We start from the raw sequence: 115,956 nt of genomic DNA, 5'->3' as shown, positions 1-115,956 counted from the left end.
TTGTTGCTAACTTCTATTGCCTAGTAAATACACAAGTGTTAACAAAGCGTCTGTGTAGAAACCTATATATGAATGTAAATTCTAAACTAGATGCCTGACGAGAACAAGGATATTACTTTTTAGCTTAGCAGCAAGGCCCTTTGTGAATGCAAACACTGAATAATAATAAGGAACAGGTACCTAAGCAGCAGTAGAATAAAACTCTAGAGTGTCATTAAGCAGCACAAATGACGGAAATGATTTTAAAATATCAGTTAAAAAAATAGATCTCCCTTAACAAATTATCATCCCATTGTATCTGTCCCCACAATTGGTTTTGTCTTCCAAAATGTATTTAATAGGCTCACAGGAAGTTGTAGCAATTTAGAACTTAAGGTCATACCCTTGCCCTGCTAGTGTGGTTCCACAGCTCAACTACAAATATATAATGCCATGTTTAAATCTGTCATGTGAAGCCCTGAATGGGCTTTATGTAAATTAATCTTGGTACCTGTAACGCAGCTTGCACCAAAGGCAGCAACCTCCAGATCTGATCCAGCAGGCATGGGATGGGGATCTGCCCAAAGGAGTAAATTGTTGGATATTGGATTAGAGGCTCCTGGTAAGCTATTGAAAAAGATCTGGAAAAGACTCCTCTGTATTCTGGTTGACTAATACTTTCCATTATAAAGGACTCTTTCTGTGGGAAGCATTAACACCTCTGTTGTTTGTTGCAGGCCTTTGATATTTAGCAGGAGAAATCCCAGAGGCTATAGTGGTACCTATGCATTGCCCAGAGAAACGTGAGTCAGTTTTACCCCTATTGTAAAGTATTAAAAGTGCTGTGTCTCTGATTCATGCACACAGGCAGATAAAATCATGCCACCCACATCTCTCTCACCTGCCCCCACTGCACTGATGGCTCAGCTACTCTTGAAACAGCGGCTGAATTGTCACAAATTACAGTCCAGCATATTTAATAATACTAAAACCTGAGCACAAAGATCTCAGCTGCCTGCAAAGCAGGAACTTTCAAGGCAGTAACAAGGTAGACAGCTGTGGGAGGGGATTTGTACTGCCATCACTTCTAATCTGCCTGGTTTTGTGACAGGGGCCTTAAATTCCTTTTCTCTCTCTGGCCAAGATTGCTAAACATTGTAGACAACCTGGTTGCTAGGCTGAAGCAGCAGCAAGCACTGCTGTCTGAGCATGGTGCAGAGGTGTTACTTAGGGCTCCACCCAGCAAGCCACACTCCCATTCCTAAAGCAGCCATAGCACATGGCACAGACCCTTCGCTTGGCCCACTCTCCCTGTGCTCTTTGTGACAGCTTTTTGTGAGGGCAGAATGAGCAGTTCACGTAAGAGCGTAACAGCTCTTATGCTGATGCCACCTTCCCACCCACTCCTGCCAGCCTTTGTGAGGGCCCCGGGGCAGAGCATGGTGATCTTCCAGCTGTGGGGATGAAAGGGAAGGAGTCTTCCTCCTTTCCCTTTCCCTTTCCTTTCCCTGACCCCACACACTGCTCTAGCACATCCTCCTTGTCCTCACACAGCAGCAGTGGTCAGCAGTTAGGTGATGAGGGGCCAGGTCATGGGAGACCCTTTTCTACAGAAATAGTATAAATCCTCCCAAACGGAGGTGCCCCAGAATCCTTGGGATTACACCACAAGCTCACTTCCAGTTCAGGCAGCCTAGTTTTGCTCAAACTATTCCCAATTTGATACCCCATTCTGCTTGGCTGGGGACTCAATCATGTGCAGGCCAATTACTTGTCTTGGGCTCTCAGTATCAGTTTTTCTACATAAAAGAACAAACATTCAGGAAGCGGTTGTGATGCAATACTGCTCTGCTGACGCACTGAAATGTGCTTGCAAAGCGGTGCAGCTTTCTTCTCAGGGAAGACCTCTGGGTCCTCAAGGGACGCTGGCTTGTAGTAGCTAATCCATGCTAAATTAGTAGTCTAGCTGACTTCTCATGTGTGTAAATCTTATGTATTTTGGTTGGAGGGCTCATTCAGTTCTTGTTTAAAAAAAATGTTTCAAAAATTGTAAGTCACTTTAACTGTGACGAAAGATACCTGGCTTTTTGTCTATGCCCTTTATACAAGAATCGAAAGTCTTTGCCAAGTACTTTTCCTAACAGTTCAGCATAACTATGGCTCTGTGGAATTATTTATGAAAATACAATTAGGTACAGTTAGCTATGCTGCCAATATTATTAATTTACCTTCTCATCATCGTACCTGCAGCACCCAACAAACAACCGTAAAATTTCCCTTATAGCAAATAGTACATAAATCCTGATTTCAGTTCTATGAACATCTTTAGCTGTTTTATTTAGACATAAACCTCTTTTTTATTTAAATGTATTCATTTAATGATACATTGTAGCTCATAATTCCCTTGTAATAATGTGTCTCTAATAACTCTTGAAATCATTTTAAAGACACTAAGTAAAGCTAAGAAACCTGCCAAAATTGTACATTTTTATATACATCTGACAAGCTGTTATCTCTATTAAATAACATAGTGGGCCGCTGAAAAATTGGATGTTTTACCTACCAATTCAAACTGTTTGTCTCATACATTGGCTCAACACTTCACCCATAGGCTATATTTTTAATAAATAAAAAAATACAAACACACATATATATGCTATATGAATATATGGAACTTACAAGTTTCTTCTCCAAAAAGCTATACATGAAAGTAGCATATATGCATAATATTGTCTGTATCTTGCATATATTCTCTAAGGACATTAGAATAATTTAACGTGAAAGCTGAGAAAACACAACATTATATACAAGATTTGACAAGGATAAAAGTGAAGACTTTAAAACACATTTTGTTTAAAAAAAAATAAACTTATTCTAAAGAGCACACTTTTTACAGTAAAAAAATCCACAAAAAAAGGTTGTTTTTCTAGCAAGCTGTCTGAATTCCCAAGCCCAGTTCCATTTCTACTTGTTTTTCCTTTACATTTACTGGTCTTGCTTCATCAGCTTTAGCAGAAGTACAATAGCGTTCAAACGCCTGTACTGTAGTTTGAAGTTCAAAATACACAGGCTCTGGCGTAGAAGTCTCTGTTTCTACCAGAGCATTTTCTCCAGTAGCTTGTGACCATGGCTGAAGCTGTGTGAAAAGTACCTCTGCTGTTGAAGTGTCTCTTTTGCAAGAGTCCCCTCCTTTTCTTCCAAAACACTTCTTTGTTACTGTCTTGTTATTAGGAGCCTGACCTAAATCTGTGACAGCATTATGTACTGCTAAATTCAAACTCATATGACCCTCATCATCTTCTTTATATCTAAAGGAATAAAATTAAAAATACTGAAAATCCAAGCTACAAACATAGCATTTACAGCAGAACATAAGAATAACATCTAATTAGATTGCCGAAACTAAGAACGTCAGCAATTAAAAGACAAATTAGATTGCTATTTTTCACGTGGCACTCAAACAAAATACACTCTATGTGAAGGAACACCTGCAGGAGGGTTCCAAAAAGCAGTTTTTATCAAAAATACATAACTTAACAGAAAATAAGAGATACGTATTCATAATTATATTTTATTTGCTGGATTTTCTTATCCCAAAATGGAGAGTATGTTGATATATTTATGTACTCTCTCTGGTGGATACAACTTGCAGGCTCAAAAAATTCCTTTCGACAATCTAGGTTACAAGATTTTAACACTGGTAAAAGCTAGAAGAGCAAAGACTTTTTTTTCCTTGGTTTAACCACCTTTACACAATGTTTTCCATCATGATTGTGAAACCTAAGTAGTTGTTTTCACTCTCAGAATGTTTAAAACTGAACTAAACTTAAGATAGCATTTAACTGAACACCTGGATGTCTTAAACAAAACATTAAAAAAATAGCTTATGATCTAAACAAGAATCAACTGGGAACATACCTGAAATGAGAATGACTGCTGAGTTTATGAGCTTTTTGAAGATACAGGGTCAATATATAACTCCAGGAGAAACATTTCTGACAAATGTGGCATTTGTATTTCAGAATGCCATTACTCTTGGAAAGAAAGGCTGTTGGAGTCATTGAAGGCTTACATGCATATATAACAAAAAAATAATCCTTTGTTGAAAAGGGGAAAACCACACTAACTAGCTGGAAACCTTTTGGAAGTTAACCTCCTAAAATGTCTAAAATCTATGAGGTTTAGAACTTGTCTGATTAAGGAACCCCAGTGGACATGGAAATTCTCTGCATTGGCCATCAGTGCCACAGATATCTCCAACAGCAGTGTGACACATAGCTTTCACTAAAATATATACACTTTACAACATAACAGTGATCCTAACTCAGAAAGATGAAGAAACAGGCAACAAGTGTGCATAAACTAGGGCGGCCAAAACTGCATTTTAATGTTGTGGCCAGACTCACCTGATTAAAAGTTATGTAAGCTTTACACACTTTATAGTTTCTCTATTTTCAGGTAACGTACTAGTTCTAAGGATGGAGTATCAGCATGAGGAGAAAGGTGACATTGGATTTTAATCCCTGAAAGGGGGTGGGGTTGGCCAGAGTTCAAGACTGTCAATAAGCAACTGCATGCACCTAAGGTGAGCACACAAAATCTATAGGAAAGGATGAGTCAGGTACTTGCATAATACTTGCAAGAGTCCAAGAAATGTGTGCAAATAAATACTTGATTTGATGCAAAAATGAAACATTTCATTAATTCGCAAGAAACTAAACACACATAAATTTGTAACTTCAGTCTCATTTATAGCAATATATTTTATTCTGCTATTTAATATACTCACCACATGTGCTCTCTTGTAATGCCTTCTCAAAGTTTGTAAAGTCTGTGAAGTAAAACCACATCCTTCAACATCACAGCTGTAGGCATCTGAATCACTGTGTTTCAACATGTTTATGCAGATCATACGCGTTCTTAAAACTGAAAACAAGGTAAAACAAATAACAGATATAATAGTACAGAGAAGTAGTCTTGTGGTTAATGTTTAGGACTGGGAGGTAGTAATTTTTGGCTCTGAGAACGGCAAGTGAAAGCGGAAATGTGTAAATCTCTACCTCAGTTTTTCCACTTGTGTAAAGGGGATAGTACAGACATCTCTTTGATGTGCTCTAGATTTCATTTTCCATTCCCTGTTTCTTCCCACACATCCACACCATGCCCAAATCTAGGTAATTTTTCTACAACCATGTTGCAAGGCATCACCCTCTCTGTTCACATAGAGAAAATTCTTGCCCATTATCTATCAGGCACTTCATCCTCCCTGGTCTAGAAATTCAGATTATTTCCTTCTGTCCACCTACAGTGTGAACTCAAAAGTACTTAAATATTTGTTCACTTTATCCCACTTCCAGCATACAAATGCTAGACCTCTCATCCTCTCTGGCAAAGTTAAACATAATTTATCGATGCTTATATATTCAACTTGGTCTATCACATCACAATGCCTTTTTTTTTTGCTTTTTACATTATTTCACTGCTATGTGGCATCCTATGGTGAAAGCAGAAAAGAAACCATCATAGAAAAAGATAAGTTAATACAACAGAAGGTATAGTAAGCCTGTGGCAGAAAAATCGCTCAAAGGAGAAGACTCTGACTCTCCCAGCAAACAGCAAGTAATCTTGGCAAAACCCACAGTTTAAGGCACTACTGCACTACTGCTACACATTTCAACTTGCCGTGATGACCATTTCATAGTACACAGTGTCTTGCCAAAAAAATTCACCTTTTAACACTACTTGCACCAGAAGTTCACAAACTACAATGTCTCAGCAGCTGAACGCAGATGAACAGCATATGAATCTATTAGATTTCTTCATTTAAGAGTTGATTATTTTTGTGGTTGAAAATTTTTATTTCTTTACTAACTTCTACGTAAAATACTAACTTGATTCTACAGTTTTGCTCGCATAGCTATGAGCCTCAAATTTTCTTACCTGCTGTCACAGAGGTGACAATGGAAAGGACGTTCATCACAGTGTCAGAATCTGATGTGTGCCTTCAGCGAGGAGACACTCATGCATGCCATATGACAAAGGGCACACATAACATGATTAACTAGAAAAGATAGTAGGAAGAACAATACTTTAAGTTCTGTGTCACAGCTTCACCAGAACATTGTCTGCTATGATATATAACAAAAAGTGCGTTAAAATATCATATTAAAATTAACAGATTGTAATACATCTGGGAATAAAATGTCCAGGGGAAAAAATATAAAAATGGAATGGAGATACAATGAAGTGAGTAGTGTAATAATGGTCAATCTTACAATGTTTCAAGTTACATTCAAAAAATAGATGGTAAGGGAAAAAGATGTAGAGGATCACGTTTCACTCTCCAGGCACTTACAAAAAGGATTATTATCATCTTGCCCTTGGCATTTTGGGAGGATTTCTAAAAGGTGCAGGTTGTCTGGAGGCCTTCTGACAGGCAAGCACTGGCAAATCTACTTTTAGTGTTTAAGGTGTTACCACTCTTCAAAAAGGTGGCAGAAAGAATATGTGTCTGTCCTTCGCCTCCCCGTTTCACATTCGGGTATATTTGCTTAAGGCAAAATAATGCTTGGTGCCAGCTACGCTGCCAGGCTACGAACTGCAATGGCTGAGACGCAGGTTTGCTCTGATGACTCTGGAACTAAGGAGAACCTCTGGCTGATTAGCAGGCAGGACTGTAACATCTTAAGCTGAACAAATGCTTGCTTTGCCGCATATGAATCAGCGGCCTAATGAATGCAGTAGGAGGAGCCTTAATAAAGAAGTTTTGGATTTAGACAAAATCTGTTACATTAAGGACCTCAAATCAAAACACCGTCTTATAATTAGCCCAGTGCTTTCCAGGTGGCCAAAGAAAAACATGCAGTTGAAGTGCTCATGTTTTCTCAAAAAAGGAAGTATATCTAATGTATTGTAACTATTCTGGAATCACTCCCTGCACAGGCACTTTTTCCTCATAGTTTGTCTTAAACCACAAGAATGTTTTTTTTTCTCTCCCTAAAATAATTAGCTTCGTATGGAAAATTAATCTGGAATAACTTAATCTACAAAACTGCATCAGCAAAGTTCAGCAGTCTCTTGGAATGGGAGTATCCAACAGTTTAGTTGGTTGCCTGGCATGTAGGGAGTGATTTCAGAACACCTACAGCGTTTGCATTCACATCACATCTTATTTCAGAATAATTTCTTATAGGTAGGCAAGTTCTTTAGAAGACAATTTCAATATTTATCTATACCAGCTATTATGAAATATGCTGGGGTAAGAATCTGAAAATGTCATGTCTGCACTGGCAGTCTGAATTAACATGCAGACATGTATGCTGCCAGAATTTTTAAAGAAAGCTGAATCATGAACCAGGGAAGTAACTGTCTCTAATAACTGAAGGGATTTAGGTTGCACCTAAACAGTTGGACCCAGGAATGCCTCCCAGCTCCCTCAGCCAAGTTCGCATTGCAGCTGGTTCACTGTGGCTTACTGGGACCTGACACAGGTTCACATCAGCCTTGTTCTTACGTTCAGTCACCTTGTGACTTTCTCTGGCTATGCAAACAAAACACGGTCTGAATTATCAGGGGACAAGGACAGCCAGGCACATTGCACAATTTACAATGGTTTAGGTGCAGCCAGAGTCATCAGAAACAAATGCTTCAGTTAGCCATTTGCTTTAATATATCAAATCTATCTTAATGTGTATTATGCTTTAAGAAAACCAACAGCATATTTAAACTGCTTCATTAGCTAATAAAAACAAAACAAAAAATTAATTTGTATTTATTTCCAGTTTCTATCTAAAATTGCCTTGAGGAAAAGGAATAGAAGTATTCTAGTTAACGAAATTAAAATAATCCTATGTTTTCCAATATAAAATATAAAAATTAAGATATTTTAGTTAGATGCACGCCAACTATAAAACCATTAAAATACAAACATCATTGGTTCTGGTAGTTCACAGTAAGCACAAATCAAATGCATAGTTGTTTAAGCATAAATGTGTTGACTTGCAGACAATAAAAAGTCATGTTTCCTTAAGAATGCAATTAGAAAGTAGAATCTACCCTGACTGAGCAAGCCTGCACAAAGCTACTTGTATGTTTGTACAACCTAAATGACTGGTGCCCAGGTCCGGCTACATGGTTCAAATATTCCTGTTCCCACCCGCCTCTCCGCTTCCGCATTTCCTGTGTGTCCAACAGCAATATCACATGTTTCCTTGTGCTTGGATGCTGTAGGATTCTTTCCCAGCAAGTCATAGCTGTTGTAGTATAACTCATGGGAATAACTTGGGGACCTGAGGGAGATTGTGGTTGGGTCAAGGAAGGACTACACCATTTGAACGAGGCCGACTATGCACAGCAAGGTGAGCAGAGTTGCAGGCCAAGCTAAAACATAGCTTTGGCTTTAACCATGCCCCTGGTCGTGAAAGCAAATAAACAGGGATGCAAGTGAAGAATAAGCATCTGCACGGAAGCTACTGCAAAATAGAAAAGCCCCTTAAACTTTTTGATCAGAAGGCACGAAGAAGGGAATTGCCATGCTTCAGACAGACTGGCAATGAAATGCCTACCATCCAGTATTTGTAACACAGTTGCCCTAGTTCCATATATTAATTTTCTTAGCTGATATAATGATGCTTATAATAACTCTGTAGTTTAATAAACCTGTTCTTACAAGGTGACCTTGAGAAAAGTTAGTTTTATTTTTCAGAGCTCTGACTTACCATGCCCCCTCACGTGATCTCATAGAAGCCTTTCATTGGCAAAATGTTTCTGACAGTTCTGGCAAACAAATATTTGTACAATACAAACTATATAGTGGCAATACAAATAACTTACAAAATATTTATTAATAACCTATAGCTGCCAGTGCCATGAATAAACTAATACAGCATTGAGACAGTTTAAATATTCTTCTTCATTACCAATACTCTTCAGGTGAAAACTTAGTTTAGGCTTAATGAAAATGATTTTTTATCAGCGAGTTAATTGTATCCTAAACAGAATAACAATGTGTTCGAAACACTAACAGTCTGAAATTTGAGCTCTTCTGTCAATTACCTAGAATGGACCTACTTTCCATCACGAAAATATCCACAATTCTTAAATATATTTCAAACACTTAAAACCATGAAAAAACAACCACCTCTCCCTTTCCTCTTTAGCATGCAGGAAAGTTTGCCAACTAACACAGAGTTGATCAAGGTAGGAAGTGTTCTGGTGAATAAAACACCCGAAAAGCAAAACTAAAAAGAAAAATTTGCCTTCGGATCTGAAAGTACTTAGATGCTCATAGGGATCACTTGCAGAGATTTTGTAATCCAAGCCTGGTGTCTGTGGACTTTCTCTCTTCTATAGTCAAAAGCCTTTCCCATTCACAGGCAGTTTCCCAGTGTCAGGGGAACGTCATACTGTGCCATGGGCACCAAGGGAAGAGAGGCAGTGAGGTGTCATAGCTGCCAAACAAGTAGCTTTTTTGCTGAAACATGGATCTAAGGGTGTTCTGTTGCTCACTTTCTTTATCCTAATTCATCAGACATGCGGAGTCAAGAGAACTTCTATGCTTTATGAAAACAACTGTTTTCCTGAAGCAAACCATGTTTTCATGCACCTGACTTATACAAAAAATAGAAATACTTACGAAATTACATGTCCACCTTATCACAAAGCACCTTAAATGAAAATCTCTTATAGATATAAACAGAAATGAGTATATCCACTTACTATCTTCTGAAACTTGTCTCTTCGCATGATCAAAAAACTTAGTGTTATTCGAGAACATTCCTCTACAAGTAGGACATGCTACAACTATTTCTTGTGTGTGGGTTCTTAAATGTTCCCATAGTTTATGCTTTCCTTTAAATACACCTAAACAATCTAAACCAAACAAACAGGAAAAAAAGCTGCACATGAGTACTGTAGTCTTTCTTATGTAGAAACAGAAAAGGCTATTGCATACTTATGTCTTGCTGTTATATTTCAAGAAATACAGAAAAAAGCTTCTTCTAGGGAAAAAAAAATCAAACTGGTACTATTACAAACATCACATGACATTAAGCCCACAAATATCCATGCCAAAGCCAGATTATTTGTTACTAATCAGAATTCTTCAAGTCATTCTGGTCATGTGTCCCTTTTATGAAAATTTCAGTTTTGAATCAGCAGATAGCATGCTACTATACTTTCCACCCTCACATGTCAAAGTTTTTGCCTCCACATGTGTGCTCATACAGTAGAACAGAGATAACATTCTTTACTACTTCTGTTGTCCCTCCACATCACAGAACTCCAGCAATCTGCATGGTCTCTGGAAAAACAGGAGAACAAGATGAGGCAGTGAGTACATGTCAACTGTACATCTCCACAAACTCTGCTCACTGACCTCTCTTTTATCTTTACATTTTCTGTCTTAAGATACACATTCACACAGTAGTTAACAGCAAGCAATCTTCTATCCACCAAACAATCTTTGCATATAAGTAGCTATGTGCTCAGATCTCTTGAGATCAGTAACAGTTTGGTACTGTGGACATAGTGTAAGTTTTAACAGCAGAAGTAGAAAGCCGGGACTATTGACATGTGACACTTAGGGGGAAAATGCCTAGTATGTGAACGTATTGGTGTAAATGGAGCTAAAAAACTACTTTCAGGGGCAGCTTCAGACAGATGTGAAGGAATTGCGTACCCTATCACACAAAGAGAAGCAGCCATGAGTCTCTCTCATTTACCTAACAAAGATAACAGCTATGCAGAAAGCTACCTTTTTAGAAAGATGAAATAATAGCCTGGGCCCAATCAAAGACTCTTAAGAATCAAGAGGACTAAACTCAAATGCAAGAGCAAGAGGTAGGGAAAGATAAAAATATTATATTGTGGATGATGCATAATAAGAGTAATCGAGTGAATCAAACTCAGTGATAGGTTGGATAGCTTTAGGTCTCAGAAATTAATAAAGAAAATTAATTTAACAAAAAAGATTTGCCTAGTTCATTTAACCAAGTAGGTGCATTGTGAGTTCCATTTCTACTATTCATCACAACATTCTCTCTAGTAGAACAAGAATGTAATCGCCTTGATAGCAACCCATATCCACTCCAACATGTAGAATGTAGGCAGCTTCCTGGGAGTTCTGAGCTCCAGATTAACATGGTAAAAGCAGAGTACTTTAGACTCCTTATTAAAAAGACAAAGGAAATCCTAAAACCTTATCTTTCCTACAATGACAAAACAGGATCATCAGTGTCTCTTTCACCTCTGCTGTGTACAGGATACTTCTGATCAGAAGAGGCCATAGAAAAAGGACAAGCTCCCACATCTGGATCAGAAGCTGAAGGACTGATTGGTCTTCTAGTGCAACATGAAGATTTCTGTCTCAGTTTAACCTCCAATTCAAAATGTGATATACAGGATATCAGATTGAATCTCCCTCTTACATCCGTCCTTTATGAACTCTGCCAGGGCGCTGAGTATACAAAGAGCCTCCAGTTGCCCTGACCAGCCTGCAGCCATCTTTCTCTGTAATCCTCCTCTGCAGCCAGTTCCGCCCTACACATTTAAGAGATTGCTTGTGTTTGAGGTCTGCTCCAATATGGTGATGCTGTTCTAGCTTCCATCACACTTCTGTGATAAGAGCTGAGTTGTGAGAAAGAGCAGTAAGAAGCCTCATCCAGGGCCCCCACTCATGCCCTGTGCTCCCTGGCTTGGGAGCTGCAGTTACCCACCCCTTGTACCTCACCGGCCCTGCCTCTGACTTGTCATCTGGACTCTGTTCTTCCTGTTCAGGTTTTGTGAGACTGCACCCTGTCAGTGAGGTCCCTGCCTGCCTCTCACTCTTAAATCCCAGTTTACCTTCCCTCGCAGAGCAGCCCACTCTTGCTGTACCCTTACAAATTCAAACCGCCTCAGATCACCAGCTGGTACACTGAGGGTCCCTGGAAAAGATTGATCCCTTCCTACCTGTTGTCTCAGTTCCATGACAACTGCTTCCTCACGGAAGACCTTACTGGCCTGTGCTTGCTTGTTGAAAAAGTTGAAAGTTGTCTTTCACTGCCTGGACATTATGATTCACTTTCAAGTGCATAACACCACACTGAATGTCAAGATCTCAGACTACAACATACCCTGTAAGACTCAGGACCTATTCTTTTGTTCCAAGGCAGGATGAATTATACCTTGGTCTCAAAAGAGTTCTTCTCACTTCCTCAGTGATAGATAATCTCCATAATTTCAACAGGCAACTGCTACAGTATTTTAAAATACCCTATTAAAATGGCTTTCCTAACTTATAACTTACACCTCTCTTGTCACAACTGAAGCTCACCACTTCTCATCCTTTCTAGCACAGACATGGAGAACAGATGATTTAACTCTTCCTAACAGCAGGGCATTTCCTAAACATATTAGAAGACATACCATGTTCCTTTTTTTCCACATTTCCCTTTTCCTCATTCTGTTATTTAGGCTGTACAGTCGGAGGAGTATCTTCACCTGTCATAATGGGCTGTTATTTTCAACAGCTATAATCACAGTGATGTGTGATTTTTGTTCTTCTCAGGACTACAAATTCTACACTATCAAGATACAGGAGTGAGTTCCGCAGCCAAAAAAAATAATAGTGCTAATCTCAAATCTAAAAATTGCTAATCTCAAGAGGGAAAAGGAACAAAACGATGTTGCCTTGCACCCGCTGATGGGATTTTGTCACCATTGCAGTGAACAGCTAGCCCAAAAAGTAACTTTAACCCATAAATTAAAAAGACACATATCTAGGGAGGTTCACCAAGGGGATTCCAATCAAGCCTGGACTTTGTTGACACATTTTACACGACATAGGCAAACTGACTGGTTTAAAGCTAGCACAGAACTATCTATTCCAGGACGTGAGTCCCACAAGTTGTCTCATTATTCTTCAGCAGAAAGTCTTTTCTTCTGGAGAGGTTCTGCTAGAGAGACTGTGTAGGTCTGAAGCTGAATGGCATGCAAATCAAACGGCCGTTCATAGTTCAGCCCTTACTCAAACAATCAAGGCATCTGCTATGAAAGACTGTCAATGGAATGTGGCTTCTACAATACAGCCAAGGGCAGAACACCAGCTTTGAAGCCATGACAATGATTTAACACAAGAGGTAGCTAGCAATATAGAGAATGCATTAAAAATGCTCATTCTCATCACAGAGTTGAGAAAAACTAGGATGGCAATATGCTTGTTTCCCTTGATTTAATGGGAACAGATGAGGGAAAGCAAAGAGTAAGCTCACCATCAAAGATTAGCATGAGGAAAACAACCCTGATCCTGAGCAGTAGAATATAAGTGAAAAGACTGTTTGAATCGTATGTGAACTATCAACCACAGGCAGAATTATGAGGAAACCCAACCATGTTCAATACTGGCAATTCTCAACTTAGACTAATTGGGAGTTGAGGTCATTCAACCCTATGGATTACAAGGAACTATTCCACTTGAATCATGGTGCCTATAAAATAGAAATGTTTCTGCAACTATTTAAGATAGACGAAAAAATATCTGAAGATCTCTCAAAAGTTCCTATGCAATATGTAGCACTAAGTGAATTTTATAAGAAATGCTGGATTGAAATACTTTTTGAAACACAATTTTTTTTATATGAACTGCCTTTCCAGTGACAGTAAACAGCTTTCTTCTGATCTGCAACAGCTTCTTCCTCAGTAGCATAGGCATGAATAGCAACACGTTGATAAACCACACTGGGTTATTGAAGGTAACCTAAAACCAAAATAGAAGCAAGGAGAAGACACAATAGTTTTGGCAGGAAATCAACAGACAGGAACTTCGAATTAAGTGTTTTTAGAAACCAAACAGACACCAGTAAATATTGCAGCAACTTTTAATTAACTCAACCCAACGAAGAGATAATTACATCAACTACAAAAATGTAGAACATTCTACAGTATCCACCACAAAAAACATGTCCAGAATTTTCAGCTACCATCTAGTAGTTGAAAAGTCTGTCTAGACTAATTGAGTGAATGCTACCCATTCTTTGGGGCAGGGATCTTTCTGTTAATGTATTTCTGTTGATTTATTTCTTTGGTATATTTTTACCTCCTCCCTTCACTTTTATCTGCTCCTACTCATAAGAAGGCTATGAGGGCAGTGCAGGTAATTCCAACAGAAATGGGAAGACTGCACAACAATTAAAGTGAATTAGGTGTTATGGACACAGCACTCCACGAGTCAGTACTTAAGTGACAAGGGGGACTAAACCTTAATTAGCCTCTGCCTCACTCCACAAAAATCCACACCTGCAGAGTGCAAGTAGACTGCATATTGCATTTTCCTCAAGTAACACAGGGTGTCATTCAACTACATACTATCATCTGCCATAATTCAAAGTTTTCCTCTCAGTTCCAAATAACTTAACCCCTTAACCTCTCTGCTGTGCTGGCACAATTTTGTAAGGCTACACATTCAACTGGGGCAAGGAATTGATCTGGCTTTCATCCAGATCAAAACACTGGGGAGAGGAAATGGGAAATAGGTGAAACTCCTTAGGCTGATATTGCCACTCCTGATAGCTGCCAAATGAAAAAGGACCTGGAGGTGCTGGTTGACAGCTGGCTGAACATGAGCCAGCAGTGTGCCCAGGTGGCCAAAAAGGACAACAGCATCCTGGCTTGTATCAGAAGTAGTACGGCCAGCAGGACTACAGAATTGATTGTCCTCCAGTACTCGGCACTGGTGAGGCCACACCTCAAATCCCGTGTTCAGTTTTGGGTCCCTCACTACAAGACAGACATTGAGGTGCTGGAGATTGTTCAGAGGAGGCAATGAAGCTGGTGAGGGGTCTGGAGCACAAGTTTGATGAGGAGCGGCTGAGAGAAGTGGGGCTGTTTAGTCTGGAAAAAAAGAGGCTGAGGGGAGACCTTATTGCTGTCTACAACTACCTGAAAGGAGGTTGTAGCATGGAGAGTGTTGGTTTCTTCTCCCAAGTAGCAAGTGATAGGACAAGAGGAAATGGGCTCAAGTTGTGCCAGGGGAGGTTTAGACTGGTTATTAGGATAAGTTTTTTCACAGAAAGGGTTGTCAGGCATTGGAACAGCCTGGTCAGGGAAGTGGTTGAGTCAACCTCCCTGAAGGTGTTTAAAAGACCTGTATATGAGGTTCTTAGGGACATGGTTTAGAGGTGCACTTGACAGCATTAGATTAATGGTTGGACTCAAGGATCTTAAAGGTCTTTTCCAACCAAAATGATCCTATGATTCCCATTTAAACACCTTTTTTTTTTTTTTTAAGAAAAATATATAAACAAAAAAATAGATTTAGAATTATCTGGTTTTAATCGTCCTAATCTTAGTAGAGTGGATTAAACTAAGCTGCTAGGCATCCTGTGTGCAGTACAGAGCATTCACACAAGGACTTAATGCAGGCAAACTATTGCATTTTAAATTCATACTCTAATGTATTTCACAATAGCTCCCTTAGGGAGACAAGCCCTTATTTCCTCTGAAGGGCTTGAAACATGATCTGAGAAAACCAAGGTCCACTGTATATGAAAACATATAGGCATATTAAGGTGAATCAACTGTAAGTATTGAGCTAGACAGTGATCGAAAGCCTCTTCACTTCTTAATCAGAGTAAGCATATGGGTGTTAATCCCATTTTAATTTGTTGACACCTTCTCTCTAAGTGTTTTGTCAGAACATTCTTAAACTTTTTTTTATATGTAAATAAGAGAGGAGAAATTTTTGGGGGGCTGTTGCCTGAGTCAGAAGCTTTACCTCTGGGGAAACCGAATCCGACACAGTAGGAGGCACCACAAGAGTCAAGGAAAACTGTATGGGTGATTCTCAAAGAGAATTATATTCATAACTGTGGGAACATATTTGCAAGAGGGTGGGAAAGGCAAGTAGTTTTCCCTGCCCTCAAAGTTCTCTTTCACAGCGTGCCCTACCCCACCTCCTGGGTCTAGTCTAGCCTGCCTACTAAGTTGGGAAACATTCTTTTAATTAATAAAATTCACAACATAGTTTGAACTTGAAAAAACATGTATAAAAAGATTTAAGAAAATGCTATGGACTACAGGATTCCATTGGCCAAAACTGCCCAGTTACATAAATGGAAAATGAAACATGAAATCAATTAACAAAAGATTTTTCTTCTGTTGGTTTTTTTTTTTTAAGCATGTTTTCCAACATACTGTGCTTACTGACATACAACGAAATCAAATTCTGAGGGCTTTGAAGTTTTTCTGAACTTCTTCATTTTTAAAATAAATAGACAATCACAGCAGTATGTGAGTAAAGACTGATTGGTATGTATTAAAAAGCATCAATAACAAAAACTACTGTAAGAAATACGATTCCTATAAGCTATGAGACATAATGGCAATAAGATTTATTTATAACAATACTTCGTAATCAAACTATGCAAACAATACAAAAGTTATCATAAATAAAGCTCTGCGTTATACATTTAGGCTTCCAGTTTTAAAAATAAGAGAATGGGGTACTTCCATGCTTAATTCACTAGTAAATAAAAGCCTTCATTTACAGAGATGTTTCTCACAGATTGACTCAACAACAGAATTACCTCTCCATATAAAATTCACTCTCAGATTTTTATTTTGCTCCTTATTACAAGTAAGGAAAACTAATTAAAAGAGAGGTATCAAAGCATTATATAAGTATAGATATTCTAAATTCAAAGCCAAAAGAGCCAAATGGATATTTCTAGACATCCTGTTCAGTAATAACATATAGGTGAGGAGGCATTCACTTTCTATATATGCTATGGCATAAATAATGTGTGAGCTGAAACCTTAAAAGGAAATTGGAAATAACTTTAGATCTAGTAAGGAAAAGGTTAGCAAAGCAAAGAATGGGCTATAACTGCCATCAGAAAACAAAAGTAATTTCACTCCATCACTGCAGTATATTTACTCAAACACCACACTGATTCTAATTCAACAATGTGATGCACATGAAGGATACAAGACCTATGTAAATCACCACCAGTCTGACATTCCCTTCAATGGAAATATTTTCATCCTCATTAGTGTTTGTTTATAACCTCAAAAAGCATAGTTTACGTCATAAATTATTTTTATCATAACTTTGATATAAAGAAGTCATAGATAATAGAGAACTAGGACTTAAGGATGATAACACATGAATCACTGAAAGGCCTAGACAGACAAAGAAAAAAGTATCAAAGGCCTTTGTTTCAATTTGTTGTTCAACATTACTAAATCTTCATCAGATTTGCCCGTATGTGGTTTGCAAAATTGTTTCGTTTTACAGTTTTTCTGGTTTTGTCAGTACAACGCATTTCAGTTGTTTCTTCCTCACCAGTATTTTATGTTTTCAGTTATATCATTTAACTCAAATGAAAAAAACCTCATCTAACATGAAAAAAAATAACGCAGACCAGATAAACAATTTTCCTGCACTATTACTTTCTCTAAAAACTATCTTGCTCAACAGTTACACAACAGGAGATGGTAAGAAAATGTCATCTGCAAGGCATCACACTTGCGGATGCAAGGGTAATGCTCACTAGCCATAAATAACAGCTGAGGTTCTGAGGCCAACAGTGACAGAGAAAGTGCTTCCCTACAATGTTATATCAATATGATGTCACTTCTGATCAGGAATGAACACAACCGAAAAGAAGGAAAAAATATATATATAGGCAGCACTATTTATGTTAACATTGTTAATAAAAGATAGCAACTGCTAATCATCTTTGTTTACTTGATTCAGAAATAGCACAGTCAAAACTGAATGGATAATGATTTTATTTCATACAGGACACCAACAAGTGGTCAAGATACAAATTATTTTTAGTTGAAACCAATCTTTGCCACATTTGGACATCAGACTTACATGAACAGCCCATTGCAAATGTCTGATTTTTGTCCCAGAAAAAATAAAAATTCCAACTGACTATGGAAATGTCATATGTTCTGTTGCCTTTCTTCAGACATACAATAAATGCTCTGGACCTGTCTACAAACTACCAAGTCCATTAATTTATCATTAAATTATATTAAAGTTTTGAATATATGCTCTTAAAACACAAGAGAAGTTGCATCTTTGTCAAAAAGATTGTTTTAGTCACCACAAAAAGAAAGAAAATTTGAATTGGAGGTCACAGATACGATGCAAATATGTTGTTTACATTTTTGTGAATGCTATCATAACAATTACCATGTATTACTTACACAGAGAGTGGAAAACATTGTTCAAAGGTAAGATTGAGCAAAAATTCTGAATAGTGAGTCAAATCCTAAGAACCCAAAGGTAAAGTTAAGAAAGGAAAATATAGCAATATCCCAACATGTTTCACTTACATCACAGTTCTCCCAATGGCAAACAAACTCCTCTGAAGTCTTTGGCAACTGATGCCAGCTACGGCTGTTCTGCAAACATGCTGGCAAATCGTGGTGCGGTGCCTGTAATTGAGAGCCTATGAATTTCAGTTTGGTGTGGTAACTGTGAAAATTGACATGCGTTATCAGCCCTCTGGGATCTTTCACCCCAAATTCACAACTTCTCCACCAACGCTGGTACTGCTCTAAACACAAGAAAGAAGCAACATTTTACGGAACACTGCATGAAATCTGCAATCATGTGCCACAACAGTGAGAATGCCAGTAGTAACTTCACAATCTGCAAGTAAGCTCAGCAGAGACTAGTAATTGCTATCTACAGATAATGCACTCAATAAAACCTGCAAATCTCAGCAGCAAATAGGTTTTCCACTGTCTCACAACTGCAGCAATACTAGAGTGCTTTGTACCTTTAAAACACAACTTTTTACAGAAAGGCACTTCATAGATTCATTAGGAAAATTTTGTCAAAATAAGTATTTTCTTAGGTATATATTATGACACGCTTCAGCTTAGGTCATGGAGACATTGTTAATGTTGGTCTAATGCTACTTTTTTCACCTTTAATTAAAACTCATTCACTTTTAATTAAAATGTCTACACCTGTAATTATACTTGATTACAGTCTTAAGAATAAAGAACAGGATACACAAGAGCCAAAATAGCTATATTAAAAAGTCTAGTATATTATTGCTGTTACATCCATAGAGACTGCCTATCATTTTCTGCAGAATCGGATTTTTTGGTTTTCCTTTTAAGTATACTTAATACTATTAAAAAGATGTAAAATACAATACCCATCATAAAATAACACTGGTGTATGTATCCAAATAAGGCAAATACCATACAAACAATAAAAGTTTCAGTTTTTCTATAAAGATTCATATATGTGCTACTTTGAACTTAAAATTCTTAAGCAGCAGGCTAGTTCCCTGTAAGGGAAGAATTCTGACATTCAAAAACAATTTGCTAAAATCTGTTTTACACAATTGCACCTGCTGAGACCCTAATCTTAGAAAAAAAAAATCCTCAGCAGAAGTTCTCATGACATCACCTCTCCAGTATCTTTCCATATTATAATAGTAACAGCTATCAATACAAACAAAAATTCAGGACAATCAGATACAAAGTAAAAAGCAGGTATAAGCCCTTGTATAAGGGCTTCATGCAGCCGGGCCTCTGAAAAGCTATGAACATCTGCAGTGCGGGTAAAGTGAAGGCAAATTTTCTAGGCTAGGAATAATTTTCCAAACTGCAATGTGATCTGTATGACAGATGAGACCTGCTGTTTCCAGGGGGTGCTGTAGGTACTCTTCCAAGTGTTCTGCAATATGATTACAAAATTCCTCCATGCATTTCCCTAGAAAGGAGCATTCTTTCCGTTCACATGGTAATAGCGTTCTTAAATTTGCTCCCAGGGGCCATCGCCTAAGATCATTAGATGTACAGACAAGTTTTAGTTATCACATTACATTTCTGTAAATTTCTCTTGTAAAAATAGCAGTTAAGATTACATGACCCTAGATATCATGAGCATTTTTTGGTTGGTTTTGCTTTGTAGTGGAGTTTTTTGTTGTTTTTTTGTTTGGTTGGGGTTTTTTTTAATCACTGGATGTGTTATTTTAAGAATTTAAGGCCATATTTTGCAAACATTTACACCTTGCCAGAAGCCACAAGTTGTAACATTTTCATGACAACCATACAGTAAGAGTCTTATGATCACTATCCCAAACATCTGCTGAGGATGCCTTCATTGCAATTTAACTTCACAGCACTACTGCAAAACCTCTTTCCACATGGAAAGCCAAAGTAACCATTACCAAGAGTGTAATTTTGACGGTTATTTTAGTGTGACATCAGTGGGGGCTCCCACTGAACAGGGCTGGTTCCATCCACCCCTTCTTGTTCTTCTGAAGATCCGGCTCTGGAATTGGCACAGCCAGGCACTAAATGACTGAAAAAATTGATCCAACTGAAAGCTAATTTTGGGGGTAGGGGGAATGATAGACAGACAGCTAAATCACTTTTCTGCTCAACTCGATACATGTTTGTATCAGTATAAAGAAAGCAACAGGAATATAAATCAAGGAGAAACAGATTAACTGGTTTTTTCATGACTGAACAGATATAACAACAGCAAACTTTATTAAAAACTACTGGCCCATTATCAGTGGTTTTCTAGCCCCCTGCTCTTCCCTGTTTTAACAGCTTCAAAGATCTGTCTGTTCAGCTGCTCAGAGGACCACTCCCTGACTTGCATTATTCCCAGCAATCTGAATTAGTTTTAAGAGTTTAAATAGCCTCCAAGCAGATCAGCTGATGGATCTCAGCCAACAGCAAACTTTGGAAAGAGGATGGTAACAAGCAGCTGGGAGGAGGTTCTTCATTTTCTCATCAACACATACAAATCTGGAAGACAAACTCTGTCCAATAGCCTAAAGCATCACTATAAAAGTCTGACTGTGTCTTCCCCGATGCTCTTACTGATTCTATTCATTTAAAAAGTCAGGCACTGACATAATACTGGGTTAAAAAAAAACCAGTGTGCAAGCAGAAAAAGCATGCAGGGAATCAGTATGCCAACTAAATGGTGTTAAGCAGACATTGCCAACATTATTGGCAGTATCTTTGTACTTTCTGCTACCAAAAATACCAATTTGGAAGCATTCCCCTGCCAGTAAGTTAATTACCAGAAAGCTTCTGAGAGAATTGATGACCGGTCTTAAATTACAAGTGGGACACTTCTCACATGGTAGCAGTTTAGATTAAACTGTCAACCCTTTAGATTAAACAGCCAAGCCTTTTATTTCACCAATGCCCCGTCTTACCGACCTGAAGCAGGAGATGCTGGTATCCCTGAGGGTAGACTGAAAGGTGAGAAGACTGCCCTTTATGCTCCGTGTTAAATAACCCATTATCGAGGAGTTTAATAAAGTTATTCCAGACACAGTATTAATACTACTGGAACAAAATATTAAATTAATTAAATATTAGAAGTTATCATTATTCTAATCGACCAATGCCGGTCTTCACAATGACCTAACAGGCAGATTAGCCAAAGGCAAAAACGACCCGAGAGGAAAACTCTGCGAGCGACCTTGAAATCCTCCCGTCCATAACGACGAGGACCCCCAGCGCCTCCCCCTTCCCCCCGCTGCCTCTACACCCCACCCGAGCCGCCCTGAGCTGCTCACGGCCGCGGGATCCAGCCCTCCCCGGGCAGGGGGGCTCTCCACACGCCTGACCAACGGCACCAACCGACCCCGGACTGGGAGAACGGGGGACAGCGGGGGGACGCTGCGGAGCGAGACAGCTACGAACGCGCACCTGCGCCGGGTTGCGCATGCGCGGAAGCTGCACCCGGCGCGGCGGGGGAGCGGGGTTGGGGCGCACCCCTCACAGCCCGGGGGAAACGGGCGAGCTGCTGCGGCCGCCGCCGCCATCCTCCTCCTCCTCCTCCTCCTCCCGGCGAAGGCGTGAGCGGTGGCCGAGAGCCAGGCCTTGGGCGCCTCTCAGCTCCGCTGCTGAGCACCGCATTTCCACCGCGCTGCCGTTCCGCGGGTGGAGCCGCGGGCTGCCCCGCGGTGCTGCAGCCCGTGGCGCTACAGCCCGTGGCTTTACCTGAGGCTGGAGTCAGTGCGCGCGCAGGCGCGCGGCCCGCCGACCGTTAACGGCCGCGGTGGTGACCCGTCCCCCGCCCCCACCGCTGCGGCCCCAGAGGTTTATTTCCTCTGTTTTCACACTCTTCCTCCGTCGAGATGTTTCCCAAACCTGAGGGTGCCCGGTGTGGGGCCGGGCGGTGGCCGGTGCAGGCGGGGCAGCACGATGCCATAAAATCAGCAAATTAATAAACTCTTAAAAAACACGTTTTAAGGTTTTAAAAGTAGCATTTCTTATTCAGCACTGGGGCTGGACCGGGCATGTCCCTCCATAGGTCTGCCACTGACCAGTTGGTCATACATGGCTTATATTGACAGAAAAATTACATATTCATTACAACTCTTGACAACTATTAACATATTCCATGCCTATTCTAACACAAGCTATCTGTTTAAGCAATGCTAAGTAACATTTGCATGTTTCTCAGTTACCTGTTTTAAAAGAATATGTTGTAAATCTATGCCAATTTTAAGAATGGGGAATGATTACTAAGTACAAAGATTCTATGCTTACAAGGTTGGCTAATCTTTAAAGGTTGCTATCTTAATATTCTCCTAAACTATGAGTTCTACAATCCCTTAAAATACAGGTTTTCTAAAATAATTAGAAATACAGGTATGAGCACACCTCGGCTGGTGCGGGCAGCTGTGTGTGTAGGTGTGTAGATGCAGGTGGTGGGGACGTACCTTTGCTGGACTCAATCCCTCTTGCTTCCTTTATGGTGTGAGTTATCGAGGCCTCACAGTTCATGGAGTGCCCCAGTTTCAAAGGGGCTCAGCGGTTGAAAGTGGCTTGTCTCACAGGACCCCTGGGAGAGCTGTCAGGCTGCGGCTGTGGCACAGGCCCCCATTTCTGGTGCTGGAGCTGAGGCTGAACTGCCAGCTCATGAGCAGGAGTGGGGGAGCAGCTGGTGGGAGGTGAAATGTCCAAAGAGAAGCAGGCAATGTGCTCCGAAGGGTTTTAGGGTGGTTAAAACACGTCTTTCTGTGGCTACCTTTGTAGCTACCACTGAACAATTCCACTCACCACCGCCTGCTCTCTGTTTCTTCTGTTTATAGTGCTGTTAGTTTAGGCTAAACGCCACCATTTTCAATATCCTTCACACCAAACACAGGCACCTTTAAAGGTAAGAGTGTATGAGCTGACAGTGCATGCCGTTGAGAGCTGGAAGTCATTGTAGCCAAGTGTAGGAGACCACACACATTCGGTTACTGCTCCCAGACTCTGGCAAGTATCTTTTGCAACAAGAATTTGTGATTTCTTGCGAGTATTAATTGATTACAGCATTCTTGCTCTACTTGAATTACTTCTTAAACCACTCTTCATTTTGATAAAGTGCTTACCCTTAATTTCTAGACATTTTTTAAAGTAGGTAGACTCAGAAACACCGGCTATACTGCGAGAAGACAAAGTAAATTAAGGAGGAAATGTGTATGTTGTATAATTAGAATGACAGCTATCCCTTTACTAATGAGAAATGCTCTTGTGGTGACTGGATTACTTTAAAACACCAGCAGTAAACAGAATGCTCTTTTGTAAGACCCTTCTGCCAGGAACAGCTCATATCTCTATTCAACCCACTTCTTACTTAAATAACCACACAAGTATATCATGCCTGGAGGAAACCTTAGAGCATGTTGGGATTTGCATGTATTTCATGGGAAAAAAAGTAGTGGAAAAGGGAGCAGAGTGAATAAGAAGTTCATTTGCCTTCAGGACAAAGTTTCTCATTTTTCTCTTCAATTATGCAATTTAAGCTCTTCTCTTTTCCACCTTTAAAAATGGTGCTTTGTCACTGATTCCACTGTCTCTTCAGCAAAAATCTGTTTGCATCAGCATGGACTTCACAGGAGAACAATAAAGCAACTATTCTTTACTTTTTAAGACACACACAGCCCTCAAATTAACCCGCGCCTGCCCAAATAACCCCAACCTATGCACCTTTATTTACTCTGAAAAGCAATCCTGAATTCTAGATAACTAGGGCCCTTGGGCAAAAGTGCCATCTGAACGTCAGTCAGGGAAAGGTATTTATTCCTGCAAAAGCTCAGACTAGGGTGTTAGCAGAGGCACAGGTGTGGAGAGATGGGAAGAGGAGCTCACACGTGCCATTGATTTATTTTTTACCTACCCACAACACAGCCAGCGTAACAGATTGAGAGCTGTTCTTTTCTCTCTCTGTCACCTTGGCACAGCAACGAAGTGGGGTTAGAGCTTCCCCATCCTTTCCTTTAATGAGCCGATTTGATTTTTTTTGCTTTGTTTTTTAATTGTAAAACACCCCTCTCTATTCCAGTGTCACCTTCTCAATGGCGCTCCTGTGTTGACTGGCACACAGACATCCCGTATGCAACAGAGCAGGTCTGCGCTGTGTGTGAGAAAGGACCGTCACTCTTGAGATAACGCTGCCCACAACCCTGTTTTCGCTCTGCCCCAAAGTGATGAAACATGGACCTGCTTCATTCCCTTATCATTTGAGCATCTTATCCTTTGGTTTCTGCATGTAACACACTTGGTGTGTTTCACCTTTGAATTTATGGTAAACTGAACACACACTAACGCCTCCCTCTATACAAGTAACAGAATATACGCTCTGCAAGAAAAAAGCATCTGAATGCAATAATCACTAACATTTAGTCAACAGCACTGCATCCACCACAACTGCTCAGTACAACAGGCTGCGCATGTGTTCTCCCATAGAGTTTTTAGCTGCGCTTCCATTGTATTTCCTTCCCTCTCAGCCCTCAGGTCCCTCTTTCACCACAGTTATGAATCTGTTTCTTGATGTTCACTACGTGTGAGAGGTGCAAGTCTCAGGGACGCATTCGTGCGAGCTCAGTGAAAAGAGCCAGCTATGTTGGGAAGACATACATAAACGAGCCCGTGGCTTGCAGGAAGGCTGGCAGAACTCCACTGGTATCTGCTCCTGTTAACAGCGCCCAGCGCGTCAATCCCTACACGAGCCGTTCTGGCAAACAAGTCAGAGCACGTGCTGTCTCCTTACTTGAGCAAGTGTCATGGCAAGAACCTCAGACTCATGCGGGCAGGAAAACGGCAGAAATCTGTAGAAAATTGGCATCATTGGTTTCTCCTAATTTTAACTCCTCATTCTGCCATTACTACACTTCCTTTCTCATAGCCATTCAAATTTTTGCTACATTTGCTGAACACCTTGAAAACTTTTTTAGAATAAAAATCTACAAGTAAACAGAAAAATAAGGGAAAGCACTCAACTGACAGCAAAAAGACATTAAAACTTAAAAATTTTGCTTTAGATTAAATAAATCCCCAAACTCAGTAATTGCTTTTGACATCAGCTGCTCTACAGCCATTGTAACTACTAAGCAGCTTTTCAAAAGTTTTAGCAATTAACCAAGCACTGTAACTGGTTGAAACAGCTCATGGAAAAGGCAGAAAGACAAGAGCATTACACTACAAATGTTGATGAAATCCTGACTCCAGGGGCGAGACTGAAGTCTCCTGGACAAGTCTTAGCTTCCCTGCTGCACTCAGAACCCATCCTCTCTGCCCCCATCAGCTCAGCTGTTGGGAGTTTACGTTTAGCAACAGTGAACTTGGACTTTCTAGAGAAATGACCGAAGGTGTCAGCCATCATTAGCTGTACTGCAGGGGCCGAATCCCAGCCTGAACTGACCAGTGCGCTTTGTCGCTGGCAGCAGTATACGTGCAGAACAGCACTTCAGCATCCAGCATGGAAAAGAAATCTAGAAGAGCTTTCTCAAAGCATTGCAGGGCAAGAAACATGTTTTCCAACCATGTTACACTGTCTGGTAAAGTACCCGTGCTTTCCTACAGTGTTCCAACATTTTTAATCAAGAAAACGGCTTCTAGCCATATATAGTGCAAATATCATGGTAGCATCTCAGTACTGAACAAAATAAGATGGAGATGATGACAAACATGAGGCAAACACTTTTTTCTTTTCTCCTGTTGCCAACATGACACTTCAGGTTTGCTACAGGGCAAAAGCCCTTATATGAAAACAAAACTCATTAACTAATCTCGCAGATGGACATCACTTGGCTGCAGAGTCTGTCTCCAAAACTACTTCAAGCAGAGCTTGGCTGTAAATCATGGTGTGGATCAGCAGTATCCTACTCCAGTATGTCTCCTTCTTTTCCCTTTACACCAGATGAGGCCAACATACAACCACCACGAAAAGGCATAACAAAAATATAAAGGGTTAAAGATTTTCCAACAGGTGTGCCTACATCAATAATAAATCTAAGGTCAAAAGTGACATTATTACTTTAAAAAGCACTGAGGAAATCTCACGGAACAAGAATCGACAAAGCAGTAGTAACTAAGCTATTTACCCTATCCATTTTCATGTAGTACCTATAGTGTTTATAGGATTGTCATTTGGATGTCTGGTATTTTTTCCATCCCTGGTTTTCAAGATGAGAAATTCAGGCATCTTTATGTATGCAGAACACTAACACATCACTCTGGCAAACTGACAGAAAATTCAGTTCTAGAAATAAATTCAACTGTTACCTAGCTGTTAACTTCAAACAACTTCTGGAACAATAAAGAGGTACAGAAACATAGCTGGTTAGACTGATAGAAGATGGACTGGTAAGTTTCTGCAACAACACTTTCTATACTGACACATCTAAAAATAATATTTTAATTTTAGAGAGTGTAATAGCACTTGATACAGGTTTCCTGAGAGAACTCACCACAGACGGTAGCCAAGAAAGATCCAATCTCCTCTGCTTTGTGTTATTACCCGGTAACAAGCTATAGAATAAATATTTTAGAATACTACCCCATGTTTATATATATTGTGGGATGTATGAAGTTCTGTGAGATAATGATTAAGCTTATTTTGAAGCAAGTCTACGTGATTTGAAGAAAAAAATGTTTGATGCATTAATTAAGGAACAGAAAATAATAACACTGGTAGAGAAAGGGTTCTGTACCTTGATGCTCTTTTACTTAGAGCCCGTGTGCCACAGACAGCATTCAATTAAATAATAGTCTTAGCAATAAACAATGACAATACACAGAACACTACACAACATCACTCCTTTGGCTCAAAGTAATTCCAGTTTGTTACTGAACAGTTGTTACGCAAAATCTCTACCACACAGATGAAATAATAACCTTCACATCCTACAGCTTAAAAGGCTCGTAACAAATTGGCAAAGGAAATTTAGATTGCACATCCCTTATGTAGTTTTATTTCTTGTGCAGTTTGAAACAGCATCAGTATAACTTTGGTATCCATCTAAAAAAGGCTTAACTGGGAGAGCAGCTGGCAGTCACTATTTGTCCAAGGTAAGCTCCGTCTGAAAAGACATCAATGTTCAATGTCTCCAAACAAAATAATTTGTTTGAAACAAAAACAAATAAAATCGTTTGTTTTGAAATGTTTCATGTTGCAGCACACCCAAGACACAGTTGTGTTCTCATAGGGATGTTAAGAACAGGAGTAATAACAAAATCACGCTGAGAGATGATGAGATGCCATAGTGATGGTTGCAGGGACAGTCAGGATCATTTCTAAAAGGAGTGCTCTAGGCAGGTTTGCTTTTAGAGAACTTCCTATTTTCTGGCCTAGTCAAAGGCCTTCCAGTGGTTACATTTTTTCCCTCCTGAAGCAGAATATTGTTTAAGCTAATTTTTACAGTAGGAACAATCATCCACTGGAACAGCCTCCCCAGGGACATGGTAGCATCCCTGTCACTGGAGGTTTTAAAGATGCAATTGTACAGGTTGCTCGATAATTTCATCTTGGCTCCCTTTCCAGAAAAGGGCTGGACCAGATGAACTTTCAAGGTCCCTTCCAACCTGGGCTGTTCTGTGATTTGGGGGATACTGAGACTGAGATATGTGACCACTAACATGCAAGCATTTGTTGTGTGATCATTCCTTTTTAAATCAGCTAGAATCACTCATGACCAGAAAACTAAGATGCTAACTTGCCTGGATAGGATTACGTGGGCCAGTTAGCATGGGAGGGATGCTCAGCAGTGCCAGAATACAGAATACCAGAGGATAACATTAGGACAAAGAGGTTTCGTAAAGTCAGAGAGGTCTCTGTAATGGTTGATTACCTCTATGTGCAATTCTTATCAAATAGGCAATTACATGTTACAATGACTCAGGTTTATTCAATGCATCAGGAAAGCTACTATCACTAGTATTAATGTAGAGCAGATGTACTCACTCTGCAGCTAAGGCAAAAAACCTCGTTCCCCATTTAAAAGCTTAATCACCATTTATGTATGTCTAAACAAAACCCTGACCTTCTAAAAACTCCCTATGCAGCACTGTAACCCTCCATGTGTGTGTATATATATATATATGTATTTTTTAGATATTAGTCATCTTTTATTTATCATAACAACTTAACCTAGGACCTCTTCATTTGCTTTCCTTCTCTTTTTTTTTTCCCCCCTCTGAAGTACCCTGCCAAAATATAACATGCCTTTACCAATTAGGCACCAAATACAGGAAGAAAAAAGTTTCAAGTACATAAACAACATATTTCATAAATAAAACCTAGATTTTTCTTGGCCAGTGGGTGTGAAAGGGAAGCATTTGTGGACAGAAAAGCTGAGGAGAAACTTCACTGGCACAAGAGAATGGTGAAATAATCCAGGCGATAGAGGAGCATAAAACTGCACTTCTCAGGATATCGGGAGGCTAATAAAATTACAGGATCTCATGGTATTGTGTGAAAAGGATCTGAGGAAGACAGAAGGGGCTTGGGAATGAAAAATTCTCTTTCCCACACCAGTAAAAGATATCTTCTCTTTCTGATATGCATCCTCGTCCCATCAAATACAGGTCCCTCCCATGCAGACATTTTATAGGCTTGTTGACATTTACAGAAAAGTAGTTCTGCTCCTCTGACACATAATATCTGTCACCAGAAACCGCCTTCTCATTCATGTCCTGTTGCAACTAACCTTTACACAAAGCCTAGCGCAGTGACCCTCATGACACTGCTACAGCACCAAGAAAACCACTGGAGGTTAACTTTAATATTCAGACATTTATACTTTGGAAGATTTTGTTGTAGAGATTATAAGGCATCCTCTAGGGCTTAAGTAGTCCATGTTAATACAGACTTTCAAAGCTGAAGTCATTCCTATTCATATTTTTGCTAATACATCAAACATTTTCATAAATACGATAGGCACAGACAGGATCTTTACAACCATCAATCTATCTTCACTGTCAAACACAGCAGCTGCCTTATCCTCAGCAAAAACCTTTAGCACGGTTCTGTGGCTCAGTCTGCTGACCCAAAGGACCTTGTTCTTCAGCCATAGCTGGAAGGACAGATTTGCCTTTCAGGATTCCATGCAGCAACTTTTTTTTTGTTCATTTCTTTTTGATATCAGCTGCTTTTTCTCGGTGGGACAGATACCGTCTTTTTGACATGCAAAAGTCCAGAATGCACATCAGTGTATGGAGAATGGACTGAAAGGGTAGTATCAGCAAGGATGTATTTGACCTAACCCACTATTTATATCCCCAACAGTCATACAAACCTTGCCTATTATACACTAGGGCATACTGCCTCCATGTGGCAGCATATGCTTCAGACATGCTTTTTTCTTATATTTCACACTGTCCCCTGTGTGGCTATAAATTTTGATATAGTTTTGGAACAGAACCCATACATTATTTCTGTGAGAAATGGCAACATGAGGATGTAAAAATCATATTGGTTAACAGTGTTTTTCACACAAATATTCACCAGGAACACACATTAAAGTACAAAGGCTATATATATATATGTGTGTATATATATATATATAAAGAATGCTTTCTCAAATATTTATTACACGATGAAAGAAAACTAATTGAAAAAAATTCACATCCTGAACTTGATCAAAGGGGACTGATTGCTCTTCAGACCTATTAGCTAAAAGCAATATTGAAAGAGCAGTTTTGAAAAATTACATAAAACTGTATCACATTCTTTTTTTCAGTTCATAACTGGTTTGATCCAAACTTGACTAGAAGACCATAAGAGTTGCTTTAGCATTAGACCAGCTTTCTGACTCAAGTAGCACTAACACTGTGTTATGGGTACACAGTTTTTCCCATGACTAAAATGGAAATAATTTGTGAAATCAGTATTTCTTCCACACCACACTCATCCCCACCCCAAATCCCCAACCTCCACCTACTTTACCAATGTTGTTAGATACAAGACCTAAAGAAGATAAAAACCATGACAATTACTGTTTTGCCGGTTTGTGTCTTTACATTTCAGTCTCTAACTGCTGACCACCAATGCATTCCACCTCACCGGGAACAAGGTATTCATATGTAATTTCCATGGAAAGACATGACATGGTACGGCTGAAGGGGTTTCATAAATCATCAGTGCCATCATATTTAGGATTTCCCTGCTTTGGTTAAGATGTATTATGATGCTCCTGTCAAATCTCAGTCTTACTGCACAAAATACACAGTGCAAGGGGATGCTATATTTATGGCGACATTTTTTTTCCTTTTTCTTTTTTTTTTTTTTTTAAGACAGTGTAAGGTCTAGAGACAGCGTAAGAATCTCAAGATTAGGGTGTTGCAGGGTGCTATGCCAATTTTAGCTTACATTTAATTGTATAAACATTTTCCTATCTCTGTTTGGTATCCAGCAATGTTATTAGAAATCTTCCAAACACCTCTGTGTTTTTGTCTCTACGTACTGTCCATTTCAAAACTTTTCCAAGTATAAATTAGTAGCTGTACATCTGTTGTTGTTGCTCTGTTTGAACCTGTTGCTGTCCTGACTGCTGTTGCGTTGGCTGTGCCTGGGGCTGCAAGACATCAGTCTGAGGCACTGACCTCCATGTCAGAGGATGCTGTTCCGCTATCTGGTTCCCTAGAGGAGCAATGGAGTTCACCAAGGTGGTCAGGTTTATAAAATGGGCCACAGACTGAGGATTGGCTGCCTCTGGCTGTGGCTGGATGTGAATGTCATTTTGGCGGTTGTGCAGCATGGCGGAACCACTGACGGTGTCAAATGTCACGGTGAGAATTGAGTTGTCCAGCTGTAACTGGCGATCAGGTGCAGTCAGGTGGCCCACGGCCACAGGCTGGAGGTTTGTGAATTGGGTCCCAGCTGGCGTCGTAATGGGGGTAACAGTGATATTTGTCAGCCCGACAGAACTGGAAGGGGCAGTGACATTTGGGTCACCAAGGGTCACCACCACCTGAGGAAAAAAGAGAAAGGTAACCTCAGCCTTATATCTTGCAGCTGACTACCAAATATCAAGCATTAAGAAAGATCAACGGTGTGCCGATGGGCTCATGTATTGCTACTGCAAGCAAGAGAAGTCATACACACAGAGGGGAACATGGAAAGCTTGGAATATAACAACTTCCAAGCATAGAAGTAAGAAGGTAATGCAAGGGAGGCATCTGCGGCATTCAAAACAAGCAGCCGAATCAACCTGCACCAGCTTCAGCCAGTCAGTGGTATCTGGCAAACGAGGAGGTGGTTAACATCAAAGGAAATTAAAACAAACATGAGGAGCTTACTTTTCCAACTCCTTATTTTTTTTAAAGTCTCTATTCGTCTTCATTTTGCCACAATTTATCAAATTAGCTCTAAATGTTCTGATCACTCTCTTGTGTTTGCTATTAGGAAAAAAGAAGTGTTATCCCTCCAAGCAATACCTGCTACTCGTCACTCTGCTACTGGAGCTCACCTGCTGGATGCTCTGAACAGCTGAATTAGTCTCATCTCCAACATTCCCTGTGAATTCACTTTCCTTCTCTGTGTATTCACTGAAGGCAGGGTCCTCAGGCACTTGAGTTTCCTCCTCCTCACTTAACTTTTGTTTTCGTTTATGGCCACGTTTAGGAGCTTTGATATGCTGTTTCCCTTCTGGCAATTCTCCCTGTTCCAAGGCTAATTCCGGCTGGAGCAACACATTTCCAAAGAAAACATTTTGCTTAGTGGAGTTTTAAATAAGAGACTATCGCCTGAAGTTGGTTTACTGTCAATTCTCAGGTGAAGAAACAAACCTTAGCAAAAACCTGATTTCAGGGAGTGAGACCTCACCCTGTAATTACCTCCGTTTTACCAGCACCCATGTTATACAAGAACACAGATCAACAGCTTGCATCTGCTTATACATGTTAAGCTGGTGGTGACCCTCTTAAAAAAGCACATTCCTTGCCCATCAGCCTACGCTCAGCTATGGTATGTACCAAAAAAGTGACATCCCCACCTCAACCTCCAGTAGGCCTGGAACCTAGCTGCCACCAGAATTCTGCAATAGCTAATTTACCTGAACAATCCCAATTGAGGAGGCATCAATGGTAGTTGTCTCTGGCAACTGCTCTAGATCACCAATCCTCACCGAAACAATCTGTGGACAAAGAGGTATCAGCTGGTGAAGTGCAGCAGTGCATACCACCATCAGACAATACAGTATTGCCCTTACAAATCCTGCCACAAAGTAAAAATAATCTAACATTTTACACATATTATTTAATACAAGGCCTTCTGGCATATAATCTTTTCCTTCTCACTGAAAACCAGCAAAATTTAAAGAAAACAATAGAAGAAAATGTTTATTTTCATATTCTAGGTAGAACTTGCTGGGAAGTCATGAATTCTACAGAAAAGAAACAATGTGTTCGAAAAACAATATTATTTTTGGCATTTCTATTTATCAACCTATCGACTATGTCCTATTCTGTTATTTTCAGCTGAATCTATACATCTCAGCTTATCAAAGAATAGAGACAAGTTGCCCCCTGGATTGCAGATGTGTAGCTGCATTTCTAATCTAAAAAAAAAAAAAATCAATAAATAAAGCTTTTTGTTGACTTCCTTCCCAGTCATGATGATAAAAAAAAATGTCCACAGCAAAGCAATACTAATGATAAATTGTTAGTAAAAAAAAAAGCCTCAAAGGGAATGGAGAAGCCTTCATCAACCTAAACAACAAATGCTGAGGAGAAACACAATAGCTATTCAGAAATTTAGAACAGAGAAAAAGCCCCACTGGGGTCAGACAAAACATCCCTCTAATCCAGATTCTCTGCAGTCAGCATTCATCTTTAATACTCAGAATAATTTTCTATCATCAGCAGATGCTGCCATCACCTCTCTATTCACCACTTCTTTCAGATCATTTCTGAATACAGAGAAACACAATGGGGAAAAAAGAATCAATTATACTCACTAATGGATGAAAACAGAACATGAAAAAAATACACATTTAAGCTGAGGCAGAAAAAGAAGAGGGATTTAAATAATCAGGACTCCATTTTTAAGGACTGATGATCAGATATGTTTGCTACTGAAACATAACATACAGAGACATGGTACAGAGACATGGTGGGACAGCTCACATGACTGGAATGTGGTCATGGATGGCCATGTCCTTTTCAGGAAAGACAGGCCAGCCAAGCGTGGTGGTGGAGTTGCTCTTTATGTGAGAGAGCAACTACAGTGTATTGAGTACTGTCCAGGCACAGATGAGGAGCCAGTTGAGAGTCTATGGGTGAGAATTAAGGGGCAGGCTGGCAAGGCTGATACTGTTGTGGGTGTCTATTACAGGCCACCAGATCAGAGTGAGGAAGTTGATGAGGCCTTCTACGGGCAGCTGAGAGCAGCCTCACAGTCACAGGCTCTGGTTGTTATGGGGGATTTTAACTTCCCTGATGTTTGCTGGAAGGACTACTCAGCCAGCCAGCCTCAGTCTAGAAGGTTCCTCCAGTGCATTGACGATAACTTTCTGATGCGAATGGTGGAGGAGCCGGCTAGGAGAGGTGCGCTGCTGGATCTCATCCTCACTAACAAGGAGGATCTGGTTGAAGCAGTAAAGGTGGAAGGCTGCCTTGGCTGCAGCAACCATGAAATGGTGGAGTTCAGGATCTCGTGTGGCAGGAACAGAATATCAAGCAGAATTGCAACCCTGGACTTCAGCAGGGCCAACTTTGGCCTTTTCAAAAAATTACTAGGGGAAATCCCATGGGCAAGGGTGCTTGAAGGTAAAGGGGCCCAAGATAGTTGGTTAGCATTCAGGGACTGCTTCTACCAAGCTCAAGATCAGAGCATCCCGACATGTAGGAAGTCAAGGAGGGGAGCCAGGAGACCTGCTTGGTTAAACAGGGAACTGCTGGGTAAGCTCAAGTGGAAGAGGAGAGTTTACAGATCATGGAAGGAGGGGCTGGCCACTTGGAAAGAATATAAGGCTGTTGTCAGAGGATGTAGGGAGGCAACTAGGAAAGCTAAGGCCTCCTTAGAATTAAACCTGGCGAGAGGGGTCAAGGACAACGGAAAGAGCTTCTTCAAATACATGGCAGATAAAACTAACACCAGAGGCAATGTAGGCCCACGGATGAATGGGGTGGGTGTCCTGGTGACAGAAGATACAGAGAAGGCAGAATTACTGAATGCCTTCTTTGTCTCTGTCTACTCTGCCAGAGGCTGTCCTGAGGAGCTCCGTACCCCCGAGGCCCCAGAGGAAGGCAGGGCAATGGAGGAGTTTGCCTTAGTTGATGAGGACTGGGTTAGGGACCAGTTAAGCAATCTGGACATCCATAAATCCATGGGTCCAGATGGGATGCACCCGCGGGTGCTGAGGGAGCTGGCTGAAGTCATTGCTGGACCGCTCTCCACCATCTTTGCCAAGTCTTGGGAAATGGGAGAGGTGCCTGAGGACTGGAGGAAAGCAAATGTCACTCCAGTCTTCAAAAAGGGCAAGAAGGAGGACCCGGGCAACTATAGACTGGTCAGCCTCACCTCCATCCCTGGGAAAGTGATGGAACAACTGATCCTTGGTGCCATCTTAAGACATATCAAGGATAAGAGGGTCATCAGGGGCAGTCAACATGGCTTCACCAAGGGGAAGTCATGCTTGACCAACCTCATAGCCTTTTATGAAGACATAACAAGGTGGATTGATGATGGCAGAGCAGTGGATGTGGTCTACCTTGACTTCAGTAAAGCATCTGACACAGTCTCCCACAGCATCCTCACAGCTAAACTGAGGAAGTGTGGTCTGGATAATCGGGTAGTGAGGTGGACTGCAAACTGGCTGAAGGAAAGAAGCCAGAGAGTCGTGGTCAATGGGGCAGAGTCTGGTTGGAGGCCTGTATCTAGTGGAGTCCCTCAAGGGCCAGTACTGGGACCAGTATTATTCAATATATTCATCAACGACTTGGATGAGGGAATAGAGTGTGCTATCAGCAGGTTTGCTGATGACACCAAACTAGGAATGGCTGACACGCCAGGCGGCTGTGCTGCCATCCAGTGACATCTGGACGGGCTGGAGAGTTGTGGGGGAAAAATTTAATGAAATATAACAAGGGCAAGTGCAGTGTCTTGCATCTGGGCAGGAACAACCCCAGGTTCCAGTAGAGGGTGGGGAATGACCTATTAGAGAGCAGTGTAGGGGAAAGGGACCTGGGGGCCCTGGTGGACAGCAGGATGATCATGAGCCAGCACTGTGCCCTTGTGGCCAGGAAGGCCAATGGCATCCTGGGGTGTATTAGAAGGGGGGTGGTTAGTAGGACGAGAGAGGTTCTCCTTGCCCTCTATTCTGCCCTGGTGAGACCGCATCTGGAATATTGTGTCCTGTTCTGGGCTCCTCAGTTCAAGAAGGACAGGGAACTGCTGCAGAGAGTCCAGCGCAGGGCCACAAAGATGATTAAGAGAGTGGAGCATCTCCCTTATGAGGAAAGGCTGAGGAAGCTGGGTCTCTTTAGCTTGGAGAAGAGGAGACTGAGGGGTGACCTCATTAATATTTATAAATATATAAAGGGTGAGTGTCACGAGGATGGAGCCAGGCTCTTCTCAGTGACAACCAACAGTAAGACAAGGGGTAATGGGTTCAAGCTGGAACACAAGAGGTTCCACTTAAATTTGAGAAGAAACTTCTTCTCAGTGAGGGTGCCAGAGCACTGGCACAGGCTGCCCAGAGAGGTTGTGGAGTCTCCTTCTCTGAAGACATTCAAAACCCGCCTGGACACCTTCCTGTGCAACCTCATCTAAGTGTTTCTGCTCCGGCGGGGGGATTGGACTAGATGATCTTTTGAGGTCCCTTCCAACCCTTAACATTCTGTGATTCTGTGATAATATAATGAAAGGGCTGATTCAGTTAAGTGCATGCTTAACAGACACCACCAAAACTTGGCCCCAAAAGAACAGAAAAAAAGAGGGAGGAAAAAAAAAAAAGTAATTCCTTTCAAGTCACTGAAGGCCATAAACTTCCTTAAAAAAAAAACCCAAAACAAAACCTGCCACCCGACAATCTACCTGCCAAACTAACTCACCTCTGGGTGTTTACGCCTCATGTGTCGACTCATGGATGCTCTGGTAGAAACCTTCGTCCCACACAGCTGACAGCTCTGGGCTTCCACCTTATCATGAGTGAGCTGGATGTGCTTCTGTAGCATGTAATCCGTGACATACTTCTTATCACAGACTGAACAAGTCCACTGTTTTCCTACTGGTGGCAGATGGAAGGAAATGCTGTTAGCAACAGTCCTCAGCCATGAGTATCGTGTTGTCAGCATCTCAACAAGAGGAACAAATTTATGTTGGTAACATGATCTGTGATACTAGTTCCAAGACTGGCAAGTCTAAAGCAAGCCTAGGAACAGAATTAAGATACTGTCTTTGGATACTGTTTTTTAGAGGATTTACCTGTATGAATCAGCTTATGAGTTTCCATTGTATTTCTCTCACTAAATGTCTTGCCACAGAGCTCACACATGAAATCTTTGATTCCTGTATGAAGAGCACATTTATTATCAGAGTGAAAACAATCTAAGGTATCTGGGACAATTCTGAGTCTCATAATACTTAAAAAAAAAAAAAAATCATAGCCAAACAAGTAGAAGCAACCCACGTTCACCAGCTACTTTTATCTAAGCCATCCTACTATATCTGGCAGAAAATGAATCCAAGAGAAATTGATGTGGTAGGTAAAATTCTGTTTCATGAAATGAGAATCTGAAGACTAACTTAAGACAAAACCAACACTCTAGACCTACCCTAGACCAAAAAAAAATTCTCTTAAAAAAGCAAAACATGAAACTAACTAAACTATGTTTCTTGATTGTATAACAGGTGGTCTTGGCTGATAAGAGGACAAAATCTCCCTCTGCAAAAAGCAGAATATGCATATTTTTTTTAATTAGCATTCTTCATACTCTCTGACTGGTGTACATAAGAGTTCTCTCAGGAAGCCTTTAACTGATTCAGTGCACCTTTTGTACACCTTTAGAGACCTCACCCGTGTGTCTTTTGTAATGCTTCAGCATGTTGACTTTCTGTGCAAATTTTCGGTGACATTCCTTGCACTCATATTCTTTAATCCCTTTGTGAAGTTTCATGTGGTGACGAAGTGCATGTTTTGTCTTCATTCCTGTGAGACAAAAGATACAGCATGGTAATTAGTCCATTGCTCCCACTTTCAGAAGAGAACTCAGGATGATCATGTTGTTAACCAAGTGCTCTAAGATTATAATTGCTGCACGTCCACAATTGCGTATTTTTAATTGTTTAGGTAGCAGTTATTTTAATTCCAGGCAAAAGCTCTGGAAAACATCTGAATAACCACTGAGGAAGAAGCAAACAGCAGCGACAAGCAAAGACAAAACATCCCTATGGACGTCAGACTTGCTGCCTTCCACTAAAATACCAGTTCAGATTTGTTCAAATTATGACATGAACAATTCAAAAAGTCAAAGCCACATTGACTCGAGGCTCTTTCAGAGAGAAATTATTTCTTAAGCCTGAAAGCAGCCTAAGATGAAAAAATCAACTTGTATTCACTTTTGTGCTACAAATGCATTGGAACTCAGGCAAGCACTCCTCAATCTGACAGAAGCAAATTTTATTAAAATCAGTTTTGTCTTACAGGCCATGAAACTAAATTGTCTAAAATTAGGGGCAGTTTATTTACTCATAAGGCTCCTGATTAATACAGTTTCTGCCTTGCAAAACTGCAGGATCTACAGCACTCCAAGGACCTTTCCAACATTCTAAGAATGGAAGTAGCTTTAATTCAGATATTCACCTGCTATTCAGTATCACAATTAATGGAAAACAAGGCATTAGACATACCTTTGCCACATTCTGCACACAAGTATTCTCGGATATTATCATGGACTCGCATATGTTCTTTTAACATGTCTTTTCTAGCAAATGATTTGCCACATTGCTCACAAGCATGACTTTTTACACCTTAAAAATAAATGTAAAAGACAACATGAACAAAAAAAAAGTTAATGAAAAATGCGCATCTCCTAAAAACTGACTAAACTGGTGAATTAGAGGGCAACAGTCCACCTGTGTTGTCAACCACACTTTTCATGCATATTGTAGCCCAAATAAATTTAGAAGACTTTGGAGAGAGAGAAAAGCTGGCTTTTAATGTGATATCTGAAAAAGAAGATAAAGCCCGAGGTAGGAAAATACTGAATAGCGTGAAATAATAATGAGCTGTTAAAAATGATTTTGCAATAGCAGTTTTCAGCCTGCGTAATGGTGAGAAGGCAGCATGGATAAAAATTTGGGGAAGAACACAACACAGAACTAGGATTTTTAGCAGGTGAATCCTGCAACATATTAACTAGGAATCTGGACTGTGTGCCTAGACCAAGTATTTTCACTAATACCACTTGCTTTAGAAAATCGGTCTACTCTAAAGGCATAAATATTACATTCATCTTATTGTAACTTACAGTAAAAACACATAACTTATTTCCTCCTGAAAAAATAAGGCAACCACTGGCAAAAGAAATTTCTTTCTAATACTGATAATAATAAACACAACATTTTTACCTGTATGTATAAGCTTATGTCTTTCCAGATTTCCTATACTGTTAAAAATCCTTCCACAGATTTCACATGGATGGATGTATCTGAAACCAAAGAGACCAAAAACTGACATTCTTTTCTTGAGACAGAGGTGCTTTTCAGGCATTTCTGTCAGTAACTGTATTTCATTTGGTAGTACCGATTACTATAAAAGTTCCTTGAAACATAAATGCATTTTTAAAATGAGCCTTAAGAAACCCATAAGGTCACTGGAAGCTTGGAGTGCTCTGGCATTGCTATATCCTCAAATCATAGTTTTTAGAAAACATTTTCCAAAATCATAGATTTATACTTTATAAAGCCCAAACTGGGAGGCTGTTTACTAATCACCTGTGTGAAGTTAATCATTAGTGATATATATTTCAGGCTTTTAATAAACATTTTAACACCCATCATACAGTTTCAGATATTTTAGTACAGCCCAATTCTCCAAAAGCATCAGGTGGCAGAGCCACTGTATCTTCAAAAAACATAGCTCCTTATATCAGTCCAATATATCCTCTTACTTTTGCACGTTAGGATCGGGCAGGTTCTCCCGATGAATGACCATGTGGGCATGGTAAGTCGCCTTCAAGGCAAAACGTCGATTACAAATGCTACAGCCGTAGCCTTTCTCCTTGTGCACGTCCATGATGTGCTTCAGGTACTCCTTCCCTCTGCCGAAAGTCAACTGTGGAAGCAACCAATAGTGAATGAAAAGGGAAAAAAGCCCTTGGGAACAGCAATGATCCAGTAACAAGTTACCAGGATCTCGAGCCAGAGCTAGGAGACATAAATAGCCCACGTATCACTAGACGAAAAATCTGTTAAACTTGGTTTTAGGCCTGAAGCCCTTTGGCTATTACAAGCGCATTGCTGCAGGACATCAGTTAACTCATTTGGAAAACTAGCTTGAGGTGGTGGTACCTCTGCTTCTCACACTGTACATGTTGAAGACCTCCAATTATTTGTGCGCTGAAGAACAGCCTTGAAGAGAACCACGTCTAACCTCTGCTAGCTGTCAAAGCAAGGATGCCACAGAGAAAATGTCTTCTGGAAAAAACGTCTTCTGGGCTCTAGGGACACAGTAAGCTCTAGTCTGCATAATAAGCTTTGGCACTAGCTCCAGAAGAGTTGGTATTTCCAGGCGTTGCAGGACAGTGATTCCAGCTCAGCTCCTGGAAGTGCTACAACTGTGACAGACAGGTGCTCCACTATTTTGTTCCCTGGGCAAAGTAACCTGCAAAGTGCCATAATGACATGATCTTTTGCTCCAATTTTGGAACTAGTCAGGGCATTTCTGACAGCACTGCACAGCTTGGTGAAGGGGTACTTTGGTAAAGGGGGAAAAAAAAAAAAAAAAAAGAGACATTCTTAAGAGATCATAAGGGATATTTCACTAAGACTCATTTGTATGTTGTTCTCCCGTAGGAATGTGTGAACAGCTATTTTCAGCCAAAAAGAGCCTCTCCATCTCATTACAGTTAACACTCATTTTCCACAGCTGTTGCCTTACACAACTGTTTACTTCACAAACACTTAAAAAAGCACTAACCCCACCCCCACCCCCCCTCAAAAAAACCAGCTTCCAAAAAGAGCTTTCTAATTTAAATGGCACAATTGGCCTCATTTGGAAGCATACAATTTTACATAGTTCACGTACCCATTAAGTGTCAGGAGTTAAAATTACCACACTGAAAGCAAACACGTGATTAATTGCTGTGATACCACATCATCTTATGCTTACTGACACAAGCTTAAAATCAGTTTGCACTTAAAAACAGCTCACAGATAAGAACAGAAAGCTGAAATATTATTATTGCCCTGTCTTTAAAATGAAGCACTTTCACCACATTAAGTGTAGACTGAAATAAGCTCTGATTTCCAGGGGCCAACCCGGTGGCTTAACTATCGACATTTCCCTGTCTGTACGTCAGTTTGGCCAGTTTTGCTGTTCTCACTGATTCCTTCTGCATCCCACCCACCCCAGCAGAGCATCCTTGCCCAGTAAGGGCACAGAATCCAGACAGGCCTTAAAGACGCCATTCTTCCCCATCACTTCTTTACAAAATGGCAAAAGACAAGCAGTAAGAGATTTAAAAAGTCTTCCTCTCTCAGCTGACAACTAAGTATGTTCCAGGAGAAGTTCTAATGCCATTCTGTTAGTATGTAGAGTAGGCCAAGAATAAGCAACACACTGAACATAAGCAGCAACCTTAATCTCCCAAACTGGATATCCACTAGAGGACCATCTGATCTCATAAAAATTAATCAATTTGTGGACTCCATCATTCAGAAGTCCTATAACAATTTTAATTTGCACATAATTAAAAGGTAGTATAAGTTTCTGAATGCTTCTTTATTGGTTTTTTCCTCCAATTTTGCTTGCTTGCTTCCTTGCACACAGATAAGCGTATGTATGTGTATGTATCTTTTTAAGTATTAACATTCACCTTATAGATCACCTAACATCCTACGGAATAGCATCACTTCATAGATCAGCAGTAGCAAGCACTGCAGAAGAGAGCAGACCTGTGGACTGGCTTCCTCTTTGTGAACCCTTAACGTTATTTAAAATTCTGAATAATTTATCGACATCTCCACTCCCTCCCAGACCCCCCCATCCCAAAACAAATTAAATTGGAAGTATTTAAAGCTACCTGGCACCTTTTGCAGCTATACTTGTGAGGCTCAGAATCTGCACTTTCATCAGAGTTGTCATCGTTTTCCTCTGATGAGATTCCAATTTTACCAATGAACTCTTCCCTCTGGTGATCATCCATTAGTGCTATGTCCTGTGTAGGGTGCAAAAGAATATCCTGTTTTAATAAATTAAACGTTTATTTCAAAATGTAACACACAGTTGTCAGCTTTTGTTGACATGCAGACTACCTTGCATTAAGAATTGCTGTAACATTTTTTATTTGGAATATCCTCCTGCTCCATTCAATTCGGGTAAACAAATTTCCTCTGTCCATGACTAAACAAGGAGCAACTGTTTATCTAAACAGGTAATACTCATTTTTTTGTGTATGAAAGGAACTTTAATGCAAACGCACACTCCACTGGTGCAGTATTACATCCATATAAGTGTCTTTATGAGCACCACTGAGTTAAAACTCCTTTCCAATCAATTCAGTGTTAACCTAATTACATCAAAATAATCTGTGTCTAATTAAGCACTATTAATAGGGGTTTTTTTGTCATTTGGAACACTTTGATAAAGCCAGGTGAGGAACTCAACACACAGGCAGTTATGCTGGCATACACAAGAGAATTACAATCACTGGAATGGAAAAGGCAGGAACAGTTAGTTTTCTTGTTTGATTTTTTTTTTTCATGCAAAGAGAGGGTATGACAGTAACCCCTCAGCCCAACCAAAGTACCACTGGAACAATACATCTGTCTGCAGCCTTCCTGTTAAATTATTCTCTCTGCTTTAAACTGAGCAACCACTGTGATTCACCCAAGGTCACCGAGGTGTTTTTTCCATAGTGTTTGGAACAGTCTTCTGCAGGGGTAGCTGAAATAACTTCACATATGCTAGTCCACATACTCTGTAGCAATCCAGCTACGGAAAAACAGAGCCATGGGTAAATCAGAGCACAACCCACGTCAGGCTGCTCTAGAAACATCACTGCTTATTAATGTCTGCTAAGTAACACACCTTTTCTAATAAATTATTAACACAATACCTTAAAATGGACATGAATATGATCTCTCAACACATCCACCCTGAAAAATTTCCGTCCACAGATTTCACAGGTGTATTTCTTGTCTCCGTGTGTTAGAAGGTGTTTGTTCATGTTGCTCCTACATGAAAATACCTAAAAGAAAAGGAAGGAAGGTACAGAACATATTTACTGTCCTATTTTATTCATTCTGGCCAGAAACATGTAGAAGCTCCTGTTAAGCAGCCAGCAGACTACCTCAGAAACTGCAGGCACAGCAAAACATATGTACACGGTTGCAAAGAGCTGACTGAAATCAGCTGTTCAGAGGTAGACTTCTAAAAAAGCTACAGCAAAATTATATAGGCTAGATTTAGAAATACTTAAATCTTTTGAATCACGAATTCTGCATCTATCTGCAAAAAGACACATCCACAAAATCTACCTTCATTGATAAGTAACATATTCAAAGTATTAAAAACAAAGGTCCATATACCAACTTAAGAGTTGCTTGAGTACATCTTGCACCATGAATCACTAAACATTTATAAAATCACTAGTTAAACCCACAGTCTTCATACTTGTGATAACAGCAACTTCAGATCGTAAGCATTTAACACCCAAACACAGCAGTGCCGTGACTACACCATGAATTCACTTTGATTTCTAATAGAAAATGTTTCCCAATTCACACAGTCGATTCCAGTTGTTTACATTCTGGTAGAAAAATTTCACTCTAAATATCATAAGTGATGAGATTTCACAGACAGACACAGTGGCCATGTCACACTCTATATTGTGCTACACGTCATGAAAAAGAGTCTAGTCTGAACTTCGATTTTGTTCTTATTTTTGGCTTAACAGCTTCCACCATCCCTGGGCTTGGATATAAAATGGAGCTACGGCAGTTTGCGGAGTAACATCTTGGCTGGGCGACAGGGTTCGCTGGTAACTGAACACCTGCCTGTCCAAGTTGCCAGGTAATCCGACTTGGCATGTACCTCAGTGCATGTCATTTACCTCAACCTTTTGGCAGGCTGTGTGCCTACTCACATAGGTTGCTACTGTGTTTTATGACACGGGTGGTAACTTGTTATGCCATGGTAGCTCGTTTGGAGGTGCTGGGTTGAGGTGCACCATACCCCGGCCTGTCCTTGGAGCTTCACACGCCAGCAAAGCCACCTACCTTCCCGCACACGGGGCATCCCGAAGGCTCCTTCTTGTAGCGAACCATGTTTTCCGTGCTGTGCTCAAAGTCTTCTCTTTTCACACGTCTCACCCCTTAACAGAATAGTCCCCATCAAAAAAACAAAACAAAAAAAATAAACCATGGTTTTCCACTCCAATCTGTATGCCCTTTCAGGTGAATACTGTAAAGAAGAGTGAAATACTGGGAAGAGCCTCAATGCAGAATTTAATTGCTAACAAAAGGATAATTTCTAAATTAAAATGGTGTCTGAAGAATACAAAAACAGTCTGCCAAAGTGATGTATTACAGTTTACTGGTTATTACACCAATTGTAAAGTGTCTGAAAACAGACATTTATTGTCAACTCCTGGAAACTGCCTTGGCACTTGGATCAGGTATCTGGGCCAGAAATTCCCCCTTACAGTCTCTAAGGAGACAAGCAACCACCCAACATCATCTTTAATGCTCAAAGAGGATTTCCAACCTCTTTCTCTGCTACTTTCAGGAGGGCAGACAGCTGCTGCTGTTCTGTGAAAACTAAACATGAGCCACCTTGCCATTGTCATTCAATCCCTTGTCCTCCAGTTCACGACACAAAGGCCTGAACCTCAAGAGTGGCCAGTGCCAACTGGCTACTCCTAAAGCACTAAATCAGACAATCTGGCTGCTTTTTTAAAATCACCTTGGGTTTTATCATCTAGATCACCAGAGGCATTTTAATCCATATTTCAGCAATCTGCCATCACCCAAGTTTTTCCAGAGTCTTTGAGTAGCTATAGCATTCTTAGATATTTGAGATTTTGAACAGTAAACTCTTATTTTCATATATGCTCAAGATTTTGAAAAATAATCTTATATAGCATCCCATTTATACTATATTTATACAGCAGTCACTTTCCATTGTACATTGCAAGTTAATTCTCTGCCTTCAAATTTTCAAGTTACCACTTTTTTTTTTTAAAAAAAACAACGAAGAACAAAATTCAAAGAAAGAAAAAGATGTAATTTAATGATCTAGTCTAATCTACTGCATAAGCCAAGCAACTTTCACATGACTGTTAGTAGCACTGGATCCAACCAAGTGAGGCTGAAAAAAAAGGTATGTGCACCTCCTAGAAAGCTTTTTGTAGAATTAGACAAATCCCTCCCACGATCTATTACTATTACTTTTTTTACATGTCACATTTTGCTGAAACTTGCTACTCTAGAGCAAGTAACTGACAAAAAAATGATAGTTACCATCCAGAAGAACTAACATGCAATCATTTCCTTAACCTTCCCACCTCTACTGCTGTTCTAGTAGTAGTAATTAAGTTGATCCACAGTATACTTACCTTCCAAGTGTCGTCTTTGATGGTCTAGCATGACATCCTTCCGGTAGAACATCTTATTGCAGATTTCACATGCAAACTTCTTATCCCCATGCTTTTTCTTGTGTTTTGAAAGATTACTGTTTGTAGAAAAGAATCTGAAACACATCTCACACTGGAATGTCTTGTCATCTGTAAGCAAGAGAAACCATACAGCTCTTTACAGATGAAAGCATGTTTTGTACGTTTGTGAGACAGGTAGTTCTTTTGTTAGAATTGAATTTTAACATATAAACTGTCATGACATGAATTGAGGAGGGAAATGCAAAAGCACATGTTTTACTTTAAAATTTTTTTCAAAAGCAATAAATATATGTGATTCAAACTTGAATACAGAATCTAGCATTGTAGCTTCCTCACATGGGCCGTTTCCATTGTGGTCTAGCATGAACTGAAATTATGTTTGGAGTAGATTCTGTTACAGTTGTTTCCAGTTTTTAATGTTGGTAAAATCACTACACATTCAGCAACACAGCATCACATGAACTGCTATGTCTAAGCACCAGAAAACTTCTGCCAGCACTGGCTCCTAATACCAGCCAGTACAGAATACTCCAGAAGAAAGTATAAAATCTCAAAAAGACACTGCTACATGACAAGCAGCCTATGGGGAATTTGCTTTGTATTCAGTAGTTGAGACTTTTCTTGGAGCACAAAAGCATGGTCCTGTAGATGGAATCTGCCAGTGCTGAAGCAATCACAAAGAATGAACAGTTTGATGCCTTGAAGAGCAGAGCAAAAACTGCTGCTCCTTTTGGTCAACTGGGAGAGAAAATGAGCTGCTGCCCTTGAATAAACAGAATACTGAGAGGTTACTTGGCATCACTTGCCATTTGTCGTAAGGTTGAAGTTTTATACATGCTGTACCCTCTGAAAGGAAATGAGAAAATCTACTTTGAATGGTGCCATAAGGGGCGGAATCACCCAGGTGATTCTGGACTAAGAGCACTCATGGGTCCATAAAAATAACCAGGATGTCATTTGCTAAGCATAAGACTCAGCATAAATAATAAGTAACCACAAGTGACGGCTACAGGAGAAAAAGACAGGTTCTAGTGATACTAAGAAAAAAGTCTGTAGAGACCACTGGAAGTACAAAGAAAGCATGAGAAAGCAGAAGAAAACTGTAATCCCAGAAAACTACAAACTATTGATAGTTCTGGCTCCCTTTCCAGTTCCTCTATTTCAGAGAAATGAGGTGAAACTTAGTTTCATGAAAGAAAATTAAACAGAGAAGGTGACAGGGTATCTGTGAACATACAAATGAAATACCAGTGAGGATATCAGACAGGTGCGCAGGAGATACTAAAAAAAAGCAGTACATAGTGGATGTGTTGCTCTGCAGATTACTGGTTACACTTTTCTTATCACAAAAAGTTTTATTGAGAGAAGAGGGGCAGGTTTCTTGTTGTGATGATGACAATGATCTAAATTCCTGCTTCCCTTCTGTCGTTTCTATGCCGAGATGGATTTGTGGACATCCCCCAAAGTGGAGTAGAGGTGCCAGAGGGAGCGGAACAGTTAGCCAGCCTCACCTGTCCTGCAGTTATGGAATTCCAATGCACTCTCTATCCGGAAGGCTTTTTCACACGTGGTGCACTTGTATCTGTACTCAGTGTCAACCTGAGGATTGTGAACAGTAAGTGTTTAAGCAGGGAAAAGCCAAGTCACGTCTGACAGAGAAATTCTAAATCTCAGCTACTTTTTCTGCTGTCTTTTCCGATTTTTCTTCCTTCAACAGGACATTTAACTACTCACTGATGCAAAATTCTGATTCTATATCATCCTGCCATGTTCCTACATCTAAGCTCTGTCTCTATACAGAAAGTAGACCATGTACCTGTGTGCATGTAACAGTCTTTCTGATAACCTCTGATCTAACACAGAGACAGAATTTTTGAGAAGCAAGGTATAATCTGTCTCATTCTCCAGCTCCAGAACAGATGCCAGCAATCTGAGAGATTAGCACCTTGATGTCAAGCAGCAAGGGAAGTATTCACTGATAAGGCCCCACCACAGGCATGCTTAATATTTATATGGCAGCCACACTTGGAAGGCCCTCACCAACAGGAATGGTGCTGCTACTGTAAGCACTGTAGGTTTACACATGTATACACAGCCCTTAATGATACAGCCTTTACCCAAAGAGTTCACACATTAAATGACACTACAGGTGGGAATAAATGAAACAGGACAAGTGAACAAGACTGGAACAATCCTATTTAGTACCATAAACTGAAGTCAGATCTCACCTCTAGATTGTGCAGCTCCAGCTAACTCCAGCTTGCCTTGCTGTAACTGATGCCTGAAAACAACTTTCTATAGAAATTCAGACACGAAAAAGGACTTGTGTTCTCAAAAGCTGTCCACACTTTGCAAATTCATCAACTGTTCTAACAGAAGATGTTACCTCTCCCTGTCAGTCTTGTCTCACTTATTCACGTGGATATGCGCTCACATATAATGGATCCAAGCTCTCCAGCCAGCAGCTGGAAGCTCACAGTACTTTTTCACCTAATCTCAGAAAGAGCCCGCTAGTCATTTCCACTCACTTCGTTCCTGCTGTGCTTGTATGAAACGTGCTGCTTCAAGCTCTCTTTACGGCTGAACAGCTTTGCACATTCCTCACATTTAAATAGTTTGTCACCTGAGGGGATCAATCAAGATAAAAAAAAAGAAGTCAGCAATTGATAATAATCAACTCCAGGCACACAGAGGAAACCAAACCACAAGCAACTGCAAACAATGATGATGCAAACAGTGATGAGAAGCTCTAGTAGTTCAGGAAAACCAACTGGTGGACTTTAACCTTTTCCAACAATTTTGACAACAATTTTGTTTGGTTCCCCCACCCTTTTTTAGTGCTTATTTTTCACAGAATCCTTAGAAGTAGGTCACAGACTCCTGGAACTGCAGCTCACAAGCTAAAAAGCACCCGGCTGACATTTACACAGCAATGTCACCTATGTGCCTGTGAAGGTGGGGGGCAATACATATGCATGTATTTAAAGAGAAGAACAGCTTTGGAAAAAACATCACATCCTCACTCCCGTTCAAAACATATTTCTAAACTAAACTTATAAATACTGTAATTTCAACTTTCAACTATTATCTTCTCATGCTCTGGTCTGCAAAACTAAAAGAGTTCCCTAGAGAGAAATTTTAAAAAAAGTACAAAATAAAAAAGAGTTATATTAAAATTATGCATCCCGTTATCTAAGGATAGCCTAGCTCTTTTTCTCAAAGGTGGAACCACCGAGATACAAAAATCAATAAGCACATGAGGCAAAAATCAAACCTACCATGAGAACGGATGTGCCTGCTGAGGTTGCTGCTGTTCTGGAAAATCTTACTGCAGATACTGCATTGATAGACTCGCTTGTGCTCCCCGAGTTGTTTTATCAGCTTGCGCCGTATACCATGTCTACCAGAGAGAATTATACTTCTTTTGATGGACATGGCGGCTTGATGAGCAAACCTAATGGATTAGAGAAAGAAAGGCAGGGACTGAAAGGTATCCCACAGATGGAAAAAGCTAGAGGAGTGTTATGCTCAGCTTCTGGCAGGAGAGGGGGGGCTGGAGCTTCCTCATTGCCCAGGCACCCTCCTGGCCACCCCCTGGAAGCAGCAGATTCAGAACGCAGCTCACTCCAAATTATCGTTGCCCAGCACAACAAGGAAAAAAGCAGCAGCCACCAACCTCAGAGATTCTCTTTGCAGGCCCCTCAGAGGAATATAAAGGATGTGTTCTGCTTATCCTCTGAAAACATTAGCACTATTTCAGCTCAGAAAGCTTAGTGGTTTGCATGCAAAAGGTGTATATAAGAGAGCAGCAGGGTGCCAAGAAGCGGTACTGTTCTATTTCCCTGCACAACCACCCCCTGGAATGCATTTTTAATGGCTCTGTGTCGACTCAGGATTTCAATATATAGCCTTACCAGCTAATTTTGAGAAATCAAGTGCTTTATTATACAAAAAAGAATTCAAAAAGCCAATTTTACCCAGACAAAAAGACATAAAAGAGTCTAAATTAATCAAATTACATTTAAGAGTCTCCCTGAGGTTCTGTTATACTAAAGTTTTCCCCTTCCACTGCTCTAAATCTGAAGTATCATATGCACAAATCAACATGAAGTCATTCAAGAGTTAAGATGACAAGCAAGACTGAATAATAACGGTTAGCATATTTTTTTTAGCAAAAATCTCTTTGCCTTTTTTACCACCAGTATTCAACAGGAGTAATACTTCACCTCGTAGCTGCAGGAGGCTTTTGGAATCACACTGAATATCAGCAGTGACATGATGGAAAATGAAATTCTCATGGTATGCTCTTGAATTCTGCCACAAATATCTCACCATCTGTGCACCATCCTCCAGTGCACAAGCCATCGTTGTGGCACTCAAAGTCAAATCTTACAGCAGCAGCATCACACAATTTTATGCTAACAAAAAAGAGCATCTGTGGGCTCAGAAGTTGAGCAGAGCTGTTACATGCTACATAATCTTAATTAAGCCTAAGAGGAAATTCTGCATCCCAAAGCACTTACTTTGTCACTGAACTGATGCTATTTGTGGTGCTAGGCATCTTTCCTAAAACCAGGTCCATAATCCTCTCTTCTGCATCTGAAGGCAGGGCTGTCTCTTCTGGTGGGACCTCAGTTACAATTTCAGCTACATGTTCTGCTGCAAACATGCCAGAAAAATACAGTGTTAATTTGGAGAGCTAGAAAACCTCAAATGCAGGAATTTGCTTTTGTAATGAGATGCAGCACTGAATGTACTATTTGTCCATGACAACAGATTGCAAATAAGTAGGTAGCACTTGCAAGATAAAGTGGCTACTGAATGACAAGTAACATGTAGCCAATATCTCTTACAGAAATGTAATTTCTTACCTTTCCAATCTATTACTAAGGCATCAGTTGAATATGCATCATGAAACTTCCTACTAGAACTTCCCGTAAAGGAAGGTAAGACCCTGAAAAAGGCTCCTTTCAAGAATAAGCCTTAAGGTAGAGAGAGGAAGGTATCTCCTTTTGAGAGGGAGGATGCTTGCTCTCCTGTTACTTCTTGCCGAAAGCTAGGCAGGTCTCTCATAACCAGTATCCTGTGTTTCTCTGGGCTTCTCTATTACTAAAACCGTCACAGGATAACGCAGGTAATCCAAGTGCAGGTGCTGCAGTGTTTAGTGTAGACAAGGACCTCAGAGATAATTAACGAAGTTTGTAAATCATACGCTTTAGTGATCTAACAAAAAAATCTCCGTCCTGCCTCTGTACTGCTTTTTAGGCCTTTCTGAGAAGGCGTCAATACAGACATATGAGGGGATATGTGCTTAGCATTTTCTTAAATTTTGTTTTACCTTCAGAATCTTTCTCTTCAATAATGACAAGAGGTGTTTCCACTTTAGTTGTTTTGGGCTTTCTTCCCCGCCTGGCCTTCCTCCTTGAGTCTGTACCGGCACTGGCTGCATCACAAATCACTGGCTGATCCACAGGGAGAACCTCTGCTGCTTTCTCTGCAACAGTCTCATTTTGGCTGACTTGGGGGGCACCCTTAGCTTGTTCCAGGTGACTCAGCAAATGCTCTGGGTGGATGGGAAAGAACAAGAGAGTAAGGAAGAAAGAAACTGTCATGAAATACTCAAAGTGATAGATCCAGCTGAAGCCTATCTATCAGGTCAACCTGACTTAGCAGAGACTCACTTCAAATTATTTCAAAAGTAGTCACAATACCTTCCTAAATAGAAGCATGCAGTCTATTAAAGATGGAAACGATTACTCACAGGGACTGAAATTTTAAGAGATCTGTTAGATATCACTGAAAAAAGGCTGTGCCCCTGATAATGGGTACCTTTTTCTAAATGCCCAAGTTATTTAGCAGCCTGAATCCCCTTTTCAAAAATGATTCAGTCAGAGCTCTTAAATATTTTAAGTTCCCTTGAAAAATGTGTAAAATATCTGCAAATGAAATGCAGAAAAAAAATTACTTCATTACCTATACTAAATCAGTGCCACAAATACCAGACAGACAATACCACTAAGTATAAGCTGGCATCATTGATCTTATACACTGCTCATGCAGTTCCCCATCCCCGGTATTCCCAACATTCACGTTATCTTCTGGACAACAGTTTTATTTCTTCTAGATTCAACATCACAGTTGTTTGCCCAGAGACTGACCACAGTCATATCAAAAATAATTCCCGTTTTACCTTCCCCGCTACACTTGTTTCTTAAAAGAACACAAAAATTAAAACTTTTATCTTACTGCATCATGGATGGGGGGTGGTTTCACAGTGTCCTGCTCTGGAAGACCAGAATTCTCCTAGTGCTTCTCAGTACTCTCTCATGAATTTCTAGCACTTCTTACCTGTCAGCAGCTGAGGCTCTGGGAAAGCAGATGAACATACTTTACATGTCCACTGGCTGGACTCTGCTTCTTGCGCTCCACTGCCTTCTGGAGTGTTCACTAAACCACAACAAGAAGAAATACTGAAAAGCTCTGAAAATGGGAAGGTGGTAAATCTCTGTAGCTTCATTTATCAATAACTCCTTGGGTATCACAAGTCATGATTTAAGCAACAAAAGGCCCACAGTGCCAGCTGGGACCACTTGGAGGATTTTCTAAACATGAACACTCGAAACATCAGAACAGATGAGAAGTTAGAACAGAAACTAAATGATGCCAGGAAAGAATATGAGTGCTCATGTAAAAGTCTTGAGGGTCCCTTTATCACTTTCTAAAGAACTGTGATTATCAAAGGCATAATATAAAGCAGTTTTTAGCACCTTTAAGACCAGGGTTACCAGTCCTCTTCTGGGTCAGTTGAGGACAGAAGCAGGAGAAGCCTCCTTGCCCTCTGTGAAGAGCATAGCAGAGTAAGAACATTTGGATTATCAGAAATCAGGCTGAGGACAATGAAAACCTGGGTTTGAGCAGTTTCATTAATTAGATGCTCTATGACACCACCATATTAATGTTTTAATTAACATATCAGCTCATGCCAGGTAAAGAAAATAAAGAAGAAATTAGGGGGAAATGGCAAAATGAAAACAGGAAAATGGTTATTCTGTTCACAGTTCATTGTCTTTAAGTCCTTGGATGACATGTCTGAATTTGTCAAGAGGACCTGATAAATCTGGACTGGTTCAGAGATTTTTTTGGTACACACAAAGCTCAATATTCCACAGCCCACAAGACCATCCAGAGGAGGAAGATGACACTGAAACTAGGTTAGGTGAATGGCAGCACAGGAGATTCAAACTGTACCACAGTTTCTGCCACAGACTGCCTGTACAATTGTTAGCAAGCCAGTTAAACTCTCTCTGCCTGAGGACTCTATCTGTAATGGGACGATAAACTTACTTCCTCCTTTTCACTGTTGCCTCTTAAACCAAAGTGAAAGATTCTCTGAGGCAGAGGTTGTTCCCTGCTACAAATTATGTTCAATGTTCAGTACTACAGAGGCGTGTAGTAAATAAATGCCTAGACAATTCAGCAACAGAGATCCCTTCTTCACAGGCTACATAAAGAAGTTCTTATCTTGAGAGCTCTGTCCAGGAGGCCAAAACCAGCAAACCTAAACCCCAAGATTCTGCATAACTTTAAAAAAACCAGTCAGACTGGTAAGCAACATGTAAGCTACTGTATATGTCTCATGAAGTTGCAGACTAGTAAAACTGAAAAAGCACTATGTGCAAAACTGAAGTCTGCTTTGCAAAATTGTCCCTCATTCTGCATTTCCCTTGTTCCTGAGCTGCCTCAAGCAGTAAACCTAGAAACCCTGGTTGTGCACTGGTCTGCCAAGACGAGTTAGGCCCTGGTTAGGTTCCCACTCCTTCAGGCTTCCAGGGTGGCTGCGGTTTACTTGGAAGTACAGATCTGTCAGTTGGGAACAGCTTTGTATAATTTGAAGTGAACAGTCAGAAACAAAAGAGGCCTATTTGGTTTTGGGAACACCAAAACACTACATTAGTGAGAACACTTTGGGGTTCCCAAAGTATAATAGGCAGCATTTTGTTTCTGTTGAAGTTGGACTTTCACATAGTAGGATGAATGATGTAGGAGGGGCTGTTCAAACTCTTCATATTTTTTCCCCCTGGAAAAAATCAATGATCTCAAACTGCAAGACAACTCCCCAGTCAACTTGACATTTTAGCTGTGGCAATATCCAAGTTAAACAAATAGATCTTCTGATTAATTGCTCTGCAAACATCTGCAGCTACTCTTCTCCTCTTCTCCTGACTACTTTTAGTATTAGTAAGCAAAATTTAGCAAAGTAACCTTTTCAAAGAACAGATCCAGAATGGCTTTCTTTTGATCCTGATCTTCATACTACATACTCCAAGTTTCCTTTTAGATATGGCAATTAGTGTTCAGTGGGCTACTGATTTCATTGTTACACTTATCAGAGATTACAGGGTGGGGGGCACTGCTTCATAATTGACCTTGGGGAAAAAGCTCCTATGACACCACTAGTTATTTCCTGAGCCATATGTTCCTTGCCAAGATTACCTGTATTGCTTATTAAGTTTATCTAAATTTGAGTTCCTGTAATCAAGTACAGTCTGAACTCTAATAGTCTGCTGGTATTATTGTAATTTGGAGACAGCCAATGTTCTTGTCATTTCCAAACAGCACTGTTCTTTTGCTCACTCACAGTCTCATATTTTCTTCTAGAACCTGATCATTTGAACTACTACATTTTGCAGAGTCCAAAGATTTTCTTCAAAATTGCCCCCACTCCAACCCTATTCACCTCCAAAGTCAGAAGCAGTTGTGCTTTTCAAGAAAATCATCTGCCTAAACGTTTATTGGCCCCTCTGTCATTTTTCAACCTGCATATGCATTTTAAGCACCATGCTCACGAAAATAAAAATCCAGACTTTCAAATCCTCTCTAAGTTAGTATTTGCTGAAAGTTATATAACTATAGTATCCACATAGAAGTGGTTAACCTAACAGCTCTTTAGATCCATATCTGTCCTCTATCTCCCTTAAAAATAATGTAATTTTGCATACTTGCTGGATCAGCTGCTGGTATGCTGGATTTCTTCATTTTTTTATGGGGGAAGACAGCAGGTGAAGGTTTTGAAGAGATTTTGTTCCCCTCTTTATCAGATTCCATTACTACCAAGCACACATCTGTGAAGAGTAAAAACAGTTCTTTTACTTTCCAGATCCTTTCATTCTCTTGCAGGACATTCTTATGCCTGAATCTCATACAATGTGCCTTTTGTATTCTGGAGCGTATAGTGACAGTGCTGAAAAGAGAAAGCAGGACATACCTAAATTCTACACCTATTCTTAAATACCCATATGCACACAAAAATACATCAACAGGTAAAACTAAAGATCAAAAAGATGAAACCTCTCAGTTAATACCACATGGAAACATCTTAGAATTCAGAAACCTGTTAACCACAACAATTCAGGTGTAGCACTTAAGACTCTGTTTACCATCAAGATCAGCCATAAAGCATGCTGATGGCAATGGCCGCTGCCCAAGCCATTTGTCACCCCAAATTATACACAGCGTAGCACTAATACCATTTGGGGAGTACTCCCAATTTAAGAGCAGGAAGAAAGTGCAATGCTAAATGATGATGCCTTTTCGCTGCAGAAATGCAAAAGTAGAAAAAAACGCAGAGGCAGAGGAACAAGAGACTTCTGGCAATTCTAATTCAGATTCTAAAAAATCTGCTGCCTATCTTTGCCAATGCACAAGCAAATATGTGGAATGGCAGCTCATTCTTGAGCTTATCTTATTCTAGTAGGTCCCACGTAAGGCTGCATAAGACAAAAGTAATTTTTTAGAACTGTGTAACAGTTCTGAGCCAAATGGAAACATTTTCACTTCAACTGAAATAGAATGGCTTCTTTAGCAAATCTGCCTATACGTTTAGACTTACGCTGATACTTGCGTTCCTTGGCTCTTCTACCCAGAAACATTTTTGATGCAACCACCAGTTCTTTAGTTAAGAACCATTTATCCAGTTTGTTCACTCTGAAGAGGATGAATCAACTAGGCCATCCATTTTCAAAAACTCAGATCTATTACAGCGAAGAATCTATGCTTTTTTCTTGCAGGGCAACCATGTGTGCAGGTTAGCCTGACTCTAAAGGCTAATGAATTCAGGGTCAGAGCCTATTTGATAAACAGCACTGTCAACTATAACGGTAGGGGACTATCAGTCCCTATCAGGACTGTGCCCCTAGGAAGGAAAAAAGGCCCCCACACATACCATTGGCAACACTAGTGACCTGCTTCAGCATTGGCTTTTCCATTTTTTTGGCGTAAAAAGCTGCATACCACACTCGCAGCTCAGTTCCTGGTGGGATGTCCCGGGAGGTGGTGAAGTAAATATCATTGTCCTGCTGGAAGGCAGTTAAGTTTTGATGCTCATATTCAGTGGCTGGTCGCACCATCATCATCCAGTTGCAATCATCTTCATTGGAGGTGTCAAAATACACCAGAGGCCCATCTTTCTGGAACACCTGCCAAGCAAAATATGCATATAATAAGGCCCTAAAAAATAATAAAAAGTTAAGAAGAATTTTTACTTTCTGCTTTTACAATGGCTTCCTTTCAGTGTATATCAGAGACAAAGCAAACCTCAACAGCTGCATCAAGCACGTTTCATGTATCATCTTCAGACGAGTAAGTCTGAGACAACCGGGGCAGGATGGGAACAAAATGAACTTCCATCCTAAGGATTCTTGCTATAGCCACCAGTTACTTATAAAATTTGAATGACTGAATACAGGAGAATGAAGGGGAATCCAAACAGCACACTGTGAAACGCCCATCAGCCCAAGCCACATTTCTAAATCTCTGAGTGAGGTATTACTGAAAATGTAAGACTGAACTCACTTATTACTGTAGCATTTTTCCTACCAAAACTTGTCAAGAGAAGAATAAAACAAATGCAAGACAGAAAAAAAAAACCCCAAACACTTATTCTGCATGTTCCATAAACCTAATGCATATGTCATTCATCAAGCAAATACAATCTAAATCGAAAAGACTCATTAAAACAACTGAAATGAACTGCTGTAGTCATGGCCTCTCTTGTATCATCATATACAGAAGGTGAAGGACCAGCAGTTTTGCCCATTGCATCCCAGCCCTATCTCCTATAAGGATGTTGACTTGAAACATGTAGAACGAGCCTTTAGTTTGGTTCTTCTGCATCTTGCCCAGAGAATGCTTGTTTAGGTAGTCGGTTATAGGGTTTGCCTCAAAGATGTCCCAAATAATCCCCCCTACACATATTTTTTTCCATAGCGGTAGATAGCATGAAACCATAATGGGTAAAACTGACTCCATTATTGCTTTTCATGTGGCATGTCTTACCTTCAGGGGAAAAAATGATTCTTTTTCCAGCTTGGCAACTCTCTTGGATTCAAACGGGCCAAACTGGGTACGTTTCACTAGCTGAGTCAGAGCAAATACTCCTTCAGTCCCATCTTCCAGTTGTCTTATCTCCAAATTAGAAGGCAGAGATGATCTAAGAATTGAAGAGAAAATTGAGAAAAAAACAACTACACATGGGACAAAACTGCAGAAATCCATAGAAGAAAGAAGTCAGCATTTATTTCTCCAATCTCCAGTGACGGTAAACTTTTTTTTCTGATTTCTATGAGGATTTATAAACAAACAGAGGAGAACAACTATCAACAGTGGAGGAGGGCTGAGTCAGGGATTACTTGAGAGAGCTGAACCCTTATAAATCCAGGCACCCAAGAGGCTGCACCCGAGGGTGCCGACAGAGTATTCACAATGAGACTATTCTTTATCATCTTGGAAAGATCATGGGCATCAGGGGAGGTGTCTGATGACTGAAGATAGACAAATATTGCACCCACTTTCAAAAAAGTTTAAAAGGATGATACAAGGAACTACAGGTTGGTTGGCCTCACTTCAGTCCCTGGGAAAGTCATGGAACAAGACCTTTTGGGGGGCATTTAAGAGCACATGAGGAAAAGGCTACTGGAAACAGTCACCATGGATTGACTAAGGGGAACTCATGTCTGACAAATGTTTGCCTTCCAGGATAAAATGACCAGGTTTGTGGATGACGGAAGAGCAGTGGATGTCATTTCCCTTGACTTTAGCAAGGTCTTCAGTACGGTCTCTGATGACATTCTTGTATCCAAGTTGGGATGTTATGGTCTGGGTGGGTACACAACTAGTAGAGTAAATAACCTCTACCTGGAGGCCAGTAACAACTGGGGTACAGCAGAGGTCTGTGCTGATACTGGTCCTGTTTAACACCTTTATCGACAATCTAGAAAGGGCAATGGAGTGCACTCTCATCCAATTTGCAGATTACACTAACTGAGAGGCACAGTCAATACATCTGAGGGCAGGACTGCCATCCAGAGGGGCCTGGATAGCCTGGAGAGATACACCAACAGGAACCATATGAAATTCCAAGGACAAATGCAAAGTCCTGCACCTGAGAAGGAAGAAGCCCTGGTGATGGTACTGGCTGAGGGAAAGACCCTACAGGTGGTGGTAGGCAGCAGGCTGGACATGAGGCCATAGCTTGTCCCAGCAGCAGAGGGCCAAACACATCCTGAATGGTATGAATGGGAGCAGCCAGACTGAGGCAAGTGACTGTCCTCCTCTGCTCTGCACTTGCTGGATCTCATCTACCTGTTGCCTCCTGGTTTGGGCCCCCAATACAGGAAAGACTGATAAACTGGAGGAAGCTTAGGGGAGGACCACCAGGATGGTCAGGGGCCTTAGAGCAGTCACCCTGTGAGGAGTGGCTGGGGAAGCAGAGCCTTGATCAGCTTGGGGAAGAGATGGCTGTGGGGTCCCAAACAGCCACCCCTGCACACCTATGGGGACGTCACTGAGCCCAAGGAGTCAGGCTCTTCTGAGGGGCATATGGCAAGTGCAGAAGAGACAATACACATAAAAATGAAAACCGAGCAGTTCAGCCTGGATATTAGTTCTGACTGGAATATCCTGAGACCTCTTCCAAAATGAATTATCCTATGACCTTATAGAACTTTGGTTTTAGTCAGGCTTATTTTAAAAAATAAGCTATATTCCTCCCCAAATTTTAAAACCTTACATACTTAATGGAGAACACAGCCCTTAAGATGAAAGCCCCTTCTGTCTTCTAGACCCCTTCTTGCAAACATTAATCACAAGTGCTTTTGTGCTCCCCACCTCTCTCATTTACCAAAAAAGCTTCTGAGAAGAACTACATATAGTAAATATTGTTACTACATATAATACACAAAGAAAATCTTCCAAAATGACTGGAACCACCATATTGGTTTTGCAGACACCAAATGCAACCCTGTGTTTTCAGCTCTGTGCTAACAGATGAAAAGCTAAAAATAATCAGACAGGCTACTGACTACTCCATAGAAGTTGACACTGGCAGATCCATTTTCCTGTCTAGACGAAGAGAAACACAAAAAGATTGAAATCTTAGCGATAAGCAAAAAATTGAAAAATACTTTCAGTTTTAATAACAGAATACAATGTTAGAGGCAGTATCTTAACACTTCTTTCCTAACCATAAAGCATCCAGTTTATCTTTTCAGTAGAACTGAGGAAACAATGATCATGTGGTCAAGCAACTAGGCTGATTTTAAGAGATTCATATCCAGTTTGTGGTTAAACTTGCTCTCAACGTCAGGCAACTCACTCTCTCAGCTCTTGTTCCCCAGATGTAAAATAAAGGCCACAATCATATTTCTTCTTTCCCTTTCTTATTTTTTTTCAGCTGTAAACTCTTCAGGAAAATAAATACAGTTTTCTATAAACATGGCCATTTTTAAACTCTGCTTTCAAATCCACTATTGGCAACCAACATTTCCACTAGGGAACACATAGCATCTGCCTGCCAAAGTAGGCTGAAAACCAGCGCATGCACCATATTTGCCAACGTTCACAGCTGGAACATCTGGACACTATGGTAACTGTCCACCATACAAGTAACTAAGAGCATTAAATTGCAAGGCAAAAAAAAAAAAAAAAAGGAAAAAAAGAAAAAAGGTAAGAAATATAGTTTAACTTGTCATTGAATTTACTTAGTGCAGGCTAGAGACTTTGCACTGCACAGTTTCCATGTGTAAGAAAGGCAACTCCATCACCAATTTCTATTACTCCTACAGGCATTTTGAAATGACCCTCAAGAACAAAGCACTCCTAGTGTCAGGGCTGTTAAGACAGCAGTTCCCACTAGCATTGGCTGCAGAAGATCATCCACAATGGGTTTCCAGGCACAGGACGGCAGTGCCTGGCAGGAGGTGCAAGGAAGGCCCAGAAGAACAGCCAGGGCCCATGCACACGTGCAGTCAACGTGCACCATGGGATACCAAGAGCATCCTGCCAGGCAGAGAGGGGTCACAGCACTGCGCAACAGACCCAGCACATTCAATATTTACTACAAAATGATCCTGGGAAAACAAAATGTGGCCTATACAGCCAGCATGTGTCAGACTTGCTGCCCACACGCCCGTGTTTTCTGTCCGTGACTTCCCAAGAAATACAGAAGCCCTAAGCACATTATATAATACATGAAGCCATTTGAACTCTCTTTCTGGATTTGTACTGCATCTTCACAATAGTTGTTTCTTTTCCTTAGCCTTATATTTCACACCTTAATATGAATTTTGCTGACAATGCCCAATTGCCTTTATCTGTAAAAATCACTACTCACTGTTGTTTTCTCTTAACTAGATTTTGTCTATTAGTTTCTTTTGGCAAGCATGAATGTTTCTGCTGTGCTGTCACAGATCTTCCAACAGGAGCATTACCCCTATTCATTCATAAAGATTCACAATAATGAGAACAACTTGTTTTGCTTCTGTGTGGAGGAACTTCAGAGGTTATACCAAGCAGGAGGACACAACCATTCATACAAATGAGGAATCCACATACACTTCTCTGAAACTAATATGGTACATCTGAGGAAGGGAAAAAGTTGCAGGTACTCAACCAAGACAGAAGTCATTACCCCGCTTGGCACTATCTGACTTTTTTCCAGAAATCTCAGTGAAGAAGTCCTGATGAGCAGCAAGTTATTTTCTGGCTTCAACTCAGTAGAGCACGTAAGTGTGTGCATCAATTTTTCTGTTTAATCAAGGCCATGTGTCTTCCACAGACCAGGACTTCACTTTTCAGCTGTTACTGTGACACCCATTAAACAGAAAGCATACTTTAAAGAACTAACGTGAGTGTTGTGTTAGTCAGAAGTAACACAAATGTCCCTTACCTTGCCCTGCTCAATACAAAGGAGTCTTTGACTGTCACCACTGGGCCCAGTTCAGGACACTCTGAGTCATGGTACTGCCCACAGTCCTCGCACCCTGCAAGGAAGCAGACAGCATACAGAAAGGCTGATGAAAAACACTTTTGTAAGACAGCTGCCTCCTTCTTTCAAGAGCCAAATACAAAATCTAGCACCAGGCAGAAGACATGCATATGAAGGCAGAGGTTTATCTATATTGCTTAAAAGAATATGTGTAATTGAACATCAAGTTGATAGCTGGCACCTGTGTAAGTGAGATAACACACTATGATCAGTAGAATCAGAAGACAATTGTTTACATTTTCTCTCAAATGAAAATAATTGCCTTACATCCACAGTAAATATTTTGCTTGAAGATGGCATTAATCTTCAAATAAAGTGTCATAACATATATCAGCTAAACAGAACATTACTACCTTCACCAGAACCCAGGTTTTTAGAAACAGCTTGGCTAGCATGGTCTTTTTAGCAACAGGAGGCACAAACATAGTAACAGTAGCAGAACTGGCATGGGGCCTCAGCAGGGCATGAGCAGGCAGTGGGAGCCAAGCTCTGCCTGGAGCAGCACCTGGCCTGCTCATGCTCCTCACTCACTGCGCTGGGAGAGACGCCTCCAGGATACCTTCTGGTGCCCTTCCAAACAAGTCAGCTGGCTGTGTAATATACTTTAGCCACTTCTTAATTCACTGCCATCTTACCTAAATTAACTTCTAGTTTAAGTGGCTGTAAATTACTCATAACTGCATGGTTCCTAAGAAACAATTTTCAGACCAGGATAATTTGAGGCTTTCTAAAATAAGCCAACTTAACAGGATTTCAAATGCATATACATTGCCTCGCTGTGAAAAATAGATGCCAAACTGCCCTGCCTGGTCAGTTGCTGACACAGCTCAAGAAGATATCATTGCACAGGTGTTATATTCCTATAGTGCGATTTCCATCTGAGCACTGTGCTCACAAGGACAAGTCAGGTAAGCCCAGTAAGCAAAGTAGAGGGTGGTTACACCTTGTTTGGCAAGAGAACAAGACAAATGCCATGTCATTCCAGGGTATGTCTCCCTAGTAAAGCTACTCTTTACTCCTAACTGGAAAACTCCCTCTCTCAGTATTTGTCCCAGCGAACTAACAAAAGGATTTCTTCTAAGACATGGAAAAGGGAACCAAAAATACAGTAACAGAGCTCCACGTTGTTTTTTCTTCTGGCAACAAAACTAACTTAGCAGTGAAAATCCACATACATCTGACAAACGGCAGTACCAGCTCGTGCAGCCCCCAAGCCTGGCCCTGCTTCCTGTACAGCTGCTTGTGCTGCCTCCTGGTGTACCAAGGAACGAAACAACCAGCTTTTCCCACCAGTTTATTTTTCAGCTGAATGAATTTCCCAGTCCACTTTGCTGTAAAGCACCAGACAGCTGTATCAGAGGAAAGGATCAGTGGGCAAATGCTATCCACATAGCACCATCATCAAATCTAAGCCTATATGCAAATGGCCTCCCCTGTCCTGTGCTGTTTACCATACCACCCCACTTAGGTGTGCCCGTAGCTCACACTGTGCTTAGTATTACTGAAATAATCTGGGCTAAATAGAAATTCCTAAAACCACAGAGGGTGGAGGAGCCACAGAAGAATGTGTAAGACAGACTGCTGAAAAGAACTGGATTATCATCCACAAAGGGTTGTCATAACCAACAGGGACAGTAAGGAATAGCCAGAGTGACAGCTTCTTAAATGGGCTTTGCTGTCAAAGAAAATAAAGCCCTTAGTCATTCCCCTTACCTTTCAACTGCACCTCGGCACTCCCCACTTCGGCCACTGCACAGGTTCAACAAGATGCAGACAGCATTGTCCAAAACTGCATGCAGGAATAAGCTACACATTTCTCTCACTCCTTTGCAGATGAATGACCCAAGCAGGGAGAATATGACACTGACATTGTGTAGCTTGTCTCCCAAAATCTAAGGGATGCCTTACAGCAGACATTACCCAGGGCTGTTACACTCACCGTATGTGACACTTCCAAGAGACTTTAGCCACAGGAGAAATACAAAATTACTCATGAGGATAAATGGTAAAATAGCCAAGGGGGAGTATATTCAGAGACTTCTATAAAAAATATTCCAAAACACTCTGTCTACAAAATACCTAGTCAATCATGTTAACTATGGAAGCGCACAGTATCACTTATAAAAACTCACTTTTTCAGAACATAAGCCATCCCCATATCCCATGGGAAAAACTTAAAGAGAGCACAAGACAGCTCAAGATATTCAATGACCACAGCCTCCACTGGAAGGGGGAAGATCGTGTTGTGTGACACCTTCTATCTGTGCAATTAGGGAATGGTGTCACATCTCAATCCTTGTTGCTATTCACCAGGGTCTTTTTATGAAGGGGAAGAAAACTTCACCACCAGTATCTGCAACTCAATAAAAACGCCTACTGAGTCGACACTATTTTTTAAGGAAGCCTAGTGAATCTGTGATGGAAGGAAAAGTGCAACTTTCTTTCTGATGTAGTTGTCACAAGGTTAATGTGCAGCTGTGGAGCCAGCAAGGATAAAACACTGTGGGTCCATACCACCGAAGACCTATGCTCCACTCTGCTCTTCCCAGATCAGATCCACAATATCTAGGCCCCCTCTGCTCATACAAGTAGATAAGCTGACTCTACATCTCCCTTACATCTTTTTTTTTCCACTGTAACATCAGATCCTGCATGTCCAGGCTAGTGACAAAGGAGAGGCTGCAGGGCTAGTATGCCACTGATAAACAAGCCTACTAGCCAGGCTCTATCAAGCACGGGATGCTGCCTATCACATCACACTCCCTGGGCACATCACCGCTGCAGCCTCTCTTCACGCACCATGACCTCATGAGTCCAGATCCTAGGTCACGGAGCCTAGTCTGGCACACAGGGTTACGCAGCAGAATGCGGAACACAAGACAAGCTGCATGAGGCACCGGCCCAGCAGCAGGGGCACAAGAACACACAGTGAATGCCATGAGCGAGACTCGTCAGGGCAGTCGGCGCATCTCAAATGGGGCTTGTCCAGAAAGAATAACGAGGCTGCACCCTCCCACTGTGGTGATGCAGATCTTCAACTCAGGCTAGAGGTCAGAGTTCTCCACAGACACCCCTGGTTGCTAAAGCTGGCTGTGTAAACAAAGAGCTTAGACTCGTGTTAGGCCTTCAACCTCACTTCTCCCATGAAAAAGCTGTTCTGCTAACTCACATTCAGAGGTCTCTTTGTGTGTTTGCCAACAAAACCAGGAGAATGTGTATGCTTAAAACGAGCAACCTTCTCTCTACTCCTCCATAAGCTGTTTGAGCTTCCTTTACATAAATACTTTTCTAAATAAAAACTTTGTCTGTTTTACTCTTTAATTGAAAACACTCTGAGTAGACAAGTCACATCATGAGAAGCAGATCATTTTCCTTTCTAATACTTACAAATAAACACAAGCTCATCACTGCAATCTTCAGCCATTTTTTAAACCTGCCAAAATACAAAAGATGAAGTTAGTTCTGAATGACTTTTACTTTCTATATTATTGGAACATCCCTTTATGGAGTAAGGATGCTGACTGACCCAGAGCATACCCAAACACATTGCCCCTGCACAAGTATCAGTGGAAGGTTAAAGAAATTAAAGTTGCTAAAAATCCCCCAGTGACTGCTGTATCCTTACATGTGTTGCCAAAGTCACTACTGAGAAGCCCAAAGGTCTGCACGTTCACAGGCTTTTCTCCCTGAGTCAATGCTCTTCCAGGCCGTTCCCCTTCCCTCCTCTCATCACCTCCAGCCATCCCTGTGTGCCCCTCAACCCCTGCTATAAGCTCCTCTGGAGCCTCAGAACACTTGGGGCCAGATGACTGACCCAGGCCAGCAACAACCACTGCAAAAACAAAGCCCATCTGATTCGGTGCAACATTTTATTGAAGAACAGGTTAAAAAAATTACCTCTGAAGGGTGGATTACTTATTTAATTAACACAGTAATCTTAAGAACCTAAAAACTGCAGATATGATTAAAGATTTGTTCCAAAGGCAAAGTATACTCTCGTAACAAGCATCAGAAAACCTGGAAAAACAAATTCCATCTCTGTCACTGATCTTCCATGAAACAGTAACCAATTTGCTTTTGCCCACAAAATAAAGATAATCTATATTCACTTTTATAGATCAGTTTTGGCAGTATGTATTAAAAACTTGCATAAACACTATTACCCTCCAATGACGCCTAGACTAGTCCCTTGGACTAGACAATCTGAATTATGGTTGGCAAGTAATCTGTAATTATGTATAGCCAAGATCATGACACAAGCAGGATCTAGAAGATAGTTTTCCCTTTTCTAACAATGAAAAAGCTCTCCTCCCTTCGATTTTTCCAATGCCCCAGCGAGAGGCAAAGCAACACAAAGATCGTGACCCAAGACTAAGAGAGAATGAGGCTGCAGAAACAGCAAGCACATTGGTCAATAAGAAAACAGAGAGGAGTAAGAGACTGAACCTGTGAGAGGGAGGAGGACAGGAGGAAACACAAATGAAGACACACTAATCTAGCAGAGCCCTGTTCAAAAAAAGATACAGCATTTGCTACTGCAACAACAAAAGCCAAGCCAACAAAAAGATACACACAAGCACAGCCATTACTCAGGATCAGCGTAGGAGCAGGAGTCCCTATTATGAGTTTACTCTGGAACACCAATGCTTCACAAGCTCTGCCTGGCTGGGCAGTGGAAATATGTCTCAGGCTGGTGCCCAGAGCAGCAGCTACTTCTGCGCAGGTACAGGCTCTATTGACCTCTCAGCACAAGTGAAGCTCCTGTCCCACACAACCGCTATCACTGTCTCAGAAAGGACTCCATACTTGCGCCAAGTCTGCTGCTAACATCACAACGGCACCTGTGTGCCAGGGAGCAGTGTCTGATATGCAGCTGCCAGCTGCACCCATGCTCCGCTCCACCCCAAGCTTCCACCAGAAGCAGCCAACAGGTTCCTTCACCAATCCATAGGCTACTCCCAATTAGCAAAGGACAGTCTATCCCCACACGGAGATGTGCTGCATGGAAAGCCAGCACGTCCAACTGACGGGAATAAAAAGGGACACCTGGTCGCTGGGGCTCTTGTTCACAGCAGGAGGGATCCTGCTGCTCAGTTATCTGGGCAACAGCCTAAGGAGGATTTTGGTCACGGAGTCTGGGCACACTGGCATTGCTCCACAGCCTGTCCCAAGCGCTGCCCTCCCTGACTCCACTGAATGTCAACAGCACGATCCCTCCTAACACCCGCTGCCCCAGTGAGGGGCCAGCACTGCCCATCTGTGGCACAAGCTGGGCCTTCCTCTGCTACGGCTTTTGGGGACTAAACTTATATAACAAAACAGTCAAACATTTACACAAAGGCCCAATGCTGAGCACAAGTTCGGGTAATGTCCTGAAAACACTGTAAACAATGCAACAGGTATTCAGGGCAAACCAAGAGTATAACCGTGTAAAACAAGCCAGAGAAAGCGCATCATAGGTTGATGTCAAAAACGGTTTTGCTTTTTATGGATATTCTGTGCTATTCCAAGAGGTCTACGTCCAGTTATTTTTTAGATAGTTTGTGTCCTGACAAGACTTTAATCCTAAATATGGCCGAATTAAAAACTACTCTTCTTGGTCAACATCTGCATGTTCCAATATGTGGAGGACACAGCGCAGTACTGCTGTGTGACCTACTCATCACAGGCATTTGCCTTCTACAACCTTCCTGTGTCACATTCTGCACAGACAGCAGACCGATGGCAGGCGGCGTTACAGAAACGGCCACGTCAGTCTTGTTCTAGGGGCTGTCAGATGAGAACAGCAACAAAGGGGCGGAGAAATCATAGTGGCGTAAACGTTCAAGGTGACGGGGAGAAACTGGGAAGGTCTCTCAAACCCACCTCACATAGTTGATAAGGACACTGCATCTCACTTATTACTGTATTAGCGTAACTCTCATTTTTGTAGCAAGTACTTTCATTTCCCACATTGCAAATCTGATTCGTCATCCGTCTTTCCTATGCTGAGTAGAATAACCTGCTATGCTCAAAAATAAACAGGAATGGATAGCATATTATGTATCAAATACGTTCACACCTTAACATAAAGGTGCCAAAAAGAGGACGACCTTGCATTAGTATTTGCACCTTGTTACAAATTCCTGCATAGTCTTTTTTTCTCCCTTCCTACTTTATAGAAAGCCTAGGAAAGGAAGAACTGCACCAAAATGGGTTTAACAATTCTGATTTGCAGACATGTACTAATTCTCGCCCTTAGACTACAAAACTCTGCACAAATCTCAACTGTATTTCCTAAGAATTTTTCAAATAAATGACATTATGCCACCCGCTCCAGCTGGAAAACAGAGTCAAGAAGTGAGAAGTGCCATGCTAGCTGACATGATGGCACTGAAGACAGACTTCAGAGTTTTCTGCCCTCATCTGCTGTTGTTCTGGGCCATGTCTGATTTTTCTCTTTTTCTTTTTTCCTCAAGCATTTGTATGAGACACATATTCCTACCGCACGTATGTCCTTCTCTTGCAAAGATCAAAGCTTCTGGGAATTCCAGATATTTTTATATAAAACAGAGATCAATCATAGAATGTCCTGAGTTTGAAGGGACCCACAAGGATCATCGAGTCCAGCTCCTGTCCCTGCACAGGACAACCCCACAGGTCACACCATGTGCCTGAGGGCCTTGTCCAGTCTCTTCTTGAACACTGTCAGGCTTGGGGCCGTGACGCCTCCCTGGGGAGCCTGTTCCAGTGCTCCACCACCCTCTGGGGGAAGAACCTTTTCCTCATGTCCAACCTAAACCTCCCCTGGCACATCTTCCTGCCATTCCCTTGGGTCCTATCACTGGTTGCCAGAAAGACCTAAGCAGTGAATTATCAGGCAAAAATCTACACAGAAGAAATCAGACCACAAGCACGAAGCCTAATTCTGACTGCAGAAGAAGAGAAGAAAACCAGAATTTTCTGCTCGTATAATTAGCTGAATGATTTTTGTACCTGAGAGCACACAACTAAGCACACAAACTCCAGTGGCAACACAGGCCTCTGAATACTTTTCAAACTCGAGGGAACCCAAATGCAGACACTGAGAGGCTGCAGCTTCACAGGTATCTGCTTGCAGAGCATGACATGCAGCATTACTCAGGGAACCGCTCAAGCCATAAGCTATCCAAAAATGTAAGACCTGATATAAAAGCATATTTTCCTCTTAAACTGCTGATGAAAAAACAGGCTCCTGTGGCAAGTTGTGTAAGTTTGATCTCGCAAATTGATTAAAAAAAACCCCCACAAGATGTACTTGAATTTAATAACCAACCAAGTAAAATTAAAATTTCCCTTTCTTCAGTTTTCCATTGAAATTCTACAATGGGGTTCTACTGATGTGAAGAAGTAACTTGAAAACACAAGTGGATGGGTACAGACAATACATGTGTGCAAGCAAAATGCACTTAAAACTACCCTTTGTTATTTCTTCACGGTGTAAGTCTAATTTGTTCACACTACTGCTCAAAGTCGTTGGAAACTATTTGTCGCAATACCTGGTAAACTACAGCGAGGCCTTCTATTTCTAAGAAATTATGATCACTCTGTCAGTTATTATGGAGAACAATTTCTGTATGGCTAGGGTGGGCAGTGGGTGTTGACTTCATGCCACCTTCCCTTTCCGACACTTGCTGCCACCACGTTCACCCTGCCCAGGGTGAATTTACACACACGCCAAGTGTAACGAATGCGAGCAGAAAACGAGCGTATTGCAGAAAAGAAACCTGTGTGTATGAAGCAAAACAGACTGGGGCTTCTCTTCCTTTCGTCTTGCACCCAACACACCGCATCTTCTTCCCGAAGGGCCGGTCCCCATCCTCGGTGAGCGACCTGCCCCCCGCTCCCCACCTCTGCACCGCGCCCCGCCAGCCCTCCCCGAGGCGGGTCCGTGCCCCGCCGGGGCGCCCCGAGCTCCCGCAGCCAGCGCCTCGGCAGCCGCCGCCACGGGGCCTGGGAGGGGGACGGGGCGCCAGCCCCAACAGGGCTGTTTCCCTCACAGGCCGCGCGCCCTCCCTGGACCAACGGCTTTACCGGGCGCGCCCCGCCCGCGCCGTGACACAGCCCCAGCGGCTCGTCCCGCAGCCGCCGCCGCCACCGGGGCTGCCCAGGCCCGCGGGGGCTGCCCAAGCCCGCCGCAGCCTCCCAGCGCCGCGGGGCGTGCATGCGAGTGTGCGCGGGGGGGGTGTGTGAGGCCTGGGCGCGGCGCCGCGCCCGCCGCGGGCACGGCCGGCGCTGAGCGGCGGGACCGCGCGGCAGCCGCCAGGAGCCCGGCGAGCGGCAGGGCCTGGCCCCGGGATCCGGGAGCGGCTCCGCCGGGTTTTGCCTCGGACCCGACTCGCCCCCCTCCCTACCGCCCTCCCTCCGCGCGCCGCGGCGCGGCCGCTGTAACAAAGAACAGGCGGCATGGAGGAGGCGGCGGCGGCGGAGGAGGAGCAGGCGGCGGCCGCGGGGCCACAGCCGCTGCCGCCCCGGGAGCTCTCGCCGCCGCCCCCGCCTCGGCCCCGTGCGCCCTGGGGAGCGGCGGGGCGGCGAGCGGGGGCGCGGCGGGCCGGGCCGGGAGCGGGGCGGGGATCCCGCGTGGAGGGTGGCGCGCGTGGGCCGGGAGACGGAGGAGAGGGGGGCACGGCGGGTGGGAGCGCGGGGAACCGGCGTTACCTGCCTGGGGAATGGCCAGACCCGGATCGGATCCGGACTCCGGGTTCCGATCCGCTCCGGAAACCACGCGCCACCGGAAGCTGGCGCGACCGGCCGCAAAGCACGGTGGGAAGTGTAGTCCCCGAGCGGCGGCGGTTGGGGAGCGGCCGGAGAAGGGGCGGGGGGCGGTGGCGGCTCTGACCCTCTGCCGGCGCCTTCATCGCGCTGGCTCGCCGCTGTCAAGGCTGTGGCGGATCCCCCGGGCGGATACAACACCTGTGCGAGGGGCGGCCGCCCCCACCCGGCCCGTTTCTCCGCGGCCCCGGCGTGGCGCTTCGGCCCTGGGCTGGAGGAGGAGGGTGGCTGCCGTTGAACTTGACTTAGCGACCCAGGTTGCAAAAGCTGCTTTTTCCTTTCCCGTGTTGGGCAGTGCCAGCCGCAGGGCGGGAGTCCCCTGAGCCATCTGTCAGAGGGCGCTGGGGGATCACGGACACGCCACGTCAGGCGCAGGGCTGGATGCAGGCCCGGTGGGTTTTCCTCTGTTAATTCCTGAACGAGCACCTGAGCACCTGTCTCCTCCCTAGCCACGCTCCGCCGAGGCGAACACGTTCAGCCATCCTCAGTCTGGCCTTACCTGGATGGTATCAGGGCCGAGCCCTGCTGTGTTCATAGCAAACAGTGCGGCCACGTGTACCACTCAGGAACAACCAGTGATGCCTGTTTTTTTTATATCACGGGATTCCACTGAGACCTGGCACCCAGGAAACAAAGGACGTGGACTCAGTGCCCGCAGCTCAAGGGTATTTAAACCCCTAGTTTGGGTTGTTGTGGTGCTTGCCCCTCTCCCAGCTGAAACGTGCGCTGCACAGCAAAGAACTCCCCTCCAGGGGAAGAAGAGGCCAGAAGTACATATGCTTTTTGTATTCAAGATGCCCCAACTCCGGTAAAAGGAAAAACTCTGGTAAGAATTGTCACTTACAATGGAGTCCTCCCAAAACCTTGTGCACTCTGCCACTGTGGTGTGACTGGCCAGTCCCCACAGTAAGAGCACCCCTGAAGACTGAAAGATCTCTCATGGCCACCTCTTGAACAGCTGGCAAAGGCCAGACCCTGTCATATTTCTCACCCATCCCACGTCCTGTTCTGCACAAGGTACCCAGTTTCAAGAGGAAGGTGTAGAGACTATAGTGACTCTCTTCTTTTTAAGTGCTTGCGTAACCTGAAACAGCGCAGCTTTTGAATTTTGAAAACGATGCTGCTTGGCAAAACAATGTTAATTTAAGGAGGGGGAACAGTTTATTCTTCAACAATGACTCACACGAAGTTTTCAATGAACACAGGAGTAGCAGGGGAATTTTTCAAAGATCTCACTGCATGTACAGGTCATTTACTTTTTCAAAGACGGAAGCCAGCTGGCCTTTAGTTTTGTGTAGTTTGCTTTTACTTATTTTCCCTGTACATCTCAGTGCATATGTACATTCACAATGTTGTCTTAGGGCCTTCACATATGTTTCTCCAGCATCCGGTGCACAAGGGTGGCTATCCTGCTTGCAATGCATTTGCTTTGTCAGAATAACTACTAACTAACTCAGAAAAGTTATCTGTACATTTCCTAGATGAAGCAGCCTGGATTTACAATGCATGTGACTCTGGATTCTGCAGCTCCAAAATGATTTCTGTATTTTTTTGGTCAGTATTTCTACCTTTCTGCAGAGTTAACATCAGACTGTGAACTTACACCAGGCTTGCTGGGGTAGAGAGATGAAAAAAAAATTGAAGATGCCTTCCATTCATTGTTTAAGAATGATGAACTGGAGGAAAGAATATGGTGCCAGACTTAGCGCTACATCTATTGCTGCTCTCACTCTGATAGGCCTTGTCACTTTTGCTAGCATACACGAATGGCATCACACGAGTTAATAAACCTCTCTCAAGATAACAGCAGAAAGGAAAAGTAAGAAGGACTGTTGGGAGACTATTAGGAAATTTCAGCTAAGCACTTCAAGAATATGAAATAATAAGGCATAGAAATGTGGGCACTAACTCCAGTAAGGAAATGTACGATTTCCTTGTAAAAGAAGGTACAACACTCACTTTGGGAAGGGAAATAAAAACACTATTGTGACTATTTTCACGTGAGTGCCTATTTTTGGTGGTGTTGGGTTTTGTTCGTTGCTTTGGTTTGTGTTTTGTTTTTTTTTTTTCCCTCAGTCTGGTGGGGCTTTGTGGCAGCATTAATTCAGAACAAACCTTTTTCAGTAAAACGATCGCAAGAAAACCTTATTCCCAGGCTGTGCTCATTTTAGTACTGGGGTTTTCTATATAGGATCTAGGCTCTAACACTCCTGCCCCTTTGCCTCCCAAATGACAAATGTTTTCAGGATAATACATCATTACTGACAACAGAAATAAGGAGTAACCACAGTGCTTTCTTCCATGAGATTCCCACCCAGTCCACGTTTCTCAAAGAACAAGAAGGGGCTACCTGGTATGGCCGGGGTTATCAGGAACAACCAGTGTCAGCATAGCATAGGTGGAGAATTCTGCTCCTGAATGAACAGGTAAATGGACTATGTTAAGCAACTGGTAAAATTAATGAAGGAGAGTAGAAAACCATCTATTACACTTGACTAAGTATGTAGGACAGCACACTACACAGAGACAACTGGCTTTTATTGTATGTACAGCAGTAGTTATTTCTTAAAAAAATCCTCAGGCTTTTTAGTGATATAATAAATCTGTACAACACAGACTTCTTAATTGCACCAACTTAATTTTGTGTACACACAAAGAAAAAAAATACCACAGAAGAAGTGACTATCACAGTTGAATGCTAGAAAAAAAGTTTTACCCCACCTAGAATATAAGACTATAATACATTATTGGGAAATACAGAGTTACAGTATTGGAAAGACCTCAGATCCGTCCTTCTCAGCTATTTTCACACCATGACATCACCTTGCATAGTAGCAGTTTGGATATCCTGAGTGAAATTATATTATTCACCCTTATCTTAAAGTAATTACCTTGCTATATAGTTAATTTTGAGTTGTTTGTCAACAAGGCTGTGGCTTAGCAATGAACAGAAGCATATGCTGACTTTAAACACAGTAATAAATCCACTTAGGTCCTGTGGAGGTCAAAGCCATGAAGTCAGCTGTTCCCACTCACACTGGGAATGTCTTAGCCCAGAACTATAGTATACTTAATTCTGTACCAGGATAAGCACTTCACCTTCACCTCTACAATTCAAAAAAACTGCAATAAACTAAAATGAAAAAGACAGGTGGCTCCCACCTTGTATAGAGCTCTTGCTGCTTGTAACACCTGGAGCTGAAAAGGGTGTTAAAACAAGAGCAAGACTCTTCTTTTGCTTCCCCATACACATTTGGTAGCATTTTATGTAGTTGACTTCCTTTTTCCTATGATATTTTGCACATCAAGAACACAAAAGCTTTACAAGAAATACACAGCAGAAAGCTTTTCCTTGAGAACCACTTAGAACCAGCGAGGAGATGCAGTACACGAAATGCTGCAAAATTTCACTGATGCTCAAAGCTGGTATCATTGCTGGGCAATAGAACTCCCTGAAACAAGCAGCACTGGAAGCCAAGTCCTCTCAAGAGCCAGATAGTAACGACAGGTCTGTATGACCTGCAGCCCCAACCTCTCTCCCAAACAAAGAGCAGGGGAAAAAAAGAAAATCTATCAGAAAGCGTAAGAATAAAGCCCAGTATTTATGCCTGCACAGATCATGACCTGTCCATCAAGCTGAAGGAGATTGCCGAAGGTACTTTACTTGTTAAAAGAATACGAGCTTTTTTCCATGACAGCATCCCTTTTCCTTTCTGCTGCCTAAGGTTCACAAGTTTCATATATAGTTAGGAATGAAATGACTTGTCATTTCTTCCCGGGGTGAACTGGATATGAAATAGTGGTGACCTAGGACACCCTCCTCTTTAAAGTGACTTTTAAAGTGATCTCAGACACTTTAAGAAAGTTACCTAACTTGTATTCACACTTGAGATTAGGTAGCTTTATTGCTTTCATCTACAAAGACAAAATGAATTCTTACACTACTTACTTGGTCAAAATTCACACTAAAGCTAAGGCAAATCTTGGTGAGGTAAGGATGCCAGTTGTCTCCATCATGGGCAAATGAAAAGCTAAAATACCATGAAGCAAAACAAACCACAAATACAGATTAAGAAGGTTCAATTATGGGCAGGAAAATTCTTTAGAAAGGAAGAGCAAGCCTTCATCTCTTAGTACTCATAAAATAAATACTACGCCGCCTTTGCTGTAGAGAACATCCAGAAACACAAAAGCATAAGAAAAGGGGCAAAAAGGAAGACAGATTTCACAGGTTATTTCCAAGCTATTATTCTAAAGTAATTAAACTGGAAGACAGAAAACAAGAAGTCTTCAGTGTAATATAATGCAGAGATTTGTTCTGCTGTTCAAACATGTAGTTATTAAAATTATGAAGACTGCAAAACATAGAAGAGCAAAATTATTCCCTCCACCATCCTTCACACAACTGCACAGGAAATATTTAGCACTGACAGGGTACGTTGCAGTGTTAGTTATGACAGTTTACAAATCCAGTCATCCCCACCCAAACCTGTAGCGTAGCTTCCACTGGTTGTCAGGACCCAACTCAGGCTGACCCAAATACTAGTACACAAAAAATGTACGTACTCAGATCTCCTGATCTTAAATAACAACCTAATCATCTTGGAAGAGGGGAATGGGATTCAATATTATGGGCCTTTGCGGTTGTCACAACCCAGCAACTCAATTCTCCCTTTGTGTTTAGCGCTTGAGCTTGTTTTTACAATAGGACAGAAACTATTTGTAGAGGAGTAGGAAGAGGTGAGGAACACACCACCCAGATGTGCAGGTCAAACATCAAACCGAATGATGTTTATTTTCCTGAGGAGTAAAGGCAATTAAAAACCAAGATTCCCTTTTTACCCCAAATGCCTTGCTTTCCTCATCTTAAGTCCAAACCTTCACACAGTTTGCAGTATAGAATGTTCTTGGTTCCCACCATCAAGACATGCATTTAGGCAATCACCAAGACCTTAAGAAAAAGGAACCAAAAACCACTTCAGTGTCTATCTGTTCTTTGGGATAAGCTACAAGCAAACCCTACTCCTGCGTTCTGCAAGTTATTGAGTGTTATTTCCACCCCATTCTATTAATACAGTACATGATAAAGCTTCTGTAAATTAAAATTGCAGTTCAGTAATTTAAGCAGACTTCAAGTAGTGCTACGCGCTCTGTTTGCATTCCCAATTCTACAACTCCATTTTCAGTGTAAGGGGGTGCTGCCCATGGAGCTCAGTGTCACTGATTTCTTCAACTCAGTGACCAGTTGTGGTTTTCTCCTTCAGTGAAGAAGACAGAGCATTTAAAACATGGCTGGGATCTGATCCCCTACCCTGCCCCATCATGCAAAGAGCTCCTAGTAAAGTCAAGAGAAAAAGTGTATGTTGAGAGAATGGAAATTAGGTTTTTTAATGCTCATATCATGAACCACTGTAGAACAAATGAAGAAACTGAACTTCTACTTCATATTAAATTAACAATAAACAAAAACGTCCAAGCACATTCAAGCTGGACAAAGCTGTATTACTGAACTGGGATTTCCGAGCCCATTTCAGCTCTAGAAGACTCATTTGTAACCAATTTTCAAAACAGAGAATTTAAAAATGCCTTCAAGTGTTTTCATAATAAGTAGCATGCTTGAATGTACTATTTGACAGTCTGGACTGCTGTACTACCACAGTCATTTTACGAGGTTACACATACAAGCGATTTTTAAGCAGTAGGCTCAGTTAAAAGATTTTGGCAGTTAATTTCTTCTGATTTTTTTGTTGGTAATAAAGAACTCAAACCCCCTCTACTTTTATATTTTTTGTAAAAGCATTTATCAAGGAATCTAGAGTCCATCAGAAGTTTTGAAACGTGTTTCTGTTCTTCGGTGACTTCCTATTTTTGAAGAATGGTTTAAGTTGAAAGCCCAAATATCTGCCAAAGTGTTGGATGTCTTATGGGAAGGAAAGGCGGGGGGGAAATCACTGTTGGCAAAGCAGGCACAAATCTATCATCCATTCATGTTGGTAATTTAGATAGAACGGATGTTTTTCTTGGCTAAAGAGAACAGGCTTGGTCCTTTGTCCTCAGCAGGAATGTATACGATGGAAAAGTACAGGTACGCATGAAAGATGGTACCTGCGAAGTACTGACTGACCTTTCACTCTTCTTAATAGCCACAACAAGAACTATGCCTGTACTTTCATCAGTTTCTCCTTTTAATTTAAAGGAGCCAGCTGCAATATTTGATAATGAAAAAGGTAAAAAACCTCACCCAACCAACTGCTCACAACATGACAACACTGGTAGATCTAGAAACCAACTACGGGAATTGTTATTGTTTTTTCTCAGTAAGTGTTTGGCAAATAAAACAAGCTGTCTAGTGATAAGCAGTATAGGGTTAAATATGCCGTATTCATCACTTACTGCTCCTAGCCTTGCATTTGATATGATGGTTAATATACTTGTCTAACAAGTACTTAGAAGGAATTAGAGCCCCTAGGATAGGTTTTTGCATTAGCAATGCATCTTCTCACACAGGGAAGAAAAGCTACATATAAGAATTTGTAAATGTTTTGTTTGCAAGCCGACTCAAGTTGACTTTAAAAAACGTTCTGTTTTTTTAAGCATAACTTATGCACAGAACATTAAACAATATGCTAAGTATTTGCATAATTTATTGATTTATGGCTAATATCAAAGGCATCTCTCCACCTACATGGACTGAGCAGTTATTACAGCAGGCTACAGTTATTACGGTAGGCTATCTTAATCAGCATTGCAGTTCTGCTTCTGAAAACTTACCCATTTCCAAATTACATTACAAACTGGATCTGGGTCTCTTTTCCCTTTCAGCCTGACTAGAAAAACAAGTTAAGACTTGTGTTGCTACTATTCCAGGCTGCAGTAAGGAAGCACAGTGGTATTTTCTCTCTTTATAGTGGTTTGCCCGTATATAGCAGGTATGATATTTCAGTTCTTAGCTCCCTGTTAATGTAAACTAGGTGCTCACACACAGGTCTTCCCCATCTGCACCATTCCCCATCCTCCCTCATCTTCTGCAATAAACCACATGGTCCTCCAGAAGCCACCACGATACAGCTAGCGCTGCTTGTATTTGGAGAAGCAACTTTATAATCAGAGAGAAAAAGCGTTCTGGAAAAATAAACAAAAAAATTCAAGCTTTCTGTTTATTCCTGGACCACTGTATTAGTGAACGTCATTTTATGCAGGTCATCAGCCATATTTGTATTCTCTAGCACTGCTCTGTAAACAAATGGTCAACTGATGTGCAAGCATCCCAGCAGAGAGTGTTCAGTCTTGTATGTATGGTTCTGCCGAAGCACCATTCAGTTTGTTCTTGCTTTTGTTTTTGGAAAGGAGCTTTCTGTTCAGAATACGTGAAAGCGTGCCCCCCTTCTTGCGCGTTTCCTCTGACAGTGGCTGCTGCAGGTAGACAAGATCGTTGTGTGATTGACTCATTCCTGGATCCTTTTGATGATGTCGCCGTCGGAAAAAGAGCTTTGCACTTTTTTTCAAAATCCCACCTGCAGAAACAAAGAGCAGAGGCACAGGACACTTTAGACAGAACAGGCTGCTTTCCTCTTGGAGCTCAGCTTTAACTGTAACTGCAGCATGACTGAAAAAACCCTTGGTCTTAACTTTTCCAGTTTAAGCATCACCCTGGTAACTATTCAAATGATGTTAGAAATCTAAGAGCGTGGTGAATCTAAAGTGAGAATATGCATGGTTTGTAACCTAGAGCCCATAATTACATGAGTTCCACCTTGGAACAAGTGATTTCAAATATTGGCAAACGTGAGCAATCATCGTGCTTTCAGCCAGAGGCACACATACATACAATATGTGCTTCCGAATCCTCCCTGCCCCACTGTTACTCCAGCTCTCTCCCAAGTGAACACCACTGAGAAATTCAGACTCCACGGAAGTATGTATTTCTCTGCTGCTCTTCATTCCATGCAAGTACCATGCAAACTGAATCATGACAGACAGTGGCAGCTCTAGATCTACGCATATCCACACACTTGTACAGTTAGCAGAAATGTTCAGGACAGAAGAGCTCACATATATTGCTAGAGGAGCACTAAGGAAAAAAGGAATTTTTCTTCAGTTCTTTAAGAAATGATACTGCTGATAAGGAAGGAAAGTTACTGTGATACATGCCTGTGAGCCATCAAATATTAATCCTCTGATTTCAGCTTCTCAAGTCAATCCACACATCTTGTGGAAGTCTCCTTCCTTACACTTCATTAGTTTCAAATGCTCATCTGAAAGCTATGGTACTGTTCAAACATACACATGCACGGCATCTGGTGTGGATTGTACACTGGGTTCTCTCATGTCAAATAGGCATATCCAATCTTTCCAATACAATAGAAGTACAGAATATTTTATAAAAAGAATGAAATAGAGGAAGTAATGTTACTCGTTGTTGTTTCAGAGATCAAAGGAGCTGAAGAGATTAGCCCGTGATGCAGAACATGATGGTGGCATTTTGAGGTGAAGGACACTGGTGGTGCCAGAGAACAGTTACCTGGCAGTCAACCTGCATGCAGTAGGCCCAGACAAGCCAGACAGCACATATTCTATACAAATTTGGTAGCACCACCTCGAAAAAAAAAATCACTAAGCATTTGCTTAGGAACAGAAATGCACTTCAAGCAGATTAAAAATAATACTATATCTGCTTCAAATAGGTTCAGAAATTTGCTGAAATCCCTTCTGTGATAAATTAGGTTGCTATATTTTGTTGTATTCCTTCCCTTGATCCCATGTCAAACCTATGATGTAGCCAAAGTAATTGCAGCTGTCATCTCACCAGGGACTTGGGACTCATGTTGCCAACATCAGCCACCAGTACACTTCTCTCTTTGCAAGCCTGGGTTGTTTTTACAGCCACTGTTCTGCCAAATCCCACCTTCCCCTTCCCTGTGCCCGATGCGCAAGGCAGTTTGGTGGCAGCTGGCAAGGACACCGCTCCAGGCTACCAGCCACGCTCAGCCTGGTGTCAGCGCATCAGCCGAGTGTTAAAGGAGCAACAGTTTTGTGCAGAATTGGGTAGTGTCATTGTCTAAGTGGCACCAGCCAATTTGAACAAAAGAGGACCCAGGTAGCAAGCCAACAAAGGAGCCTTCTGGCAGTCAGACTAGTACGTGAGGACAGTCATCTCGCTGGCAAAGTTTCCACACCTTCTTCCTACAGGTTTCCCTACGAGGTTTCCCAATTCTTTCTCAGTTCAGCTATTAATTCTTGTCACCGCATGGTCTTGGTTCTGCTTTTCCCTCCATTGCAAATGGATACAAAAGCAACACGCAGACCAATTCTTTCATGTGATACTGTGCAATATGTGGAATTACGTATTTGTTCTCTAAGGACTTGACACAGGCTGCATGTCATTTTGCACAGCAACAGCTGCAGAATAGGTATTTTGTGGCAGCTCTGTTCCACGCAGCCAGATGCTTCTTTGTGCAGACCGGAGCACTTACATACACGTGCTTGGGATTATTACTTTGTATTTTAAGGACTAAATACTCAGCACTTGAGAAGATGTTCTAGCATGTTTTGTCTTGCTGCTGCTGAGACTCTTCTCACAGGGCACAACAGGATGGAGGCAGAAGTCAGCTGAAAGCAACTGCAACTCATGGATTTGTATCTTGACTGCTCTCCCATCACCCTCTGATCGACATTTTTGGCAAGGCAGTACCACTTCGAGCTGCTGTCAACAGCATAAAAGAAACTGTGTTCAACCCCATGATACTGACAGTTGTTAATATGCGAAGACTGGTGGGGGATGAGTTCTTGCTGCTGCGTGGCTTTTGTTTTAGCAGTCAGCTGTTCCACCCAGCAGTCCTGGCAGCTGCAGCTGAAGCTGTGCCAGCAGAAGGAGTAGGACAGAAGGGTTTATCCATTCCAACTGATTTTCCACACTAGGAAACAGAACCGAATCAAGAATGCTGGAAAAATTATCCCGGTGGCCTGGGACAGCTCGCTGCAGCTGAAAAACCGCAGGCAGCGCTTCCTTGAGAGCGGAACAGGCTCAGCACGAGCAGCAGCCCCCCGACACAAAAGCTCCCTGTGTTCTCAAGAGGTACCGAGGTTGTTGCCACCCGGAAGATTGCCACATCTCCACTGACACCCATCAGTCTCTAGCCAGTTTGGTAAGTGCTGCCTGGCAGTGGCTCCAGCTGCTGTGGAAGCATGCATCCCTTGTCAAGAAGGCAGGGCAGGGCAAATCACAAGCTTGGCGATGCTCGTGCAGTTTGTATGCTTACTTCTTGAGTTCGACTGGATCCATATGCCAACTCTGCCCCTAACACCAGGATATTAGCAGAGAGCATGTCAAGACTGCTGTACAGACTGACTGGTCTTTACAGGCTCCTCTGTGCTAGTTTAGGGTGTTCTGAAAATGCTTGTGGGGCTAGGATCACTTCTGAATCTCATTTTTGTTAATGAAGGAAGACTTCCTTCCACATCTACAAGGATACAAATAGAGATCGCTTCTTTCCATTCCTTCCCAACTTCCAAAACAGTTTTTATCCAGGTGGTTTTGTAATACCTGCTGAGGTCCTGGTAGCTCTAGAGATTAGACTAGAAAAGAGGTCTAGAAAACTGTAAGCAGCAGGTTGTAAAATAAGCTTTCTGCATATGCATATCCCGTTAGGGGGTCACACAAGGTTTGCATGAGCAGATGTTTGATTGATTAACTAGATGCTACAGGAATGGGCATGATGGAGAGAGATCGGGAGTGTACGTCACCCCTCCAAGCCTTCCTTGCTGTCTATTGTGTGACCCACCTGGACAGCACGACCACCAGTAGAATGATTTGTTACAGCAGACAAGTCTGCTAAGACACCTGGGTACGGGAAGGTAATTTTGGAGGGAGGAAAGAAATGGATGGAGGAAGAAGAAAACAGGTGCCAAACTATGTTTTGCTTCTGTTTTTACAATGAGTATACCATTGTAAAGCTACATTTTCTTAAAAAAATAAGACAAAAATAACTTACTGTGTAGGTAATTAACTCTGGTTGGCATAGTAGTCCTCTTAGTTTTTAAAAGGGAATGGGTAAGAAAGAGGAAGTCAGAAAAAAACATGCAAGAGTTAAAAAAAAAAAGACAGTGCTAACTTTAAGACAATACATACATGAGGCTTTTTAAAGCAGAAGGGGTTTGTTTTGTTTGGGTTTTTTGTTGTGTTTGTTTTTGTGTTTGGTGGGGTTTTGTTTGTTTGTTTGTTTGGTAGAGGGAAAGCATTTCACAAAACAGAAACCTTGAACTATTCAAAGCTAACTGAAGGCAGGAGGCTTGAAATGTTTTCCTGTCTCGCTCCATAAAAGATACTCAACTGTGACAAAGCAGAGATTCAAGACTTTCACAAAGAGACCCATGTGTAAAGAAAGGGATCCGAGACAGTTTTTAAAAATATTTTTTCAAGATGAGACAACTGTCTCAAACATTAGAGATACTTCGCGCTTTTTAGCAGTTTTATACTACATTGTGTTAACAGGACCTTTAGAAGTCTGATCTCTTTGCAACGCACTGCACAGGGAAAAACAAAACTTGACAACAACTGACATACAAACTTCTACTTGTTTGTTTTAGAATAACAGGTTAAAGAGTAGTCCAGAGGTTTTGCAAAGTCTCATTCAGCTTCCTAAACTTTTCCAGGCTCCCAATGAGACAAATCCCTTCACAATTAACCCCCTACCCTCACCTCAAACACACCCAAAACTTTCCAATGCCTGACCATCTATGTCAAATTGATGGCTGCTGTACCATCCTAATTTATCAGGTGAAGCAATACGACCGTGAGAGGGCCAGAAAACCTCGATGCCCTAAGGAAAGGCCTTGCCGAAGAGGTCCAGTGTAGGCCTTACGTGAGGGCAGATTATGATAATCTAATAATATACTGAAGTTTTGTAGTAAATCGTTTTACAGTATCTCTGTGTAAGGAAAGAAAAGAACAAAGCGAAAGAGGGACGAATACAGGTGAGAAACACAACAATTTTTGCAACTTCAACATCCAGCCCATGAGACTAGTATGCCGTTCTGCTGTTCGGGGCACAGTCCACTACACTGGCTCTTGTGTCAGCCTTCCTGACAGCCCCTGTGTTTACCACTTAGCCACAAACCAGTGTTACCACCTCAGAGGTTAATGGATTTATAAGAGAAACACAAAGAAACATAAGACTTTTTCAAACTGCACCTATCCAGGTGTGTAACTACAGAAGCGAAATGATCAGACCCCTTATTAACTTATTAAACTACCCTTTATTCTATTTTCTTTAGCAAACTACATATTAATGAAATCAGTGAAAAGGGAGAAACTCTTCACAAGGCAGTTAAGAGAGAGTGTACTTCTGGTTTAGCTGTGATGCTTCCTGAACACACGCTTCAGTGAGGGCAGGGAGGTCTTGTGCTCAGAGATGTGAAGGAGGAGCAGGAACCTACCAGAAAGCAACTGTGGAACCCTACCATTTTCATGTTAGTAATGGGGCTGCTAATTTAGCACAAGACCTTGTTTACGAGAACACAGTTTTCATGGAGGAACTGACAATGTGGGTAGTTATTTCTCTCCCAGATAACTGTGTTAGGCTTAGTGAGCTTGAACACTGGGTAACGATTAATGGGATGAAATTTAACAATTCCAAATGCCACATTCTGCACCTAGGACGGAGTAATGCTGGGCACAAGTAAAATTTGGGAGAGGGGTGGCTGCAGAGCAGCCCTGCAGAAAGAGATCTGGGGTGCTGGTCAATAGCAGAGTCAATATGAGTCAGCAGTGTGAGCCCTGGCAGGCAAGGGCGCAAAAACTGCATCCTGGGGTACACCAAACACGGCATAACCAGCCGGTCAAAAGAAGTGATTATGCCACGGTATTCAGTGTTGGTGCGGCCTCACCTTGAGTTCTGTGTGCAGTTCTGGGCCCCCGGATTTAAGAAGGATGTGAAGGTCCTTGAATTTGTCCAGAGGAGGGTTAACAAAACTGGTGGAAGGGCGGCAAGGCACGTCCTATGAGGAGCGGCTGAGGAATCTGGGTTTGTCTGGTTTGGAGAAAAGGAGGCTGAGGGGTGACCTCATTGCTGTCTACAGCTTTCTGAGGAGGAAAAGGGGAGAGGGAGGTGCTGAGCTCTTCTCCCTGGGATCCAGTGATAGGACGTGTGGGAATGGTTCAAAGCTGCACCAGGGGAGGTTTAGACTGGACATTAGGAAGCATTTATTTACCAGCAGGGTAATCAAACACTGGAACAGGCTCCCTAGAGAGCTGGTCAATGCCCCAAGCCTGTCAGTGTTTAAGAGGCATTTAGACAATGCCCTTAACAACAGGCTTTAACTTTTGGTCGGCCCTGAAGTGATCAGGCAGTTGGACTAGACAACCACTGTAGGTTCCTTCCAACTAAAATATTCTATTCTATTCTATTCTATTCGTGAGCCTTTCTGTTTCCTGATGGAGGGGAATGTAAGAGAGCCTGACCTGGTCAGAGAGCCAGAGGACTGCACTCTTTATGGCTGATAGTAAGACAGATTCAACCAACACCACAATCGCAAGGAGTTTAAATCAGTAAGAAAGGACGAACTACTACAGTGTCACACGACACTTCTAATTACATAGAGAAAGCAGTCATTCACTCAAGCAGAGGTAAGGATCACATACCTTTAGATTTTTTCATGCTCCCAGTTTCTGAAATACTTAATGAGCTCCCAGATATTTCTTCACAGGTCTGGTCTAAGAGCGTGTTGGTGTCCCACTGTTGGCTGCCATTCTCCAAAACCCAAGCCCTGTGGGCACTTTGCTGTGGGTCAGTATCAGGTACTGCTTCTGAAGCACCTAATGATAGCTTTTCATCAGAGGTGACTTCTGCAACAGCTTCCTCCACAGCGGGTGGTACTTCTTTGCAGGAGCTATCCATGGCTGCAGCATAGTCCATCATCAGCGCAGCTTCGCTGTCCTGAGATAAAGAGGTCTGCCCCGTGAAAATAAAAGACAACACTGACACAGGCTGGTCTGCTGGAAAAAACAAGCCTCTCTGTAAAAGTTCTATTCTTTGCTTTTCTTTACACTTCTATTTGTGTTGCTCAGGGCTACCAGAAAGCCACTTGACGTTTCTTTAGCTCTACTAAAGGGGAGGAGCGTATAGCCAAATTTTAATCATGTTGTTAAAGCCACATGACTGAAAAAAAAAAAAGTACATGCCTCCCACCTATCCCCAGTCCCACTGCAAATAATAGGATTCTTTCCTACATGTGCTGCCGTAATTAAGTTATCTGCATGCATAGACAATCTTTTGGTCCTTTTGAGAAAATAAACATCAAAGCATTTAATTTGTAGAAGGACTTCTGGTCAGCTGTATCAGCTAAACAAAAATCCATGCAGTCCCACTGCCTCCATTTCTCAAGTAGATACAGCTGGCACTGTGGCAGCTGATCCTTATCTCCTACCCCCATCACAGCACAGTGATGATGAGGGGATCCATGCCCAATGGCTCGGTTTTCACTCAGAGATCTTTAGGGGTCCTGTGCATAACAGCAAGACTTGATAGCAAAGGTCCATATAGCAGCCTGCAGGGAAAGGACTACAGGCAGACACCATGATGGTGTCCCATCAGATGGGAGACTGAGGCTGTGGATGAAGAAAGTCTGCAAGAACGCAATGTACCAAGTGAGAAACAGTCTTCTGTTTGCCCTCCCTCTGGAACAGAGTCCAGAGGACTAGGAGGTTTTTTGGAGGGTTCTAACAACTTTCCAAAAACCAGAAAAATCTTTTTCTTTTTCTGTGCATCTTCCCTCCACAGGCAAAACACAGAGGACTAATTATCCTCTGTTCTCACCTAAAATGGCTTTCCCAAATTCCTAATCATCCCACTTCCATCCAAGGATACCATTCATTTTTAGTTAGGCTGTCAAATCTAACAATCAAAAACCAACACCCTCCCCAACAAACCCATTCTGATTTGGCTTAACTTGAAACAGTTACTGAAACAAACTGGCACGCAGACCTAGATCCTGCAGCGGCTGCTGAATGGGAAACAGCAGAACGCATGTTAACATCACAATCAGTGGAGCTAGGTCTTTACAGTACTAAGCATTAAATGTAAGTGTTGTACCTTGGACACCCCTGATATGATAATGGTGCTTTTCTTTCTAGGAGACTTCAGCTTCTGCTTTGCAGACTCACTTAACTGCCGAATGGCTGCTTCTGCAACAGGATCGGTGCCATTCAGTACCAGCAGTTCTGAAAAGAAAGCATTATTTCAGAGGGAAGAAAGAAAAAAAAGGAAAAAACACAGCAAAGAGAGGCAGAGTTTGTTCTTGACTTAAAAATTTAGATAAATTAGTTGAAATGGTATAAACACCAGGCGTACCAAAACATCTTCCAATTCACTACTCAACTATCGGGTCTTGTACTTCCCTTCTGTTACTCATTCTTTTGAGAAAAGGTACCTAAGTTGCACTTACAAACCCTTGCTCTGAGCACACAGGAGGTTATGGAAGCCTACACAAAACATCCAACTATTTCACTGCATTGCTACACTGTGGTGACTATAATCCAGAAGCGGTGGAGAGGTATGTCATGAAGAGCCACAGTTCTAACAAGGTACAAAGCTGGCACATGCTATTACTTATTCAGGTAGCTAATTTGCTCTTTTTCCAGACATCCTTGCTCAGCATTTCCACATTTGCTATAGCACTATGATAGGATGGAGAAGGCAAAGTGGCAGTCACTCTACTCTTTATCAGCTGCCTCCAGAGCCTGTAAAGTACACCTCCTTTCCCGCTCCAAACTTTGTACAGGAATATAAAACCTTCTTTATAAAATGCTCTTTAGTGACAAACACAAGTTTATTTTTAAGCATGGCCTTTTTTTGGCATCTAGTATGCAAGTACTTTGGGCACAGCAAATACACACTAATCGAATTCGTCAAGCTTAGGAACAAACAAGGCTAAGAAAGTTAACAAGACAAAAATCCCTGTATTTAATTGTCTGAGTTGGCTCTTCTGTTAGGAATTTTAACAACAAAAGAATACAGGCACGAATAGCAACAGTGTTAATTAAACTGAGCAGTGTCTTTTGTTACTGTGACATTAATGCAATAAAAGACGAGGCCTGAATAATTACGCTGCACCAAGTATCTCCGATACTTTTGGAATTTAAGAGTATGTGTGCACAAGGGGTATGCACGCCCATGCATGTCTGCACACTCATTATAAACCTCTGGTTTTCCATCTCCCTCGCCACTGCAAAACCCCCAGGAACAGCTGAGGGCATCCAGGACAGCATTGGTGGCACCTGCTAATTCTTATTGTTGCCGTCGCTTAGAACTATGGCACAGCCACAGCATCTTTTCTATAGTGCTTGCTGCTATTTTGACACAATGTTTGTAATAACTACTACCTAAGTTACTGCCATACCAAATGCTCCTTTGTATTTGTTTTATTTGGCTTAAACTTTCGTTCTAATGAGTAATTCTTCCCGGTGTATTGTATAAACATTTCACAGAAATTCCCCTGCACTCCCATAAAAACACTGTCCATATCAACATGCTCCAAGTTCTCTTAAGATGAGTTTTCCAGTAAATGCTTCGTATCTTTACTGTCATCAACAGTTATGAGAGTCGACTCAGAAGTCTAGGACTATCTTAACATTTCCCAAATTGGTTTAGTAATACCATGCTGCTCCATGGTATCAGAGTACTTCTTAGTCTAGAGGTAGGGAAAGATTCAAGTGTTGTTATAGCTATTCATAGTTGCTGGTTCATGTTCATCCCCAGATTTCTGCCTTTTGGCCAATCTATTTCTTTCTCTCAGCAAGCTTTCTGACTGTGCCAGGAGCAGTCTAAATCATTTCCAGATTGTCCCATCCGCACTCAAATCTGTGCAAAGAAAACTCAACTCCATATCATGTGCCATTTGCACTAGATCGGGTCACATCTTTCATTACTGTTCCATACGGAGCTACAGAAAGATCAAATGGTGACCACACACAGGAGTGAAAAACATGCTGAAGATTCAGCGTTGCAGCTCAAAAAGGTAAAATGCCCGAAGTAAAAATCACGTTTAATACAGTCAAAAGTGAATTTATAATTAAAGTTATTATCAATGCCACCTGTCACTCTGAAGGCATTTCAGCTGTGTGCCAGGTGAGTTAGGAAGGCAGACAGACAGACACAGCAAGATTGTGTATTTGCATTAGCATGAAAAACCCCAGTGGCAGGACTGGGAAGAGAGTTCAGTCTTCCTTACATGAGTCCAGGCTCGTGCCTTCTCTTCAGATAGGGAGGAATCACAATGGCCTTACAGATAAGTTTCACAGGGCTTTCATTTTGTGTGGTGTCCCCCGTGTTTTCATAAAGGAGGAACTTTTCATTCAAAAGTAAGAGAAAAAGCAGCCTGGCTTTTCTGCAGTCACCTCCCCTCTCCAAACCACAGCTCATTGTTATTTATTCAAAATTAGCAATTTAAATCACCAATTAAAAACAGAACTCTGTTACAAGACTGCTATATGCCTAACCACAGTACTTGCTAACATGAACATTTCAGTGCCTGTTGAAAGGCAGTGGCCATGTGGGTTTGCTGTTATTTTAACAGGATTACATTAATCCCATGTGCAGCAGAGACACACATTCTCATTAGCACCTTTGAACACTTCTATTACCTGTATCTGAAGACGATAAAGTTTTGCTGACTGGAGCACCATGAGAATGGATAGCTTGAACAGAGAAATCCTTTTCAATCATCTTTACTTTAACTGGAGTTTTCACAGGAGAATCTAAGGACCAAGTTTTTGGTTATTGAAATTATTCAAGACATTGAATTATTGAAATTAATAAGAACATATTATACCAATGTTAAAGCCTGTTCAAATCGTGTTTGAGAAAGTTGTTTAATACTAATTCTTAATACATGCTCTGTGGTACCCTGACCCCAAAAGACCTGTCAAGTGTAGCAATTTATTATTTTTAAACATTCTACTGTAATATGCTAGACAACACCCACTCAAGTAAAAGATCTGATTCAACAACTTAAAAGAATGCAGTTCTTGGTGAGACTTCATATAGAGACTGTTTAGGGGTTTTACTTTCATACTCATCCCAAGAAGAAGAATCTACTCCTGAAAGACATGCTAATAAAAAAAAAAAACCTTGTCACAAGATGACACCAATCCTCATTAGAGATTACAATACAGATCAAGGTTAGAAGGCACAGGATGGTCTGTCATCAGCAAACACTCTAAGAGTCTGATACTTCTGTCATGTGGAAAATCATCCACCAAAACCAAGCTGTTCTGCATTATCACCCTACCATGAAGATTTACAGTGTGTATTAAAAGGAGCATTAACCACCTCTCTTATAAGAACAAGGTTTCATGAAAATTAAAAACCTGATTCTGAAAAATACAAATAATGCCCACCCCTTGGCCCCCAACACATCAGAGAAGTCTGGACAATGGCACCTTTCCTTATGTCCCACCTCTCCAACTTCTCCTGGTCCCCACTCTAAGAGTGAACACCAGGAGAAGTAGATTTCCTCACCTGTGCTCAGTGGAGAGGATCTCCCTTCTAGACGAGGTTTGGTTTTCACAGCAGTTACAGTAGTGACCACAGTCCCACAGGGCATCACAGTGCGATCCTTTTCTACCTTAGTGGCTGGCACTGGAGAAGACACTTGCCATGTCTTTAACTCATTGGGTTCTATGAAAAAGAACTAGGAAGACAAAAAAAAGTCACCTCGGAAGCACAGCAAAGCAAGAAGGACACTAACATTTCTAGCTAGTACTCCTTTAATATTTTTATTAACGCTCAAGAGCCAAACAGCTAATTCTTTTGATAGACACAAGTACCATATGAAGTGTTACCACGCAACCTGAATGCACTATAACTCAGCCACAAACCACAATGCGCTGTGAGTGACAGTCCAAAGCACGAGATGAGCATTCACAAGTACTTCCTGAAGTAAAAGATCCACCATAAAACCACCCGCACGCAGCAGTACCTCTGCGCTAATGGATCCCGGCCCGGGCCCCGGCTCTGGGCTGCTCTCGCTGGCCCCGCTGCTCAGTGCGAAGCTCTGCTGGCCAGAAGGTTGTTTCCTGAACAAGTCTAGAGGTACGGTCGCCCTTGCAGACAAAGGACCTGGAAGAAAAAAAAAAAAAAAAAAAAAATCAACAAAATCAGCTCACATCTGAGCTGTCGGTATGTTTAAGGGTGAGAAGACGAGGGAGGAGAAGGAAGGACAGGGGCGGCTCATCGCAAGGACCGGTTCTGCACCGCAGGGCAGAAACACGGCAGTTTTCACAGCTTGCTTTCTGCTTTAACACCAGGCCTCAGCCTGGCCTGGTACTGTGCAACAGGAAGGAATGGAGACATTACTTATTTGCCACTATTTTTTCCCCAATATTTTTCCCCCAATATTTTTCCCCGGTATATACAGAATGTTTAGGGTAAAAGAAAACATCTAGAAATACTACTACTAGGTTCTGGAACAAACCCCGTAACCAGCTACCTGCATCTTTAATTTCAGAGAACCCTCTGGATTCCTGGCAAACTGGTGCATCATTAAGAATAGTCTTTCTTAATTTCAACTTTAGGGCAAGTTCAGCATTTCTCCTGTTGCTCCCCTTACTTTATTTGCTATACTAGATTGGAGCAAACTATTAGCAAAACTACCGCATGATTTCAGAGGTGAAATTCTACTTTTCTGTTTAATTCAAAGACAAGTAGAGATCTACATTATATTCACATTACTCAGCTCTCTCCTCATTAATGTGATTCTATTTTGAGTTTTCTATTCAAATTTTTGGGAGAAGAACAGCTAAGATGGTTTGGGGGTGGCAGGGAGAGGAGGAAGATGACTGTCAGTGCAACCAATTGCAACCTTTTTCTTCAAGAAACCAGTCTGGTAGTTACACTCTCAGTAGGATATAGAACATTACTGGTTTTGTTTCAAAGACCCACTACTAAAGATGCTCAGGTACAGGTAAGATTAAACTTTATGCAACAAACAATGTACATTTGCTGACTGTATATAGATCCCATTTTTTTTGCTAAAAATAAAAAAATAGTATCCATACCAGAGAAATTTTTAAAAGTATTTGTCTACATTTGACTTCCCAATCCCTCCAATAATCACAGATCACATGCAAGGTATTGCACAACTTTGTGCATCTACATTATTAAAAATAAAAATAAATACAGTAACCCAAAATTAAACACAGTCTACTTGTATGTATTACTTTTTAAACGTGGCTTAGATGAAATATTATGACCTAATAAACTATTGGCCAAGCCTTCATCTACTATCACAAGACACCACGAGTACGGGTTTTTTTTATTAATCACTGGGTATGAAGACCTTCGGCCAATACTTTATAACGTTTTCTTGAACTAAGCTGAATATAACCGATGGTACTAAACCACAGAGAAATAGGTAAGTGTCAAAAAATAATATTTCTTTTTTGTTTGTTTTAGACCTGAAACCTCACATAAGAAGGAAAAAGCAAACAGATCCAAGATCTGAAATGCAGTTACAATATTTCTAGCTACAGCAAAATTCTGTATCAGTAAAATAACATGCAGTGTACACGAGAAGAATTTATGATGTTTTGTCACCACTTCAATAAAGCCCAAGTAATGAAGTACTTGGAGCAAGTTTACAAAGCTCATGCAAACACCTTAACACGCTCTCTGGTCTCAGCACCCACCTACCCTTTACCCCCACTAGGAAGGCAGTGCTTCTCCAAATAAAACAAATGCAATAGAGTAGTGGAGTTTTCTTGCCACTGAAGGCTAATTGCAAACTGCAACAACAAAATCAAATAGTAAAAATGTTTCAGCCCCCATGTTTTATATTTAATCCAATATAACCAGAATTAGTGTATTTTATACCTGGTAATTGCTAGGCAACATTTGGGGCTTGAAAAGGAATGATTTTGGATTAACACCCATGATTCCCCTTCACTCACAGAAAGGCTTTGAAAGCTTAACTAACAGTGGATCTGTTAGAAGTTTAGAAGCCTGAAAAATCAGGATATCAGCAGATGGAAGACTCAGTATGCTGACAGTCTAGAAAGAAACTCAAGGTTTCTCTGTAACCTTAACTCAGAGGAGGACAGAGACATGTGAACAGCAGATTCTCTCTTCTGTCCATGATTACTGATGGAAGCAAGACTGTACATAGACAGCACTTAACCCAGGTCAATCAGAGCTGCCCAAGAACTCTGCAATTTTCCATGGATTCCAACTCTGGGACCTACATTTGAGGACAAGCTCAGAGAGTTTAAAACCACAAACTTAAGTCATAAATTTTCCCCATGCCGCCTGTTTTGTACAAGTTTGGCTGGCTATTTTCAGCTGATCTCCATTCCACAGCTGTTCATTCCCCCCCCAGGCTCCCTAGAGCCAGGCTTGAGGCATACCAGATTTCACTACCAGGACATGTCAGCAGAAGACATCTACGCCTTAATGCAGGTTCAGAAATCTGTCAGTTGCTCGTTTGACTGTGCAGGCAGGTAGGACTTAAGTCAACATTTAGCAATGCTCACAAATGGATCATGCAAAACAATTCACTTTTAATACTTACTATCCAGCTTCCCATCTTCTACTATTTGCAGCTGCAATGCTTTTGATTTGGCACTTAGTTCCCTGTGAAGTAAATGAAACTATGTTAGGTCTTTGCAGGTGAGCAGATTTTCCTTCCCACTTAGGTTTTCCCCTTTCCCGTTCTGGTTGCCAACACCCAAATGTTTCCTGGCCCGCACCAAGCCAGCCAGCACCGCTTGCTGACTGAGCCGGGCAGCACCACATGGCAGCACCGCTGGGTACACTGCATGCGTAGCATCTTTTTGACCTCAGGTAAGACTGACTGAAGGGTTCATAGTCAGAAAGCCACAGCCTGGTTCCCTCTAGCACTGCTGCACAAGGTCGATTTCCTAAAAATTCTGAGGCTTTTCTTCTCCCCAGTAGTTGACAAATACTGCCCTTCAAGCTGATGTTGGTCCCTCGTCTGACTGCTACACCACAGCGCTAAGAAGCTACTTTTTCCTGGCAGGATCAAATTTTTAAGCCAAGATCTCAGAACAGGTCCAATCAACAACCTATCCAAAGCTGTAGGATATCCTGTGAAAGCAGGAAAGTGTCTTGCAAAAGCAGGACAGATGCAAGTAAATAAAAGTAGTTACAGTCTTATGCGAGAGGAGTCAGTATTACCTTCACAAAATAAGACTCAAGGATGTTGCAAGACAACAAGAACTAGTTCCTTTTTGAGAGAACCAATGTGAACTATTAGCAGAATTACTGGCATATGCGGTGCTTCATAAAATAGTCTAGACCACAGATACAAAACAAGGAGATTCCAACTGGACAAAAGAAGGACATTTTTCACGATAAGAACAATCAGCCATTGGAATAATCTGCCCAGGGAAGTGGTGGATCCCCCAACATTGGACAATTTAATATTCAGCTGGGCAGGGTGCTGGGCCATCTTGTCTAGACTGTGCTTTTGCCAAGAAAGGTTGGACCAGATGATCCTTGTGGTCCCTTCCAACCTGGTATTCTGTGGTTCTATGATTTGATATAAAACCTTTCCTCTAATTGAAACAGTGAAGAAAACTGAGTACCTACTGAAGAACCTTCCAGTAAAACTTGATTTTATAACCTCCTCAGTAGGTGCTCTGCCAAAAACCTTAAAGGCATATATGTATGTATTTTATTTTTATGCCTTCATTTCAGGACAGTGTGATCTTAGTTACAAGCATCCCACCTCCGTTAGCTGCTGTGGGACATAATCTATGCAGCAGGTTTTAAGCTTTTCCCTGCCACTCCCATCCCCTCCAGCACCTCCAAACTTTGAAAGGAAGCACCTCGATGGTACTATTGCCACTCTTCCCGTGAAGCTAAAGCAGAGCCTGACATGGTGGTCAATGCACTGGTCTTCAGACTGGTGAGTATTTTCGTTTTTTAAGAAAGTAAAGGGGGTGGGGGGGAATGTGAGCTTGAAAGAAGGTATGCAGCCAAATCCTGATCAGTCATCTGTAGAAGTCCCCAAGCTTACTTCATGCACTTTTAAAAAGCAGCCAATGCTGTGGAAAACCCAGCATTATCCCTAGCATCAAGGGCAAATTCCAGTCAACTTAATCACATCCTGCCTGCCCTCTCTCTGCATTTTCAGTTAGAAAGGGTATTATTCTGACAAACTTCCTGTCCAAAATCACCGGGAACACGTCTGCTCTGCAACACAGAGCACAGGTGCTGTTCTACCAACAGATGGCTGAAGTGATTCACAGACCCAGTGGCTGAAGCACTTTGAGATACTCTAGAATGGAGACCTGTTACAGAAGTGCTTTTTCCCCCCTCTTATTGCAGAGAAGAAATTGCATCACATTAATCCTTAAGTCTTGATGGCAACGCAGCACACTGTCACAGAAGAACGTTGTCTGTATGTAGCCTTCCACAAAAACTGTAGGGCCTCATAACTAAAATCAGATTTTAAATGCCGTCAGACTGTGCATGTCTGGAGGAAGAGAGCTTCCTATCTGGTTTTCCACTTGACAGCAGGATGAGAAGCAGTTCCACACACCACCATCAGACTACAAAAAAATGTGAGGCCTTTCAGTGTTGCTCTACAATGTCACTTTTTCTTTACTGACTATAGTGACTTCTAATCAACTCCAACCCCTGCAACACACGCAGAGGTACCCAGTGTTCTCCAAGTGCTGTACAACCTGTGGTGACCGATCCCGATGCCTTCCTTCAAATCAAGCAGCCCCTGTCGCATTTCCCCTCAGCTCTCCTGTTCCTGCACTGCACGCTCCATAGCGTTCACAGGTGCAGTCCAGCAGACTGCGATGAGGAGGCAGAAAAAGGTCTCTGCACTGCACGCTCACTCCCCCTTCAAGCTGAGGATGAGCACATAGAAGCACACACCGCTCCCTAAGGAAGGGAGCATTCAGCACAGACAGGCACGGGTCTGCATACACACTCAGTTCCTTGTAAACTAAGCCTCTTGCTTTGCAAGAGAAGGAATGGATACAGTGGATGCCAGCCTGTGACTAGGCGGTGAAGAAAAATGTCATGCAAAAACAAACAGCGTTACTCTCTGAAATATATATTTCTATACATATATATAGAGAAAAGGAATTGACATGGGAGAAGAAAGTTATAGAAAGAACCAGAGAGACTCCATTGTGCATGAAGTGCCTTTCACCTTAATAATCTGCTAGAAAAAAAAACCAAACCAAACCAAACAAGCAGTATCTGCTGTATGTTGCATGGCAGCATCTCTATGCCATTCCCCCAGGAAGCTGCTTCTGCCTGCCTGTGCGGGCATTTAAAGCCCCTAGAGAAACATCTCTCTGACCCAGTGGCTCCCCCAGTGCTCTGCTGATAGAAAGTGGAAATGAGAAGAGTTTTAGAACTGGTCACTCTTGACCTTATTTACAGAAGCTGTGTGAATCACAGAATACCATGCGGGCTGCCCAAAAGTCCCATTTTTGTTCTACAGGAAAAAAAACCCCAAACCAAAACCCACCCTAGTTAGTTTTACACTCCCTTTTTAATCACAGCCACCACTCTTTTAGATGGTCACTTTTTTACACATTTACATTTTCCACTCAAGGAAGGGAATGGAAAGACATCAGATTTCCTCAAATGCAGTTTTCCAGGTAAAATGACTTTAAAACCTTGTTAACACTTTTTTTTTTGGCACTGTATGAAATGACAGGGTGATTTATTATGCTTGTTACCACTGTCATTTACTAGAAACACGCATCTGCCAGGGAAGATCTAGAGACCTGTTTGATCTCATATCCATGCAGAAGGTAATTAGATACTCTGAAGACCCTGCCAGATACAGATTTCTCTGAGGCCACCCGAGTGGACGTATTTCAAAATGCCATTCTTCCCTCAGAGACCTCACATAATTTAAGTAAAAAAAAAAAAAGATGCTTTACTATAATAGTATTCTCAGTAGGTAAGTTACTTACAAGATAAACTCTTCCTTCCAAAAGGGATTTGCAGCATTTTTGGCTACAGAGCTGGAAAACTTCTGCATAGGGTCATTCAACTGAACTATACACACAAGGTTTGTGCTGCCTGTAAGGGCAAGAAAAAAAATCAATATCCAGTTATTAATACTCCGTCACCAAGAGGCACACTTACTCAAAAGAAAGCAAAGAACCCCCTTCCTTACATACTACACTTTTCAACAGACTATTGCAAACACTTCCCCATTCTCCCACAGGATAAATTTCTTTCCTCCATTTGTATACCATCTACATTAATGGTGATGGTCAAGATTGCATCATCATTGTCTTACGTACTGTTTTACGTAGTATGAAACATGACAACCCAATCAAAATTCTGGCACGAAGCAAAAAAGGGCAGGCATACAAAGATCAAACAGGATGGGGAGACAGAATGAACAGCAAGGAGGTGGCAGTGTGGGTGCGAGGCAGGGAGGGAGTAAAGTTGCTTTCAGCTGCTTTAAAAAAACCAGAAGTTTTCTAAGTTCCTACTGGCCACAGTCACAGGGGTTTCTTTGGACATCAAAACAAGCTTTCTCTGCTAGCAAGTGAATTATGACAGTAGCATTAATTAACAATGGCTTTGTAGACTGCAGCTTTTAACAAGTTCATGACATTTTAGAGTACTGATGCAGAATTATCTCTACCTTGATCTTAGAATTTAATAGTACGGCAAATTGGCATATTAGAGTAGTTACTAATATATTGCTGCTCCAAGAGGAAATAGTTTGCACAATGTGCTCTTCTTGAAACAATTCATTTTGGATGGCTTTCACAGCATCAGAAATCATTTCAGTCCCAGCATTCCAAAATATCAAGGAAAGCAACAAAAAGCTCAGTACTGACTGTGTGCAAAGCAAACAAAAGATACGTTGCCTCCAGTTCTCCAGAAGGATCTAGGTTTATATTTACTACCATCAACTCCCAGTTGTCCTCTGGTGGTGCATCAGGGCTGTGGATGAGCCCTACCTCAGGCACAGAACCAGCTTGGGCCCGGCAAGGTTGTTAGAGGAGACCAAGCACTGTGTACACACAGCTTATTTGGGATCCCAGCTAACCCTGGAGTAAGTAGTTTAGCTGCTTTCACAGCGAGCTGAGCCCGAGTTAATGAACCTGGCGTGGTTTTCTGTTAACCCAGCCATATGTCTCTGCAGCCTGCTCTTGCTGCCAGCAGCGCTCAGCAGCCCGGGGCAGAAACGCCTGTACAGCTCTGTCTGAAATGACACCGGAGCCACTGACCGATTGATACTGAACAGGGTATTTCAGCATTTCTGCCCCCCACACCCTGGTGTACACAACTAAAAATTTTTTCCTTAACAGCAGAAATCACCTTTGCCCTATATGATACACTGTGGACCACTCCATACTAAATCTAGGATAATCTTTGTTTACATACACAAAGGAGACAAAAATGGGCACAGCTCAGAAACAGAGACCAGTTCTGCTACTGGTTACTCAGCAGTTGAACTAATATATCTATAGGAAAGCCACAAGCTCCTATAGACCATGTTAGCATCCATGGTTTATAGGATGATAATGATCAAGACAGACAAACTGCTCCTCCTCAACCCTCTCTGTATCTATGCAGATTAGCCTGCAATATTGCACACTCAATAATTATTGAGTCTCAGAGTTGCGAAAGGATAAATTAATTATTGCTGCAAGACAAGGCCAGGAAAAGGTAAGAGAACAATAATTAAAAGGCAGCAAGCTATGTCCAGAAGCTAGCATCTCGCCAGCTGTGCGGTATTTCCACTAGATTTCGAGTGTACCAGCTAAACCCCACTATGAAGCTTTATTTCTCACACTCAGTTCCAAAGCATTTACACTCCCAGAGTTGCTAGGGAATCAGCAAAATTCCCTGCATCTCCTTTTAGGAAAGCAAATGGTGATTTTGCCTCTCAATATCTGGGTTCCCAAAGTAGAGCACATTAATCGTACCCTCTTCCTCTCATTTTCAGGGAGGAGGCAGAGAGGCTTTCCATAAGATGAATCTTCTGTTGCATGCACATAAAGGTATCTCATCTCATGACTTTTAAAGGCAGCCAAAATGATCTGCTCTTGAAAAGTTTAGTTTACTCTGCAAAATCGTAGAGTAGTAGCAAATTCTGAATGAGTTTTCCTGCAATCTACAGTTTCCAGCACAGTTTTATTTATATAGGATATTTCACTGCAAAGAGTGCCAGAAATGCTTTAAAAATAATTTGTTTTTAAAAAAAAAAAGTCTGCAGAAAAGTTTTAGGGGAACCACTTCCAACCAGGATGAGCAAAGCAGCATTATGCAAGAGTCTAGGGCAGAAACCTATTACATCTAACTGAAAAAACGAGTCTAGCAAGTAGGATATATTTATCCAAAACTAATGCCTTGCCCAACTTAGCAGCCACAAGCTTCCACTAAAAAGACTATTACAGAATTGTTAGCGACCATAAATAACAGAGCCTCAAATTTGCATTTCCACTGACACTATCTGAAATATGCTTGCTTGTGCCTCAAACAGTGATGGACGCATGCTTGCACTTGAATCAAGTCTGAATACTTGCTAGACAGGCTTGGCGCTTCTTTCCAAAACCAATACTGCAACTTCACTAGGCAGTGACCTCCTTTGTGGTTTCATTCTCTACTTGCACTCCCTCACCTACCCACAGAGGTACTTTATGAGGGGGAAGAAATCCCTGACAACAAAACACCACCTTTCAGAAGAATTTACATAGATAATTAGATACTACATAAATCAGCAAATTGTTCAAAAGTAAAGAAAAGCAGCTGTAAAAATAAGGTAATACTGAACCAAACCAATGTCACTGCTAACAGTTAATGGAGAGCTGGATTTGAGTGCCTCATCATAGGTACACCCAAAGTGATAAGTTTTAGAAATTAAAACTAAAATTCAAAAAAAGTAATCAGCCAACTTTATAAACACACTCACTTCATTTCGTTTTCAACAATGATGTATTTGTTTACAAGAAGATCAAGATGTTCAAATACTCAAATAAACCAAAACACACACAGTTTTGTAGAAGAATGACTAAGTCTCTTTTTCGGAGTACAGCAATTTCTTACATCGTCTTTTGAGGGAAAGCTGTAACCCAGAACTTCCAAATTATTTCATCCGAAAGGAATAAAAAACCCAATCTTGCTTGAAAAGGAGCAGCATCGCATGGACTACGTTACCTGCAGCACTGTGATCAGTTAGGTTCACTGCGATGTTCTTCACCAGCAGTTTGAGTTCATGAGCCCTTGGAGGTTTAGGCGGACTAGTGCCCTGAGGGAGAAGGCTTATGTTCTGTACATTCTGTGAAAAGCAAGCAGAACAAGAGGGATCACACATACGCAAATACCAAACACTTTTAACTTCTGTCACATTGATATAGGGAAGGAGATGTGTGATGGGGTGTAACATCAACAGACAGCCATGCGGGAGTTACGATCACAAAGCCTTCACTGCCAAAGGCTATGTTGTTTTAAATAATTTGTTGCAGTTGTTTCTGATCACTGAGCGGGTCATGAATATATAACAGAAACACTAAGCAGAAGGACATTTCTCAAAAGATTTAGGTAGGAATAAGACTTACCTGAACCTCCTTTATATCTGTAGGCCTTGTACTCAACACTACAGATGGAGAAACTGAGCTAAAGAGGTTCTTCAAAACATCGCTGAGTGTTTCAGTTATTGCACGTGTCCCTGCTGTCTGTCCCTAAGAGGAAAGAAACAATCAATGCTTCTCAAAACTCCGAAGAAAGAAGTTAAGGCAAAATTTAATTTGGTATATCTAAACTAGCAAAGCTATTGAACGTTAAGTTTGTCAGAGAGAGACATGGTTTCTGTTGCCAACAAAATGTAACAAGAGATCATGCAAATAATTACTTAAATTTCTATCTTGTGCACTAAAGGAAAACTAGAAGTTTACACTGAAAATGCCACATGCTGTTCTGAGAGTTAGGAAACCACAGCTATCAGCCACAAAAACAGAAGTTTCATTAACAGTTTATATCTTATGATGGTGTTTTAAAAGTTTTTGTACTGCTTTGCACTCCACCGAGAGAGCAGATCAGGTCATCAGATAAGCAGATCAGCACTGTTCCAGTGATTTAATGGGAGTCATGCCATCTTGCAACAGCTGAGAAGGAGCTAATCCTGTGCTGCACTGAAAAAAATATTACAGTATCTCCTGGAGGTCTTCAACCTTGCTGAAAAGTGCCCTGTATGGACAGACGGTCATGCTGCTCTGCGGGACTGACTTGTACGTTTGTCCATTCAAAAATCTCATGGCAATCTGTGCTTAGCACCAATGTCTCTGACAGATGAGAACAGAACACAGATTTTGCTTACATACATAGCTTCACACAATTAATTGTAAGGTGTATGAAGACTCTGAACCACCCCTGACCTCCCTGCGCTCCTGGAGAAGCCTGCTTCCCATGTCACGCTCCTCAGATAGTCTCTTATGCTCAGGTATCTACAGGGAGTGGATTTTTAAATTAAGCTATCACAGAAAGTGCAGTCTGATAACCAGCTGCTCTAAAGGTGGGACAGGAGAAATCTGTCAGGTTTCTTTTCTGAAGAAAAGACTGAAGTAAGAGACAAAGATCTAACCTAAAATAACAGTGGGCTTATCCGCCTTTTCTCATCTGATACTACACCTGAGAGACTTCGCTATTACAGAACTAGGCTATAAAGGAAAGGGAACTGATTTACAGATGCAGATACAGAACAGCTGGAGAATCCAATAATCACAGAAAGCAGAAAAAAGGTACCCTTCTGCATGCTGCTGTCTGATGGGAGAATGCCTACAATCAACATGCCATGGCCAACAAACACGGCCTTGCTGCAAAGAGAAGGCAGACTGGTGACAAGGACACCCAATTTGTACCAGCAGGGAGACCAAGCCTAATCCTTGTAGATTCCCTTGGTAACACTGCAGTCATGCATCACCAGCCTTCAGCACTACCCATCATAGAATCACAGAATAGTTCGGGTTGGAAGGGACCTTCAAAGCTCATCTAGTCCAACCCCCCTGCCATGAGCAGGGACATCTGCAACTAGATCAGGTTGCTCAGAGCCCCGTCCAGCCTGGCCTGGGATGTCTCCAGGGATGGGGCATCTACCACCTCTCTGGGCAACCTGGGCCAGTGTTTCACCACCCTCATCGTAAAAAGTTTCTTCCTTATGTTTGGCCTGAATCTCCCCTCTTTTAGTTTGAAACCATTGCCCCTTGTCCTGTCATAACAGGCTCTGCTAAAGTCTGGCCCGTCTTTCTTATAGGCCCCTTTTAAGTACTGAAAGGTCACAATAAGGTCTCCCTGGAGCCTTCTCCTGCCCCAGGCTGCTGCAGCCATGCAGCACAAGGAAGGCACGAGGCAGGAACAGAGTCTCCCACAGCCACATCTCTGTGAACGCGGCGAACACGGGCTTTGCTCTGACACCCTGGACACCCAGCACCACACTCCTCCATTACAGACAGCTCTCAGCACGAGCAGCAATCTGTAATTTCAAGAGACTTGGTCCTTTCTTAGGTGCAGGAGAATGATGGTGCAATGACTTCTGCACTCCTAAAGATTTGCTTGCAGCTTGCACAACAGGTCAAACAGATTTGGAGTAACAGTCCTTTCCCAACTACCCAAGTGTTACAGAAACATTTAGGGTGTTTCATAAAAATCCCAGGAATGTTGTGTACAGAAGTCTTGTTTCACAGCCTTCTTACCTAACTGCCCCTTCATCACAGGTCGCTATGGTTCAAAACACACAACAGCATCGACCAGTCCCACAGAATCTCTGCTTTGTTCACGCTGTGCTCCCTCAAACAACCACCAAGAGAAGAGGCAGCAGCACATTTCTACAACTTGCAGATAATGCTCTTTTACTTTAAAAAAATATTAAAGTAAATTAAGCTGCCAAAAGCCTCGGTTTCAGTAATTTCATTACCCATGTTATTTAAATGAGAAGATAAATTGTGGTTAGTTTTCACTGTTTTGGAAGTAATTCCCCTTCCCTGTCCTTACCTAAACACTGTTTGTTGAAGAACGCTGTCAAATTGCAAAACCCCAGCTGTCTTTCATCTTGCTGTCAACCTAATCTAATATTTGTTCTTCAAGAACAGCAACAATCGTCACTGGACTTCTACTCATAGGTATTTTGTGGTGTTTACATAGTTATTAATATTTGGAAAGCAGTTTGGTTCAAGAGCCTCCTGTCAGCCCAACCTCATTTTTAGCCATCCTTATTTGCAAAGTACTGCTCCATCTCAACGCCCTCTACAAAGAAAGCTATAATGGCTTAACTGTCAACCACAAAGGCTTAAGACAACGCGTTTTACTCTGGGTTTGACATGGGTTAGGGGTGTGCAGCCAGAGACCACAGCCCCTTGGGACACATGAAGTCACCACATGCCAACCCAAGTGCTGCTAGTCATCCAGATTGCCAAACACAACTCAGGTTCACCCAGTTATTATCAAGAGAAAGCAGGTTATTATACCCACCTTGTCTGACTGATGACAAAACCACTGTGTAGATAATCACAAGCAATTAAAGGTATCTATTTGTAGACACAATATTGCTTCCAAAAGAGGTAGAAACAAGACAAAAAAGCTGACATTTAAAAGCTGAAGCAATTTCCGAGGTGTAGGTTGCTCGCTGATTTTAGCTCTTTGTTTATTGCCTTCGCTATTCCCTAAACGCTAATAGAAACTTCAAAGTGAAAATAAAGCCCTTAGCTATTAAGAACTTAACAGGCTCATTTTAAAACCACAGACTAAGCACAAGAAGTTGCAACTCCTCTGCAACCCTGGATGTGGGCATCTCTCAAAGAGCAGGTTGTGAAGTCCAGTGACTCTAACAGAGTCACCTGCATTTTTCAGTAAGTACTTAATGGCTGTTCAATATATGGATGATCAGCATGTCAGCCCTGACATGTAAAGGTCGTTTACACTGCTACGCATGCACAGTAAAATCTACATAAAAACCCACTTCAAAAGACTCGTCTGTCTTTAGTTATGAGTTTCACATTTTTATGTATAAAAATTGTGGTAATAAATTATTAAGATTCTAGGTCACTCACTACAGGTCTTTAGAAGCAGCTCTACTATACAATAAACCTATTTTTAACGAGGCCTTCAGTCAGAAAACCAACTTCACAAACAAAAGCAAGTCTTCACTCACTGTTATAGGAAAGGCTTAAGTCACCAAGTTTGTGCCAAAAAAAAAAATTGTGAAGGGTCAAAGGCAGAAGAGAATCTCTGTCACGAAATTATTTCAGGGGATGTCCCAAATAAAGTCTTCCAATGAATCAGTGTTAATAGTAAGATAAGGTGCAATTCCAAAAGCATCAAGATATTTTTAGATCATCCACCATTTCCTTAAATAATTGTATTTTTTTAGAGCTGTTTCGGAACTATTGCCAGATTTCAAAATTGATCTAAGCTAAGGATGGGGCAACTTTGTAATTCCTTTGATGGAAATACCATTGCAACTGTTTTCTTATTATTATTATTTTAGAAGTGCTCTGAGAGAAGGTATTTAGGAACAGACATTTTTCACATCTTTGAACTTGGATGAAAAATTTTTGTGAAGCCATTTGTTTGTCAAATAGGGACTCGATTCATCTTTAATGCTTCAGTAATCTTGAAAAATGCTCCTAGATTTCAGAGATGTAGGGTTTTGACAGATGAGTCACGGCAGATTTCATTGAAGCAGCTCAAGACAGAACTCCCAACAGGTGACTGCCCCATGCTTCTACCAAAGGCAGCCAGCAGAACGGAATGGGTATTTTTGTTTCAGCTCTTCCAGCCTCACCGGACACTTTAGCTCTAGACATGACTACTGCGGCCCTAAAGCACTACACTGGTTTTGCACTGAAGGGGTGGAGACCCTTCTTCTCTACATTATGACAGATAAAAGTTACTGACTGACCTCCTGCCCTGTTGGCTGGATTTCAAAGTTGGTTTCATTGGCGTTAATGAGGAACCACTCAACTTTGACATCTTCTCCTTTGTCTTTCACGTGGAGCTGAAGCTGTGGATAGGAAAGCAGTTATTGGAAAGTGTTCTTGTGTCCTATAAAGAATTGTAGTTCAAGCTCCATACTAAGGTCCACCAGAGGAAGAATGATACCAGTTTCTAAGTAAGTAAATTCAAAGTGACAATCTAAGAAGGCAGAAGTTACTTAAGCTTTGAGTGCATGCCAGTCAAAAAAGGGTATTGTTCTATACATCCAGGTAGTTTACCCAACATGTTATTTACCTACACTATCCTAAAGAGGCAGCTTAATTTATGAATTTATCACTTGCCTCAGAGGGAAACTGTAATATTATTAAACGTTTCAGATGAGGTTTTAACAAAAGGAAGAAGAGACAGAACAACTCTTTACCTGCAGGTGAAGTGGAGACAGTTTAACGCTGTACGACTGACCTTCCGCAGCCACAGGTGAAGTATGTGAGACAGTGACAACAAATTTGACAGAATCTCCCACAACATTGCAAGAAACCACCTAAAGAAATGAAAGCAGTGGGGGGAGACAAAAGAAAGGAAAAAAAAAATTAGTCTTCTGAAGGAGGTTTGGTGAAGGCAAGAAATGAACTAAGGAAGGACTTTAAGCTACTAGAATCATGCTAAATTGTGCAGGATTTTCTTTAGCATCCCTGCCTCCTTCTGTACATTCACTTCCAAAAACTGTAGTTCAAGTGTTTGCTTCTGGACATGGAATTTAATAACTGGAAATTCTGGTATTTTCCAAAACTTATTTTGTATTGTTATACAATACAAAAGTAACTTCTCACCTGACAAGGACTCCTTTGTGTTTCACGTATTTATATACTAAAAGCTCAAAGATCACAATTTTGCATAAGGGAGACAAAGAAGTTTGCTCTTCTTCCTCTTCTGCTCCAAACTAAGTAGCCTACCTTAGGACAGCTGGTTTTACTGAACAGTATTCGGTTTAGAGGTACCCTACAAATGTGAAACTTTGGTATAACTCTGCTGCTGCAAAAGAGGATTTTGCCTGAGTAATTCCGGTTCCCAGTGGGGTGGGAAGGGGCAGGAGCCTTTAAAAGTTTATTCAAGTCTTTAACTAAACTAAGAATGGCCCTGAAATTCAGTGATGAACCCGAATGTCTGGGAAAAGTTCATATGTCACTTGAAGGCAATAGACTTCATTGAATATACTCCCTCACTTTTACGAGCAGTAATTTAACTTGTTATCACACTGAGTTTACAAACTCCAAAATGTTTTTTCCTCCTTCCCCTCTGCAAACCAACTGAGGTGCCAGAGCTGCTATGCAAAATTCCCAATGCGCAGAAAGCGCCTGGTGACACATGAATGCCCCAGGTACACAAGCCAGAAATCACTTATTACACCAGAGAGAGAAGCTCCCTTTGCAAACACCTCTGCTGGTTGAAGACAGCTGCTGGTCGCTGTCCCCAGAGCTCCACCTTGGGAAGAACAGCTGAGCCCTCCTTCACCTGACTCAGGCAAAGTTAACCACGTTAACGCAATGTGCAGACAAATAATTCACTGCAAGATTTGTTTGATGGAAACTCTGCATGTGTGCTATTAAATTATATTTGTGCACTTATTGCTTCACTTATGGGCACCGGAATTGAAGCTGAAGGCTTAAAAACGAACAATGTACCTTCTCGAAGATCCTTATCAGTCTCTCCTTAAATACATTTAATCTCCCTGGGCTCTACAGCATACATTTTAAGAAGGACTAGAGCATTATCCGGGGCTTCAGAGCACATCCATTAAGGTAGAGACTTAATTACAAAGGAGTGGGGGAAGGGGTGGACATGACAAAAATCCCAACCACACCCACAAGCAACAAGATATGCCTTTTCAGGTTTGTCTTCTACAAATTATAGTTTAGAAGTGGACAAATCAGTTTCCTTCACCTCTCCCCAAAGTCTAAATTCCTTTAAAAGTTATTTCTGACTCTTAATCCCACATAATCAACATGAACACCCATTACTATGACGTAACATAAAAGGATAGATTGGCATGATGACTCTTTAAAGACTTAAAAATGAATATGTTCTTCCCTTTTTTTGAGAGTGGAGGAGAGAAAATGACAGGTCTGATGCAAAAGCTGCTGACACTTGCATGTCCTAAATGCAGTGGTTTATCATCCGTGAACATTTCATGACACATGCATAGGAAGTTCAGTGCATTGAGAACAAGTTGGACTTGCTGCACATGTGATGTGGAGCCATTTGTCTGGATTTTCTGGATGTCTAAGAGCCAAGGTTGCCAAGTATGTGGCTGATTACCAATCTAAAAAAAAAAAAAAAAGTGTGGCAGGAGAGCTGATGGATGAGCTCATGTGCCAGTTTTTTCTTAATCATGTTTACTTCAAAGTAAATGATGGAAACAGACACTGCAGGTGGTGGAACTTTCACTCTTCTTTCTACACCTTGTCAAGAGATGCTAAATCAATTTTTTAAAATATTTATACCTTTAGTTTAGGAGCCCAAACCAGTAGGGTTTGGGCTTTTAGTCTCCTTGCTTAATTTATTTTCTGCCAAAGACATCTACCAAGTCCTACTTCCCTTCTCTCCTCACTTGTAATAAAATAACTGGTCCTCAGGTACAGAAGTCTGTTAATATTTAATCCAATCAGAAAAAGGAGTGGTTCCATGAATATTAATGAATCTCTTTGTTCTGGGAGCAGGATGGATTATGGAGTCAGAATACTGAGAGGAGTAGAATTTTGCACTAGAATTTGAAGAGAAACCTATTTTGTTTTCATCCAAGATGCTGCCACAAGTGGTAAAAAGTTGATTAAAGAGACTGCAACTTCCCTTTTTAAGTGGCACTCCTTTAGAAGTGTAGCAGATTATTTTGACAGACCAGAGCAGAAATATGTAGGCCATTTTCCCTAGAACAGTCACATGAAGAAAAATACTGAAGCTTCCTGTGCTACGCTTCTCTTCAGCTATGCCCCCATCCAACCTGTTCCTCAAAGTCATTTTCTCTGCACCGATGAAGAGCAGGAGAAGGGGCGGGTCAGGCAAAGCAGCCCTTTCTGGTCAACAGGGTGCAGAAAGAGGGAGGACAAATGTCCACAAGAAAACAGTAGCACCTGGACCAATGCAAAGGGAGTTCTCTTCAACTTCTATTTATCTTCCTCATCTCTCTTGTCCAACCCTCCTTACCAGGGACATTTTGTGTTTTAGAGTCTAGAAATCCTGTCATTTTTATAAAAAACTGCTCCTTAAAAATTAAGCCCTTGCACCACCGCACAGCAGCTGTGGATGCCCAGAGGGGTCACATCCCAGCTCGCTTTTGTTATCTTACATCTGGACAAGCAAGACCTCCTAAATTAGTAGAAACAGGGCAAGGTGAAGTAGCAGCACAAAGAAACCAGGACTATTCTACCAGCAGGACCACGGTATTTTCTCTCTCCACCACCTCCATAGCTCTAGCCTCCCCCGGCAAAAACACCCCGTCACTAGCCAACGTCTCTCTCTGCACTTTGGGGATGTGCCATGGAAGGGCTTCCCAGCCCCTCCTCAGGTGCCTTCACAGGCAAGGCTTCCCCGCTCCTCCTCAGCCCTCTGCCATCCCTTCTGATGCTCAGCTGACTCCTGGCACTTGGTCACCCCCATGCCAGGGCTATTCTTGCTACCTCCTCAACATCCTCCAGCCTCCCCCCTCACCTGCCTCCATCCCTCACCGTACTTGCCCACGATGTGGGTGAGCTGCTGTGGCAAAACCCCTCGACCTGGCTGGGCTCTGTTCCCCATCTGCCCGATGCTGGCACCCAGCTCCAACGAGCTGCAGATGCTGTAACACACCTTGCTCATATGTATCTAAAACTGTTAGCAAAATTATCCTTAAAAAAAATTATCTTTCAGATAAACAACTGCAGGAATGAAGGGGACTGAACAAGCACTACAGTTGGAGTAAAACAGGTATTTTTCTGAGAAACTGAAGTGCCCAAACTTGTGTACCCACAGCTATTAAGGTCCTTCCCCCGTTTTGCTCTCCCCCTCTATATCCTGACTTTTTTTTTTTGTGGTTCCTCTGGACAGAGCTGCAAAATTTCAGTTTCTTTCCTTCCTGAAGTAGCAGCAGAAGCTGCTTCATCTCAAGGAGCACCAGAGTGCTTCTGCTCCTCACACATGGTGTCCTCTTGCCTTGAGAGGTTTCAGTTTTGGCACTGGCACCCCACTGATTTGTGCGTTGCACGTGGCTTCTTCATTCCTCCTCCCTCCCCTCTCCATGTGTAGCAGCAGGTTCCTTCCCATGGCCCAGGGAGGGTGAAGGGCCGTAACTTCAGGGGGAAGTTCTGGCAGCCCTGCAGAAGTCTTCACCTTCCCCAGGCCCCAACCGCATCACCTGTGCGTGTAAAACCCTCAGCATTACAGGCCTCAATTTTTTTTTTTTTTCCAATCTGGAAAGGAATTAGTTTTACTGTGTTTGGTATTTATTTCCAGAAAGAGCTGGTCTTTAGCATTTTCACAAGAAAATGAGTATACACCATGAGGCAGCCACACAGCAAAAGCTGCCTTGATCTCAGCTGTAGGGACCAGTGTGCTATTAGATTTAAGATCCTCTCCATTTCCCACAGTTGTTTTGGAGTACTACGCTGAGGAGAAGGCTCTTTTTTGGCATGGAAAACTCATCCATGTTCAAACAGGCAGTTTGTGTACTCAGCTTAAAACCTCACTGTAAGAAAATTTCCAGTCAGAAACTTCTGCCTTTTCACAGTCATAACACTCAGCTGTTCAGAAGAATTACACCATCTCCCTTGGTTACCAGAGCCTATGCATTAACTTCTGTAGCTCTTCACCATTCTCTCTTTACCCAAGAAGTTTACTGAATGACACAGAAACTGAAGGAAAGACAACAAATGCAATGTCTAACCCAGGCATAGCTAGAGGTCAATTTTTAGAAGCCAGTATCAAAGCAAGTTTGCCCGCAAATATAATGAGACAACCCTGGGCCAGTTTTCCAAAATTATGACAAAAAACAGGGGAAAGGCAGGGTGAGTGATGGAATGAGCACGCAAGAGAGAGTTATCACATCAGCAACAGAAACAAACAAGAAACTGATGGAACAAGTGAATTTATCTATTCCTTTGAGACCAGCATACAAATTCAAAAAAGTGGAAAAAAAGGGGAGACAGGAATAAAACAAACAAGCAGGGAGTACAAGGAGACAGAACAAGAATAATTTTCCATCTGGTTGTCAAGTAAAGTGAATATCAAACTGTGCAAGGACAGGAAGCAGTACTTATATTTAAGAAGAGGGAAGATAAATAAATACCAGAAATAGACTTGCTAGTTTGGCCTCACTAACACGCAAACCTTACAAACCATTTGGGAGACAGCATAGCTGAAGACACAAACAGAAAACAACAAAACTCAGGAGGGGTTTGCCACTTTGTGCTAGAGTACCTTGAAGAGAGATCCAGTTGCAGAGATGGAGGCACATCGTGCCATCGGGGTGCTAAGGCATCCCTGACCCATGTGCCAGGCTGGCAGATGTGGCACAAGACTAGAGGAGGCCCACACACATCTGCAGTAGCAGCTGGAAGACAGGTAGGCTACCCAACAGCGCCAAAACCAGTATTATCTCCACTGACACAAACAAATCCCAACCCTGACGTCCTCCTTTGACCAGGCACTCAGTTCTTAGGCAGGTTAGATCAATTATGTTATCTATTCTAGTAAGGTCGTCCCACCAACAATGAACCTTGTGCTCCGTCATTCCTGTGTTAAGGTGAAGGGGGATGCATCTGAAAGCGAGAGGACAGTACAGTGAGCAGGGAGGTAAAAACTGGAAGCAAGTTACAAAGGAGCCTGTCAAGCACCGACCCTATCACACAGTTAACATCCAAAATTCCTCAGCAGAAGTCTGAAAGGAAGTGTGATGCTGAGGAAGGCAAGCTTGGAAGCAGCAATATAAAGGAAGATCACAACATCACACAGAAAAGCTGAAAAATCTTGAAGACTAGAAGGGAAATGCAATTCAAAACACAGAGCATGTGTGTATGAGAATTAACAAATATTACTTCTACAAAGGGCAGTTTATCACTGGGAGAACACCAAAGGAAGAGAGACCTGGACACATCAAGTCAGCAGCTACAGGAGAGGCAGACTGGAAGCCCAAAATGCATCAAGAAAGTACTTTCAGAAACACAAAGAAGCAGCAATCTCCTTGCATGGTGAGACTTCACCTGTAAGTGCTGTGTGTCACTTCAGCCTTAAAGTTCAAAAAAATTAATTTAAGTGAAGCTTCTGCAGAGAATGAGCGCACAGGAGTGACTTACAAGGCAGGACAACATTGTAAAAGGAGACTTAAGTAACAACAACAAGGTAAACAAAGGCTGGAAGAAAATATAATTCCTTCATAATGTATTTACTGACGACAAGCAGCAGGGATGAAAAGCAAATGCATTAAGGATAAAGGCTATATTAATACAGAAACTAAGAAAAAAAATTAAAAGCTGCATGGGCCATGATTCCACTTAGGCTTGTAAAAAAACCCCTAGTCATTAAAGCAGCAAAGCTCCAGGAAAGCTTTTCAAGCAAAACAGGGAGTTAAAGGACAATAGAAACTGCACGTGATGGTCAGGGCAGTTCACCCCACCAAAAATAATCAGAAATAAACACACGTACATAACTAGGAAGGAGTCCCAGTTGGTACTGTAGTAGTGATGATGAGAAAGCAGTCTTTTCTGGAGCAGAAAACAGCCTTTGCTACACAATGTCTCTACCTGCTTTAGAAGTGGAACTAGAAGCCCCGACAGCCCAGTGGGGCATGAACACAGGCTGCTGGCGTGCAGCAGGGTGGCTGCAAACAAAATGATACCAAAACAAAGCTACAACAGCACTGTGGGCGAATAAGACTTTTCCAGGCATGTTGCACAGCTCATGGGAAAACAGATCTCTCTTCTGTCCACTATTTCCCCCAGCAAGATTCATCACATAAAAATTAACATGAAGTGTCCACATTCGCCATTGCCTGTTGTGATCCAAGACAGTAATTCCTCGTATAGCAATCACTCATTGAAGGAATGGCACTCTGAGGGTGTTTTACTCCTTTCTATTTAAGGATGAAGCAGGAAGATATGGCAGACTCCTGCTCTAGCCTGCTCCATCCAAAGCCTGTGTGCCAAGTTCCCAACAACAAAATCACCTTTTTTGTTGCCTTCGTTGTTGTTGTGGTTGTGAAGTTCAAAGCCTCTGGAAACAGACCACAGTAATGGAAAGGTCGGGGGACTTAGCTAAGAATAATGCTAATGTTTACTTTATTAAAACAAAACAACCAACACCACACAATGAAAACAGGCCACTTCATTCTATATATTTAGGCTCTGGCCCAAAATTGGAATGAAGGCAAAGTATAAATACAGGCTTTGTCAAGAAGCAGTGTGGTGTAACCTCCAGCCACAAGAGCAGCTCTGTCCCCATCAGAATGGCTTTGGCCAAGCTCACAACCAGCAGCTTCCCCAACCATGTCTGCAGCTCTGCACTGTGGAGCATACACCAGTTTTACACCTTCAAGGCAAGGACGGTATGTGTATATCTACGGACTGCAGGTGTCAGCGTGTGTCCTGGACATAAATAAAGCTGTCAGTAGTAATATAATAATTACAGGCTGGCTGGCAATCCTGTATTGTTTCAGAGGAAGCTTGCATGAAAGCCTTCCCAGGCAGGAGACTTGCTGCCAGCACCAGGCAGGCCCATCACCTGGGTGTGCGCCAAGGCCCAGCATTCAAGAGGACAGAGGACCACTCACCACAAAAGACATACCACAGGGCTCTATGAGTGTACAGCTTCATTAAAATGTTACACAACCCACGTTTACTGCTATTTTCATCTCTCAGCCTCAATCTTCCACTTCCTCTGATGACCACAACCTCTTTGTTGCAAGGTCAAATACGTATTTGAAATGACATGCAATGAATCAAGCCCTGTCTGCTGAATCAAGACACCTGTATGCTCTCGCCATACAGATCACCACTAAAGCAGCATGTTGAACCAGTTGCAGGAAAACAGTCTTGTGCCAGCTGACGCCTCAGGCAAGTGCAGAGCTCAGAGGGATGCTACAACACTGACAAACATGCAGCATATGGTCACAAACTACACTCAGAGCCAGTCACACCAGTAGTGAGTTACAAATACATATCAGAAGTTTGAGTTTGGACAAGCTGCAGAGAGAGATTTCATATGCAAAGACCAAGAGTCTGAAGACCAAGGGGGGAGGGGAAGAAATCACCACAAAAAAACCCCTTTGGACACTTGGACATGTATTACCTAACGAATATGAAAAGAGACAATTACCTTGTAAGAGAACTTCTGAGGTGTTTAGAGAAAGGTATGCATTTAAGGAAGGAAGGAAAGTAGCTACTAGAGTGCCACTCTAAGGTTATACACTGAAATCCAAATATTCAGGTTGTACCTTCACTGAAGGAGTAAGAATAATTCAGAGAAATTTTTCCAGCAGCTGTGCACAAGATTACGGAATTGGGTTTTGGGACAGTTCAGAACAACTCAGTTTACGTAAGCAAACCTGTTTTAATCCAATATATTTTTAAATGTGCTTATATTGGCTTAAGCTCCTGCGAAACACGTTAGATTGCTAGCTGCAGTATAACAGCTCGATTAACATACTGAAATGGCTCAACCCAAGGTCAGACAAGGACCAGAGGCTGCGCAAGGGAGGGTTCAGGATTGCAAAGCCACAGGTAGAGGAAAGCAAGAGAACAGCCCTGCAGCAGCCAGCAGTTCCCCTCACTGCCTCCTCCTGTCCAAGCTTAACCACAGCAGATTAAGGTGGCCATGGGCACCCTGGGTGCTGCCTTACCTCGCTGCTACAGCAGTCAGCATCTACATTTGAACAACATAGAAGTTAACTGAGGACTGCAGCAGAGATGCTCCCAGTGGTACAATGTGACTTCATGGAACTCCAGGACTGCAGCGTCATGCTTTGATTCTGGCACACAGGCAAGACCAAAAGCAGCGGATTTTAGGCCTGAGATGCCACTCTCATTGTGGTCCAGCCACAGGCACAGTACTCTGAGCACAGCACTGGCCTCATGCACCCCTGCTCAACTTTGATGCTAGCCAAGAGCAATCGGCAGACTCAAACCTCCTGGCCATCTCCCATGCAAACATACTTGCAGCTCTGCCCACCTTCCAGCAATATTTTAGATGCTACAACACACGTGCTTTTTGTGCTGTTAGTCCCTAGCTTTTATTTGCAGCAGATCTCCCTCGGCTGCTGGCTTCACACACTATACAGCACATAAGACTTCGCAGTCCCCTCTCCTTACAATTTCCCATTGTGATGTCTTTCACTGGACGGAGTAACACTGCTGCCAACTCTACAAGCCCTACCAACTCCAGTTTCTGCAGCCCCACTCCTGAGACAGGGACCACTGGTTGGAGGGGAGGAAAAAAAAAAAGAGAGGACAAGTGCACAAACTTTACATGTTGGCAATCCCCACCTGCCACTTATCTGGGCGTGCTTATAAGCTGTGTATCAGGCAGATAAGCATGCATAGTTTTCAAAGGAATCATAGTAGAACTAAATCAGACAAACAAACCAAAATAACAAAGCAAAATAAGAAGAAAAGCATTAGGCTAATTTGATGCAGGTGCCTAAAGCTGAACACCAGTTCAGATGTGACTAGTAGTTCCAGTCACTAGGATGAAAATGCAGAAGCTAGCATTGCTAATAAGCATACATACATTTTTACCCTAAGAGCCACATTCTGCCTTGTTTTAATTGCATATGCACTAAGCACAGAGAAAACCACTTCCCAGTATGTGAGGTGGGGGTGGGAGAGGAAACCATTCACTCCTCACTGAATACAAGATTCAGTAGAATCAAGACTTCAGCCTCAGGACTTTGCTGCTGTTCCACTGGTCACTACCCGGCTTTGACTTAGAAAGCAAACCTGTGATCAGCCACACAAACAGCAAGTGGCAGACAAAAATGTTTTCCTGTCCCAGAGGAGAAGTGTCCCTTTCCTTCTTCATGAAGTCCCCACCCCACAATTCAACAATAGGATGGGGAACCATTGTACCGATGGTGCGGGAGAGGGCTGTTCACTTAAGGCATACCTATAAACTTGGTTATTGTTCGTTTGGTAGAAGCCCAGGGGCGCATTCTGCTCATGAGTTATAAGAGAACTGAATCAATGTGAAGAGTTTGCATAGGTTCATTACAGAGGCAGCCTCCTACCAGCCTCAACAAACTTAGGTCAAGTGTACAGAAGTATTAACAGATAAAACTCTCACTGATGCTAATAAGAAAAGTTAATATTTCCTGCCCAAAAGTACACTGAGACAAAACAAAACTGAAGTTTACCTTCTCTTCAGCTGACTTTACAACACTAACAACTTGTTTAACTGCTAACTCAAGTGGTTCTGCAGGGTCATCTTCCTCAAACGTAAGCAACTGCGAATCCTAAGAAAGAAGAAAAAAGGAAACATCATTAGTGCACTGCCAGTGAAGTTCCTGGAGGAACTGGAGACAGAACTGCAAATGTATGTCAAAACTTGTATGTATTAATTGCATGACACCTCACTACATAATACAGGGTAGAGCCTGAAAACCTATACTTAGCATATAACTATGGGCCTAATCATAACTTATCTTTCTCTGTAGCAGAATATCAAGGTACACAGCACAGCACAAAGTGAAGTCCACGAGCAGGGACAGAGTTCAGTGAAACCACTCTTCTTGAGAAAGGATTAGTCAGTGCTATAGTTTTAAAAGGTGGGCTTGGTTTGGCCTAGTAATACGGCTGCACTAAGCTATGTTGAAACTAAGAAAATCCAAATATCATCTTACAGAGGTGAGGAAAGAAGCTTTTCCCTCCCCAATCTTCCCTCGTGTGACAGCACGCAGTGATGACAGCTACTCAGTCTTCACGTAGACAGCAAGAAAAAGACAGCGTATACCTGTTTTGGCAATGAGGTCATACTTGCAGAGACATCAGTACTTGCATTCTCCACCGGCTGCCCACACTGAGCAGTCGGCGCTGCTTTCCTCATCACCCAAGGTTGTTTTGCAGGCAGGAATTTCATTAGCAGTGCGCTGTTGACATTTTTTTGGGATGCTGACAGCGGGAGCTATGCCACGCTGCAGTGCCAGGCAGTGAACTCATGGCAAGGGACGACCTCAGATGCTTTCCCGGGGAGGGAGGGTGCGTGTGTCCCTGTCCAAGCGGCTTTGGTCTCTGGCCGGGGATGGGAAGCTGCTGTTTGGTTCTAGTTAGTTCAGTTCCCAGCACCTCTGCCCAAGCTGCCTGGGCTCTCCTCTTCCACAAGCACAGGGCAAACCTTCAGTTCTTAGCACAACTCACACTTTTCTGAACCGCATTGTGCAACTCGAGAGGGCAGATTGTTTTTTTTTTTTTCTGCTGCCCTAACATACGGTGATGCCCGGAAAGTGTTAAACTGCTTTGCTTATCTTCCACACACACATTGCCCTGCTCTTCCTTCTTCCCCAGGCTGCACCCCGACAAGCAAGAAGAAAGCACACTGGGGCTGCCAGGAAATGAACCTCCTAAACCTGAGGAGAAGGCTGCGCACCAATTTGGAGCCCTGGGTACATGCCTCAGCATTTTCCACTGACGCGGCAAGGGTTCAGTCCTCAGGAGCAGAGAATTAGGTTGCTAGAGCCTCACCTAACCTCCTCGCCTCTTCGACCTGGGTATACCATTACAAACCACCCAGCGAGATGTCACGCTGTGCCCTTTGCATAAGAGTAGGATGGGAAGGGGTGCTACATTTTATGCATCTCACCTGACCCGGGTTAAAAGCAAACTGACCAAAACCTGCGAATCCCACCATCCCATGGCCGTCTGGAGGACGCCAGCCCTCAGCGCTACGCTGACACACGCAGCGTGGCCAAAGACAACGCGAAGGAAGCCCAGCTCTGGGAGTTATTTGCCGAAGGACCGGCCGCAGGCCCCGTGCCTGCAATCAGGCCAGGAAGTTTCCATTGTTTTCTCCTCCCGGCGCCCGAACAATGTTATCGGATGCGGGGGTCCTTCCCTGTTCCCGTGTGTGCGCCCACACGGCACCTCTGGCCGGCTCCTACCTGCAAATTCCTGCCGAGCGGCAACCAAACGTGTGTATACACACACGCGTATATACACACACGTATATACACACACGAATATACACACGCACGCACGTGGAGGGGCAGTAACACAGCGGCAGGCGCTGTCAGCACCCTGCTGGTGGAATCCCTGTGTATCTTGGCAGCGAGTCCCGCTGCCCCTACAGCCGCTCCTGGGCCCGCGTGGGGAGTGCCCCCGCCGGCACAGGAGCACCCGCCGCCCTCGCCCGCCCCGCCACGGCCCGGCGGGACGCCCCGCGGCCGGGAAGCCCCGGCCCCAGCCCGGCGGACGCGGGGGAGCGGCCGCCGGCGCCGCCCGGAGCTCCTCAAGCGGGGCGGCCCCCGCCTCCCATCCCGCCCGCCCGCCGCCCCTCACCTGCGTCCCCGGCACTCACCGCCCGAGCCGCCGCCTCGGCGTTGAGCGCCGCCAGCCAGGCCCGCCGCCACTGCCGCCGCCAACTGCCCAGCGACAGCGCCCAGGCCAGCACCGAGCTGCCCTCCTCCAGCAGCTCGTCCCGCCGCGGCGGCGGCAGCAGCGGCGGAGGCGGCGGCCGGCGGCGCCGCAGGGCCAGCAGCGCGTACTGCACCAGGTAGACGGCCAGAGTGGCCAGCGCCGCCACGAAGAGGGCGACCAGCGCGCACCAGCGCAGCTCGGCCAGCCCGCCCGCCAGCCACGCCATGGCTGACCATAATGGGAGCCGCGCTACCGGCCCCCACCAAGACGCGCTCGGCGGCGGGGCCGGGCGGCAGCAGCCCGCGCAGGGTCCGAGCCGGGAACGGCGGCACGCCGTCCGCCCGAGAACGCGCCGCGCCGCACCGCCCGCCCACGGCGCAGTCACCGCCCGGCCCGCCCCTGCCGGCGGGGCCGCGAGGGGAGGCCCGGCCCCGGCCGCGGCCCCAACCACAGCCCCGGCCCCGGCCTCTGCCCAGCGCTGCCGGAGTGGGCGGTGGCGAGGCGGCCCATAGCGCCCGGCGGCGGGGGGCGCTCCGCCCGCGGCTCCGCCCGCGGCTGCCCGTGCGTCCCGCAGCAGAGCGGGTGAGGGGGCGCCTGGTGCTTCGGGGAGCGGCCGGAGCGGAAGGCAGTGCGGCTCGGGGGGGGTGGCGGGGCGCAGGCTGCGGCCGGGACAGCTGCTGCCGGGGGGGCTCATGTGCGCCCGGAGCCGCCGCTTCTCGAAGAAACCATTTGCTGTTTCGGGCGGTGCTGCGGACAGATTGGGACGAGAACAGTGCATCCAAGGTTGGGCAAAAACAGGGAGTTTCAACAGAGACAGTGAGGCAGAAGAGGCATTCAGAGGGCCAGGAGGGACGCAGGTGTCAAACTAGTTTTTCATTGTTTTTCATATACCAAACATGTTTCCCTTTACATCAGTGTTATTTAGTGATGTCGTTCGCACACTAAGAAACAACTACAAATGAAAAATCATGTGAACAGACCCTCACATCTTTGCACACAATAGATAAATGTGTTAACGCCTGCCTGTAGGTAGAGTGGGAATCAGTTATGACTTTTTCCCCCAAAAAGAAAGATCATATCATCTTTGTGTTAAAGAGACTGAGGCATACTCACCTAGTTTATATCAGAATTACAAAGCCCAGTGAATAATGGCACAATGTCTGGATGGACACCAGTAACAAGTGGTGTCCCTCAGGGGTCCATACTGGGATCAGTACTGTTTAATATCTTCATCAATGAC

The 115,956-nt window shown here is 42.4% G+C and overlaps 2 protein-coding genes and 1 pseudogene across 4 annotated transcripts; all 3 read right to left on the bottom strand.

Annotated features, from left to right (window-relative positions):
* Window positions 1–2,284: 2,284 nt before the first annotated feature.
* Window positions 2,285–19,767, bottom strand: LOC136001415 (histone H4 transcription factor-like; annotated as a pseudogene).
* A 7,173-nt stretch (window positions 19,768–26,940) lies between these two features.
* Window positions 26,941–69,124, bottom strand: PRDM15 (PR/SET domain 15). Of its 3 annotated transcripts, none has more exons than XM_065639419.1 (25): window positions 69,074–69,124; window positions 63,785–63,830; window positions 60,299–60,392; window positions 56,410–56,563; window positions 55,298–55,550; window positions 54,075–54,197; window positions 51,424–51,522; window positions 50,414–50,638; window positions 49,599–49,734; window positions 48,354–48,529; window positions 47,604–47,698; window positions 46,587–46,674; window positions 45,016–45,183; window positions 43,679–43,773; window positions 42,517–42,648; window positions 41,482–41,616; window positions 39,349–39,512; window positions 38,807–38,886; window positions 38,087–38,206; window positions 37,254–37,385; window positions 36,662–36,745; window positions 36,289–36,464; window positions 32,289–32,369; window positions 31,704–31,916; window positions 26,941–31,205 (listed from the first exon to the last, which is right to left on the bottom strand). In XM_065639419.1, exons 2-25 carry the CDS (start codon window positions 63,819–63,821, stop codon window positions 30,729–30,731), a joined length of 3,537 nt encoding a protein of 1,178 aa, XP_065495491.1. In that variant the 5' UTR covers window positions 63,822–63,830; window positions 69,074–69,124; the 3' UTR covers window positions 26,941–30,728. The 3 variants fall into 3 exon arrangements, with proteins under 3 accessions (XP_065495491.1, XP_065495499.1, XP_065495506.1); XM_065639427.1 differs by having other exon boundaries at window positions 36,289–36,461; XM_065639434.1 differs by lacking the exons at window positions 56,410–56,563; window positions 60,299–60,392; window positions 63,785–63,830; window positions 69,074–69,124 and having other exon boundaries at window positions 55,366–55,499.
* A 2,601-nt stretch (window positions 69,125–71,725) lies between these two features.
* On the bottom strand, window positions 71,726–115,054 carry C2CD2 (C2 calcium dependent domain containing 2). The gene is made up of 14 exons (XM_065656806.1): window positions 114,658–115,054; window positions 112,502–112,600; window positions 102,551–102,670; window positions 102,095–102,196; window positions 97,761–97,883; window positions 97,360–97,480; window positions 94,149–94,257; window positions 90,749–90,810; window positions 88,163–88,302; window positions 87,703–87,874; window positions 86,826–86,939; window positions 84,277–84,404; window positions 82,827–83,136; window positions 71,726–76,701 (listed from the first exon to the last, which is right to left on the bottom strand). The coding sequence occupies exons 1-14, from the start codon at window positions 114,940–114,942 to the stop codon at window positions 76,469–76,471; spliced, it is 2,118 nt and encodes a 705-aa protein (XP_065512878.1). The 5' UTR covers window positions 114,943–115,054; the 3' UTR covers window positions 71,726–76,468.
* Between the last annotated feature and the right edge of the window lie 902 nt (window positions 115,055–115,956).

Source organism: Caloenas nicobarica, chromosome 1, assembly GCF_036013445.1.
Source record: "Caloenas nicobarica isolate bCalNic1 chromosome 1, bCalNic1.hap1, whole genome shotgun sequence".
Taxonomy (NCBI): Eukaryota; Metazoa; Chordata; class Aves; order Columbiformes; family Columbidae; genus Caloenas; species Caloenas nicobarica.
Note: the sequence above shows the minus strand (reverse complement) of the source record. Positions and strands in the feature narration are given on the sequence as shown.

Coding starts and splice junctions, on each gene's coding strand:
- PRDM15 (XM_065639419.1), bottom strand. CDS start 63,821: ATGGCTGAAGATTGCAGTGATGAGCTTGTGTTTATTT. Junction 43,774..45,015: donor TCAAAGACGACACTTGGAAG/GTAAGTATACTG, acceptor TATTCTGTTAAG/GGGTGAGACGTGTGAAAAGA. Junction 41,617..42,516: donor ATATTCATGTCCATTTTAAG/GTATTGTGTTAA, acceptor CACCCTACACAG/GACATAGCACTAATGGATGA.
- C2CD2 (XM_065656806.1), bottom strand. CDS start 114,942: ATGGCGTGGCTGGCGGGCGGGCTGGCCGAGCTGCGCTGGTGCGCGCTG. Junction 88,303..90,748: donor AGAAGATGGGAAGCTGGATA/GTAAGTATTAAA, acceptor TTTTTCTTCCAG/GTCCTTTGTCTGCAAGGGCG. Junction 84,405..86,825: donor TTTATCGTCTTCAGATACAG/GTAATAGAAGTG, acceptor CTTTCTTTTCAG/AACTGCTGGTACTGAATGGC.